This window comes from Hippopotamus amphibius, chromosome 7 (genome assembly GCF_030028045.1).
Source record: "Hippopotamus amphibius kiboko isolate mHipAmp2 chromosome 7, mHipAmp2.hap2, whole genome shotgun sequence".
Lineage (NCBI taxonomy): Eukaryota > Metazoa > Chordata > Mammalia > Artiodactyla > Hippopotamidae > Hippopotamus > Hippopotamus amphibius.
Genome location: NC_080192.1, coordinates 9,819,242 through 9,961,832, shown reverse-complemented (window position 1 = coordinate 9,961,832; position 142,591 = coordinate 9,819,242). Strand labels below are relative to the sequence as shown.

General features: G+C 46.9%; 4 protein-coding genes and 1 non-coding gene across 9 annotated transcripts; 2 read left to right on the top strand and 3 right to left on the bottom strand.

Moving 5' to 3' along the window:
* Positions 1 to 24,110: 24,110 nt before the first annotated feature.
* Positions 24,111 to 52,677, bottom strand: KCNJ4 (potassium inwardly rectifying channel subfamily J member 4). Of its 4 annotated transcripts, none has more exons than XM_057741981.1 (2): positions 52,544 to 52,677; positions 24,111 to 25,847 (listed from the first exon to the last, which is right to left on the bottom strand). In XM_057741981.1, the coding sequence occupies exon 2, from the start codon at positions 25,806 to 25,808 to the stop codon at positions 24,471 to 24,473; it is 1,338 nt and encodes a 445-aa protein (XP_057597964.1). In that variant the 5' UTR covers positions 25,809 to 25,847; positions 52,544 to 52,677; the 3' UTR covers positions 24,111 to 24,470. The 4 variants fall into 4 exon arrangements, with proteins under 4 accessions (XP_057597964.1, XP_057597967.1, XP_057597963.1 ...); XM_057741984.1 differs by lacking the exon at positions 52,544 to 52,677 and adding an exon at positions 47,045 to 47,182; XM_057741980.1 differs by lacking the exon at positions 52,544 to 52,677 and adding an exon at positions 46,800 to 47,026.
* Positions 52,678 to 58,141: 5,464 nt separating this feature from the next.
* Positions 58,142 to 68,594, top strand: KDELR3 (KDEL endoplasmic reticulum protein retention receptor 3). Its single transcript, XM_057743448.1, has 5 exons — positions 58,142 to 58,425; positions 62,621 to 62,721; positions 65,701 to 65,859; positions 66,698 to 66,950; positions 67,819 to 68,594. Exons 1-5 carry the CDS (start codon positions 58,335 to 58,337, stop codon positions 67,857 to 67,859), a joined length of 645 nt encoding a protein of 214 aa, XP_057599431.1. The 5' UTR covers positions 58,142 to 58,334; the 3' UTR covers positions 67,860 to 68,594.
* A 654-nt stretch (positions 68,595 to 69,248) lies between these two features.
* Positions 69,249 to 87,114, bottom strand: DDX17 (DEAD-box helicase 17). Of its 2 annotated transcripts, none has more exons than XM_057743446.1 (13): positions 86,739 to 87,114; positions 82,810 to 82,960; positions 82,027 to 82,126; positions 81,349 to 81,482; positions 80,996 to 81,061; positions 79,459 to 79,600; positions 78,926 to 79,086; positions 78,667 to 78,839; positions 78,196 to 78,306; positions 78,006 to 78,067; positions 76,716 to 76,775; positions 72,523 to 72,765; positions 69,249 to 71,683 (listed from the first exon to the last, which is right to left on the bottom strand). In XM_057743446.1, exons 1-13 carry the CDS (start codon positions 86,786 to 86,788, stop codon positions 71,178 to 71,180), a joined length of 1,959 nt encoding a protein of 652 aa, XP_057599429.1. In that variant the 5' UTR covers positions 86,789 to 87,114; the 3' UTR covers positions 69,249 to 71,177. The 2 variants fall into 2 exon arrangements, with proteins under 2 accessions (XP_057599429.1, XP_057599430.1); XM_057743447.1 differs by having other exon boundaries at positions 72,529 to 72,765; positions 86,739 to 87,106.
* A 15,465-nt stretch (positions 87,115 to 102,579) lies between these two features.
* On the bottom strand, positions 102,580 to 133,980 carry DMC1 (DNA meiotic recombinase 1). The gene is made up of 13 exons (XM_057742147.1): positions 133,930 to 133,980; positions 133,224 to 133,268; positions 132,165 to 132,311; positions 129,182 to 129,264; positions 124,370 to 124,422; positions 123,215 to 123,256; positions 122,033 to 122,105; positions 117,547 to 117,638; positions 117,069 to 117,142; positions 116,822 to 116,936; positions 116,404 to 116,464; positions 105,404 to 105,520; positions 102,580 to 102,649 (listed from the first exon to the last, which is right to left on the bottom strand). Exons 1-13 carry the CDS (start codon positions 133,978 to 133,980, stop codon positions 102,580 to 102,582), a joined length of 1,023 nt encoding a protein of 340 aa, XP_057598130.1.
* LOC130857939 (small nucleolar RNA SNORA79) lies at positions 106,913 to 107,060 on the top strand. The gene has a single exon (XR_009054933.1). It is a non-coding gene; the product is annotated as a small nucleolar RNA SNORA79 (small nucleolar RNA).
* Positions 133,981 to 142,591: the final 8,611 nt, after the last annotated feature.

Genomic DNA, 142,591 nt, shown 5'->3' with positions numbered 1-142,591 from the left:
ACAAGGGAAGGAGGGTGCCCTCTCCTCGGGTTCCTGTTTTAATCCTCACAGCCGCCTCCCCATTTCTCAGATGTGGATACTGAGGCTCAGAACTGGAGAATGACTCCCCGAGGGCATAAGGCTGGAGTGCAGGGGGCTGCCAACATCCAGCTCACACGGATGGCTCCTGGGCCTCCCATTGGCCATCACCACACGACGCCCCCCCCAGCTGGCCGGCAGGCATGACGGATTACTCATTTAACTGGCGCCAGCCACCCTTCATCCTGAACTTTCTGGTTATTTGACCAAAGTGGACTATTGTTTGCTTGAATTACACTTTATTTAAAAAAAAAAAAAAGGATAAGCTGATTGAATGAGCAGTCACAGGACTGGAATGATTTACCAGGGACTTGACTGGACTGGCCCGTTCATTAAATTATTTGGGAGTTTACTTTAAATTTAGCAGCATTTGGATTCACTGGCTTTTGGAATAGGCCTGGATTTGGAAAGAAATTCAATTAAGTGGTTCTTTGACCAAATTAATGGGATTCTTTTTCTGATTGAATTATGGCAGTTTCTTTGACGACTTAATTTGCCTCCTCTCTGAGGCGTTTCAAGACCTTACCAGGGAGTGCTGGGGGAGATGCAGACTCCAACCACTTCGGTTCACTCTGTGCAGCAGCTGCTTCCTCTGGAAACCCCTCTGGGAACCCCTCTAGGGCCTCTCAACGCCCCCACTTTGCAGCAGTCACGCCTCCTTATTTGGCGCCCTGGTCCACACTGGTGATGGTAAAGTGTTTCCAGAACTGTTTCCCCATCAGGCTCTCAGCGCTCTGGGGACAGAGACTGTGGATTCGCCTGGTCCTGGTGTTTGGCACAGCTCTTGACCCAAAGCAGGGGCTCAGGCCAGACAGGAATGAATTCAATTGAACTGATCCCAAGTCTTCTGACTCCAAGGCCATAGGGCACAAGCCTCCTCCCACTTAGTTCTGAGGAAGTGAGGGGGCTTCTAACCCAACCCGTGATGGGATTATATTCCGAAGACCCCACCACTCCATTCCCATTTCAGCCAGCATCTAGCACCCACTAATACAGGTCTCTAAAGTGCACCACCCTTTACAGTTTACCAAGAGTTCCCCACCCCCTCTCCTTATTCTCAGAACATTGCATTGAGAAGTGGATTCTTCTCCTCCCTTTACAACTGACGTCCCTGGGGCTCAGAGAGGGGCAGGCCCTGCCTCATATCACGCATCCAGTGGGTAGGGGATGTCAGGACTCCAGGCTCCTGGAGGGCAGGACTGAGGCCAGGAGGTGTGCAGGGCAGTGGAGAGATTGTAGGTCTGGCCCCATCCTGTGCTTGGAGGGTGGAGGGATGAGGACTGGGGAGAACTGCAGAGTCCGTGGCCTGAGCTGTGAAATGGGGCAGCAGAAGGTCAAGGAAGATTCCACAAAGTCCTGGGAGGTGAGGAGATGGCCGGCAGTAGTGGGAGGAGGAAATGGACGTGGACTCACCCATTCAATCATCAGTAGACCTGCCAAGGCTCGCCCTGGGCTGGGCCTTGGCTGCAGGGAGGGGCTGGCAGGACCCTCCGGTCCACCCCTCTCAGGAGGCGCACAGGTCGCCATGAGGAAGGTGCAGGGGCCTCACTGGCCCTCACCTCGCAGGCTGAGAAAAGCTGGTGTGGAGGGAGAGGGCAGCCTGGCCTGGGAGGGTACTCAGGAAGGTACTGAAGGAAAAGAAAGAAGAGTTTGCCTGGCGGGGAAACGCTAATCCTGTTGGGTGAGGCTTGTGCAGCGCCCGCCGCCCGCCGTGTGCCTGGCTCTGTTCTCTGTGCTCTCCACTGGCTGACCCAGCCCTCATGCCAACCTGGGAGCCGGTGCTATTATCATCCCCAGTGAATGGCTGGAGGATTCTGGTGTTGAGGGCAGTGCCTTGCTCAAGCTCACACAGCTGGAAAGAGGCAGAGCTGGCTTTGAACCCAGGCAGGAAGGCTCCCAGCCTGGCTCCCAACTGCACCGCACAGCCTCACAGCGTACCCGGGCCACCGGGCTGGGGAATGAGCAAACCGAATGGGAGAAGACTTGGGTTTAAGCCTGGGGTTTAAGCCTCCCTCATGCACTCTCAACGGTGCAACCTTGACTTCTCTGAGCCGCCGCTGCAGATGGGGCAACCATCCTGCCCTAAAGTTTCTGGAGATAGAGCCCTGTGTCTGGCACACATCAGGGGTCCCTTCCCTCCCTTGTACCCCTGAGAAGGGAGTCATGGGGGCCTCCCTCCAGTCCCCCTCCCAGGGGTCTAGAACAGTCTTCTTGTCCAGCCCACTGCCGTGTACAGAGAGCAGGCTTGTCTCCAGCCGGAGGTGGGCCCCCTAGAGAAGGAAATTCTTTGAACTTCTCGATGGTGATGTGGATGAGATTCATGGCCATGACAAAGAGCATGACGGCAGTGGTGATGGAGTTGGCAGTAGTGGCAGAGCTCTGGCCCCTCCCTGGCATTCCAGCAGGCCAGGGCGGGTTCGGCTAAGTGCTGGGCATAGTTCTGGGGGTGTGTGAGCACCCAGAAAACTCTGCCATGGGGATGATGGCCTTGGCCCCGTCAGTGAGGGCGCCCTGCCTCAGGTCGTGGCCCTTGGTGACTCCCTCTGCCCCGCCTTTCTTGCTCTCTGACAGAGCACGTCCCTGGGGATTGACTTCCCAGGAGGCCACATTTCCTAGCAGTTCATAACCAAAGTTCAGAGAGGGGAGACACTTGCCTGAGATCACACAGCAAATCTTATCTTGACAGGGCAGGAACCCAGGGCTCCTGACATCTGACCCTGCCAGTCCCGCTCGCTCCCACTGAGTTAAGAGGGGGGACAGGAAAGCTGCTTTAAACCAACCCTTCAGCAGATTCCGCCTGAGCCCCTACTGTGCACTGGCCCCAGGAAGGGGCTGGAGTCTGTGGAGACCCGATCCTGCCCTGTGGGTCCTCGGGGAAGGTGCCCCAGCGAGCCGGACAGGAGGCACTCAGAAGAGGAAACAGGGTCAACCCTGGAGGACAGGAGAGGGCATTCCCAGAGGAAGGGAGAGCGAGGGCATGGGGTGAGGGAGGGAGCGGGCAGGACGAGGACTTTCAGGAGAAGAGGCTCGTATGGGGGCCACTCCTTGAGGTGGGCACCAGTTGCCCACAGGGTGGGTGCAGGATCTGGTGCAGTGATGGCAGCGGTCACCTGCGGCCAGGAGCCTTGAGTACCAGACCAAAGCCTCTGGATCCTATCTTGTAGACTGTGGGGGTCCCAGGAGGTTTTTAACGGGCAACAGGCCTGCGGTTCTTCTCAGAGGGCTGGGTGTGCGTGACAGCTGGAGTAGGGGCAGGAGGACCATAGGACACTCAGACTCCCTGAGTTATGGCCACCAAGAAGCCTTAGGAGCCTGGACTGTCTTTTCCAGTGTGCCTCTGTGTGGGGAGGGTTGGGGTCCCAGGCCGGGGTGGGAGGTGCTGGGATAATGGACACCTGTGAGAATGTAGGCGGGAGTGTTCCTGACCAGGAATCGAACCCAAGCCCCCTGCATCAGGAGCATGGAGTCTTAACCACGGCGCCACCAGGGAAGTCCCTACAACCTGGTTCTTAAAGCTCAGAGGACAGGGCCCCTCCTCTGAGAAGTCTCCTGGACTCTCAGACAGAGAATTCATGTGATAAGCTTCAGGCCTCCGCCTGCTCTCCTCACCCCAGCATGGGAGGCCTCCAGAGGGCTTCTCACCCAGCCTCCTGCCTCCATAGAGTAGGCTTCACTCGGGCTTCACTCCGAACGTCTTCGGAGTCGGTGATGCTGATGGTGCTGATGACAGTGCCACCATGATGGGGGGGGGGATCTCTGGCCCTCCCGCTGACACGGTTCTCTGACCAGGGCAGTCCCAGAGGCTAGGAGCGTGTCTATCACCATCCTCTGCCAAGGCTGGGCACCGCCTGGATCCGAGTGTGTGGGCTGGTGGGGGAGGACCGCAACCCTGTCACCATGACGACATCAGCCCCTCGTCCTCTGCCCCTGCCACCCCCACCGTGGCCCACGATGCAGACACTGGTGATGCTGACCCTGGTTGTCCTCATCTGTGTGTTTACCACTCCCCCAAACCTGGGGGGTAGGGTCCTGGAAGCCTGGCCCAGGATGCTTTCCCCCAGCACTGGCACTGATTGGAACATGAGAACCCAGTCAGCTGGAAGGCTCTCTTCAATACTTTTTTTTTTCTTTCTGGCTGCACCACACGACTTGTGGGATCTTAGTTCCCCAACCAGGGATCAGACCCATGCCCCCTGCAATGGAAACATGGAGTTCTAACCACTGGACCACCAGGGAATTCCCATCCTTGATACTTTTTTTGTGTTCTGAGTGGGTGGGGCTGGGGAAACCAATGCACAGGGAGATGCCCTGACTTGCCCAAGCCACCCTAGAAGCCTGCTCCCCTTGCTGGTTTCTGGGCTCTGGGGCCACATGAGGAAGCAGCCTTCATGGCTCCTGTGCAGGAGATAGGTCAGACCCTAGGCTTGGTGCCAAGTGTGGGAGCCAAGCTGATCTGCATTCAAGTTGCAGTCTGCTCACTCCTTCTGGTGGCCATGGCTCAATCCTCATCCGTAAGTGGGATGCACGATGCGGCTACTTCTCAGAGCGGCTGGAGCACCCAGTGAGGCAAGCACACCAGGTCCGGGCCCGGCTCAAGGCAGAGTCTCAGCAAATACCCCCTCTGCCCTCCTTTCTGTTCTGAGGCATGTAGGGGGCAGCTCAGTGGTATAGACATCCTAGAGAGAGGGAGGTTCAAGTCCTGGCCCCAACTCTGACCCACTCTGAACGTTAGTATCTTCATCTGCCTCTCCTGGCTGCTCTGCTGTGCATGTGAGAAGGGCCATGCTCAGGGCCTTTGAAAGCCGCGCCCGGCTTTGTCCTCCCTCTTGAGGGAGATGGAAAGGGCTGTGTTAGGCTGGCCCTGAGGAGACATTGGAAGAGGGCCAGGTGAGAAGGAGGTCCTGGCACAGGGCCAGGCCTCTAGCGGCAGACCCTCAGCAGGTTGCAAAGGGGGCTGTTCCTTGTTCCTGTCCAGGACCTCCCATGGGGCCTGTGGAGCCTCTCCCTTCTCCCGCAGTGCGCACAGAGTGGACTGCCAATTCCTGTTCTGTGTAATTTTCCAAGTCAAGGTAATTGGTGAAGGTGCTAAGTCCTTAAACCTCCAGGGAGGCAGTGTAGAGAGCACAGGGCAGAAACAGGTTCAGCGCTGCCCTGACCTCATGTGAGAACACCGGCAAATCCCCTCCCCATTGGGGCCTCCGTTCCCCATCTGCACCTGGGGACCTCCACGGGTGGGGAGCCCGGCTGGGAGTCAGGTGTGAGCTCAGGGGACTCACCTCCCTCTCCTGGCTCCTTTCCCCCACCTGGGCATGAGAGTTTTCAGTCAGACCAAGGCAGGACCTTGGTCCTTCACCCCCCACCTCCAATATTTATTTATTTATTTGGCTGCCTGGGGTCTTAGTCGCCACAGGCAGGATCTTCGTTGCGGCACGCGAGATCTTTTAGTTGCGGCATGCAGGATCTAGTTCCCTGACCAAAGATGGAACCTGAGGCCTCCTGCACTGGGAGCGGGGAGTCTTATTCACTGGACCACCAGGAAAGTCCCGGCAGGACCTTGCTTTGTGACCAAGGACACCAGGCACAAAAGCCACTTTGCACGTTACTAAATCTTGCTCAGGGATTGCCAGGGTAAAAAGGCCCTTGCAGACCGCCTAGTCCATTTGATAGATGGGGAAAGTGAGGCTCAGGGGGTGAGGCGACCTGCCTGGGGCCCTAGCGGAGAGTCAGAGCCAGGCCAGCCCCAGGCCCATGTCCCCCGTTTCCCGGATGCTTTTCTTCCCGCAGCGTCCCGGGCAGCCTCCCGGGCAGCCTCCCGGGACTAGAACTCGCGCGGCGGGCGGCGCGGAGGGCGCGCGCCTGCTGCCCCCATGTGGCCGCCGCGGGCGCTGCAGGCCGGTCGAGGTGGTGCCGCCGGGTCTGGGTCACGCCGGGCGCGGGGCGCTCCTTGGTGCCAAGCCTGGGGCCAACGCGAGGGGCACAGGCAGAGAGAAGACGGGCCCTGACTACCCGAAACGGGACTGAGACTGCGACCCCTAGAAGTGGCCTGAATGTGTTCACTTACAATTGGGAAACTAGGGATGATTCTGGGAGGCGGTGTCACTTAAACAGGTGGCCCTGAGTGCTGGTGATGGCTCTGCCTTGGAGGGGTCCAGGCTGAGGCTGAATTATGTGCTGGCCTGAAAATAGTGAGGCTTTGGAACCTGACAGAAGGGTTCCCAGAGCTCAGCAGTCAAACGAAGACCCTGGTGTGGGCCCACCCTTGAGGAGCCTGCAGCTTTGTGGGAGCTGAGCTCTTGGCGGGGAGAAGCTACATGACTTAGTGACTGTGTGGGGGGGCAAGGAAGGGGCAACTTCACAGGAGAGCTCAGGATTCTGGCCCAGGAGATGGGGGCCGTGGGGCCGGATGGAGCCTGGGAGGAGGGCAGAGGGCAGGTGCTGAACCTGTTGGGACCTTCTGAGCTGGAGGGGCCGGGGAGGCCGAGGGGAGGAGTTGAGGATGGACTGTAGGTGTAACTGTTCTCACAGACATCTTCCCTGTGACCGGGGAGGTAATCTACCCATTTGTCAGATGAGGTCATAGAGGCCTAGAGAGAGGAAAGAGGCTAGATCAGCCAGGGTCACTGAGCGCTGAATGTCTGAGCTACAGGAACTCAGCTATCCCAGCCCCACAACAGGCCCTGGGACTTTACTGTTGGGAGATTCAGGCCCTCAGGGGAGGAGTCCCGAGGAGAGGACGGGGGAGATCTCCCATTGAGACAAATAGCCAGCCACTGATTCCCTGTGTGGCCCTGAGTAAGTCACTTCACCTCCCCAAGCCTCAGTTGCCTCACCTGTAACATGGTATGCAATATCTCCCTCCAGAGGGGTTGGGAAGATTAAGTTAGATTTTAGGAAGTATGAAAGTGCCAGCCTCAGTGACAGGCACCTAGTAAGCTTGGCAGGTAATAAGCACTCTTTCCCTTTCTCCTTCTGGCTGGAACAGTCGGGAAGGCTACCTGGAGGAGGCAGGCCTTGAAGGTAAGGGCTGATTCAGAGAGATTCAGAGCCAGCTGCTTGGCTCCTCTACCACCTGGGGTCCCTGAGCACCAGGCCAAGGGATGCTGTAGTCACAGCTGCTCCCCCAGGCTCCAGAGCACAAAACTCCAGCCTGGAGAGATCTCTGCCTGAGAGAGGGGAGAGATAACAAAGCCCCCATGCCGCCCTCAATTCGTTCCTATTGGCCCCAAGCCCAGCCCGTGTTGGAAAAATCTTCCTGTTCCCATTATCTCTGCTCCAGGCAAGGTCTTGTCTTCTAGAAGGGAAACAGCATTTATTGAAGAGCCTGCTCTGCTTCCATCATTACTCTTGACCCACAGCATCACTGCCCTGAGAGCCAGTTACCATTACTAACTCATACAATTAGGGAAACAGAGGCTCAGGGAGTGGGGGTCTGGCTGAAACGGGCATCTTGACTGCAAAGCTGGGTGCTAACCAGTGGTAAGGGCTGCCTTTTGTGAATGGCTCCCCTTCTTGTGTGAGCTCCTGGGGGCAGGGCTGTGCCTGGCATGGGCCCCGCAGGGTCTTAATGAATTTTGAGTGAGTGAACAGAAACATGAATGAGTGACAGTTTAGTCTATGAATAACTCAGGGACATCACCCAAAGACTCCAAGATGCTGTGGATCTGAAAGGTCAGAGGGAATCACCTGGGAATGTGCAGAGTAGCCATCAGAAGGATGCAAAGGAACTGGTACTGGTGGTTTCCTCTGGGCATGGGGGTGGAGAATGAGGAGGGAAGATTTACTTTTCTGTTTGAATGTTTATAATGTGCATGTATTATAACATGTTCTAATTATAATGCATTATGCACATGTGTAATAAGTGAGTTCAGAAGTAAATAATCACCTGGGGATCTCCTTAAACATGTGGACTCTGGGCTGCTGCTCCAGAGGGTGGAAGCAGTGGGTCTGGGGGTGGCAAGGGACTAAGATGAGTTCCCTCAGGTGATTCTATTACAGGTGGCCCTGGGCCACACTACGGGAACAAAATCACCAGCTGGGTCCTCTTCTCACTGGCCACCAGCCAGGCTAATTTGCATGGTATTTTGCATATATTTGCATGACATCTCTTTTTCCAAATGAAACCTGTGTCAGCCCTTATCCTGAGGGAAGCCTCCTCCCTCCCGCCCTCGTCCCTCATCACTGCCCCCATCCCCAGACCTGGCCAGCCTGGACAAGCCCCTTCCTCCTCACCCCCTACCAGCCAAATATGTCATTCTTTCACCCCATCTCCACATTCTCCCAATTCCCCAAGGCCTAGCACACACATATCACCTACCCCAGAAGCCTCCCCACCCCCAGCTGAGTCTGTTCCCAATCCCACACTCTCTATCCCCCCTCCTCTGAACTCCGAAATACCTATCCCTCTCTTATGTGCATTTCTGTGTACTGAACATTCACAGTGGGCCCAGGTAGAGCTAGGCGCTTCACCCATCTCATCCCATCCAGTCCTCTAGAGACCCTGTGAGACGGGACCCTCTAGGCCCATTTTACAGATGAGGAAACTGAGCCTTAGGGAAATCACATGACTCACCAGAAAGTGATAGCTTTCCATGGACTTGCCTCCTAAAACGCCCTTGTGGCACTTTCACTCTTCTTATGTTAATTGTATTTGGGTTTTGTCTTGCTTTGGTTGCTTTAATTAGGTCTTTAAAATTACCTGAGTTATACACACTGTAAAATCATGCAAATAATCAAGAAATATTTGAATAAAATGTGAATTCCACTCCCCTACCACCCACCTCGCAGCATGAATCTCCCTAGGAAAAGCCACTGTGAACAGTCTGGGGTCTCCTTTCAACCTGTTATACATTTACATACAGATGTAACATAGGCAAATATATAGGCATAGCATTTTTAATGTAACAATACATGCAAAAGATATATAATTCAAAGAAAAATAATGCAAAATGGGAAAAGAATTTGAAAAAGAGTAGATACATGTATATGTATAACTGAATCACTTTGCTGTACACCTAAACCTATCACAACATTGTTAATTAACTACACTCCAATATAAAATTAAAAATTAAAAAAAAAAGAAAAACAATGCAAACACCCAAGCACTCACCACCCATAAAAATTGCCAGTGCCTTAGAAGCATCTTTGTGCCCCTCTGCAGCTGCACCCTCATTCCTCTTCTGACTTTCTTTATAGGTTGGTCACATATGCAGGTACTCTTAAATAACAAATTTAGGATAAGAATTGTTAAATGATTGGTTGTGCAACATGTTCAACTTTGTTAGGCAAGGCTAAACTATTTTCCAAAGAGATTGAACCAATTTTTACTCCCACTCAAAGGGAAGGAGAGTCCCCGCTGAGCCATATCCTTGCCAAATGTGGAACTGTTCAACTTTGTAGTTTTTGCCAAGCTAGTGGGAGTAAAATTCCAACTCATTGTGGCTTTAATTTCCCTGTTGACTAATGATATTTAATATCTTCTTGTTTATGTCTTCCCTATCCTTAGTGATTATTTTATCTTCTTGATATATCAGCCATTGAAAGAGTTGTGCTAAAATCTCCAATTATGATAATGGGTTTGTTTATTTCTCCTTGTTTTGCTTTATATGTTTTGAGGTTGTGTTATCAGGTGCATAAGAGTTTGGAATTGTTATATCTTCTTGGAGTTATATATTCCTTGTTTCTAATAATGCTTTTGTCTTGAAGCCTAGTTTGTCTGTTTAAATAATGATAAATTTTTTGATTTTGATCTTTTTCCAGGTAAAGAAGGATTATTTGCCTCCCCTTTTCTTCTCATCTGGATCAAATCACTTCTGAAATACCAGTTGGTCTAGTGAGAGGTGACTTGACTTCTTATTTTTAAACTATTTGTACTGTGGAAACTTTTCAACATATACAAAAGTACAGAATTGTACAAAATCACCTCCCATGTAACCATCAACCAGCTTAGACATTTACCAAATCAACATGTTTATCCCTACCAGCTCCCCCATCCCATGTGATTTTGAAGTAAATCCCATGTGTCATATAAATTATTCCTTAAATATTTGAATACGTACCTCTAAAAGAAAAGAACTTAAAAAAAAAAACACCCAAATCCCCTTATCCTATAACAATAGTTCCTAACATCATCAAATGTCATTTTTTTAGTTTGAGTTGCAATCTAAATAAGGCCTGTGAGAGTGTGTAGCTGGTCAATGTCTCCTAAGTCTCATTCAATCTATAGGTTCCTAGTCTCTCTCTTTTATTTTCCTTGCAATTTGTTTGTTGAAGAAACCAGGCCATTTGTTCTTTATATAAAAATATTTTGTTTGATGGGATTATATAGATAATGTTCTTTAGCAATATATATTGGCCGTGTTTCCTCTCAGAACATATAAGTCAATTGTGGGTTTTTAGCTGGTATTCAGAAGCCCATAGTTACTTTTTTTTTTTTAAAGTCTTATCTCCTCTACTTACCTACTATGAGCATTGGATGAGATAATCCACTCGACAGACATTCAGTGAGCACCTGCTATGTGTCAGGCTCTATACCAGATCCTGAGAAATATAATAACGAACAAGCCAAAAACATTTCTGGAGCTTAAACTCAAACTTTGGTGGTCTGCAGAATTCCTGAAGAGATCTTGTTAAAATGCAGGTCCCAGAGTCCCATCCCAGATAGGCTGTCTGTGTGGAGCCCAGGAACGGGCACCTTTGGTCAAGCGCTGTCCTGTGGAAATATATGAGCCACAAATACAAGCTACATTTATTAATTTAAATTTTCTAGTACTAATTACATAACAAGGTGAAAAGAAACAGGTGAAATGGTCCTTACAGAAAATTTTAATTATATATTTTAATATGTAAAATAAAATGTATCTACTATATAAATAAAATATTTTAATTACATATTGTATTTAACTACATATATCCGAAGTATAATTTTGAATATGTAATCAATCATAACAATTATAAATGAGATATTTTGTATTCTTTTCTTAGGTACCAAGTCCTCGAAGTCGGGTGTGTGTTTTACACTCACAGCACTTCTCAACTCCGACCAGCCACATGTCAAGTGCTCGCTGTGAGTCGTGGCTTCTATGCCAGACCGCCCAGCCAGTGACCTGATCTCCATGCTCGGGAGCCACGCTGGACTAGATAATGTCGGTGAAGAGCACTAAGCAGATTCTGGTGCCCCAAACAAAAAATGAGGACAAAGACACCTGGGCTCAAATCCCGCCTCCAACCTTCCGCCCTTCCTTGATGCTTGACCTTGGAAGTGGCTTCACCTCCAAGAGCTTGAATCTCCGTCCCTGGAATGGGCGAATAGTCCTGCCTCGCGGTAGTGCGGGAGCAGCTAATGAGACGGTGTGTGGCGCCCTTTGGGCGTTGGTGGCAAGGAAGCCTGAAGGATGCGGACAGGTTTGGATACCGAGAGAGGGCGGAGCAGTGTTCAAGCCTCCGAGACCAGCGAGCGGGGGGCCGGGGCTCCCGCACCGCAGGGATGGAGCGTGAAGGGGCACCTCCGCCGGGTGCACACAGCCTGCAGTCCCCGAGGCCACCACGAGGCGGCGCTGTGGGACAGGGACCCCCGGGGCTGCCATGGGGCTCGCGAAGGCGTGTAACCACTTATGGGCATGGACTTCCCCGGGGAGGGGAGGATGGGATCATTCTGCTTTCTTCTGTGGCAGGAGGGGAAACTGAGGCGAGGACTGGTTCCCTCCCTCACTTTTAAAATTCAACCAACAGCTGCTGTGATGGAAGCAACGTGGGCTTCAGAGCCTGGGTGTGGTCCCAGCTCTGACCAGCTGAGGAACCTTGAATGGCAGGCCGTTGCAGCTGCCAGGCCTGTTTTCGCACCTGTAAAAGGGGATATCGGTACCTCCCCGGGCAGGAGTGGAACCACTGCAGATGATGGCTAGAAGGGGGCTTTGCCAATTGTCTGGTGCGGAGCCAGGGTCAGTACCTGCACAGGGACTGAAAAGTGAACTTGGAAGGAGGAGAATAAAAATGACAACTGCCATGAACTAAGTGCTTAATTGGCTTTACACTCCCGTAACAGCCCATGAGGTGGATGCTACTATAGCATCCACGTTACAGATGAGAGAGCTGAGTCTCAGAGACCTGGTGTGGTTTGCCTGAGCTCACACAGCCCAGCAGAGCCTGTCCCCTGACTCCCAGGTTCTCTTCTCACTTGTGACCAGACATTAGCTGAGGCTGGAGACGGTGGACCTCTTCCTCCCTAGCCGTTGTCTTTCATCTCTGCTTCCTGTCTTCCTGCCTCCCTTCTCCTTCCTTCCTTCTCAGCCTCTCTGGCCTCCACCTCCTTCTCCCCCAAGGTTGCCAGTCCCGCCCCCCCCCCCCCATTAAAACAAGGAGCCTCTCCATGCCCACGAGTCATGCCTGCCAATCAGGGTGGTCCACGCCCCTGGCCACGGTGGTGGGCTCTGCAGTGGGCATGTGCTGCAAGCCTGGCCAGTGGATGTTGGGAGGGTTGAAACTGTTGGAAGAGGGACTCTTCTTTTGCCTGTCTAGAAGCTGAGCAGTCTTGAGCCTGGGCTTCTGGAAACACGACTTCACTTTTAACCCAGAGGAGCTGACTGACCTGAGGGCTCATGCACTGGAATGCAGCTGCAGCATCTGAAGTCTTCCGCCTGCCCCCCTCCCCCCGCCCCTACCCCCCCCTCCCCTACCCCCCCCCCGCCCTCACCTTTCACCCACCTCCACCCCCTCCCTACCACTGCCTCACCAGACCTAGGATCTCAGAGTTGAACGGCCCCAGGATGTGGGTCCCCCAACCCCCTACTTCCACTGGGAAAGTTCTCAGCGCCATGTTGACAGGCAAGGCAGGTGTGCTGAGCCAAGGAGATTTGCCCAAAGATGCACAGCTGGCGAGCCGTGGGCCCACTGGCTAGAATCCCATCAAGGCGCTCATTCCATTCCTCATCTAGCAAACCTCTTGAACCCTTGCCCAGAAGCCAGCTCTGAGGGTGTGGGGTGTGGCTCTACAGACTCCCCCCACCCCCCACCCCAGGCTCAGATTCCAGCTTCCTCACTCGATAGTGATCTTGGGCAAGTTATTTCACTTCTCTGTGCCTGTTTTTTATCTGTAAAACAAGGGAAAGAGTGAAGTCCTCTTGTGTCTCCAGAAAACCAAACATTCTGCCCACTGGTAGCAGTCCCCTCTTTCATGAGAGCATGCTTTGCTCATGCCATCCCTCTACTTAGATATCCTTCCAGAGTGACCATAGAGTGGTTGAAAGCATTGACTTTGGGCCCAGGCAGTCTGGCTTCCAACCACATCTGGAAGTGTGGAGAAGGGCAGGGGAACCACAGGTGCAAAGTCACTGAGGTAGGAAACTGAGTAGCACTGGGGAGAGGGTTCTGTGGGGCTGAATGAGTACGTTGTGTAGCTGCACTGCTGATCTAGCATCCTGTCTTCCTCCTCTGCCATGGTGAGAGCTTCTGCTCTCCCTGAGATAGGGGTGTGGAAACAGGGACTTGGCTTGAAGGCCCCAGGGGCCTGATTTGAATAATACAATGGAGAATTAGGGGGGTCCTGATTCACATGATGGCCCTCTGGGAGAAATGGTGTCTGGGTGGAATTGACACCCTCAATTGGAATTGGAACGGAGCCAGTAGGAGCAGGCATCCCAGCCCTGGTGGAGGGCCTTGGGTGCCCAGGTCAGGGGGAAGTTACCGGGAGGCAGGAGAGGCCCAAGGTCACAGCTTGGCAGTGCCCGGCAGGAGGGGGAAGGGAGGTGGGGGTAGGGGCAGGCCCTCAGCAGCCAAACACCCTCCACAGGCCTCTCCTCGCAGGAGCTGGAAGCTAAAATAGGAGTCTATTTTGGGGGCCTGAGGCGAGCTGGAGTCACTTCCCTGCCAGAAGGGAGAGGTTGCCTCAGTCTCTCCGAGTCCAGGCTCTCTGCCCAGCAGAAGTGGTGAGGTGTGGGCCTTGAGAGTGGGGTGTGAGGCGGGGGGCACGGGCTGGGAAGAGGGAGAGGACAACGCTGCTCTGGGGCCGGGACTGCCTTCATCATCTCCGTCCGTCCTCCTGGCTGCCCTGCGCAGGGGGAGCTGGGGCTTCCCCATTTCACAGAGGAACAGACTGAGGTTCAGAGAGGCCAAGTCGCTTGTGTAAGGTCACTCAGCGGCAAGTGGCGGAGCCAAGATTCGGCCGGGGCCTGGATGATGCCTGAGCCAGCGTGCTAACCACAGTGGTGTACCTCAGCGTGACCTCAGCAGGCAGAAGGCGAAAGCGTTTCCTGAGCACCTACTGTGTGCCAGCCCCCCTCACACACGAGCTCAGTGAGCCCTTGAGGGACGCCCCGACAGGAAGCCACCATCACCCCCATTTCACAGACAGGCCTGAGGAGGGGGGCCAGGTCTGAGGAGAAGGGTATTGAGTTACTGCACAACCTTCGCCTTTGCTGGCCTCAGTCTCCCCATCTGTAATGCGAGGAGAGGGGCTCAGGTCTGTGATGTGTCTCCCAGGGAGGCTGACAGAGAGCTGGGGGTGGGGAGGTGGCCAGGATGACAGAGGGAGTTTTTCAAGCCTACCTTCCCCGGCCCCCTGCTTCCTGCAAACCCATTTTCCGGATCTTCAAGTCAAGCCCACCTTTCTCCAAGGGAAGGGAAGGAATTAGAGCTCCCTGAGCTCAGACAGGGCCTGACACTGTCTAGTCTACATGCTGTGGCCCCTGTGGAAGCGGAGCAGTTATTATCAGGTCATTCTTACAGATGAAGCCAGAGAGAGGAAGCAAATGACCCAGGACAACCCAGAGAGAAAGGGGCACCGCTGGTCCCTCACCAAGGCTGCAGGCTCCCAGCCCTGCCCTTTCTGCCGTGTCCTTTCCGATGCCACCAAGAGCTGGGGCCTTGTGGGAAAACATTCAGAAGTCTTTCTGAAACCTTGAAAATGTTACTAAAAGTAATTAAAGTATGTAGGCCGAGCAACTGGATGCCGGATGTCCTGCTTGAGCAGCGGAGGAACTAAGGGTGCAGGGCGTGGAGACCATCGGGGCATAGGTTACCGTGGAAACAGAAAATTGACCCTCTCTGGGGGCGCAGCCACTTTCTCACTTGCAGGCCTCATATCACCCTGTTTGGCCCTGGAGGATGGCTGGTTAGCCAAAGACGGGTAAGATTCCTCAGGGGAGGAACAACCTAAGACAGGCACAGTCGCAGAGGAGCCAACAGGGGTGGGGCACAGATCCTTAATCCTTCTGAGAGAGGTCTCCTGCCCCCAGGGCTGCTTTGCTCTCCATGCCCAGCTCAAATCCAGCCCAGCTCAAATCCATGCCCAGCTCAAATGGGACCCAGGAGGCAAACAAAGATCATTGCTTCCAGTCATGTGAAGCCTTTGTTTGTTTACTTCAAAGATAACCTTGTTTGTGGGACTAAACTGGGAGTGTTAGATCCTTAGGCTATGCCAAGAACTCAATAAAAGCAACGTGGGATCAATCAGCGAGGCTCTTGATCCTAGAGGTCTTGAGTCCCCCCCCCCATCTTTTTCTTAAATCTGTGTCTGTGTTTTCTTTAAGCTTGCGGCACCTGTCACTCACCTCGAGTCGCCCCCCGAGCTGGTCTCGGCAGGGCCTTCCTCAGCCAAAGGCTGTGCCCCCCGCCCCCAGCCTGGGTTCCTTTTTTTAAAATTAATTAATTAATTAATTGGCCTTCATTCTGCGCACAGGCTCTCTCCAGTTGTAGAGAATGGGGGCTACTCTTCATTGTGGTGCACGCGCTTCGCTTTGCTGTGGCTTCTCTTGTTGTGGAGCACAGGCTCTAGGCACGTGGGCTTCAGTAGTTGTGGCATGTAGGCTCAATAGTTGTGGCTCGTGGGCTCTAGAGCACAGGCTCAGTAGTTGTGGCACACCGGCTTAGTTGCTCCACAGCATGTGGAATCTTCCCGGATCAGGGATTGAACCCGAGTCCTCTGCATTGGCGGGTGGATTCTTAACCACTGCACCACCAGGGAAGTCCCCCAGCCTGGTTTCTTGGCTGCAAGGGGGCAGCAAGGCCATGTGCAGGCCCCCTCCTCACCCACACTTTCCCTGCAGAGACTGGGCCAGAAATAGCCCTGTCCATCCTTGCCACGGGTTCCCACCTTGGCCACTCGCCGTGCTCCATTGTGCATGTCCTCCCTCCTCTCACCTGTCAGGGAGAAGATGGGAGCCGTGCGTCCCTCCCATTTCCTCGTCAGTAATCTGTCCCGCCGCCCAACCCCTGCTGAGGCTCCTCTGGCAGCATCCCGGCTTCTGCCTGTCTCGTTGCTGAGCCCAGAAAGCTACCCCACCTGTTCCTGCTGCCCCATCCAGCTTCCTTCAGAAGCCCCAGGAGCAGCTCAAAGGCTTTTATGGAGGCTGGACCCCGTCAGGGCTGCCACCCTGCTGGCCACTCCAGCCCACTGGCCGCCACATGCAGCTTCCTGAAGGCCTCTCCTATCACTTGCACCTCTGCTCCAGTTCCTCCCAGGTCTTCCCCATGCCTTCAGGGAAAGGCCCCTCAGTCTGCTGAACTCACCTCCTCACCTGGCCCAGTCCCTGAAGAGTAACTGTCTTTCCCCCACATGCACCCCTCCCCCACCTCACTCTCCTATCAGCCAACCAACCCCCGCCTTGGCTCAGGGGCTGAAACACCATCAGCTGTGAGGCCAGAAAGCTGGGGTGGAGCCTGCATTGCTGCGTGACCTTGGATAAGACACGTGGCCTCTCTGAGCCTCCTCATCTGTAAAATGGGGACAATAATAGAATCCTCTTCCCAGGGCTGATGGGGAAGTCAGTCGAATGAGAAATCAGAGGTTAAGGGGCTTTGTAACCTGTAAAGCACAGGCACTTAATTGTTAGGGATTGTTGAGGTTAATCTCACGTTGTAAAGAGGGTGTACGTGCTGGGGGTGAGGGGCAGATTCACAGCTGGGAACAGAGCAGCCGCCACCGTCTCCACCCACAGGCTCCGGGGACCAGCATCAGTGTCCCCATCCCGAAGGTGAGGGAGGAGGCTCCGGTCACACAGCTGCTAAGCGGGGCATTGGCGCCAGGCCTGTCCCCAGCACAGGAGCTGGGGAGTGGGCTTCTCTGTTAGCTCTGGCCTCTGGGATTTCCCTCATCTCCAGCTCGGGTTTTAGCAGCCTCATGGTCCAGCCCCTACAAGGCCTCAGCAGGGAGTCCAGCCGCACACCCCCACCTCCCGCAACCCCCCTGGTGCGCTGTGCTCTTTGTCAGCTGCTCCATTTGTCCGGCTGCCTGGGCCTCTCGGCCTTTTCCATGGAGCAGCTTCCACTGCTCAGCACCCCTAGGGATTCTCCTCAGGGATGCCCCTTGGGGAGGGGTCGCCATCATCCTCTGCCTCGCTGGGTGCAGGCCTGGGGTTTCTCCAACCTGGGGCCCCAGAGCATCCGGCTGCTTCCGCGTAGACACACCAGGCCTTGGGGGGCGAGGCCACCATCTGTCCTTCCATATCTGCGCCCCCAACCCCAACACACCCGCTGCCCTCCATTCTGACTCAGTGAGTGTCTCTCTCTCAAGCTGGAGCCTCCCTCCCTCCCGAACTCTGTGCAGCTCTCTCTCCTCTGGGTTGTCCTGTTTCCCTCTGCCTCCCTCCGTCTTGCTCTGGATCTCTGTTCTCCTGCAGGCCACCCTCCCTCAGCCATCATCCCTGTCTTTCTCTGCTCTGACTCTGTCACGGTCTCTCTGTCTGTGTCTCTCCGCCTCCTCCGTCTCTGACTCTGTTACCTGCTCCCACATCAGTGTATAATATGTGTTCCATTCCGTCCCCACCCCTTGAACCCTCTCCCACCTCCACGGACCCGCCCTCAGCCCCCTGGTCCGGGTGTTGGCAGGGAGGCCCAGGAGGAGGTGAGGAAGGAGGAACTTAGGCCTGGAAAGAACCGAGAATGGGAGGCAGCAAGCTGAGCCTCTGCTCTGCCTGGCAGGGAAGGTCCCGGAAGCACGAGGCACAGGTGCTGGCCTCCGGACCCTCATTCCGAGGGGCCACGTCCCAGGAGGAGGTAATCCTAGTGACAGGTGGGGGATCAGAGGCCTGATTCTGGATTGGGCTCTGCACCTGCCTCCCTTATGATATCCCAAACCCTACCCCCCCACCCCCCCGCCCCGGTCCTGTCTTCCCCTGTCCATGGGTACCAAGGGTCTCTCGTGGCCTCATTCCCACTGTGGGCACTGTGAGAGCTGAAGCCAGCCTCCAGCCAGCAGGGGCTCTGGCCTACCTGCCCTGTTGTCATGGTACCTGCAGTGCAGTGGACAGCTATGGCGACCGTAACCAAGGAGCCCTGGCTGCTGTCCCAGGCTTGAGCATGGAGTATTGGGAATTGCCCGTGGTCCCGTTTGGCATTGGCAGCAGGGCCAAGGCCAGAGGCCTCGGGACTCCCAGTCTGGGGCTCTCTCCCAGCGCCACAGCCCAAGGTTGAAGGGCTGTGGGCGCAGGCCCTAGCTACATCTTTGCCTGTTTTGTTCAGTGCTGAATCCCGTCCCCTAGACCAGGCTCTTCCTTGCTCATAGTAGGTGCTCAACAAATATTTGTTCCATGAAGGAGTGAATGACTGACACAGAAGCCCTTTGAAATCTGTAATGGGTGGGGCTGATATGTGAGCTGATGGCCAGGACCCGAGCAAGTGCCTCTGGCTGGGATCCCAAAGGGCTTGTGTAGGGATTTTATACCAGGTTTGAGGTAGTGAACGGAATGAGTGGGGGGTCCTGGAGGTTGCCAGTGATTGCAGGAGGGGGCAAAGATAGACTTGGGCATCCTCCCCATTTTGCCAAGTGCCAATTCTGCCCTTCCTCACCATCTCCCCGAGATCTTCAGATCTTCTGAAAGACACAGGAACAGAGTCCTGGGTTGTCAGATGTGTCAGGTCCCTGGAGGTCATTAAGTCCAGTGTCTAACTTTGAAGATGAGGGGAATGAGTTTGAGAAAACTGAAGGGATTATCCAGGATCACACAGTAAGTCACAACCGAAACTCCTTCGCTAGCCTCCCAGTCCTTATATACTGAGAGCTGAGTGACCTATCAGGTTTCCCTTTTTGCATGGCTGCCAGGAAGCTCAGAGGTCAGCTTTCAAACTGTGCCTCATATGATAAGCCCATCAAAAGCCTGACTGGAAGGCAACTCACATTTATTTGGATCCAATAATATGCCTAAGACCATGCTGTGCCTGGTCACATATGAGATCTCATTTAACCCAAACAACAAGCGTGTGACATACATATGAATGGCCTTTTTCAACAGATGAGGAAACAGGTTCAGAGACGTAAATCAACTTGCGCAAAGTCACACAGCTAGTAGCTGGTAGAGGCAGAACTCGAACCTAGGACCCCCGGCTCCCACACTCATGATCTTTCCTCCACAAATATCCCTGTAAAGGCCATTGCTCTTGGCTCTGTGCCCTGGTAGCAGCACTGTGCCCATTGCCACCAAGTCTTCCTCACCTGCTCTCACCCTCCCCTCAGGGTACCCCTTGAGGAGCTGTGGAGGGGATCTTGGTTTTGAAACTTCTCCCCTTTCCAATCCTGGGACCCCAGGTCTACACTGTCCTTGTGCAAAGGTTCAGATGCTAGGGGCTGCATTTTTAGAGGGTCTGACAAACACAGCCCAGAATTCTGTTAGTACTTACCCTGAGCAAACAGCCACGAGAAGAAAAAAAATTTAAAAACAAGACAAAACAGCACGAGGACGTTGATCACAGCATTGTGTATCTTGGTGAAACGCTGGAATTCATCCAGATACAGGAGGGGAAGGATTAGGCCAACAGAGCACATCAGAGGGCTGGCTTCATGGGAGGGACCCAAGCTCCGTTCAGTGCTCTGTGGTCTCTGTCCTGAAATTCTTAACTTCATCTTTGAACTTGTAAGTTTTATGAGTGAAGTCCAATGGGATGATGGGGCGTGCCTGAGAGCAGAGGAGGTAACCTGAAGAAAGGAAACAGTTTTCTTTTTAGTGCCTTTAATGGCACAGTGTTCCCAACTTGTGAACAAGGGACACACATTTTCATTTTGCAGTGGACTCCACAAAGTGTGTCATTGGTGCAGTGAAAAGGGCGCAGGGTTGGGGTCCAGGAGGACGGGATTCAAGATTATTCCCTTCTGGGCCTCAGTTTCCCCGCCTGTAAATGAGGATTTGGCCTGCTGAGCTCTGTGATTTTCTGAGCATTATATTGTCATTGAAAATGGAAAATGAGAATTCCCTGGTGGTCCAGTGACTAGGACTCCGCATTTTCACTACTGAGGGCTCATGTTCCATCCCTGGTTGAGGAACTAAGATCCTGAAAGCATGGGGCGCAGCCAAGCAGGCAAGCAAGCAAGCAAGCAAGCCAGTAGCATCAGCTACCCCCGCCCCCCAGGGGTTTGCTCAGCAGTGCTGGGCCATAGACCCTGTATAAAAAAGAGGGAAATGTATAGAATCCCTCAATGCTAGGAAAAATCAGTACCCAGAAAAAGCTACAGTGAGAAAAAACAGACCCAGGAAGAAGGGGCCGGGATCACAGTCATGGGATCTAACTAAGGCCTGAACCAAGATAAGGCGAGAATTTGACGGGGTGAAACAGCTGAGTTGAATGCCTTCTAGATTCTTTTCTACTTTTTCCGTAAGCAATTTGAGTTCACAAGGAAAATGAGTTTTTTCAGAAGCTGGCAGGAAGGAAGCAAAGATGAACCTACGAGGATTAGGCCTCCATGGGACTTCCCTGGTTGCCCAATGGTTAAGACTCCGTACTTCCTCTGCAGGAGGCGTGGGGTTCGATCCCTGGTCAGGGAACTAAGATCCTGCATGCCTCACAGCGTGTTCAAAAAATAAATTAAAAAAAAAAAAAGAATTAGGCCTGAATGGCGAGGTTTTAGATGGGATGAGGGGCAGGCTGTCAGCTGGGTGAGCCCACACCCTCTTACTCCCCCTATATCCCACCTTCCGGGGGGGCCTTGACTAAAGAAGGGTAGAGAGGGGACTGGGCAGGGCCTTGGCTTCCTGGCCCCGCAGGGGAGATGGGGTGCAGCCAGGAAGGGCTTGGCGGCTCCTCCAAGGCCCCTTCCGTGATTCTGAGCTCGTGATATATATCTCAGGTTCTTACACCTCCAGATTCAGCCAGATTCAGCGATCCCCCTATTTCAGTGCTGCCAGGAGCCGGGAGTGAAGTGAAAGATCAGAGGCACTGCCTGCCAGGGAGCAGGGGAGGGGAAGGCAGGTGGGAGGGCTGGGAAGGGGAGCAGGTGGGAGAGGGACGGTGAGTCAGCACAGAGCTGAGCAGCGAGGCTTTGCAGCCGTGGAGACTTCCCGCAGCTGGGCGCCGCCTCTGGGCTTTGGGCTCGCACCCCTGTTGTCCCCGCCCCCTGTGCCCGCCCCCAGTGCCCTCTCCTTTGACCCCCCCCAGAAAATCCTTGCTTCAGGTGCTTGTCAAAACTTGCCTGTCCCGCGTCACACTCTCACGTAAACAGAGAGATGGGCGCTCCTTAAGGAGCCACTATGGCAAGTGTCTGAGCACAGCAGCAAACCAATGACAAGGAAGGTGTTTGGGAGGGACCTTGAAGCGCCCCCACAGCACTCTGGAGGGGAGGCCCTCTGAGGGTGGGCCACATACCCTTTCCTCCCTTGTCCTTATGGGTGGAGGGCTGGGCAGCCTCTAAGGTGTATTCCAGGTCGAAGGTGCCTGAGTGTCCTTTAGCTACTGCTGGTATAGCCCAGGGCACCAGAGCATCGCTGAGATGAAGCAGGCAGGAGAGGATGAGAGAGACGGATGAGGTCCTCCCAGGGGCCTGCAGGGCTGGATGGAGGGACATCTGCTGGGGTGGGGGGTGAGACCCTGGAGTGCTCCCACCTGAGGCCCTTCTGAGAGCATGTGCAGGTGAGCAGCTGCACTTTCATCTTGCAGAGTGACCCCTATAGGCCCTTCGAGGCCCCCAAAGTTCACAGGTGCACTCTGGGAAATCTGGGTGGGGGCAAAGGAGGAAAAGAAGCAGCCCCTCCCCCTTCTCGTAGCCCCAGGGAGGAGGGGAGTGAAGGGGAAGCTGGCCCCTGGGCCTCCAACAGTCCTCACCTTGGTTCCAGCCAGCTCCTTAGTTCTCTGGGCCTCTATGTCCTCTCTGAGACCAAACCCTTCTCCCACCTACCTTGAAAGGTGTTATGCAAATAAGAGATATTGTGATGAGTTGTTGGGGACTTGGACCCCTCTCTCCAGGAACGAGGCCTCAGGTTCTCTTGTTAAACTGTTAAAGCGTGTGGAATGCACCATGATTTACCGAAATGGCCAAACGTTGCCTGATGAAATGTGGTCATTCACAAAGCAGATAGCTGCACTTCACAGCATGTGAGCCTGCCTCCTGGTTCCCTGTGTTTCCTGAGAGAGCTAGCACCTTTGCGTAGAAGATTCCTGGGAACTGGGAGGGTGCCCTCTGCTTTCTCACACCCGAAATGTTGGGTACACAGTTGGCATGTACAATAGACTTAGAGCTGGAAGGAACCTTCTGTGACTGGCGAGCACGTATGACTACAATTCCACCTGGCAGGTAGGCCCTTTGCAAGGGGACTTGACTGTGCTCCCAAGGGGTGGAATCAATTCCCTGCCCTTTGAATCAAGACCTGGATTGGCCAATAAAATGCAATGGAAGTGCTGTTATACAAGTTCAAGGCTAGGCTCCAGAGACCTTGCAGCTTCTGTCTTCACCCTCTTAGGCGCCATGAAGGAATTTGGTGCTGCCTGTTGGAGGAAGAGAAGCCACTGGAGGAGAACTGAGCCCCCCTGCCCCACCCCACCCCCGCCTTGGGGCCAACAGCAAGACCTACTGCCCGACATGTGAGAGAAGCCTTCTTGGACCTTACAGCCTCCCTGCTAAGTAGGGCTGCTGGAGTGAGCCCAGAGAAACCAGATGAGGAACCACCCAGCCCACCCACAGCACCTTGGAAAGAATAAACCATTGTTGTCTAAGTTTAGGGTGGCTTGTTACACATCACAGCCTAACTGAAGCCCAGAAAAGGGAAGGGACTCACCCAAGCTTCCACAGTGAGGCAGAGACCAGGTCTGCCTACGACCAGGTTTTCCAGCTGCCCCCTAGAGCCTGTCCCACCGCAGTGTCCTGCAGCCAAGTTCATCAGCTCAGCATGATGTGGGCCAGGGCGGGGTTGGGGGGGGCATGGTATAAACCAATCAGGCTCTTCCCACTTCTCCCTGAGTTATAAAGGGTTGGTTGACATCCACACAGAGTTCTCCTGCCCATCATCCCTAAGGAAGGAGGTGTGATTCATCCCATTCTACAGATAGTGAAACAGGCCAAGAACTGACGGGCAGCTTCCTGATAGTCACACAGCTTGTTAATAGCAAAGCTCTGACTCAGATCCACTCAAACCTCTTATGCCCAGTTAAGATCCTTCCCACTGGCTCCCAGGAAGGAGACCAGCAGGTGATAAAGTTCCCTCCAAGGGTCAGTCTCTCGGACAGGGGCACACACACATACACCACACACACACACCAACACATCCCATATACACATATACACATACTTACTATAGACACACACACACACACTCCATACACACATACCTACCACACACACCCACACACACACACATCATGTTATGCTCTCTCTCTCTCTCTCCCCTCCTCTTTCCCTCTGTCTCTTCTTCCCAACCCTCCATCTTCAACCAGCCTACCCCTAATGGACCATATACTTTATTAAAAATATATAGTTACAAACTCCATTGTCAATCTGGGCTGGGCCTGCAGGCCCAGAGGGACCACAGGGAGGGATGGCCCTTTTCCTGCTCCTTGGGGTCCCACTTCTGCACCCAAACCCAACGCTATCCAGGGGCCACCACAGCTGGCTCTGAGGGCCTCGAGGGAGCAGCCAGCTGGGCGAGGGAAGGGGCTGGGCTTGATGGTGGGGAGGAGGAGGGGCACACAGAGAGGGGCTGCACCTCCTTGTCCTGCAGGTACAAATGGCAGAAGGTGGGTTTGGTGCCTCCATCTCTCCATTTATAGGTATTTACAAAAGAAAGTCATGAGCAACAGACCACAGTCATGCAGAAGAAACGCACCCCCCTCCCACCCCCCGCAACGAACCCCCGGCCCACCCCAGAACCCCAAGATGCCCACCCCCCAACAGTCCAGCCGCCTTCCCCAAGGTTCTGAGAGCAAAGGGGGAATGTCCTCGAAGGGTCGGTGGGGAAAGGGTGGTGGGTGTGGGGTTCCTGAGCCGCCAGTGGGTAAGTGCTGGGGAACCGGGGCTGACCAGACTGAGGGTATCCTGGCCCTTGCCCAGGCCTGGGTCCTGGAGTCTGTAGGGAGGGGTCTCCCAGTCTTTGAAGCCCCCACTTCACTCCAGAAGGTCCACGGGGCCAGGGTGAGCTCTGTCCTGAGTGTGGAGGGGGGGTCCTGGCAGCCCACCCCCGGCAGAGGCTCTTGTGGGAAGCGAGAGGTCAGATGGCAGACTCCCTGCGGTAGGAGATGTTGTCCAGAGGGAGGGTGGCTTGCATGCGCTCCAGGTCCAGGTGGCTGCCAAACTCCAGCATCCGGATGATGCCCGCCTCTTCCTTGGAGCCCGCCTCCAGGCCCAGGCCTGCAGCCACAGCGGCAGCGGCCGCAGCCTCCTCCTCCATCTCCTCTTCCTCCTGGCTCATGAGGGCCAGCTCGTTCTCGTAGCAGAAGGCACTGGGCGGGGGCGGCGGGGCGGGCAGCACGGTGATCTTGCTCTCCTGCAGCTCCCGGGCGGAGCAGCAGGGCGTGCCGGCCACCTCGTAGGTCTTGTGGAAGCGCGAGTAGTCCACCTTGTAGTGGCTCTTCTCCTCGAAGACCACGGGCTCGAAGCGGTGGCCCCACAGGATCTCGCTGGCCAGGTAGGAGCTGCGGGCCTGGGTGGTCATGGCCGTGGCCTCCACCATGCCCTCCAGGATGACCACAATCTCGAAGTCCTCCGACTCCAGCTCCTCCTTGCCCATGCCGTACAGCGGGCTGTCCTCGTCGATCTCGTGGACGATGATGATGGGCGACACCAGGAAGATGCGGTCCAGGCCGATGTCATAGCCCACGTTGAGGTCCCGCTGGTCCAGCGGCAGGTACTCGCCCTCCTGGGTCATGTAGGGCTTGATGAGCTGGGCCCGCACGTGGGCCTCCACGATGTGGCTCTTGCGCAGGTTGCCCACGCGCCACATCAGGCAGAGCTTGCCGTCGCGCACCGAGATGACCGCGTGGTGGCTGAACAGCAGCGTCTGCGCCCGCTTCTTGGGCCGGGCCATCTTGGCCATGATGGTGCCGATCATGAAGGAGTCGATGACGCAGCCCACGATGGACTGGACCACCACGGCGATGACCGCCAGCGGGCACTCCTCCGTCACGCACCGGAACCCGTAGCCGATGGTCGTCTGCGTCTCCACCGAGAACAGGAAGGCGCCCAGGAAGCCGTTCACGTGCATGATGCAGGGCTTGGGGGACACCGGGGCCGCCCCGCCACCTCCCGCTGCCGGGGCCCCCGCCGCGGCCTCCGCCGGGCCGGCCTCCAGATCACCGTGGAAGAAGGCGATGCACCAGAAGAGGAGACCAAAAAAGAGCCAGGAGACGAGGAAGGCCGCGGAAAAGATCATCAGCATATAGCGCCAGCGCGTGTCCACGCAGGTGGTGAAGATGTCTGCCATGTAGCGCTGCGACTTGTTGCTCAGGTTGGCGAAGTAGACGTTGCATTGGCCGTTCTTCTTGACGAAGCGATTGCGGCGTTTCCGCCGGGGCACGTGGGCCTGCCCGTTGCGGCTGTGCCCGTGCATGTCCTGAAGCCGGCGTGGTCACCTGGGAAGACGCAGGGCCTGCCGGGGAGAAGCACACATGTGAGATGCTGGGGAGCGAGGGGCCGCCACGGGGGCAGCTCTTCAAGGACCTCGGGAACCCAGGTTCCAGGGCAGCAGGGAACCTACCCAGTGATGCCCAGAGGGGAAGAGCCTGGGCTAGGACGCCAGGTCTCCTCCACCCCGTGGGCAGCGTGCCAAGGTGGTTCTGACCACAAGGAGGGAGTGCCTCTGCACCGGCCCAGCCCCAGCAGCGGGCTCTGTCTGCCAGACCAGAAGCTGAGGCCACCGGGATCCGGGCTCCAGTGCCAGGCCCTCATGATGCCCCACCCCCCAAAGCCACATCTCCTTTGCCTGCTCTTCCGGGAGCTTCCCGATGCCCCTGTCGGCACCGCCCTCCCACCATGTGTCCCACTTGCCCTGAGCAGAGGCCGTTGTGACAGCTGTGGGCCCTGCTTACCTCCCTGGGTTCAGCCTCTGCCCTTTTGGGTCTCTCAGGGGCCGGACGTTCTCCTGTGCTGTCCAATTCGGCAGCCACTGGCCACCTGTGGCTCTTACATTTCATTAAAATTAAATAAAACGTTAGCTTCAGCTCCCCAGTTGCACTCGCTACATTTCAAGGGTTCCCACATGTGGCTAACGGCTACCCTCCTGGACAGAGCAGATACAGGACATTCCCATCATTACAGAAGCTTCTGTTGGGCAGCGCTGGGACCCACAGCCCCACCTCAGTTCCTGTCCTGTCCCCAGACTTGTTGGGAGCAGTGGTAGGCGAAGACACTAACGTGGTGGTTAAGACGGGGGTAAGAGGAGGCCTGAGTTTTGACTCCCATGTAGGCATCTCTATTTCCATATCACAGGCGAGGAAATGGGGGCTCAGAGAGGGGACGTGACCTGTCCAAGGCCACACAGCTGGTAAGTGGGTCACATCCAGGTGTGTCTAACTCTTCAGCCTCCAGATGCTGTCAGTATCACTGAGTTCCCAGTGCGGAGACCTGGGATGGGGGAGGCAGACACACAGCTACCTAGCTACGTATGTAAACTCAGGCAACTCACTTCACCTCTCTGAGTCTCAGTTTCCTCATCTGTAAAATGGGGATCAAACCCCTGCCTCTCGGCACCCGAGGTGATAGTAGGTGTTCGGTTAAAGCCAGCTGCCCTCCTGCCTTCCTTCCCACTTCCTAGGAGCAGGAGGAAGCTGGGGAGAGGCAGGATTCATCTGTCAGTGTCCCCAGATGTTTCAGTGGAGGCAGCCTCTCACCCTGCCGGGTGGCGGGCATGCCAGCTGGGCCCACGGAGGGCAGACCCTCCCCTCACCCTCTCCTCCACTGGGGCGCCAGGGGAGAGATGGTGCCGCCCAGGGCCCCAGTGGCTGGCAGGGCCGGGCCTGGGTCCGGGCCCGGGTTCCTAGTAACATTTTGGCCCAGAATTATATAAGGCTGGAAGTTTCTATTTTCTGTTCTATTCTTCTTCCTGATCTAATTGTGCATCTGTGGCAATGTTTATACACTTCCCCTGTTCAGGACAACTCGGTTGCCGCAGCAACCGGTGCGCGCCAACGCTGTAATTTAGAGATCAACAGCTTCAGAGCCTGCCTCTTCCCGGGAGAAACTCCCTCTCTCAGCCCAGGGAGAGTAAGCCCTGCCCCCACCTCCTCCCCCACGGTCACCCCACCCTGACCCTGGTGGGGTGACCTTAAAAGGACCTCCTTTCCCGCCTTAAAAGGAGCTCCCTGGATCCCACAGTCCTGGATGGAAGTCCCAGATCCACCACGTAACTTGGGCAAGTTACTTGACTGCTCTGAACCTCAGTTTCCTCATCTGGAATATGGGACCATGAGACCCATCAGTCTGAAGACCTCACAGGTAACGTGGGTGTGCATTGCTGGCCCTAAGAAGTCATGATTTTAGCTGGGCATCTCAGACCCTCTCTGCTACCTCCCCCTACAGCCCCAACAGCTAGGGCTCCAGGTGGTAGCCTCAAGGGGATTGGGGGCCAGGTGCACTTTCTAGGCTATAAATGGCTTTGGGGGGGTGGGGTGGAGATCTTCCTTTGTTAAATATGTCCCTCTCTGCTTTGTCTCACCATTTCAAATGCCTCCATGAGCACCACAGAAAGGACCAGAGCCTGAAGGAAGGGTTTCAAGATCACTGATTTCAAGACCCTCATTTTATATCCGGGGCCAAGGAAGCTCAGGGCCGGCAGAGACTTGCTAACAGTCCCAGAGCAGGTGGGCCAGCCCTGAGCGATCACCTTACTCCCACTCCTGGAAGGTCAAGGTGCTCCTAGGAAGAGGAGCTTCCTCCCTGGTGGGGCTGGGGTAGGATTTGGGGCTTGGGAAGCGCACAGCAGGCCAGCCCTGGTCGGCCCTGGACCCAGCGGCCTCAGGTTTGCAGGCCTGTGGCGGAGGGGACAGAGTGCAGCGTCCTCGGCCTTTGGTGGATGAGGGTGGTGAGGCCCAGAGAGGGTGAGGGCCCTGCCCAGAGCCAAACAGGAGGCCAGGCTGCTGCGGGCCCTCGTTCTCTGCCCAAAGGGGCTGGCCCTGACCTTGGGGGTTCATCTGGTGCTGCAGGAGAGGGTCCTTCACAGGGCTCCCCTCACCAGCACTGCCCACTGTTTCCCATTCCTGAGTGGAAGTGATGGGAGGGTCAGCCGAGTCCCAGGACGAAGCTCCCCACATCCCCAGCCCTGAAGCTCCCCCTGCCCCTACACTCACACCCTCCATGTCAACACTGCCCCCAGCCCCTGCCCCTCCATCACCCTGGTCCTCCATCCCCAGCACCCACATCGCAGCCTGCTGGGGGCACAGCTCATCCCCCAGACCCACGCCTCCTCTCCCAGTCACAGCCACCTCCTCTCCCAGTCACAGCCACGTGTCCGGAGCCCCTGCCCTGGGCCAGACCCCGGGCCAACATATGCCCATGAGCTCGCAGTGCTCAGAAACATCCACTCCTAGGCTGTTGGGAAAGGTGCCCTCAGGCACAGGTGCTGCCCCCAGGCCTGACACCCTCCATCATGGGGACCCCACGTGTGGCGAGTCCCCCTGAAGACCCTGGGCTGGTGAGGGCCCAGCCCCTCGTCCGCAGTGACCTGCCCAGATACACCACCACTCCGTCCATCACCACAGCCCCTGCTCAGGAGCGGGAGGTTCATCTGCGGGCACCACACAAGGAGGACCACAAAGCGAGGTGTACGGAGCTTGGCAAGTGCTTGCGGGTCACAACTGCCAGGAGATAGCCAGCTTTTCTGTCCCATGTTTGTCACACGGGGCTTCCTGGCAAAGGCACAAGGGCCTGAGGGAAAAGTAAGAAAGAGAAAGGGACTCGGATCATGGGAGAGAGGCGACAAGCGTTGACAATTGGGTACCATCCTCCTCTGAATACAGATGTTTTATTAAAAGAGAGAGAGAGAGAAAGCAAGAGCACCCTGGCTGTTTAGGTGACTGTACAATGGCTACAATTAAGCGTAATTTTCTGGAAGGAGGGAGCTGGTCTAACCTGCCTGCACCAAATATGCCCTGTGAACACACGCTGGAGAACAGAGTTTCTACGGTGGGGGCCCCAGGGGCCAGGCCCTCTAGATGCCTCGCTAGGTGACCTCCCGGCCCAGGCACTACCTCCTGTCACTGTACTTTATTTTAAGAGTTCAGCCTGCAACATCTTTCGTGGTGCGTGTTCTTTCTTTTGGGGAAATGATGGGGATGGGAGAAGCCGGCTGCTTTTTCTGAACGTAACATCCTTTCTTAGCAAAGTGAAGAATCGATGATGCTGTGCAAGTTACCAACTTTTTTTTTTGGTTTTTAATTTTGCTGTGCTGTGAACATCTGGATCCTGGACAACTAGGGAAACTGAGGCTGAGAGCAGGGCTGTGGCACGTGAGTCAGCAGCTGGTAAAGGACACCTGGGCCTCGGGGGGAGCGTGAAGGTGACCAGCAGGGCTGTCAGCTCGCTGATACCATCGCTATCCTGCCCCTTCCCGAGGAGTTAAGGAGGGCTGGACCCTGCCTGCCAGCGGGTCTGGAGAGGCAAGAGGACCACCCTGCCCCTGTGTCCTCTGAGGTTTTCCCTATGATTTTATGACACCGCATGCCCCCTTCTTGCCCACTGATTTACAATGTTGTGTTAGTTTCAGGTGTACAGCAAACTCCCTTTGCAAAAAAAAAAAAAAGAAGATAAAGTGGCAGCAGCCCCTGCAGGCGCCAGCAGCCTGGTCTGTGCAGGCAACTGTCTCCACAAGCACCTCCACCACTTGTGGGCATCACGGTGGCACCTGCAGGCCCTCTGGCCCCAGACAGCAGCAGCAGCGGTGGATCCTGAGACCCAGGCGGGCCGGCCGCACTCAGCCCCAGATGGCGGGTGGGAGGGAGGGAGGGATGGAGGGGGCAGGAGCCCACGCGTAGGGAGCACTTGGCCCGCCCGCAGGCCTTTAAGCATGCCATTGATGTTGGGTGGGACAACAGGCGAGGTGAAGGGACTTGTCCGAGGTCACACAGCTCAGCGTGGGGCCCCGCTGAACCTGTCACCCCTCAGAGACGGAACACTCTGGAAGCGCCAGCTCTGAGCCGGGTGCTGCCTGGTCTCTCTCGCTGAGGCATCACGGCAACTCTTTGTTAATTTAACAAGTATTTATTAAGCACCTACCACAGCAACAAGCAGGGTTATCATTTCTCTTCCCAGCTGGAGAATCGCAGGCTGGGGTTGGGGGGGGGGAGCAGGGGTGGGGGTCGCACAGCAGACGCGGCAAAAGCAGGATTCTGACTCGGGCCCGGCTGGCTGCAAATCCCGGCTCACCCTGGTCCCCCGTCTGTGGGCTTCCCTTCATCTCCCGGACCCCCTCAAGGCTCTCCCCGGCCCTCCAGGCTCAGCCCGAGCCCCCCTCTGTCCTCTGAAGCCTTCCGTGGCTGCCAGCCAGCCGCCAGCCCTGCTTCCTCGCAGCCCCTTGGCCCTCCCTCGGCTTTTTTTCAACTTTATGAAAAGAATGGGCTGGTTAAAGCCTCACGTTTGGGGTGGCAAGACCTGGCTCTCAGGCTCAGCTCTGTCCACCTCCCAGCATGTCCTCTGTGGACCTCAGTTTCCTCATCTGCAAAAGGGAGACGATGCTAACAGTACCTACCTCACCTAAGTAACAGAAGCAGAACATCAGCCGAGGAATCAAGAGGGCAATGCAAAGAATGAGATGAGATGAAATGATGAAGAGGACGAGGTAAGAACACTGGCCTGGGAGACCGGAAGCCCGTCTGCCAGTCCTGGCTCCATCACGAACTGCTCCGGTCAGGGGCGCCTTCTCACTGTCTGCCAAATGGGGGACCTTAGTTGCTCTCTCACCAGAGATCTGGGACGATGTAATGAAGCAAGGGCCCAGCACAGAGTCTGAAATAAGGTGGGTGAGCAGGTGGGTGTTCTTGAGTCTGCTGAGCCCCACGCACCCCTGAGCCCCTCTTGGGCCTGGAGGGGAGGCTGACTCTTCTACCAGAGGGAGAACCCACAGGGCAATGGAGGGGGGGCAGGGCCGAGGGGAGAGATTTCTCTGGGGGACGTGGAAGGAACCAACACCGCTGTCCCACTCTCCAGCCCTGTGAGGAGCACAGGGCCTGCCCCCCACCCCAGCTCTGACTGAGGCCTCTCAGGGCTGGACTACCTGGCTTGGGGGGTTCTTTTCATCTCAAACACACAGGGATTTGGAGGAGGGAAAGGACTGAAGTGCTCCTCAAGGAGAAAGGCGTCGCTGAGGATGGATCTAGCCATGGGGGTGTCCCGTCCTGCCCAGCGCCCTCTGTAGGCTCCTGTCCTGCTCCTCATTCTCTGGGAGGTCTGACTACTTTCTCTTGGTGAATATTGAGAGCCTACATCTTCCCCCTCCCAGTGCAGTGGCTCTGACTCTGGAGTCTTTGTACCACTTTCCAACTGTGTGACCTTGGGGAAGTTGCTTAACCTCTCTGGTCCTGGCACGCCTCCCCCTCAGGTGGGGTTAATAGTATCCCTTACCTCATAAGATTATTCTGAGAAGTAAATGGGATCATGCACAGGTGCCCAGCACAGACTAAGTGGTTGATTAGTGGTACAAATCCCTCCGGAGGCTGAACAGTCCTTCCCTGGATCCCCTCCCCTGGATATCAGATGTTGTGCCCAGAGCCCACCCTGCACCCATTACGCAGCCCCGTCCAACTTTTCTTCCAACACCAGCACAGGGAGCGGGTGAGTAAGAGCAGCGGCCTCAGACTCTCACAGAGCTGGGCCAGAAGCGGGCTCAGTCCTGTCTGGCTCCAGCAGGATCCTTGACCTCTAAGCCTCAGCGTCTTCATTTGCAAAGGAACACAGTAACGCCTACCTTGCAGGGTGGTGTCGTGAGGGCCAGGAGCAGATTGTCAACTGTCATAAAAGTGCAGGCCACACTGTGGATGCTCAACAAACTCTTTTCCTCCCCCACACCTTCTTTTGTACCCTGAAACCCCACTGGCCAAAGGTGTGACATTGCAAAATCCACATGGAGCATTTACTATGCACTTGCTCTGTGCGGGCGCTGCTCTGAGTGCTTTACGCTGATCAATTCCTGCCATCCTCATTATGACCTCAGAGGAAGTTTCCATTTTCATCCCTACTTGATTTATTTTTTTAATTTTTTAATGTTTTGGCCACATCACGTGACTTGCGGGATCCCCAACCAGGGATCGAACCCATGCCCCCTGCAGTAGAAGCGCAAGTCCTAACCACTGACAGCCAGGGAATTCCCCATCCCTACTTTAGAAGTAAGAAAACCAAGGCACAGAGAGGTCCAGCAACTTGCAGAAGGTCACACAGCTTGTAAGTAGTAGAGCCAGGATTTGGAACCAATCAGCAGATGCCAGAGCACATTCGTTAGACACTCTGCTCTCCTGCCTCAGAGATACACTGTCACATTAAAAGTTTCTTCCACTTAGTAAACATTTATCACGCCTGCCCTCCTATGTGCCGGGTTCTGTCCAGCCAGTCCTATTGGGAAAGGAGAAACTGGGTCATAGGGCAAGTTGGAGCCAGGACCCGGGTCCCTGATTTCAGGTCCAGCCAGAGCCTAGACACACAGGTGACACTGGGCTCCAGAGGGGCACTGAGCAGTGTGAGGTGAGCTGACTCATTCCTGCAGCTCTGCACTCCACCTCCTAACCACTCCGCCAGCCAGTGAACAGATTTAGAAAGCAAATTCCCCAGATTGTCCAGATGGGCCTTCCGGTCATGGCCAAACGGCAGGAACTGGTGGCTGGAGGACCCAAGGGCCACTGCTCCAACCTGCAGGTATGCGCTTTGCTGCATTGCTGATGCCTGGTCCCTGCCCTGATTGATGGAGGGCTCCCTGCCCCCAAAGGAGCCCCTTCTATTGGCCAGACAGTCCCACCAAAGAGGCCCCCCAAACACATTTGTCCCCTCCCCTACAGGAATTTGAAGGCAAGAATGGATCCCCGAGGCTTCTCTTTTCCAGAACAACCTCAGCTCCCTCCCTGGTGGTGGGATTCAACCCTGCACTGCCTCGCTGTGGCTTCTAGGGTCCTGCTCTGCCACGAGCTCATCCCTCCTAGGGGTCACTCAGTTACTCTCGCACACTTGCCGCAGGTCAGGCACAGGCCGTGGACTCGCCCAGCTTATGTATTGGCTTGGGAGAGATGCTACACACGTGATGAGCACTTGCACAGGTGGCAGCCATAAACCGTGGTATGCTCCTTGAAGGAAAAGTATGGCATGATGTGAAAGAGAGGACGAAGGGCCCTGGTTCAATGGGGGTCCCTGAAGGCCTCTTTGAGAAAATGACATTTAAACTGAGACCTGAGTAGGAGGTGGGAGCCAAGACAATCGGGAGAATTGTGTGTCTGTGTGAATGGTGGGTGTAGAACATTCTAGAAAGAGGATCTACACCAAGGCCAGATAGCAGCAGTGAAGTGAGCCAGAGGGAGAGTGGCCAAGGATGAGGGCCCAGAGGTGAGGGGTGGACAGGGTTGCGGCATTCATCTTCATGGCTACGGGAAACAGGCACGTGGTCAAGTTTTACCTTGTTTGATCTTTTAAACTTTCATATGAAATCTTTAAGACAAATAGGGGGACTTTCCCCGTGGTCCAGTGGTTAAGAATCCGCCTTCCAATGCAGGGGACGTGGGTTCGATCCCTGGTCGGGGAACTAAGATCCCACATGCTGCGGGGCAACTAAGCCTGGGGACTGCAACTACAGAGCCCGCACACCACAACTAGAGAAGCCCACAGGCCACAACTAGAGAGGAAGCCCACCCACCACAATGAAGAGCGTGTGCACCACAACAAAGACCCAGCACAGCCAAAATTAAAAAAAAAAGAAAAAGACAAATAGGAATAAGCTGTAATATAATAAACCCTGTGTATCCAGCACCAGGCTGGAAAAAAAAAAACATCCTCAATATAGCCCCAGTGGCACCCTGCCCTGGTCTGGCCTCAGAGGCCTCGGCTGTCTGAGCACGGCGCACATACTGGGATGAGATGGGTCAGCACACTGCGTGGGGCCCCGTGGAAACTGGAGGCAAGAGGGCTTCCGCTGCTGCCCAGGCAGCCAATGATGCCGGCTTGGAGCTGCCAGGGTGGTGGCACTGTGCTGGAGAGGAGTAAACAGACTGGGGACACATCCTGGACAGAGCCCCCAGGGTGTGGCGGTGGGCTGAGTGGGGGGTGGGGGGGTGGGTTAAGAAGAGGTGTGTCAGGAATAGGTGATAGTGAGATGCTTAAGGAGGACGAGGTTTAAGGAGCGATAGTTCCTAGTGTGCGAGGGTGGCCTTGAAATGTCCGTATGGGGAGGTCCGCAGCATGTCAGCCCCCGAGATCTGCGTTAGACTCATTTGGTTGTGTACGCCTGGATGAGGTTGTAAGTTGTGAGAGTGGATGAAGCCACCTGGGCAGTGATGCTGGATGAGGAGGGCCTTGGACCCAGCCCTGGGCATCTCCTGCATGTGGAGCAGAACCTGGGTTGGCAGATGAAGGCCAAGGGGCAGAGGGAGAGGAGTAGCAGGACAGCAGAGTCCCTGAAGCCAGGGCAAGAGGGCGTTTTAGCAGAGTTGCCCAGTTGACCCTGACCAGCCCAGACCATCTAGAGCAACAGCCCCACCTCCCTTCCCCATTAGGATGCCCTCTGTCCCGGGCCAGAAAGGGTGAAGACTCCTCAAGGGCAGAGGAGAAGACAAGGTGTTGAGTGGGGTCGGGCGGGGGGACAGGGGGAGGACCAGGGGGCAGAAGCAGAGGTGCCTTCAGCACAGCCCACGACTGCCCTCCCAATCCCAGTTCCCCAGCCAGGGGTGGGTGTGGAGATCACTGCCAGCCCCTCCGCCCATTGCCTCATCCTTGGCCTCTCAGCAAACAAGACTCTAGGAGCGGGGGCTGCTGGCCAGGGAAGAGGGTCTCCCGGAGTTTGGGGAGTGGGGGCCGATGCCCCTTGCTCACACAGGACTCCCTGGATCCGCCACTAGGCGCACAGGCCAAACCTAAGAAGAGGTGTGGGGAGGAGGGGGCGTAGGTAAAGGGGGTCAGAGCCGAGTGCCAGGGGTAATTCAGCAGAGGCCACGCGGGGCGGCTTCGGAGAGCCATGGGATTGTCTGTGACACTTGCGTGGGCTCCTGGGACCTGGGCCTGCAGACAGTCACACACGCGCGGAGCCAGATGCCTGGTTTGCCCAGCCCAGACTAGAAGCAGCCCAAACACGATGGTACAACGTAGCCAGAAAAAAAGGAAGGGGAGTGCTGTGGGTCTTCAAGATGTGTTTTTAAGTGAAAGAAGGCAACCGTGATGAACACCGAGTATAGTATCTACCATTTGTATAAAAAAGGAGAGAAAAGAAATTTATAGACACGCATATTTGCTTGCCTGTGCTTGCCTGTGGATGGAGACCCAGGAAACTGGTGACACTGGCTGCCTCCGGGGAGGGGAAGCAGGTGGCTGGGGAAGGGGTGGGAGGAAGAATTCTCACTGTATTCCCATTTGTGTCTTTTTAATTTTAGAACCATATGAATGTATTATCTACAAAAAAAAAGACACATAGAAAGTTTTAAAATTAGTGTGTACATATGTGTATTTTTTGAGAAGGGTCATAGTATTCATAAGGGTCTCAAGAGGAATTGTGATCCCAGAAAGCCTGAGAACAAACACTTCACTTAGGTGCTGAACGGCGGCAGAAAAATGTCTTCACCTCTCTGAATTGCATCTATAAAAAGGGGAGGAATAACACCCCCTTCACAGGCGTGTTGCAAAGATGGACAGTGACAGTGGAGGGTAAGGGTCATAAACTGTAAAGTGCAGAAACCCTTCGTGAACGGGCCGACTTACCGTCACCTCCCGTTCTCTCCGCAGCACCCTCCAGGGCTCCTCTGAGCCCACGGTCCTCCCAGCAGATCTGACGGAGGCCGCTGGCTCGCCCCTGTCTCCCTCCTCGAGTTTGCCAGGCCTGAAGGCCCCTCTCCGGGTTGCCCCTCTCCCAGCCTCTCTATTCAGAACCCATGCAGTGTCCAGGCTCAGCCTTGACTAAAAATACTACCCGGCCCCAATTGCCCTCCTGCGACAAGCAGATTCAGCTCCTGATCCAGTGCCTGCCGGGCGTCTAAGAGGCATCGCAAAACCAGCAGAGCCAAGACGGAAGGCGCGCCCCTCCCCTGCCTTCCCCATCTCCGTCTGTGACCTCCCGGTGGGCGGGGCGGGGGCGCTCGGGCATCACACCTGGACATCATCCTTCAACTCTCCCTGAACCCAAGCGTCATAATAATGATATAATCACTAGCATTTAGTGTTTACTCTGGGCCAAGCCCTGGCCGCTCCTTTGACCCTCATGACACCCTGGAGGTGGGTGCTATTATTTGCATCCCCAGCAGGAGTTCAGGAGCTTCCCCCAGCAGGTGAACCACAGGACTGGGACCTGGACTTGGGCCCCACACCCAGTCCATCCAGCCTGCAGCGCCCTGCCTGCCGCAAGCCTCTTTACTGCCGGACGAGTCCTCAGGGTCCTCCCTGAGCCTCCCTGCCTCCGCTCCCCATGCAATTCCATCTCCGCTCGGGCTGAGGACCCATGTCACTCCTCAGTGTGAGGCTCTTGGCTTCCCACGGCGCCAAACTGCCCTCCAACCTCCCCTCTCCACTCCCACCACGACCCCCACCCACGCGGGCCTTTCTTCTCGACCCTCTGGCCGCCCCTCCTGGATAAAATCCTCCAAGACTCCACTGCTCCTACCCTTCAGGTCTTGACTCAAAGGCTGCCTCCTCCAAGAGGCCCCTCAGGCACTCTCCGTCTGTGTCCTGATCTTCCTCACAGCATTCAGCCGAATCCAAACCGATTTCACCCGCAACCTTCCCAAGTGCTGGGACCTCGACTCTCTGCCTCATGCCTGAACCCCTGTGCCTGGCACACACAGACACTTAATAAACATCGGATGGCTGACAAAAAAACAAGATAATTTCAGCCCGTCATAATTTCCATGAAGGACCTAAGCAGGGTGATGTGACAGAACGTGACCAGGGAGGAGCTATTTTTGTCACCAGAGTCAGGGAGAACCTCTCAGAGGTGGTGGCCTCTGAGCGGAGACCAGAAGGAGACCCTCTGGGGTGCTGGAGTGGGGCAGGGCGTCCGGGGCCTCGGGCCTCAGCCCCACTCTCCCCTGGAGCACCAGCTTCTCCGCAGGTATCCCCAGGTGTCCTCCTAGCGGGGCACCCAGGGTCCTAGGCCCATAAGAGAAGCTCCAAGGACAAGAGGGGGCAGTGCTGAGGTGGGTCACGTGCAGGGCCAGCAGGAGTGGGCGAGTCAGACAGGCCCCTGAAGGGCCAGAGACAGTGGTAGGAACACTCCTGCTCATCCAGGACCGTGAGGGACCGTCACTATCAAAGAGCTACAGGCTCACCCATTGTCTCTGAGCATCCGCCAGCTGGCTCCTGAGGCCAGAGCTCTCAGACTCCATTCATTCATTCATTCATCACCCTAAAAATATGCTGAGCTGGAAAGGTAGCTGCCCTCCTGCCTGGTGTGTGACCAATGGAGCCCAGTGCCTTCCCTTGGAGGGCACTCTATAAATCATTGTGGAATGAATGAACATTTATTGAGCGCCTACTGTGCTGGGAGATGAGAAATGAGTAAGACACCACCCTGCTTTGCTGAGCTCCACGTGTAAGTACATAAGTATAGGAGGAAAGGGTCCTCACAGCCAGAGGGCTTGGAGAGAAGGTCCCCAGAGAGACAGGGGGCAAACAGAGAGCCCAAAGATGAAGCAGGGCTGGGTCAGGCAGAGGCCGGGACCCAGTGGGGTGGGGTGGTTGACCAGAAGGCTTGGGGGCCTGGAGCTAAGTGGGCTGCTGGGCAAAGGAAGGAAGGTCTGAGGACAGAATAGCAGCAACCTGCAATTCTCAGCACTTATATTCTTAGGAACCAAGCGTCCTGGAAAAAACGAATTTGGATACTCAAGCCTCTCTCAGTGTTGCCTCCAGGATTTCCCCAGGGCAGTAGCTTTCAAACTTTCTAACCAAGACCCAGAGTAAAAACAAACATATTGTACATTGCTACTTGTTATACAATAGAGTATATATAATTTAAAAGCTGAAGCAAGAGCATCACAAAATAATACTTACCCTCACTACATACAAGCGCTTGAAATTTTCTTTTTTATTTCATTAAAAAAAAACAAAACATAAGTAGTGGACCCACTAACTCAATTTCACAACCATTAAGGGGTCAGGACCTGCACGCAATTTGAAAAGCGCTGACCTTCGGGGTGCTTAGGAGCTATGAATGGGTTGAGATGGGATCTAGGGCTTATCTGGAAGATGCAACTGACCATTCTTGGATCACGGGCTTTTGGGGCCACAACCGCAGGAAGAGTTGTTGGAGGTCAAGAGGGAATACTGGGAACAGTCTGTTAGACTCTTGGGGTCACAGGACCTCTGCACTGCGGCCCAAACAACAGGGACTCTGGGTTCTGGGCCCAATCCCTTCCCTGGCCCTGTATTAGAACCTGCTGCTGTCCTCCTAATAGATGCCATTCAGCAGTTGTTTGCCCACCTCCCATGACAGGGAGCTCACCCCCCTCCTCAGGCAGCTCCCTAGAGTGTGGGGAGTGAGGCTCTGCCGTGCTATTTAATGCAGCTGGACTGTAAGTCCTTCCCATGGCTGCCTGTCCGTTCTCCTTTCTGTCCCCTGGCCTGTCATCTCAGGGACCTGGGCCAGCTCCAGCATGAGGCCATGGCCTGCTCTCTGTCCTACTCAGTTCCCTCTCCTCCCTGTGGCCCGGCTCCTGCCCCGCGTCTGGGGGCAGCCCTGGAGCCCAGCCAGAGAGAGGCTCTTTCCAAGGTCAGGTGGCCTCAGGATCTGCAGCTGCACGGCCTGGAGCTGGTGCTCAGCCAGCCCTGCCCCTGCCCAAGCAGGTCTGGAGGGCTCAGTACAGAGGTCAGGTGCTGACACTCAACACAGCCAGAGATGCAGTGTCTGAAGGTGATGACCGGGGACCTGGAAGTCTGCCAAGAGTGGCCACTGAGGTGTCGGAACACACAGAAGCTCATGTCAACAACAGGCCACGTTACACTCCCAGGCTCATGGGATCTTCCCAGCAACCCGCAGATGCAGGGGAACAAGCCCACCCTACAGGTCAGGGGATGGAGGCTCAGAGAGATGAAAAGGCTGCCTAAGGCCACGCAGCCACTCAGGGGTGGAATTGGACTTGAACTCAGATTTTCTGTTTCGCGTCCACAGGCCTCAGCAGAGAAGCCTTAGAGGAGAGAAGCCTTAGAGGAGCAGGGGAAAGCAGGCCACCCTCGGATACGAGAACAGGCTAGATTCCTCAGGCCCCAGAGTGCAGAGCCAAGGCCAAAGTGCAAGGCAGGTATCAATTAGCAGAACCCTCTAGACACAAGGGGGTTGCCCCAGGAGATGGTGAGCTCCCCCTCAAAAAGGTGTGGGGGGGCTCTGAGGCCCACGTGTCAGAGTGACTGCAGCTCCGTCTGCCCCCCGCCTCCCGTCCCCATCACCCACAGCCACGGCCCCTCCAGCTCTGAGCCTGCCACCTCCCCTGTGTGGCCTCAGGGAGTTCCCAAATTGCTCACCCCCACTCCATCTGTCCCCAGGCAGAGTGGCACCTCATGTTTCCCTGGGTTGGGAGGCCTGGACCTCTCAGGTCAATAATGGGAGAGGCGAGGCTCCTATAGGGAGTTTGCGGTGGGGGTTGGAGAGGAGCTGCAGGGTCGGGGTAGGGAAGAGACTTCGCTAGGGCGTCCCAGAGGCCAGACAGTACAACTTGGTGCTAATTCCGCCACTAAGGCGAGGTTGGGCAAACTCCCCTCCCCAGGCCTCCATCTCCCATCAGTAAAATGGGACCAGCCCCTCACAGTGCGTGGACCCTCCCCTCCCTGGCCTAGCTAAGGTTCTCTCCCATCCTTGCAGCCCAGGTGGAGCTGGGGTGGGCTCCGAGAACAGATGGGGCAGCAAAAGGAAAACGCCAGGCACATCCTCCCACCATCACCACTGGTTGTCCCTGTTTCACAGAGGAGCAAAGAGAGGTTCCCAGGGGGACGGTGACCTGGTTAATGTCACTCGGGATAAGTAAGTGATCCAATCCCAGGCCTGCCTGACTCGGGCAGGCTTCCTCACTCAGCCACGCCCTCTGTGACAAGGGGCTGCTACCCCTGCCCCTCTCTCCAGCTCAGGGGTTTTCCCAGGAGATCAGCTCCTCTCTCACATAAATACAGGGAGTGTCTGAGGGAGACAGGGGGTGTCAGCAGCTCTGGGAGTGGGGAGGCAAGGGAGTCAGAAGGAGCCCTGGGCTCTGGTCCAGCCCCAGCTCTGTCACCGTCACTGTGTGACCTTGGGCAAATCACTATGGTCTCTGGTCTCCATCGCTCCATCTCCCAGCAGAGTGCTTGAGAGAAAGCAGACACAGCAACAGACCAGGGCTGCAGGGTAAAGGTGGCGTCCAGTGTCCGAGATCAGGGGCTGTTTCTGCCCACCTGCACCCATGCCCCACTGCATCTCCCTCCTGCCCTTCTGAAGCCCAGCCCCCCCACCCCCACCCCCACCAGGCCCACCCAAGCAGTCCTAGACCCAAGCTGCGGGTTGACAGGTCACAATGGTAACGTCAACTCCCCATACAGCTCCAGCTGAGGTCTGAACCACCAAGGACCACCTTTCTTGGTAGCCCTTCTCCTTGACCTGCCAATGCCCCTCATGGGCACCTCCTCCTGCTTACAGGTCAGATGTTCCAGCATCTGGCAATAGGGCTGGACTGGCCAGGTAGCCACAGGCAGGAGTGGGGGTACTGGTGCAGGGAGAGGAAAGGGAGCCCCCGGCTGGACAGGAGGCACCCTCCCTCCCTCAGGAGGCCAAATGAAGGGTCGCAGAATGGTTAGAACTGGGACTCAATGCATCCCCAGCTGGACAAACAACATGTGGCTCTTTCTACCCCTTGGACCTGAGGCAAACTCTTGCGTCTCACTGAGCCTCAGTTTTCTCATGTGGAAAGTGGGCATGATGGCCCTCACAGGGTGGCAGGGAGGATTAAGTGAGATCATGAATATAAAGTCCAGTGTAGAGCCTGGCACCTCGGACCTTGTCCCCTTCCTGCAGCTGGACCTCTGGGAAAACCTTTGTCACCCCTGCCGCCAAGCAATAGCACCATCTATCTGAGCAGTGCGAATGTATGAGTGTGTGAGTGAGTGAGCGGAAGTGAGTGAGTGTGAATGTGTGCAAGTGTGTGAGACCGTGTGTGTGATAGTGGGCCAGAGAGTGTGTGAGTTGGAGGGGGTGTGTGTGTTGGGAGGAGGGGAGGCAGGGGGACGCGTGGGCGGGGGCCGCACCTCACCATCCTTCCCACCCATTTGTCTGGCCTGTGTGTCCTGAAAAGGAACGGTGGTCTTGGAACCAGGCAAAACCCATCAGTTCACATCAAGTCCAGTCACTTTCCATTTGTGTCCGGCCAGCTCCTCCCCCTCGCTGAACCTCAGTTTCCCCTTCTGTGAACAGAGGGACCCACCGATGCCCCGTCAGATTCGACTCAGGGACCGGATGGCGGGCCGCAGGGGCAGAACTGGCCCAGGCCTTTGGGAACGGGGGGGCCGAGACCCAGCGCAAGTTGGAGCATGAGCTGCGCCGCGCCCCCGGCTGCACCCCACCCACCGCCCCGTCAGCCCCGTGTGCGCGCCCGCAGGAGCGCGCGTGTGTGACTCAAGGTCTATTCATAGCTGAGCTCCACCAGCTGCGGCGTCACAAGCAGAGGGGCCTCAGCCCATATTATTATTTCAATTACCATCTGAATTAAAAGTTTGAGCAGCGATCAGCCCACGTAGCGAGGAGAAGAGGGAGCAGGAGAAAAATAAAGATGAAAAGGAGAAGAAGGGCTGTGCTCGGAGATCCCCCCACACCCCAAGGAGGACTGAGTCGCTGAGGAGGCTTAAAGGTTATGCCAACCCCCAGGATTCCTGCCCGCCCCTCGCCCAGGGCCCAGGGTCCTCACGGGAATGGGAGGAGCACTATGAGATGACAGCCCAACGGCAGCTACTTTGTGGAAACAGACCGTTTAGTCCAGATGCTTGACCACACCGAGGGGCACACCAAGCTCAGAGAGGCTGAGGAACTGACCTAAGGTCACACAGGGAGCCACACCCAAGGCTGCTGGCTCCAAGACCCTCTCTTGCCAGACAGGTCCCACCTACAGTTTCTCCCGACCTCGACCTCACAGGCTATGTGACACTGACATCTGTGGGTGGCCTGGGGCGGGGCGCGGGGCAGGACCAGGGAGGACAGACGAGGACCTGCTGTTCCTGCTGGTTTCTCTTCCTGCTCCCATCTCCCTGTCTGCAAGGCTGGCTCCCCTACCCGCGACCCTAGCCTAGAGCCCTCACTCTCAGCCGTCTGCCAAACCACCCATCAATCTGCATCCCCAGTCCCAGACCTCACTCCATCACCAGCCCAAAGTCTCCTCCTTGCCCACCAGTGCAGGGGACAGAGCCCTGGCCCAAATCTAACGCTCTAGACACCTCTGGGCAGGCCATTCTTTGTCTCTGAGCCTCAGTCTTCCCCTTTGTGAAATGAGTTCTCCTCTTGGGTGCATGTCTATTTCCATGTCTTCAGAATGGAGCCCCCAGAGGATCTCTGAGGGGGTGTCATGCTGTGGGGGCGACACACCATCTCCTGCCAAGCCCCAGCCCAGGGGAGGAACGTTTTCCACTCTTTCCTCAAGGAAGTCCCTGGGACAGCCCCGGAGAATCAGACTGGCCCAGACTCAAATCCGGACTCCTCCACCTCCCTGCTGTGTGACCTTGGACAAATCACAGAGACTCTCTGAGCCGTGGCTCCCCCATCTGTAATGCAGGGACCTCAATTTGACATTGTGGGGTTGCTGGGAGGGTTAAATAAGAAGGGATTTATGAAAGCTCCTAGCCCAATGCCTGGCACGACCACGTGCATTTCCTTGCTGGGAAGCCAGTAAGTGATGGGTACTGCTTCCCAAGCTCTCAGCATAGACACTTGAGATTTTGGAGGTGGGGATGTTATTCAACCTTACCCATAAAGCAGGAGTCACCAGCTCAGATCCCTGGCAGGTACTCATCTGGTTCTGCTTGAATAGCTCCAGGAATGAAGAGCTCACTATTTCGCAGAACATCCACAGATGCACCTCCAGCTCTGGGAATCTGCTAGAAGGGGCCATAATCTGCCCGAAACTGGCTTGAAAGTGAGTCTGAAAGAGAGCTCTTTGGATAGACCAAGTGAGGGATGGGATTCATGGCCAGGGATGGTGGGGATGGGGCAGCCAGGAAGCAGGAAGGGAGCAGGGAGGGGGCCAAAGTGAGAACTGGGCTCTCAAAGCTCCTGGGTCCCATCCGGGCTGGCCACAGTCTTCCACAGGAGGTGTGTGTATCTGCCTGTCTCTCTGTCTATTTCCAGGCAGGGCTGGGAGCCAGGAGTCTTGGGTTCAGGCCCCAGCTCTGCTTCTTCCACCCCCAAACCATCACCATGACCTTGGGGGGTCCAATTCCCTCTCTGGGCTTCGGCTTCCACTTTTGTAAAATAAGGGCATCAGGTCAGTGATTGAAGCGCCAAGCCTTCTGTCTGAATTGAAACACTGTCCTGCCAATGGCTGCGTCCACCTGCTCCCCTACCACCAGCCCAGCGTGCAGGGAGCCATGGGGTCCCCGAATGTCTGGTTTCGGGCTAGAGACCCTGTATCTTCCCCTGGCTCCCTCTTTCGTATCTAGTACCTCTTTCACCCTCTTTTGAGGGTTCTATTATCCCCATTTTACAGGTGAGGAGATGGAGGCATAAGGAGGTAAAGTCACTTGCTCAAGGTCACAGAGAGCCATTCAAAATTCAGGACTCCTCCTCTGTGCCCAGGGGAGCAGCAGGACTCAAGGGCATCTTTTTTAAGAGAGTCACCAAGATCTTGAATGGCCAACTGTTCTCGACACAGATGTAGACTCTGCACAGGGTGGGGGTGAGGGGGCTGCCCAAGGTCACACAGCAGAGCAATGACAGACTGGGGCCCTGAACCCAGGCTCCCTGCCTCCCAGGCGTCACCAGGCAGGGGGATGGTGACATGGTCTGACCTCCTGCCCTGCCCTGGGATCTCCAAGATTAGAGCCCTCGTTATGCCTCAAGGCCATGCTTGGCTGTTCCCGGAAGCCCTCAACACCTGGGACTGAGGGGGAAGAGTGAGCAGGAAGACAGGAAAGAAAGTTGAGGGTTGGCCGCTTGCCCCCCAGCCCTCTGTCCCTCCCTCTCCTTCTCTCCTCGTGCAGGGGGAGCGGCGGTGATGTAATGCACTCGGCTTTGGTCCCGGTGCCAATCTCAGAAGAGAGACGACAGATTGCGTGAGCCAAATTTGGCATCCTGGGGGGAGAGGCATGAAAAGTGGAGATGTGGAGGAGAGGAGCGAGGAGCCTGGGGAGGTGCAGGAGGAGGCCCCCTGCCCAGCAGACCCCGAAATGCCTCCCTCCTTCGACCCCGGCCCCCACCTTCTCCCTAGCCCACCTGGCCTAGGGGCCTCCCCTCCTCACCCTGAGAGGCCAGCCTGGCCGCTCCCGGGACCCTCCTGGCCCGGTGCTGCCAGTCCTGCCCCCTCAAACACACGGCTCCAGCTCCATTTCCCACCGCCGCTAGTCTCCTGGTTACCATGTTGCTGGTTGTCATGTCGCTTACATGTCCTCGTGACTCAGTGGTCCCCGCAGAGGGGCCCCCTCCTCCTCACACCCCTCTCAGCACACGCCCCCGCCTCCCCCAGATCCACATTAAGAACCAGCCCACCCTGTAAGCCTACACCGTTCCTCCTCCCCTTCCCTCTTAGATCCTCAGCTAAGAAATTTTTTCACGGCATCTCCTAAAGCTACTTCATTCTCTGCTCCGCAAATGTCTGTTAAGGACCTACTATGCTCCAGGCTTGTGTCAGCTGCTTCCAGAGACCTGACAGAGTCTGTGAATCACTCGGCAACCCAATGAAGTCACTACCATCATCCCCACTCTCCAGTTGGAGAAACTGAGGCTCAGAGAGGTCAAGTCAGCTGCCCAAGGTCACCCAGCAGAAATTCAAGGCCAGCTCTGTCTGTTCCCAGTCACCCCAACACTTTTCATGGGAGAGGAGCTTCTCTTTCAAGGGCAACCCGAAGGTTCCTGAGGAATAGCTCCCAAGCCCCAGCTGCCCCTCTAATTCTGGATACTCCTCTTCGTGGTCAGCCCTGTTTCAAGCCATATTCCCCTCTCCCCATTAGCTGTTCATCTTCCCAAAGGTAAAATGAGTCCTTACTCCCATCTGTTCAGCGTTTTCCCCAGCCTGTGAACAGCCCTCAGCTCACTGGAGCCCAGGCCCCCCCCCCTACCCCCCTTGGAGGTCAGTGGGACAGGGAGTAGTGTCCTCGTTCCACAGATCTGGAAGCTGAGGGTCAGGGAGGAGAGTGACTTGTCCACCGTGCTGGTTCCTCAGCTAACTGAGCTGATTTCTAGGAGTGTGAACGGAGGATATACAAGGCCCACTGCCCAGCATGGAAAGCCCCAGAAAGAGCCCATCCTCCCTGTGGAGAACAGTAGAATGTTCTAGGTGCAGCCCTCCAGACTCCGATTTGGCTATGGGTCAGCTCAACGGCCAGCAGCCTTTGCTCCTGCCTTGTTGCACCTCAGCCCTTATCCCACCGCCCGCTTCCACATTTTGTTCCCCTCATCCCAGGTGAAGCCAGGACCACCGTTTGGCTCTCAGTACACCCCCCTTCCCCTGCTGAAATCCTGCCAACAGCTCCAAAAAGTCCCAAAGCCCTGGAGGTCACAAGACCGGGTGGGGGAGAAGCTGAATAGACATTTACACACACACACACACACACACACACACACACACACACACACACACACACACGCAGGTCTGGCTCCTCTCTGGGCCTTGCAAGTGTGTCTCTTCTGCCTCCCTCCCTCCCTCCACTCCCGGTTCCCTCAACCTGCTTCTTCACATCCTACTGCTCTTGAGGCCCTCACCTGCCAGCTTAGCCAGGCCACCCTCCACCTGTCTCTCCCCCACCCTCACTGTCTCCCTGCACCCTCTCCCCATCCTAGAGCCTGGGCTCTGGGGGCAGAAGTGTGATGCAGATGCTGGTCGGGGGACACTGGGCGCCGGCACAGTCACAAGGAAGTTTCCCTACTCTGGGGCTCATTCAGACCTCTCTTTCCTTGGGGTTCTCCGGTCCAGGGAGGGAAAAGCAGCCTTGCCTGTCTCCACCACTGTGATTCGTGAATGCCTTCTTCTCTGGATACCTGTCCACCCACCCTAGGGTCTTGGGATCCAAGGCAGGTGCTCAGAACATGAGAAGTGGGATTTTGTTCTGTCAGGGCCATTGCAAACAGGCTGCAGTTGGGGAGGTGGAAAGGAGACACCCCCCCCCCCCCCTTGCCACAAGTCACCTGCCTTGAAACTCCTCCAACCCAGTGTGACAACTGAGGGGGGGTGGAGGCAGAGAAAGGTCATGGCCGGGGTAGCAGGTCAAGGCCCCTTTCACTCACCTCTACCCCCCTTCCTGGCAGAAACCCGGATCTCGCAGTTCCAGACGAGGGCCAGAGGACAGAGCTCACCAGGTCCCGGGGAGTCGCCTGACCGCGCTGAACACGCGCCGAGTAGCCGGAACCCCGGTCGGCGATAAGGTGCTGAGCGCGCGGGGCCTGAGCTGCCAGGCCCCGGGACACACAGACACGCACGCGGCCGGACAGACGGACGGACAGCGCCAGCAGCGAAAGCGGGCCCGGCTTACCGCGGGGCGCAGGGTCCGACGTGTCTCCAGGAGGCGGCGAGCGGGCGCTACATCCCCGGCGCAGTCGGGCGGGCGGCGTCCCGGGCGGGGAGAAGGGTGTCCCGGCGCCCCCTCCCCGCAAACTCGGCGGGCCGGCCCCGCCCCCCTCCCCGGCTGCCTGTGGGTCTGTCCGTCGGTCCCCGGGTCTCCCGGTCTCCGGGCCGTCCCGCGCCGCTCCCCGCGGGCCGCCCAACTTTCAGCGCTGCCCCGCGCCGCGCCCTCGGCGCCGCCTTGGCTTCAGCATCGTCGGGCCCCGGGCCGGGGCTCAGAGCGCGGGGCTCCGGGGACCCATGGCGCTGGCGCCCCTCGCCCCCGCCGCAGGCGCCTTCCCTCCGCCGCCCCCACTGTTCTCTCGCTGTCACTCCGCGCTGCCCCCCGCCCTGCGCTCCGCTCCCTGCCCCGCTGCGCTCGCCCCCGGCCCCGAGACCCCCGCGGCCGGCCAGCCCGGGCTCTGCCGCCACCTCCCCCGCCGCGCCCTCGGCCCTCTCTTTCTCCCGGGCTCTCCTGCCCGCCTCGGGCTCTCGGGCTCTCCCTGCGGGTCCCCGTCTCCGTCTCCGTCGCCCGCCTGTCTGCCCCCTGCCTTCCTCCACCCCTGCCCTGTCTCTCCCCTGCGTGTCTCTCTCTGTCTCGCTGCGGGTCTCTGCCTCTGTCGCCCTCTCCCTCCCACGCTCGGGGCGGCCCCCGCGGTCCGGGACCCAGGCCCCCGCCTCTGCCGCGTCCCCGGCTCGCCCGGGAGCCCGAGCTCCCGCCGCCCGCGGCGCGCCGAGAACTCCCAACTCGCGGCACGCCGCCCCGCTTTGCGAGACTTTCGCCCCTCCTCACACGTGACCCGCGCCCCACTGCGGAGGCCGCGCCCCCCACCCCAGCCCCCGAGCCCCGGGCGGCCCCCGGGGCCCGGCCCTGCCCCTAACCCTCAGCCTAGCCGGGCATCACGCCCCCTCCCACCCGCCGGCCGCGCGGGACCGAGCGCCGGGCTGGGGGCCGCGAGGTCCGCTCCCGCCCGAGATCCTGCCCGGGTTTTCCTCCTCCCTCCAGGAGCACTCCTCCCAGAACCCATTCCGAGAGTCCGCTCCCCGGGTTTTCCCGCCCCCCGCTCCCCCCCCACCCCCAAGGGGCAGGTGGAGAAGGTTCCTCCTTGCCGGGAAGGGAGTGGGTGGGAACGGGTCGCTACCGGGTTCGGTGGCGCCGGGCCACTCCCCTCTGTGGTCCCCTTCCCCTCCTGAAAGACGGATAGTTGAGGACCCTACACACCCCGCTCCGGGAGACGGAGGTGCAGCCCTGCTGGAATAACCCTCACAATCACCTAAGTAGCACCGCCCCGTTTTACAGACTGGGAGACTGAGTACCAGAGAGGGTCACAAGCTTGCCCAAGGTCACCCAGAGGTGGCAGAGCCGGACTAAACCCCACTTTCTCTTTTTCTGCGTCCCCATTACCCCAGAGTGTCTTTATAAGGGAGGATCGCGCCCTTTTCCTTCTAGCCCTGAGTGCGCCCAGTTCTGGGCCCCACACTCTGGACTGTGGGGAGAAGACCCCAGTGCCTCAGCCCCTTGCGAGCCAGACACTTCCATGGCCATCCTGCCCCCTCACTCCAGCCCTCCGAGGACGAAGACGCAGGAGGTTGGAGGATGCAGGGTAGGACAATGAGAGACTGCCTACAGTTAGACAGCCAGAAGGACTTCCCTGGGAGCCTGGTCATCTCTGACTGGCCCTAGTTAAGAGGGAGACTGAGGCACCCCACTGAATATGAAATCTCCTCTGGCTCCTCCTTCAAGCTGATCCTCTGAAGTGTCACGCCCAGGAACCACAGCACATGAACCACCATGACTGTTTCCAACCCCTGCAGACCATCCCCACCTGAGAGGATCCAGTCCCATCTCCTCCGTGTGATGTACCGTCAGGCCCCACCTTATCCCACACCCCCTATACCCACACATACACCCTGATTCCTATAGATTCCAGAACACACCAGATGCTTCCACACCTCCCTGCCTTTGCACGTGTTGTTCTTCCTGCCTGAAATGCCCTTCCTCCTTCTCTGCTCTGAGAATTCCTGCTGTTCCCCAGTCCAGCCTCCACGCCACCTCCCCTAGGAAGGCCTCCCGCTGTCCTCACCTACTCATTCACTCATCCAGCACCAGGCACAAGTTTGGTTCTTGTTAAGTGGGCTTGGGAATCAGGCCAACCTGGGCTCAACATCACATGCAGCTACCTGACCTTCAGCAAATTTTCTATTTAACCTGTCTATAAAATGAGGACCCTCACCATCCCTCCTCTCACAGGCACAGATCAAGGGAAGTGGATGCACAAGAAATGCACAGCTCATAGTAGGTGCTCAGTAGATGTGCCCATCCCTTCTCAGTCCTCCCTTCAACGCTATGCAGAGCTCCACAGCACATATCCCGTTCCATGCCCCGCTTCCTCATTACGCTGCTGTGCCCACACGGGCAGGCAACTAGGACCAACGTTCCGCAGAATGATTCTTTGGTGTGTGAATGGATGCGGGAACTCAAGCAATCTGAACGCTGGGTCAGTGGCCATCTGTGCCTGGTACCTATCATACCTCTCCATGAATCGAAAGTGGGAGGACGCAGGTGAGGCAAATGGCCTGTGGTCTCGTCACCTAGCCAGAAGCCTGGCCTTCCACCCTGGGAGGGTGAGGTACAGGGGAAGGAGGTGGGGCAGGAAGAAGAGGGAGATGGAGACAAGGGTGTCTTTAGACCCGCAGCATCTGTTTCCATGGGATCAAACCCAACTCTAGGTCCCTGGGCACCCGTTTAAGGACAGAGTGGGGGCTCAGGGGCAGTGACTTCAGGGAGAGAGAAGGAGGAGGCCTGATGGCTGTGATGTCACAGGGGTTGAGATGAAGCATTGGTGATGGTCCCCTTGCTGGGCCTGGGGCGGCAGCCTGCAGCACCCATTGCTTGTTCCCTGTAAGGAGAGTCCTGTGGAGGCCGAGGGTAGACTGGGAGGAAGTGGGGAGAGGCAGAAAGGGCAGCTCCAGGCAGGGAGAGCTTCACAGACCCCAGAAAAAGAGTCTCTTTCCCACCACCCACCCCTGTGTGACTCTGGGCAGCTCTCCTCTCCTCTTTGGGCCTCAGTTTCCTCATATGTAAAGTGGGGAGGATAATGTCCACCTTAAGGAGATGTTCTGGGGATGATTAAAGTCTAAAGGAAGGATTTTGTTTGAGTACCTTCTAGCCATGTGCAGGGCGGGGTGGGGAGGTGGGGGTGAGGCATGGGAGACAGGTGTGCAGAGGCTGCAGGGGTGCAGGGGGGTAGGCTTGGGTGTCAGAGCCTGGGTGACCCTGGGCAAGTTGCTTGTCCTCACTGGACCTCAGAGGCCTCATCTGTAATGGGACCGTCTGGACTGGGACCCCAAAGGGCAAATAGACTTTGTCATCATCTAATGTGGAAGCACCCCCTGGATGGAGGGCAGAGGACAAGCATCCTTTGAATGCCTGTCATCAGCAAGCACTGCTCTAGGCCTTCGTGAGTGTTGTCTTTATTTATTCGGTTGCACCAGGTCTTAGTTGTGGCAGGTGGGCTCCTTAGCTGTGGCATGCATGTAGGATCTAGTTCCCTGACCAGGGATCAAACCCGGGCCCCATACATTGGGAATGCAGAGTCTTAACCACTGCACCACCAGGGAAGTCGCGAGCGCTGTCTCATTTAATCCTTACAAGAGCTCTAGGACACAGGACTTGTTACCAATGGGGAAACTGAGGCATGTGGCGTGGCCTGGATGGCCAGGAACAACTCTCTTCAAGGGTGAGGCTTGCTCTGAAGTTTGATGGTAAGTGATAGTAAAAACCTTTGTCCATCTCTATGTTTTGCCAAAGCTTCCTGCCCATTCTCCATTCTCCCATTTGACCCTCATAACAACTTGCTTGGCTTCACAGCTAAGAAACCCGCAGAGAGGAAGAACCTTGCCTGAGGTCACTCACAGAGTAAGCAAGCGTCTGAGACGTGATTTGAACCTACTCTTAGCTTCTGGGGAAGGGTCATCCCAGGCCAGCAGAGCACCCACTAACTGGCTCACTCTGGGAGCCCAGCCAGGCCTCCCTGGTCCCTCAGGGGCCCTGAGAGCTTGTGCAGAGGGCTGGGAGGACTGGAGGGGAAGGGGACTTGGGCAGGCAGGTGGGACAGCTGCGGAGGGGTGCGAAAGGTCCACCTCAAAATGCCAGAGTCACAGAGTCCAGAGGTTTTTGGCCTAGAGAGCTCCTTAAAGTCAGACGAGTCCATTCTATAGATAGGGCACACTGAGGCAGCCCAGCTGCTTAGATTAGAAATCACACCAGGACACAGCTGGTCTGCCTCAGAGCTCTAAAGTCCCAGCAGCCCTGAGGGGTGTGGACTGGAGGTGGGGAAAGGAGCACTGGGGGTCCAGAGGACCTAACCTAGCAAGCTGGGCCCTGGGGACAGAGGACTGTAGGGGTCTCTCCCGCCCTCCGCTCCCACCCTCGCCCACCTCCCAGCACTCAGTAGTCACCAGGGTGGAATATTTTAGCACCTATAGAAAAACCGCCACAGACGGCCGTGGCAGCTGTTGCTAAGGAGACGCTCCCAAAATAGCCCCCCTCCGCCAACCTTTCCCGCTGCTGCTCCTGCTGTGGGGAGGGGAGGAGGCCAGGCAGAGAGGGGGTGGCATACGCGAGCCCTGGTCCCAGGTTCACCCACCCACCCTTGCACCCGGCCCCACACTGTCCAAAGACCTGGGCAAGCTAAAGACCTGGGCAGCCACAGGTCTGCAGAGGGGGCAAGAGCCAGCGGAAGCTTGTCTGTGGTCTCAGCCCAGTCCTTAGCTAGGGGAAGGTCACCCAGATGAGGGGAGGTAGGAGGGAAAAGAGTCCCTGCACCCAGGACCCCCAGCGCACTCTCACACATGCACAATCACAGACCTCCCAGTTTTACACACCCACTTGTGCACACCACAAGTACGAACCCACAAATGTCCACCTAAATATGCGTATACAGCATCAAAGACACAAATAGATGCATGGGTAAACACAGATGCCACAAATATACAACATACACCTGCAAGCACATACCACACAGCCATAAATACACAATTTACATACACACACTCAAATACACATCCCAAGTACACTGGCCCCCAACATATGCATGCCAGGCACATGTGCGCGCAGGCACGCGCACACACACATCTCAATGTACATAGCCTCACAGCACATGAATACACAACTGTCCAGACATGCCCAGCATGTGGCATTCAAAGGGCACTGAGTGGTGTTAGCCCTGGGCTCTGTCCAGGGAACATGTTCTGGGACCTTCTGTGATCCAGCTACAGGGTGGAAGATTAGGAGGGTGGGTGGAGGGTATGTCTCTGCGAACCTTTTCTAAATGGCTGGTCTGGGGGGACCAAAGGGTCCCTGGTGCCTGGGAGACCTGCCCTGAGCCCATTCCTTAGGAAGCAGAAAATAGGGGCAGGGAGCTCTTACCTTCCCACTGGAAACCTCCCAGCGTGGAGAGTTCTGAGCCCCAGGTTCACTGTGCAGCTGGTTGTCACCAAGGCTGCATGTGGGGCTGGGGTTACGATGAGGACCAGGAGGCAGTAGGTTAGCCATGGTGGTGGTCCTTGGCACATGCAAAGCACTTTACAGTTTATAAGCCATTTTTACACTCGTTATTTCACATACTTGGTAACAGCTGCTCTGAGATATAGGTTGTATTGTCCCCATCTCTGAGACCCAGACAGGAGAGGGGACTTGAAGACCGCAGAGCAAGTTACTAGAAGAGCTGGAACCAGACCCCAGGGAGATGCCAGCACACAGCCCTATGTGCCTTCCACTTGACAAGCTGGAAAACAGGCCATCAGGGTGCAGAGCTTGGCTTTGCCCCTGATTTGCCCTATGATATTGGGGAGTAGGCAAGCTCTCCATCTCCCCACCTGGAAAGCCAAGAGTGAATCCCTAGGCGTGTGTTCAAACAGCAGTTTATGGCCACAGTCAGGGCTGGGGAGTGCAGCCTGCCAGATGCCCTCGGAATGCCAGAGCAAGGACAAAGGGCGCAGAGTCGCTCCCCTCCGCGCGTGGGTAACCGCCGCCTCTCTCCAGCCTCTCTCCGTGGCTCCGGTTCAGTAATCCGTGCTCCGGGTCTTCGGTGGCGTCTCTTCACTCGGGAGACTCGGCTAGCGGCTTGCGGTTGCCTTGGGAACCTCGCCCAGACCCAGGCGCGCGGTGCACGACTCCCTGCGCAGCGCGCTATGCCTGCGCCGCGCGCGGGGAGATTGGCCTTTGGAGTCTCAGAAGGACACCTGTCGCCAGCGGCGAGGGAAGGGCGCATGGAGGCCATGGTTGCTTTATGTTTCTTTTTCTTTCAATTGAGATGTAACTAACAAACAGTAATAAATACATCTGAAGAGTACAGCGCGATGAATTTTTTCTTCTGTGTAAAACATCACCTCTCGGATCTAGATACAGAACACTTCCAGCACTCCAGAAGGCTTCCTCGGACCGAGAGGTTACAAATCATTGTCCTTTTTGCACTTCTCCGGGAATAAATCGGCGAAGGAGTGATCGCCTTCTGAGGACGTGGAATTTCCGTATTTTTTCCAGGCTCTGCTTTGCCTCGTTGGGCCTCGGTGTCCTGTAAAGCGGAGCAAGGGACTGGCGTTTATTGCGTGGTTTACTCCTTGCAAAGCGCTTTAGAAACTTAGCTAACTTTGACCCTGATATCTACCCTCTGAAGTCAGTACTTGGTTTACACTCAAGTTACAGATGAGAACACTATGGCTTGGAGAGATGAGATAAATGGCTCAAATTCGGACAGCTCGTACGTAGTGGAGCTCGAGCCTAGAGCGAAGGTCTGCCTTACCCTGAAGTTTATCCTCCTCCCCTCACCTCTTTCTTTTCCTTCCTTCCTTCCTTCCTTCCTTCCTTCCTTCCTTCCTTCCTTCCTTCCTTCCTTCTTTCCTTCCTTTCTTTCTCTTTCTTTCCTTCTTTCTCTGGGCCGAGCCCGCTGGCAGGCGGGAATCTTAATTCCCCCACCAGGGATCGAACTCGCGCCCCCTGAAGTGGAAGCGCAGCGTATTAACCACTAGTCCGCCAGAGAAGTCCCATCCCCTCTCCCTCTTTTTATTCCCGTTTTTTGGCCTTTTAAAAAAGAGTGGTACAAATAAAATACGCTGGGAAAGCGAGTGGTATCATACATATCTCTGCGCCTTTGCGCCTGTAGTTCCTTCTACTTGGGACTCTACTCTCTTCCCCCAGGCTCTGTCCTGGAGGCAAACTCCTACTCATCCTTCAAAGCCCACTCTGGCATCCTTGGAAGCCTTCCTAACTGCAACTCTCCCTCATGACTCCCCCCAACTCAGGGTAATTAGTCCCTGCTCTGAACCATATCCAATCCATGCACAGGCACCTGCCTCCCACGGTGCCCCAAGGGCTCCTTAAATCTGCACCTACAATTAACCTGCAAGGTGCCTGGCACACAGCTGGTGGTCCATAAATGTGCTTGGGACTGAAAGTCGATGAGAGGTTTCCCGCCCGGTAAAAACGGGGCGCACACTAGGCCCTGCCGTGTATTAGTCAAAACATATTGAGCAGGGTGAGGAAGGGGGAGCTTCCGGAACACCTGGGGCGAAACAGCAGGAAGATTGCCCTCAGTCCACCCCCACTCTATTAGGGAATGGACTCGTCCACGCCTCCGGGGGCAGGACCTTGGGGCCGCCTGGGAAGAGTTCATTCATTCCACGGGGGAGCATCCACTCAGGACCGAGACCAGAAAAAGCCTGAAGGGAGTCCTAGGAGCCCGGACCCAAAGCTCCCTTTTCCTTCCAGGGCCCAGACCAGCCAGAGGCGGCTAATTAAGTGGTGGGGGTATCTTCAGGATCACGATTTTCACTTTATATCTGCACTTTCCTTCCACACAGAACAGGGAAGGGGCAGTGAGGCAGGGACTTCCCTGGTGGCCGCAGCGGTTAACAATGTGCCTGCCAATGCAGGAGACACGAGTTTGATCCCTGGGCCAGGAAGATCCCACATGCTGCGGAGCCACTAAACCCCTGCGCCACAACTACTGACCCTAACTCTAGAGCCCATGAGCCACAACTAGAGAAAGCCTGCACGCAGCACCAAAGACCCTACACAGCCAATAAATATAAATAAATTAGTTAGTTAATTAATTTATATAAAAAAAGAACTTAAGGCAGTTGGCAGGACATTCAATAGAGCAATGAAATATAACAAAGGGCTAGGATCAGGAAGGAAAAAAAGACTATATATATTTTTTCTTCCTATAATTGAGCAACTCCCCAATTCTCTCTTCCATAAATCTGACTTTGAACATACAGTTTGCTTTCTCAATGAGGGAAAAAGAATCCTTGCCCTTTGAGCTGAAGGAAATTTCCCTCTTGGCTTCCCCTCAATTTAATTCCTACAGCAGACAAATTTCGGGTGTCAGGAAAGTAAGGCTTAGAGTGGTGAGGGACTTGCCGGGAACCACGCAGCATCTGGGAAAGATAGGTCCAATGATGCAATGATGCATGTGGCCAGAGTGCCGGCATGGCCTAGAGCCAGAGGGGTAAAATGAGTAGGGGATTTTCCCTGCTCTTTGTGGGGAGCTTTGAAAAATGCTCCACTGTGAAGATGGGGTAGGTGTGAAAAAGGCAGGGCTGATTACTAAGGATGCAGCGGTAGAACTTTGGGGAGAGGAGGGTCTATGTGACCTGTGGGAGCAAGAGACAAGTTTGAGCCTCAATTTCCTCATCTGTAAAATGGGGGTGATGAGCTCCCTGTCCTGAGACATAGGGAGTATCAGTTTCATAGGGAGACTGGGAAGACTAGATGTAAGGAGGACCAAGTAACCAGTCAGCAATACTTTTATCTTCACTATCCCCATTAACGGATGGGAAAGCTGAGGCCCAAGAAGGAGACATGGCAGGCTCAAGGCCACTGTGGCAGGCCCAGGACAAGATCTTTGCCCTGGGGCCACCCAGGCTGAGTTCTTCCCCCCTCTACCACCCTGGTGGTCACTCCTCAGACCTCCCCTGGCCTGGGCCAGTTCCCCTGTGGTCCCCCTGGAGAAAGAGAGGGAGGAGAAGGATTCTAGCCTTGTTCTAGTCCCCACTGGCAGTTGGGGCTGCTTCTCAGGAGGACAGATGTTTCACCAAATGGCAAATGCACGTGCTTTCCCCTGGCTTGGGAAGGAGGTGGGCGCTGAGAAGGAGATGCCAGCTGGTTGGGCAGAGAGAACCGTAGCCACACCTGAGAGATTTAAATAGCCACCGCCTTCTCTGGGCACTGACTGGTGGGGAGGCATCTGGGCAGGGTTGGGGGGGAGCAGGGAACATAGCAGCCCATTCAGAACCTGACACAGCCCTGGGATGAGTGCCTGGCTCTACCTCCCAGAGGAACTTGGACTATGCACCTCACTTTCCAGGGCCTCAACAGCCTTCACCTGCAAAGTGAGAATTTAAAGCCTGCTTCTGAGGGTGACTGTTGCGGCTGAATGGAGAGAACGTGACTAACGTGACTGACTCATGCCTGGCGCCCAGTAGATGCCCAATACTTGATGGCCATCCCTGCCATGGCAGGAACCCCCATTGCAGCATCCCTGACAAATGGGCACCCAACCCCCTGTTCACTTGCCTCTCATGACAGGGAGCTCATCACCTCCCATGACAACCCACAATGTAATGTAATGATTTAATTCCATGAACCCTGGAGTCAGACTGTGTGTTGGAATCCAGCTCCAGTATTTAGTGTCTGTGTGACCTTAAGCAAATTACTTAACCTCTCTGTGCCTCAGTTTCCCCAGAGTGGAATGGGGATAATAACGTATCTCTCTCTTAGTTTTGTTAGATCAGTGCTTCTCAAGCTTTCGTGTGCACACGAATCACCCAGGGATCTTGTTTAACAGCAGATCCTGATTCAGTTAGTCTGGGGTGAGGCCAGAGATTCTGCATCCTCAGAAGGCAATACGGATGCTGCTGGTCCCTGGACCACATTTTGAGTCTCAAAGGACCACCTCACCCTGGGAGTCATGGGGAGGGGGCCACAGAAGGGTCACAATTAGAGGAATGACAGATTTCATCGTGGCAAAGCCTCCGTGGCTGTTAATTGCTTGCGTGGGGAAGCCAGCAATTTAGGGAGAGATGAAGGTCCTGAGTGGGAAAAGGGCTACAGGGGTTAAAAGGGGGGCGGTGATAAGGTCCCTTAGAACATGCGATCCACTACTACAGATGCAGAGACCAAGGCCCAGAGAGGGTGGCTGACTTGCTCAGGCCACACAGCACTGACGGGACTCCTGCCCACCGTTGTTCCCTCACCCTTCAGCCTCCTAACTTGCTGGTGAACACTCCACAGCCCTCTGGAGTCTGTCCTGGCCTGTGCTCCTGTTTCACATCTTGTCACACCGAGAAGAGGGAGACACTAGTGAGGACCCTGGATCTCCCTGGCAGACCTGACCTCGTCCCTGCTCACAATAACCCCATTTTACAGATGCAACAACTGAGGACAAGAGAGGGGAAGGCTCTCAGAACCCAGGCTGGAACCGAAGTCAGCCTGAGTCCCAGCCAGAGAGCCTTCGGTTATCATTGTCTAACAGGTCAGGACAGGACAAGGCGGCTGTTCACATTAACAGGTGAGAGGGTGGGGAACCTGGCTCGGGCTCTTCTCCCACCCGAGGAGGGCGGAGTTCAAAACCCAGGCTGATGGTGACAATAGCAGTGGCTCACCGTTTACGGGGGGCTTCCAACATGCTAAGCTCATGCCAAGCAGTGGCACGGGGGACCCCACTTCCGGCCAACACGGGTCTTCTTAGCCTCGTGGACAGATGAGGGAATCGAGGCAGAGAGAAGGGCCCAGTGGCTAGCCCACGGTCACGTGCGGGAGGACCCCGGGTTCCCAGCGGGGGAGGCAGAGGCCCGGACTCCCGGCGGACCCTTCTCCGGGCATCGGCGGGGCGGGACGTGGCGGGCGCCTCGCAGACACAGGGCGGCCCGGGCGGCGGGCCCAGGCCGGAAGCCCCCCGGCCCGCGCGGCCGCCCCGCCCGGGAGCCGCGGCGCTGGGCTGGGCCGGGAGGCGGGATCTCGGGAGCTCGGGCGGCGGCGCTTCCTGGCTCCCTGGCGCGGCGGCCGGCCCGGCCACGTCACCGCCCGGCCAAGAGCGCGCTGGCGGAGCTCGGGGGCGCGGGCAGGGGCGCGGGACCCAGAGGCCGGGGCCGGGGACGTGGCAGCCGCCTCGCCCGCCAGAAAGTTTGCCGGGAGTTGGCTGCGCGCGGGCCGGACCATGAACGTGTTCCGTATCCTCGGCGACCTGAGCCACCTCCTGGCCATGATCTTGCTCCTGGGGAAGATCTGGAGGTCCAAGTGCTGCACCGGTGAGGGGCGCCCCGGGTCGGAGGTGGGGCGCCCGGGGGCGCAGGACCGGCCCCACGCCCCTGCTGCAGGGCTTGAGGGGAGGCTCCCGAGTGTCTGTTCAGGGTGGGGACTTCGGCTTGGTGGGTGCTTGAAACTGTTTTTTGCACAGCTTAGCTTCCAAGAACACTTGAAATTGAACCCGTGGAGATTATGGAGGGAGATGGGTTTGGGCCTCCACTGACTCCCTCCCTCGCCTGCTTGGCATTGCCACTGCCAGTTGGAAGAGGAGGGGGATAAGGAGGCGGTGACCCCCCCTCTTGCTGCCCAGGGGCAGCATCCCTTGGGGCCCATTGTTCTCTCTCCCCTCACTCAGGCCCAGGGTAGGGATCAGGAGATGGGGGCGAAGGAGGTGTACACACAGGAAGTGGCTCCAAACTCTCAAGGTCTTCTCTTTTCCTGCGCCTCCGCCACCCGCCCCCCACCCCCACCCCCCGCCCCAAGCTGGGCCCTCTTTCCTGCCCCGCCTGGGCCTCAGGCGGCTGTGATGTGGCAGGAGGGGCACCAGCCTGGCTCAGGTGGGCATGGAGCTGCCCAAGAGCAGAAGCCCAGGGAGGGTAGGAGGGGTCCCCCTTTTGCCCAGCAGTCTGGCTGCCCTGCTTGGGGGTTGGAGAAGTTTCAGGGCAGACTGGGGGTGGCCAGACAGACCCAGTGCATTTAGAGGCTGTCCGAGCCGCCTGCAGCCATCTTTGTCCACTGGTGTCCTGGAGGCACCCGCCCTGTGCTTGGCACTGGGGTGAGGGCATACAGAGAAGTGCACAGGCTCCTCGTGGGGGCCAAGGAGCTTCCTGAAGGTTTCATGTAGGGAGCAGCTCTGTGCTGGGTCCTGGAAGACAGGCAGAGTGTCACCCAGGAAGGGTAGGCGGTGTCACGGAGGGCAGGGCATGTCTCGGGAATGGTGAACAGCCCGATTTCGGGGCGGTCTGGGAGGGAGATGAGTCTGGGGGGTGGGTGGACATGGGTGAAAGGGCTTTGTTGGTCAGGCTAGGCAGTTGGGACTGGGAGCCAAGGAAAGTTTGGGAGTAGGGGAGGGGGCTCAGAAGGGGACTCTGGAAGCTGTGTGGAGAGGCCAAGAGAGGAAGCAGAGAGAGCGTCGTGGAGGCTGTCAGCCCCGGGGGGCTTGCTGGGGGTGAGAGGTGGGTGCTGGTGTGAGGGTCATTGCAGCGATTCCAGACCTGGAGGCCATTTGGGTTTGGGGTCTCCAGGGAAACAGGCACTCACGGGCCCTCAGGTTCCCACTTGGGGAAAGTGGGCCAGGAATGCTGAGAGGGGCTCCGGTGAGGGGAGGAATCTAGCGCGGACCTGTCCCTGCCGTGGAGGACGCTGGGCAGGGTAGGCAAATGTGACCAGGAGGGGGCGCTGTTCCCCAACCCGCTGTGCCAGGCGTTGTACAGGCACCTGGGATATAACCCGGCAGCACAGGCAGAGATCCGGGCCTGGTGGAGCTGCGTCTAGCAGTGGGAGACCGCCAGCCAGCAACAATGGTAGCAGCCGAGTAAATGATATGCTTTGTCAGAAAAGCGAAGTGCTGTGGGAAAAGGAAAGGGCGGGTGAGTGGTGGGGCTTGTGTGTGCACAGAGGAGTCATCACAGGCCTGGTTGAGAACGGAGGAGGTGAGGTGCCTGAATGCCAGCCCGTCAGCCCCGAAGAGCAGGGCCTGGGGTGACATCCCAGTGACCCAGCCCCAAAGACAGGAGACTGGAGCTTCATTCTTGCTCTGCCACTGACTCACTGCATGACCTTGGGCCTCAGTTTTCCACTCTGTCAAATGGTAGGGGGTCTGCACCTGGTCAGTGGGTTCCCTGAGGGATTCTGGCCAGGGACTGGCTCCTGTTCTCCTCTGTTTCCTGGGGTCTCCATGCACGACTTGCTTTGGTGGGAATTATTTACTGCTTTCAAAAGAGTGTGAAAAAGCCATTGTGTTCAAGACCACCAGGGCTCCCAAAGTGCTAAGGAAAATGTGAGGGAAACCCAGGGGCCTGGCAGGCTGGGGATGGAAAGAGGGGAGGGGTGGGGAAAGGCCTTGTGATGGGGGAGCCAAGCGTCCCCGACTAGAGCCACCTCCTGAACCCTCCTGAGTGGGGCTGACGGCCCCCCGGGCCATACCTCAGTGAGGGCTCAGGGAGATGGCATAAGGACAGGCACAGCTCCGAGCTGAGTCAGTATTGCCTTCCAGACTCCATCCCCCTCCCTCAGGGGGCTCCTTCACCCACAGCCAGCCCCACTGCCAGACCCCCCAGGGAGGCACTCGAGTTCTCACTGGATCCTATTCAGTCCTGCCCCGTTTTACAGATGAGGAATGTGAGGCTCAGGGTTGCCACGCTGGTAGGAAAGTTGGCATGTGGACCCAGCACTCTCCAGAATATTAGGGGCTTCAGTGCTTTCATCCTCAGTCATTAAAATTATCCCCCCTCCCCAAAATGTCCCACACCAGAGGCATAGTTAGAAAAGGCACAGAGCAGACGTACAAAGGAGTCAGACCCTGAATCAGGTAATGTCACTTCCTGGTGTCAAACTCCCCAGTTGATCCATCACATTTAGAATGAAATCCAGGGGTAGGGGGACAAAGGTGAGAGGCTCAAGGATGCCTTTCAGTTTTCTGCCTTGAGCACAAAGGGGATGATGGTGGCAGAAGAAGGACAGAAGACAAGAGAAGGAGGGGGTTCGAGGGAAGCTGGTGTGTTTGGTCAGGCAGGAATATACAGGTCAGGGATCCAAGGAGAGTCCGGAGTTGGAGGGTCCCTCGTATGTGGGATGGGATGGCAAAGGGACAGAGGGAGAAGAGAGGTAGCCCTCTGAGGATTAGGCGTCGAGGAGGACAGGAGCAGCCAGAGGAGGTGGGAAGCCGGCAGTGTGGACAGTTGCAGAAACCCGGAGAAGGGTGTAATTGGGATAGACGGAGCGCTCAGCTGGCTGTTGAGGACTTGGGTGAGTGAGGACAGAGTGGAGATTTGGGTGCAGAAACGTGGGCGTCGTGGACCATGGGAGTGGTTTGCTGAAGTATCCCGACTGCTGTGGGTTTAATGGGGCAAGAGAAACGTGAGGTGGGGCAGCTGCTCGCTCCACTCTGGAACCACCTCCACGATGTAACCAAAGTGGCCAAATGTTGACTAAGGAGCATGATGGCTAAATGCAGCCTCGATTCCTGGCTTAGATCCTGGAACAGAAAAGGGACATCCGTGGGAAAATGTGAAATCTGAATAAAGTCTGGAGTTCAGTCCATGGTGCTATACCGATGTCAAGTTCTCAGGTTTGGCAAGTGTTCTGTGATTATGCGAGGTGTTACCATTAGGGGAAGCTGGGGGAAGGGTATATGGGGACTCTCTGTACTGTCTTTACAACTCATCTGTAAATCTAAAATTATTTCAAAATAAAAAGTTTAAAAAGAAAGAGACCAAAGAGGTTGAGGAAATAGCATGGAAATTACGAAGCCAGTTTTGTCCACTCGATGCAGCCATATGTGTCAGATATGTGCATATATGTGTTGTGTGTACATGTGCACCAACAAAGATCTGGAAGGTCACACACTCAGTCTTTGAGGTTCAGGTGATTGCTGCTTTTTAATTTACATCTCTATGTATTATCTGGTTTTTGTTTCACAAAGAGTAAAAATAGTCATAACTTTTAGAACTAGAAAAAAAAGCTTTTTTAATCCTTAAAATTGGGAAAAATAAAATAGAATGCTCCCCTGGCCCTGTGCCTTCCTCCACCTGCTGCGGTCTCCCTGGTGAATCGACACTTTGTAGCGTCAGTGAGTTGTTCTCCAAAAGGTGGAGCTTTGGGGATTGTCAGTGGAACTCCGGGGGTGGAGCAAAGAGAAGCCTTGACACCCCGGGCCCCAAGCCGGACTCTCACCACCCCCACGCCCTCCCCAGAGCAGGAACCAAGGCAGGCATGCTCAGGGGCCCTGGGAACTCCGTGTTCATGTCTTTATTTGGAGACTGGGTGACAGATTACGGCCTAATGAGAGGAATAGACTTAAGTGATCCAATGGGAAGGGGTGTTTCCTGACCCTCGGAGGGTAACAGTGCTCTGGACAGGGTGTCATTATTACGTGGACACTCTAGAGGCCTTTCCAGCTCAGGCTCTGGGCTTCTCGAGTGTGTGTGAGCCTGGCCGTCTGTGTTCTTATTGTCTCCTGTCCCCATCTGGCTACAGGCATCTCTGGGAAGAGCCAGATCCTTTTCGCGCTCGTCTTCACCACCAGGTACCTGGACCTGTTCACCAACTTCATCTCCATCTACAACACAGTAATGAAGGTGAGGGGGCTGGGCAGCCGTGGTCGGGGGGCCTGCCAAGCTCCCCGAGACGGTGAGACAGTATGCTTGGGGACCCAGGCTGTGGAACCAGGCAGACCTGGGCTTGAATCCTGGCTTTGTTGTTAGTAGCTGGGGGACCTGGGCTTGGGCAAGGCTTCTGACCTCTGTGCACCGTGGTTTCCTCCTCTACAAAAAGAAGAATAGTTGTACTTACTTCAAAGAGTTTTGTTGTGAAAATTAAATGAGGTAATAAATGTAATACAGAATAGCTGTCATATATTAAAAACTCAATAAAGATTAGCTATTATAATGGTTAAAAAATAAGCAAAGAATCAGATGTGGTCCCCTGAGCTTTCAGAGAATTTATTTGTCCATTTATCTGACAAATATTTATCGAGCACCTACTGTGAGCTAGGTACCTGAAGGAGAGATATGAGGCGCCTGTCCTCACGGAACCTACATCCTAACTGGGGAGACAGAAAATAAAACAAGTAAGAAAAACTGGTTATGGGTAAGGTTATGCAAATAATTAAAATAGGGTGGTGTTTCCTTCAATTATAAAGAAAAAAGTTTTAAAAACAGGGTTACATGATAGAGAATGAGTAGGGAGCTGTTTAGGGAGTGTGATGAGGAAGGGCCTCTCCAAAGAGGTGACGTGTAAGCTGAGGTCTGAGTGACACAAGGAATGAAGCGCAGAGGAAGAGCATTCTAAGCAGAAGGAATAGCGGACGCAAAGACCCCCAAGACAGGAACAAGCTTGGTGTATTCAAAGGAGAGACAGAGAGGCAGGCAGGCACGGTGTGCACTCAGCAGGCGAGGGCTGCCTGCTGGTGGTAGGGGTGCCAATAGAGGGCTGGGAGAGGGCAGATGGTGCAGGTGAAGAGTTTGGATTCAGTTTTGCCATGGGAAGCTGTTGCTTTGAAGCTTGGTCCTGTGTTACAGAAGGAGAGACTGAGCATCTCTCAGCCCTGGGCCATAGCTGTAAGGTTTTGTTGGGGTGAGACATTTTGTGAGGTTTCAACCAACCATCTGACACAGTTTAGTGGAAGGAGCCCAGGTTTCAGAGTCAGTAAAGTGGGATGTAACTGTTTGGTAACAGAGACTTGAGATATTTTAATAAGGTAAGGATTTATTTTTACCTCACTCATAACATAAAATCTGGAAGTAGGTGGTCTAGGGCTGGGATGGTAGCTCCTTTTAACTTTCTGCTCTGCCAGCTTTAGTGTAACCAGGACTTGAGTTTATTACCTGTGCAGTGGCTCAGACGGGCCCCATGCTTGGTTTAATGCTTTGCTGTTGCCGTTTTGAAATACTTTTTAACAAGAAGCCCTGCAAATGATATAGCTAGTCCTAAATGTGGTATCGATCCTCAAGGTTGCCTCAGGGTCACAAAATGGATGCTAGAGCTCCTACCATCACATCACACTCTGGACAGGAAGGAGGAGGAAGGGGAGAAAGAGCAATAGGGTGCTTGCCAGCTGGGTAAGCCTTTTTTAAAGAGCTTTCCAGTAACTTCCATCTACATGTCACTGACCATCCTTATCTGCAAACCTGGGAAACGTGGTCTTTAGTTGGGCACATTGTCTAATAAAAGTCCTGTTTTTAAGGAAAAAAAGCTACATGGGAGGAATCCTACCTATCTTGTAGGGCTATTGTGAAGATAACATGAGATAATCTATGTAATGTACCTAGCACCCAGAAGTTATTTAACCAAAAGTGAGTTATCTGTCCATATCAGAGAGGTCCCTTTGGGATTCTGGGCATATTGTTCCTGGGATTGGTGGAATGGAGGATGCTGTTATTTGTGTGCTGTTGAACTCAGTGTGAACTTCATTCTGAGGTCCTGAAATCACTGTCTCCTTAAATCTGACACAGAAATAGCAAATACCACCTGCTTAGTTTATTTCTCTGCCCAAGGGTCTGACTAGGGCAGTCCTGGCAGGGACCGTAAACCCAGCCCTTGCCATGGCTGAATGAGGTCTTGGAGCCTCAAAGAGGCCAGTTTCCAAATTTGTGAAATGAAGAAGTGATCTCCATTTCATTAATTCATTCACTCATTCCAGCATTTGTTTTGTGCTGGGCCCTGACTTAGATTCAGAGGTGGACAGAGCATGGACCCTCTTATGGAATCTCCTCTCCTAGGGGAGACAGCCGGTGCACAGACATTTACAGAACATGTGATCACAAGCAGCAGTGAGTATTTTTACATGGGGATATAGTGACACAGAGCATGTGTGCCACATTCTCGTGAGAAAAGACCTTTGAGGAAATAACCTGAGTTTTAAGTGCAAACATTAGTTTTCTAGGCCAGTGTAGTCCTGGACCAGCAGCAGCAGTGTGACACAGGAACTCGCTAGAGATGCAAAATTCTCAGGCCCGCTCAAACCTACTAAACCAGAAGCTCTGGGGGCAGGGGAAGGGGCAGTCATCTATGTGATTTTGATGCACATTCAAGTTTGAGAGCCTCTGGCCTACATTAGAGGCCAGATTGTAAGACCGTTATATGCTGGGGGACAGCTACTGTAGTTAGAAAAAGAGCACTTTTCTGCAGGATTGATGATCAGCTGATTCAAGTCTTTGTGGAAGAACGCTCTCAAGTCACTGATGCAGATCCAGGAAGTTGAGGCTTTAAAAGAACCCGGGAACACCACTGCTAAATCCCCCCACAAAGACCAATTCTGGTTTTTTTGTTGTTGTTTTTTTGCCTAACGCTCCATAGTGAGAGGACGCCTGGGCACCCTTCGTGGTGGCACTATCAGTCCCAGTTAGAAGCATGGAGTTACTAACAAAAAGGTCATTAGCTTCCGATTCTAGGTCCATTGGCCCAAGAGAAATTGCAAACACACTTCACCTTTTCCACCTTAAGGCAGAACGCTAGCCCTAGGGCTTGGTAGGTCCCAACTCAGGGTGGCTTTGAAGCCCAGCAAATAGGTTGGGAAATGACTTTATCGATTCCCATGTGTCTGTCTCCCTTTTTAGGTGGTTTTTCTCCTCTGTGCCTATGTCACAGTGTACATGATCTATGGGAAATTCCGGAAAACATTTGACAGTGAGAATGACACATTCCGTCTGGAGTTTCTTCTGGTCCCAGTCATTGGCCTCTCCTTTCTTGAAAACTACAGTTTCACTCCTCTGGAGGTAAGGGAAGGGACCCAGAGTACTAATTCCCACAGATAAACACACTCCCTAAATTCCTTACCTCCGGTCTCGGTAATATCTGGGCTACCTTTCTGCTACAATCATGGCCGTTACCCTTGTGTTGTTATAAGTTTAGAAATTGCCTGTGAACTATTGACAGTGTTCCTGTTGAAAATGGTCACGTGTAGTCATGTTCATAAACAAAGCAGGCATCACAGCACCACTTGAGATTGAGATCTTCTGTCCAACAGGTGGTTAGTGGATACTAGAGCACAGTGCAGACCAAGATTTCAACTCAGTAGGTCTGGCCTCTGACCCAGGAATCTGGGGCAAAAGCATCTGAGGAGATTCTGATGCTGGTGTTCATGGGCTGCATGTTGAGAAACCACAGCCTCAATTAAAGCGAGTTTATATGATAAAATTTGGCAACAATGAAAAATTATGTTCTATAGCAACGTTCATGTTGTTGTGAAAAAAGCAGTATGCTTGAATCTTTTAAAAATAGTTATTTACAAAGAAAGGGGTGGAATGATATACTGATTAAAATATTTAAGGATTTCAAGAACATGATTCTGGGAGTTCCCTGATGGCCTAAGTGCTTAGGATTCCAGGCTTTCACTACCATGGCCCGGGTTTAATCCCTGGTTGGGGAACCGAGATCCCACAAGCCACGTGGAGTAGTAAATTACATAAGACCTGAATAAATGATGAACTAGTTCATCTTAAAAAATTTTTGTTTCACTATATTCTTTCCAATAAACATTATTTTAGTAACTAAATTCTAAAGATGGTCCCTTCCTGATCAGCCTCCCTCTGGCTGCTTCTCCCTCTGGCTCAGATCCTCTGGACTTTCTCTATCTACCTGGAGTCAGTGGCCATCCTGCCGCAGCTCTTCATGATCAGCAAGACTGGAGAGGCAGAAACCATCACTACTCACTACCTGTTCTTTCTTGGGCTCTACCGGGCCCTCTACTTGGCTAACTGGATCAGGCGGTACCAGACTGAGAATTTCTATGACCAAATTGCAGTGGTGTCTGGCGTAGTACAAACCATCTTCTACTGCGACTTCTTCTACTTGTATGTGACCAAAGGTAGGTGCTGGAAGAACAGTGTCGCTGGCACTGTCTCGGAGTTAGACATACATCCACTATTCGAGGAGACGTGGAAATGAACAGAGGCAAGTCTGTGTGCCCTTAATGGTGCTTACATTCCAACAAGGGAAGACATGTTTTCAGGAAATTCTAAATACCATGAGAAAACAATACAGACCAATAGGGTATTTTACGTACTGTGCATTGTGTAGGGAAGACAACTATGAGATGACATTTGACAAAACACTTGGCTTAGGAAAATATAGCACAAATATATTCCAGAGAACAGCTTATGTGTAAGCCCCAAGGCAGGAACCAGCTTGCTATGGTAAAAGACAAAAAGGCTAGTATGGTCAATCTATTAACCTAGAGATATGGGATGTCAATCAAAATTAACCACATAAGGCCTTGTAAATTAGAGTAAGGCATTCACACTGCATTCTAGTCACAAACGGCAACAACTGGGTCACCTTAAAACCAATCCACCAGCTGCTGAGTAGGGTAAAAAACAGCCAAAGCAGGGAGGTGTTGTGAGGCAGTTGGAATTGTCCAGGTGCTCATCAGTGCAAGTAGAGATACGGACATTTCTTGAGAATGGAGTTGATAGGAACTCTTGCTGGGTTGGGTGTGGGACGTGAAAGAAAGGAATTGAGGACAACTGCTAGATTTGTGGCCTGCCAAGAGGGGGTGGTGGTATCAGTGTCCAAGATGGGGCCAGTGACTCTGTAGTTAACCTGCAGTGATGTTCCCCCTTGGCTGTAACATCTGAATGCCTACTGTGAAATGGGCACCCAGGTACTAAGATTATGCACAAAGTTATAAAGGAGTCCTTTCATGATAGATTCTAATTTCAGTCATTTCCTTCTAGTCCTTAAAGGAAAGAAGCTGAGTCTTCCAATGCCAATTTGAAGGTCCTCAGAGATGTTCTACACCTGAACAAGGACACGAAGCAAACCATATGAAGTGTTCTCCTGGGCAACTTACACATGACTCAGACCTAATGTTAGAACTGAAGTCACAAAAATGCTTAGTCTGGAACTCAGCAAAGCACTGATCATTCTATCTAGAAGACCTTCTTATCAACATCCCCTTTAAATCAGAGGCAATTAAAACTTGGACCAATTACTCAAGTATGGTACCCTTACAATGTCAACTAGACCATCACAAAAACCTTAGGTGCTTAACCCATGAATGGATCAAGTCAACTACTGCTAAGGCCCTAGTGTGAGACTCATGCTAAGGAACAGCCAACCCCAATCTGGGAAATATGCCCCCACTGTGTATAAGGCAAAAGCCCCAAATGAAGATCATAGTCCCAACTATTAGAAGTATCCTGTTGTGATTTAATTTTCACTTTCTAGGTAGGAAACCATCAAGTTTAGGGAGTCAAGATACAAAGGTGATGTGACAGGTGGGAAATGTTATGAGGAAACAAATACCCCAGGCTCTACCTACTAGGTATTGTTGTTGCTCTGTGACTCAAATTTATGCATTAAGAACAATTAATCCCACCTCCCTCTCACATTTTTAGGTGCTAAGGTGTTAGTCAATCCAGCATGGTCTTGAAGCAAATAAAAACTCTTTTTGAGAGACTGTCATTGGGCTACCATCAGATTTTTTAAGCAATAAAAATCTCACACCTTATTGTCAACAGTGTTTTATTTATACCTACAAAAGAAAACAAGATGGTATCAAAAGGACAATTTACAAACTAAGAATAGTAACATAAGCTCTTAGCATCCTGTGCCTGCACATCACACATCTACAAATCTTTCAAGTCTTAACGCAACAGGAATGTGTTCAGAGACCAGCAAGGACATAAATAGAGAGAGCACTGATCCCAAGCAAAAGCCACCAACCTTTTAGATGAGAGAAGTCCACACAATGAATCTTTAACGGAGGGACTGGGGAGAAGCAGCCCCACAGCTTAATATAGAAATCCTTTCCCTAAATGAGTTTCAATCATGACTGCAATAATTAGCATCAAATGAGGATTCTTCTGCTCATGTTCTGAAGCAAAGGCAGAACCTGAATTACGAGTGGCAGACACAGAGGCAGAAGACTTAAGTCTGGAGCTATATAGGAAAAACTACTAGATTTCAGCTGTGCTCAGGCCACAATAGCTTTTGAGTTTTGGGATATGCTGTTACTTTGATTTTACCATTACAACATCCCTGGTGGAAAAAGGCAGGCACGCAGCAGACCAAATACTGCTTGCTTGCCCAGAGACCTTTCCCACAAAGGGATGCTCTGAAGAATGCAAGGGAGCGGGACAACCCCTGTGGTGGCACCTTTGTGTTTAAAAAAAAAAAAAAAAAAGGAAAAAAAAAATCAGAATTTTGGTATAGAAAAAAATGTCTACAATGGACTAATCAGTGCTTAGATGAACTTTTTTTTTCCCTGGGGGTGGGGGGGGAGACACTTTGGTTTGAAAGTACAGAGCAATGTTGCCATGTTTCTCCTGTGCCTACCATCCTCCCTCAGCCTCAACTTCTATGAGAAAAAGAGAGAAGTGAAATTAAGAAAGAAAGTGGGGGAAAATAGATGTCAAAGTTCTTACATGCATATATTTCAGCTTATGCTGACAACCTACCTGTATGTTGTACATTCAACCACACTTTCCGTACCCCTCAGAAACAATCCCTTCTCTCTCCCTGAAGAATTTTAAGAGGAAAACAAAAACAAAAACCTCAAGTATTTAGATATTTTGATCTTACAAACCAGCAAGCACTCTCAGGCCTAAGCTGAAGAATGCAGTGGAGCCTTCCCCCTTTAACTACACTGTGAATGAACAATATCTTAACAGCATTAAAAAATTAATAGTCCCACACTAGATAGAGATTTCTGAGGCTGTCTGATCTCCCTGTCCTGTTACAGTGAACACAAGAGCAGAAAATTCTTTCCAGGCCCATCTGCTATAGGAAGTCTCAGTAAAACAGTTGATATTACTATGAAGGGGACAATCTCACCTACCTTCCAGGTGGAGGAAAAGTAAAAGGACTTGGCCTTTAGTCCTCTGTAACTTTTCCTAAGCACTACCTACCTGTAAAAAGCTGAGTGCAAAAGGATGCTGAGGAAATTTGCATCCAAAAGCTGTTACAAAGCACAGCAGAGAACAGAGCATGAAGAGAATAAGAGTTCTTTCTTAATAAACCCTTAAGACCCTTCAAGATAACTTGGCCAAAAGGGGTGAGGAGCTGGCAAAGAGTTGCTTTTACTCTAGCTCTAGGAATACTGAGTTTAAAAAGAAAATTTGCCCATTGAGTATACTGTTTATAATTAAATGTGGTTCTTACACTGCAGGTGAATGCATATTTAACTGGTTAATAAATTTCCAGTGAGCCTTTATGTTCATTCTGCTCACAGCAGCTGTCTGGTTGGAAAACGAATTCCACAGATGGTCCCTGCTAATATGGGGAAGAAAAGTAGGAAGCTACCACCCAGATGCTGAGATGCTACATTTAACCATTGCAATAAACATTTGGGTTTTTAATTTAAAACATACACTTAAAAAAACTCAGACTCAGCAATTTAATTTCTAACCTGACAACTAAAATGGTTATTTTTCAGTAATTGGGAAGGGGGAAGGCAGAGTGTAAAGGAGAGAAAAAACCAATTAGGATTTTCTTTTAAAAACTGTCAAATGCACTTAACAAGCAATCAGCCAAAATGACAATGGTAAAGCACTGTCTTAAAAACTCATCAGGACTGAGGAACCCTGTTCCAGCTTGAAAACATTAAAAAGCATTACAGAAAATGTGCAGGGAACTCCCTCTTGGTCTTCTATCCCAGTAACGAGAGCAATTTAAAGCACAGATGCCATCTTCTTCTGCAGAATTCAACCCTCTACCCTCCCCTGCCCCCCCCCAACTCAGGACAACAAAAAAATGGGCTCCCACAAAAGGGCCTAATACCTTACTTTTTCTTTTATAGATGAAAAATAGCTCAAATATCCTCAACATGCAAGAAGTTGGGGGAAAAAATCTCTTCCAGTCGGCTATACATATATATATATACTTTTACAAAATCTGTTATTACAGACTGGATCATTTTGGTGGGCAGAAGAAACCTGGCAGTGAATTCTAACTAATCTGCATGAAAGACAAATCACCATGGTTGGGGAAAGAAATTTAAAAAGAAAAAGAAAGAAAAAGGGAAGAGAAAAAAGGGAAAGAGCGTTCCTTTAAATGTAGTAAGTCTGCACAAGTCACTACCACTTGGGTGGCTTCATTTACGTGAAGGAGGAGGGGGAGGAGGAGGAGGAGGGTATTGGTAGGCAGTCTGCCCCATGTAACCTATCATATTGGTAGCTCCCGGAGGCTGTGCAAACTGTTGTGACATCAGTGGCTGTGGCTGCTGCCCAGACCGGCCTATCCCACTAAACTGCTGGCTAGAGCTCTGTGAACTTCTCCCAGTTGAGGTGGTGCTGCTGGCCCCATAAGTGCCAGCGCCATATTCTTGGGCTGTGTAACCACTGGTGCCATAAGCAGCTGCCCCATAGGTGCCTTGACCATAGGTGTATTGGCCTGCTTGTGCTCCAAAGGCAGAATTTGGACTTCCATAGCCACTGCCGTTAGCGTAACCAGCTCTATCGGTTTCACCACGATCCCGATAGCTTGTAGAGTCTCTCCGGCCACCATCTTTGACCCCTCGAAGCCTCCGGTCACACTCATCCTGATACATCAGATTGGGATTGTTGGCTGAAGAAGTGGTCCGGTATCGAGAACGACCTCCTGATGAGGACACAAGGAATTTTCAATGCCACATACATGATCCAAACATAACCATATGTAAAAATGCTACTAGGTACAAAGTATTCAATATTCTTTCTTGATCTTTAGCTAGGCCACCTTCCAAATCAGTACTTTAACAATATACCCATAATTTGCTTCTTCACACTCAAAAGAATGATAAACATTATTAAATGATATTCAACTTCTCACCTTTTAGGCCCTTTGAGGATTACCAAGGAACACACTCTTTAAAAAGCAGGAAAAATGGTAAGGACAGTTTAAAAAACAACAAAAAAAAGGCATGCAGCTAAGTTCATACGACCACAAAAGGATCCTCTACTAGTGCACACTGGTTCTCAAATGTTGCTTTGTAGACCTAATTGCATCAGACTCATCTCACAAGTTTTAGGGGAAAAGTTCAGGTTTCTAGTTCAATTCTAAACCCACTAAAAAAAAAAAAACAAAACTGTTTTAAAAGCCTCTAAGGGAATTTTGAGGTAAAGCTTCAATGTACAGTAAGTTGGGGAAAAAATCCTATCAAACTGGTAGGCAGGAAACTCAGATCCTAGTATATTTTGCAACTGTCCAATTCAGATCCAGTAACTATGCCTGTCTCTACTACCATGAAATGGTATAAAACTACTGATTTCTCCATATGGAAAAATGAAAACCTAACATACCACTAAGGCTATGACAGGCTCCCAACCTTCATGTTGTCTTACTAATTATGAAAAATTATTAAGCAACATACATTAATCTTCACTGCATTAAAAAAACAAGGCACAATGAACACACCAAAAAAGATACCTTGGCAGTACCTGGAAAACTCCAGGACTTACCCTTACCCCCTCCTCCGCCGCCTCCTCTGTGGTCCACCAGCTGCATCAGTTTTGGATTGATAGCCTGATTAGCCTCTTCCAGAACTTTGATCAACTCTCTGGCCTGCTTTAGGTTCCCTGGGGTGAAGAAGGTGTAAGCGGTGCCCTTGTTGGTACTACGGGCTGTTCGGCCAATACGGTGCACATAATCCTCTGAGCTGTTTGGATAATCATAGTTGATCACAAACTTGACGTCTTCCACATCTTCAAAGCCAACGATGAGTCAGTGTGTAGGTTGATGTGGCAGGGAAAGAGAAGGTAAAGGACATGCCAACAACAGGTGGGAAGCACGAATGCAGATGACAGCAAGAGGAGAGAAGACTAAGTTAGTAACCACTCTGAACAGGAACAAAAAAAGACTCATCCCAACAGAGTAAAAGAGGATTAATGATGCTTGGGACATGCAGAGGAAGCGGCATCTTTATCAGCTGTAAAATCCTAAGGGAATCCCATTCAACCATCCGAACTCCTGCCTCTTCTGTATTTTAACCAATATACTGACAGGAGTTGTACCAAATTCTAGTTCCACCCTTTTCAAAACTGGAATGTAGAGGATGGTAAACACCATTAAGCTACAAGGCCAAATCGCTTCTACTCTGTTGGGAGAAGCCTGGCAAAGTCTACCAGTAATATAACAAACTTACCTTTAAACCAGTCACAGAGCAAAACAAAACAAAACAAAACAAAACAACTTCATATACTTTATTACTACATTTTCATGGAGACTTAAGGTATTTAAATTTTTCTGCTTATATTAAAAAAAAAACTGATCGGAACCAAAGTTAAATACACACTTATTTTCCTTTGCAGAAATGTCCAAATTATCTTTCCTCTTTCAATTACAAGAGCACATTACACTAAAATTTCACTGTACTACCAAGCCCAGCTCTGCCAAATGAGGTTTTTTCTCAACTCAAGGTTACTTCAACTCAGTCCTTGCTTCAATTATCAAAGATTGTCTACGTAACCTGGAAAATTAAATAGCCAAAGAGTGTGGGAAAAACCATGAAACCTTGAGACACAAGTTTAATGTTCTGTCCACTGCTGGGAATTGGATTGAATAACCTCCTAAAGCTTAAAGTATGTAAATGTTAGTGTAATGCTTTCAGCTAAATGTATATTTTTACCTACTTAAACAAACAATTTTAAGAATATAACAAAGAATCCTAATGTTTTGTGGAAAAAAATCTGCATTTTACAAAGAATATTCAGAAAATATCCTAGATAAAACACAGATTTTTGTGATATAAATAATTAAAAAACATTCTCTGTTTGTTACCAGACCGATGCACACTCCCTCCTCCTTTGGGAAACCGCTGCAGCCGATCCCGTCTCTTTGCCTTTTATTTTTGGCGGCCTCCTTTCGAAAACTCCGCCTTCTGACACGGGACCACTGGAGCGCGGGGAGCATGCATCAAGGGTCCGTGGCAGTGAGAAGTCCCCACACACGCTCGCTCTGTGAACTGGCTTAGATGCTTCTCTGTAGCCCCATTTGGTTGCCAAGCGCCGGAGAACCTGGGTTCGGGTAAAAATTTCAGGTCCTCCAACGCCTCCCCCAAGGATAATTGGGGTGATTGTAGAAAAAAATAATTAATAAAAAAAATGTAAGTTACATCCAAAGGGTCAGACTGCATCTATTGCCCAGACTGGATTAATTTCAGGGGGAAAGGGGAGATGATTTAAAAAAAAAAAAATTCAGCTGTTGTTAAAGGGGCTGTGAAGAAAGGGGCATTATGTCTGTTTCTTATTACAATAAAGGCTCCTCAGTCTTTACTGACCCCTAAAGTCCTGAAATCACACCAGAAAGACGAGAAGGCACTTATCACAGGGGGCAGCGTGAGTCTCCGGCTAGGATCGTCGATGTAACAAAGGGCAAACAAAAATTTACAGGGCCAGGATGGATGTGAGATGGGGGGAATGAGGAATTATGCTCCATGACCACATCTTCAGAGCTAGGATAACGCTCCTTAGTCAATCCCATTGTATGACCACAGGCAGCAGAGCAAGCTGAATTACTGCACTGCATGCACAGATGTGTGCTTTCCTAGCAGAAAGCACTGGGGGCTGGAGTCGACAGTTCAGCTATTAACACTTGGAAATATTTCTGGAGGGGTTCAATGGGGGCAGACATGGTGCAAGTTCTTCATACTAGAAGGGTGTCTTGTGTGTGCACACACATAGCTGGCTGAGGGCCCATGAGAGCAAGCGCAGAATGTGGTTCTCTCCAGTCTAGCCTGCCCTGATGCTATTTGTGCACTGTAACAGTATTACCTTGGTGTCTTTAGAGAAGATGCTGTAGCAGGGTAAGAAATCAAAAAGTTAATGTTTTGGCCAGCTGTCTAGGATAAGAACTTTTTGTCTGACAAGCCCTATGACATGGCCTGAATATCCAATCACTAATTGGAAGGGGCTGAGACTAGCAAATAGGCTCATCTAGAGCTGCTTCGGGCCAATGTAGATTTGCCTCGGCCATGTACTGAGTGATCTGCAGCTGCTATCAAAGCTTCTGTTAAAAAACAAAACAAAATAAATTCAATACTTTTAGTTTAACAGTGTGTAGTTTAAACAAAAAAATGAAAAATTAAAAATATCCTATTGGAAAGGGAATAAATAGTGGTTTCCTGAGGATGACTATTATAAAATTATGGGAATCGAAGAACTTACCTGAAGGGAACATTTAAGAGGCCATCGCTCGACAGGAAGTGAAAAAAGGCCTGGTGACTCAGCTGAAAATTGCACCCCTGTCTATGAGGTAGAAGCCTTCACTTTCCAGGATCTTGTAGGACCTTGGTCAGCATTCTGCCATTTTGGTGGGTTTTCCCCTTCCTTTTGATTTTTACAAGGCAGCAAACAAAGGGGCCCAAAACAAGCACTGATGTTGAGTAACAAGAAACAGACTCAGATACCTTCCCTCTCCCCTCTCCTGGATGAGTGGGGGTGGGATGAAGAGTCTAAGTTATTCTAATGGCAGCCAATTGATTTGGTTTAGAAATGCAGGGGGACATGGAACAAATATTTTAAATTGTCTAGGCAAGATGCACAAAGAAGCTACCAGCACATAGCAAGCCTGTTTAAAAACCACCATCACTGAAAGCTTTTACGTAAACTGCTTTCAGGCCTCAGCCTCTTCTCCCAACAGGCCCAAGCTCTAACCGCACAGATCCAGACATGACCTCAGAGGGCAGAGACAATTTTTCAGTCATGGCTGCAAGTCACCACCTCTGAAGGAGGGAATGATGAGTGCAATGTATAAAAAGCCTTCATTACTTTTGTATTCCAGTTTGAATACTTGCTCTATTTATGTTTAATATCATAAGGGAATATGGTGCTTCTCGCCTTACTGGGCAAGAAATTAATATCTGTCAATAATTTAAAAATATTTTTACAACAGAAATACTCTATCATTTTTTAAAAGTTTTGAGTTACACCTGTTTTGCTCAGAATAATGGGTTAAAGTACCACAAAATATCTCTGTGTATCTTAAATCATAATGGGTTGAAAGCATCAGAACATCAGCTTCAAATTAAGTTCTTAAATTGGAAGATAGCACATCAATGATATGAGTATGGGTGGGAGGAGGGGATAACTGAGTGCTCATAATTTTACTTCAGTAAATTAAAATGGGCAACGCAGATTTAATTGCTGAAAGATATCATATTTATAGATTTACTATTTCCCAAGAATATATTATATTAGTATTCATGGAATCGGACCTCCACACATAGATTGGTAGAGGGAAAAAAAATAACTGAAGAAACTAGCTTCTTATAGCTAGGTTAAATCAGGCTCATTTTATTCACCCAGAAAATAAAATAAAACCAGGAAGAAGTTGAGCTGTTCAACTGAATGTCTCCTCTCCCTCTAACTATTTAAATAGTCATGCCTAGGCCCTGCTGCAGACCAAAGCCTGTTTGTTAGGACCAGGAAGAGACTTTGAAAATAAAAGGAAAAAAACAAACAAAAAACCCCAACCAAGGTTAAAAAAAAAAATCGTGGGGGGGGGGGGGGGGGAGGATCACGTACTTTGTATATAATTCTTCTCTTTTAAGTATTTATCTAAACACACATATATCCAACTCTAATGTGAAATGACAAGCAAATCTTTAAACCAAAAGATACATATACCATTGACAGAGACACCTATCTATACAAACCTAGCCCACGGGAGGCTACATCCGTGGCAATGAGAATGGGAGCCTTTCCAGAACGAAACTCTGAAAAACAAGATGATACCATGAAAGCCAAGTTATAAAATCAAGGCTACGTCATGATTTATCTTAAAAAAAAGATCAAATAAACATTCCAGCTATCTGGCCTTTTTACCCTATCATGTTAAAATTTCAAGTAATGGTGTAAGAACATGCTGAGCTCTTTTAAATTTAAAGGTAACAGTAATTCCTTTGAAAATATTATACTCACCTTTAGCAGAGGAGCAATAGATTAAAAAATTTACCTCTAATAATGAAGTACCATTAAAATGGTGTGGCAATTTATAACAAAATTAACGAGCTGGAATTTTTCTTCCCTTAAATTATGACAGCAAAGTTATCTCCCAAATAAAACAAAACCAAAAGTAGGGGTAGGGGAGGCGGTAGGGAAAGGGAAGGAGGAAGTTCAAAAGATGTGGAATGAAAGGAAAAATCATAACTTTGCCCTGTGAAATAACAGATATATATTGGTCTCTGCCCTCAGTTCCTGGCACAGAGCTCCTAAAACCCTTGTAAAACAGGAATGCTAGGAGAATCTTTTATTCTAATACTTAAGTCTTTGACCCTGGTCCCTGAACAAGAATTCCTAAATCCTTCAATTTCCTGGGTGACAAGGAGTCTTTTGCTCTAATGAAGACACTTGATGGGCTCCAGAATAGCTCCTGGATGGAGGCTGGTCACAGAAAGACCAAGCCATGATTAGAGAAGCTTGGAACTTTGAGCCCCACTCCCAATCCTCAGAGGAGAGGAGAGGAGATGGAGATTTGAGTTAACGAGATGAAACTTCCATTAACATCCCACAAGTATGAGATGTGGGGATCTTCTGGCTGATGCATGTATCTATAAAACAAAAACTTATTACATAAAGAAAGGGTGGTCTAAGTGGTGAAAAAGCTGTATAAAGAGCCAGGATTACTGACCTTAAAGTACAGTGGAGATGACAAAAATGTCCCCAACATTCAATTAACTAGAGCAGAGCTAGGCAAACTCTGGTCTATGGGTCAAATCTGGCACAATGCCTATTTTTGCAAATAAAGTTTTGTTGGAACACAGCCAGGCTGCCTCCTTACATAATGTCTGTGGCCATTTCTGTGCTACAACAGCAGAGTTGTGACACAACAGTTGTGACAAACACTATACAGTCTGCAAAGCCAAAAATATTTACTACCTGGCTCTTTACAGAAAGTTTGCCAATCCCTGAAACAGTATAAGAACAATGTTTAGTTTTCAACTCACCATTAAGTACCCAATCTCTTTCTGGTTGACTCTTGTCTCCATGGATACACATAGCTGGCCAACTGTCAGAAGGAAAGAGCAAAAGCACGTTAGGCATCACTGAAATAATACACATTTACAATATCAACTTAGAAATTCCTACTGAATTATAAAACCTGAGGCAAATTAATTACCTCAGTGCTGCACTCACCCATCTCTGCGCATCCTTCGAGTGAGGTCATCACAGCGTCTCTTTGTCTCTACAAATATTATTGTCTTATTTTCCTTTTCAGCCATTATTTCCTCCATGAGTTGGATCAACCTGAAAACAAGACCAAACAATGCAGTCATCCGGAAGACCTCCCTATACATTATGCAAAAGGCTACGTTTGCAATATCAACCCTCTAAAGCTTTACTATTTTCTTTCCAAATTACTTTCTATTTTTCTTTTCAAATTACAGCTGGTAATCATCAAAACTGGGATTCAAATCCAAAGATCCAAAATCCTTGCCTTTAACCACAATGCTCTGATGAATAATATAAAGAATGGATTGCTGGAAAACTAGCAACGCTTTTAATGTTTCCAAGCCTAAAAAAATACTGGCTTCTATAACCCTTTAATTTTGGAGGATTATTAGGAAAGGTTTATCAGCATTATCAAAACAGTAAAATCTTTCATACTTGTGGTCTTTTTCACTTTCCATGCAGACATCCACAATCTGGAGGATGTTGTGGTTGGCACTCAGCTCCAGATTGCCTACATTGATCTGGGTGTAATCACGAAGAAAATCCTCTGCAAGCTGTCTTACTTCTTTTGGCCAGGTTGCACTCCACATTAATGTCTGCCTATCAGGCTATCAGGAAAGGAAAGGCTTTCTTTTAGATTAAGAAACTACAACAGGCAAAGGGTATACGATAATGAATTATCAGCTTTACACACCCTGATTTGGTCAACAATTTTACGAATCTGGGGTTCAAAGCCCATATCAAGCATCCTGTCAGCCTCATCCAGTACAAGGTAAGTACATCGGCGAAGATTTGTCTTTCCTGATTCCAGGAAATCTATCAGGCGTCCAGGAGTAGCTATACAGATCTCGACACCTGTAAAACAAAACCAAAGATCTATCCAACTAAGAATTCTTTATACACTGTTCAAGTCTCAGCAAACTAAGAAGCACCAACTCTGGTGGTTGTACTCAGTGCTGCAGATCATTAAATTTTAACACAGTACCCGGAAAAGCATGATATAACAAGAATTTATGTATAATCATCCAAACCTCAACAAAGTTTAAGTCTCTAGCCATATTGAACTTCCCTAAAATAGCATTTTAACCATATTTGAGAATTTCTAAGCTACTGAAATACTGATTTTCCCACCACCAGAATCCACTATCTTTCTCTTCAATTTCATTTACAGAAATTGGTAAAATGAGAGAAACTAATAATCCTTAAAAACTAATTTTTTTTTATTACCTCTCTCCAAGTCGCGAATCTGGGGACCTTTAGGAGCACCTCCGTAAATGCAAGTGCTCTTCAATCTAGAACACTTGCCATAGTCATCAGCCACTTGCTGTACTTGCTGGGCAAGCTCTCTGGTAGGAGCCAGAACTAGACACTAAAACAAAACAAACAAACAAATCACTTGAGACACCTACCCCAAGTTTGGGTGGGTGGGGGCGGGGGGAAGGTTATTTAATTCTCTATTGTCTAATCTGGTACTTTCAAAGTATGTGACAGGGTGGGGGGTTGGGAAGGCAGGGGTATAAGACAGTGCATTGGAGTGTGGCAAAAAATTATGAGAAGTAATACTTGGCATGTGGTATGATGGTTGACTTTTGACACATGATTCATTACAGTTACGTGTGCTATGTAAGCAGATTTACAGATTGTGTTACCTAGTTTTAACTAAACAACTCACAAAATGAGTATGTAGCTATAAAATATTCCTGCGATAAAATCATGGATTAACTATCAGAAACAAACTGGGAGATTGGGATTGACATATATATACTAATATGTATAAAACAGATAACTAATGAGAACCTGCTGTATAGCACAGGGAACTACTTCACTTTGCTGTACAGTAGAAACTAATACAACGCTGTAAAATACCTATATCCCAATTAAAAAAAATTACTAGAAACATGAACAAGAAAAGAGCAAAGCTGACACTTTTCTGATACCTAGTTTAAGCTCTTAGCCAGGTGCATTAGGCAAAAACAAGGATGACTTCTACACAATAACACAAGAAGCTGGCCAAAAAATACAAAATTAAGACACTTTGAAACAGGTATCATATATTGTTAACAATGACTCCCACTCAGTGTACTGATCCATTAGACATTAGCCAATAGGTAATAAAGCTAACTCCATTAGCCATATGGAATGTATTATATTATGTAATGAAAGTAATGCATTATTTCTTGCTATGGCTACACTGAGACATACTGTAATAACATTTATAAACATATATATTGAGTACAAGCTCTATTAAAAAAAATTTAAGAATGTACATTCAAAATGTCTGGAGACCACTACTGAAAGCTTACAGTAAATAGCGTATATGAAAAAATGATAAAACCAGAAAATCATGCTGCTCTATGAACATTTACAAAAGCATTACTTAACCACAAAGAATACACATCCCAAACCTGACTTAGATCCACAGGGAAAGAATCTCATTTCATACTTTTGTATCCCTCATAGCATCAATGAGCAAGTTAGCACTGCACTTGAATTTAATGCAAAGTACATGCCTCTGTATGAGGGTAATGGGCAGTGATTAAAAGACTGGTTCCAATTCAAGCTCAGCCATTTAATTCCTATATGACCCTAGGCAAGTCATTTAATTGCACTGTGTCTAAGAGTTATCCATAAGATAGAGATAATATGTCTTCCAGATATGGAAGGCGGGGTTGAGAATGAAATCTGAGAAGCACAGTGCCTGAAACACAATGATCATTAAGTTGTAGTTATTCTTAGAAGTATAAACAAACTGAAACACACTTACGATTGGGCCATCTCCTCTTTCCAAGTAAGGCTGGTGGTTGATATGAACAATTGCAGGCAGCAAATACTGAGGGGTGGGAAAGAAGGACAGTCTTATACCAAAACTAAGCCATATCAGTTGTTCTAAATTATCACAGTCATCGATAATGCCTAGGTAACCAGGAAAGGGAAAACAGAACTCACAACTGTTACACATACGTGCAATGTGTACTTGAACATAAAATGCTTCCAAATATTTCAGATAGCTTAAAAAGCTACCTGAATTAGAATTTTAAGAACTGAGAATATATGGAACATTTACAATAGCAAAATAAGGTACCACAATATTAAAAATCTTCCCTTGCTGGTACATACCGCCAATGTCTTCCCAGAGCCAGTCTGAGCGATGCCCACCATATCCCGGCCACTAAGAGCCAAGGGAAATCCCTGGCACTGAATTGGCGTTGGTTCTGTGAAGTGCTGATCCATCAGCACGTCCATTACGTATTCTGTACGAGAAGGGATATTACTGCTTTTAAGTAAAACTAAGGACCCACAGCCAAAAGAAATTTTAAAAACTGTTAAGCTCACTGAAGGTAAGATTCACCCAGCTTTACATCTCTCCAAGTACTGTTTTTTTCTTCAGTATTGAATCTTTGACCTGCTGACTACTACTTCGCAAGAAGGCTACTGCCACAGCCATCTACCCTTATTCTCAAAACTTGAAAACCACTGCTCTAAAGTATCTAACAGGGAATAGGTATATGGTAGTCACTTACTGTTTATCTAATTCAAATTTTATCCAGCTAGAAAGCAATTTCATTTTGCTGTTTTCTAAAAGGTAGAGGCAAAACCCCAGGGAAAGATAGAAAAAAGAGCAAAAACACACCAAAAACCAACCAAAAACCCCAAAAAACCTTTGTGAAAGGTTTTTACTTGTCTTTTCAACAAAATCGTGAGCCTAGGTCAAAACCTTTAAATAACCTATGGCCACACTGACTATTCAAGCTAAATTAGCAATTAAATTAAGATCCTGGATTGAAAAACACTTACGTGGGAAGTTAGCATGATGGAAGGCAAACACAGGTTTAGGACAAACATCTCCGCCTCTCACTGTAATCTCTTTCTTTCGGCGTAGTTCATCAACCTCATACTATGTAAGAAAACAAAGTAAGACAAATCAGTAAACAAATTATTCTAAACATGCAAAACTTTATGTTCCAATACAGAACAATTATCAAATCCACAATTACAATGGAAAATATGTATAACACTTATCGTGCTTTTACATGTGTTCAGCTTCATCCAACGTTGTGAGTCAATCAAACAGGCAGTAACAGTTCCATTTTCCACATGAGAAAACAGTTACTCAGAAAGATTAGTAAATTGCCCAAGGCCAGTAGTAGCAAGAGGGAGAAAATGTGGAACTTAGGACCAAGTGCCCTTTCTTTATATTTTCTTCTGAACAAGTTACCATGTCATGGGTAGAGTCCAAAATAATCATGAGGTTAAAAACACAAACAGGAGTAAAAGCCAATTATTTTAAATTTAATTTACTTCACAGATGAAAAGACATGACACCTCAAATACAGTTAAAATCACACAACAAACTGGTTGGGAAATATAACCAACAAATGAGAACCAAGTAATACATTAGGTATTACTGGTTTCTCTTGTGAGTATCAGTAATCCTAACAAGAGCCAAAGGAAAGTACCACCACACTAGACTAAAACATGTAACAGCAACCGCTGTATATGAGCAACTCTGGTTATTTATCTACTTGGTTCATTTCTGTATATGAAAAAAAGGTAAATAAATAAACCCCCCAAACTTACTGGAGTCAGCCTTGCCACTTCTGGATGTTCAACATAAAAATTCTTCTCAAACTTGGGGAGCTCACTCAAATCCCACTTCTTTTTACGTAAACGCTCCCCAGGATTACCAAATTTCTTCGGGGGAAGGCCACCACCACCTCTTGCTCCAAATCTAGAAACACCAAAATTTTTAGTTTATTAGTATTTTTAAAGCAAAACACCTTAGATGCCATAAAAACATGCAAAAAGATGGGACTCTTAAGATACCACCAGCCCCTCCAGAAAAATATTTATCTGTAAAGTGCTTAAAACAGTACCCGGCATAGTAAAGATTCAGTACAAGCTGGCATAACTAACTGTATTCATTCAATAGTTACTGGCTACCAACTATGTACCAGGTACTGTTTTTAAGTGGTGCTAGAGATACTAAAGTGAACAGAAGTCTCTACTCTTATGTAATATTCTGAAATGTAGGTAAGTGAGGACATTAAGTTTAAATTAGGGCAAAATTGTGGACAGGTAGAAAAACAGTTCAAGTGGCCCCATACTTGGAACAGCTTCTTGAACCCCTTGCTCCTTTACACTGTGACGAGCACTCCTTTTGCCTGCCAATCTGCTAAGGAAAACTACTAGGACCCCTAAAAGACTGGTAGGCTGGTCTTCACCATCAGTTCATGCTAATGAATGGCCAGGGCAAAATTTATGATTTTTCCTTCCACTTCATCTCCACCTCTACCTTCAATCTCCTTTCTGTTCACAGGCAAATACTACTATTAATATAACCATAAATTTACTAAAGGAACCATTAATAAGGCTTATTTAAGGTCTTTATATCTCAATTTAAAAATCAATCTTTTTGCTTTATCTAACCTTCATAACAGGTAAGTTCAACTGGAATACAAATATGGCCATTAGCTAAACTTGTGACGTTCTACTTTACCTAGAAGAATCCTAACACTAAGATGGTCTTCGTGTCTGTATTTCAACCTATTAAAGTGCAGGGCATTGTTCAGCGTACAAATATACAGTATGTTTCCATCCCATTTCCTTACTCCTGAAAACACTAAATTTAATTCCCCTTTTCCACTCTAACTCACCCATAACATCATCTTGCAAGTGGTTCCACTTAATAATCAACAGGCAGTAGGTGTACTATCCTAAAGGGCTTCAAAGTCCTGGAATTCAAAATGCTCTTAAAATTCCTTGGCTTAAAGACCCAGGTAGACATTTCTCTCCATACATATATAGAAAGACTGATGGCAGTAAATTCTAATAGGGCTATTAAATATTTACATTCAAAAAACAGAACTTGGCTGATTCCATTTATACTACTGTTGATCAATACCAGTGACACCTTCAATATGCCCTCAGGCTTAAGAATGAGGGGACCTAAGACTAGATGGATTGACCTCTCCCCCCTCACTTGCAAGTGAAGCAACTAACACAGTTTTAAATAAGGCAGTCTACAAATAAAAAAGCCAAGTCTTTAGATTGTCAGTCTTGCAAAGAATAAAAACGACCAAAGACCAATTTTCAGAGATTGGCTAATCATATAAATTTATGTGGTTCCTAGAAGATGCCATTTCAATGCTGCTACTGTTGCATTCCAATGCTACCCAGACGTTAAAATAATGACCTAGACAAAAACAGAAGTTGAGCCTTTTCTCTTGCAGAATTTGAGTACATTTGTGCTATCATTTAAAAGTGCACATACCCTAACCCCTTGCATACTATGCTGCTCATTAAATGTTTTTATTAAGTTTAATTTGGCTTTGCAATAAATACCAGTTTTGAAGATTTCCACATTAACATGCAAAATCATGCTAGTTTAAATGTACAATGTGCATTTGGACTGGTCCGAGTCTGTACACTACCTCACTCTTTTCCTTTTCAAGACAATAATCCATTTCAGCTCTGTTCAGTTAAGAACACAACAGCAATTCAAATAACGGAAATTTCATAGTAAAGGTAGAGTTAGGGCACAGACCTTATTAAAGAGTGCCATTGTTTGAAATAAATTATTTCTAGAGTTTTTTTAATGTCAGCTGGTACTTATGAGTCAACGTGGAACAAACTAAGGATGGATCAGTAATTCATTTTCCTCTTTTCAAATAATGAACTTTTATTATTAAAGCATATATACAGTAAAATATTAAACCAAATACTCACGGTAAAGAAATAACCTTATCAGTACCTTGGTAGCCTCCATGTGCCTATTTCAAGTTTACAATCTCCATCATAATAACTAGTACCTTGAATTTTAACCATTGCCTTGTTTTTTGGTCTTGTCATATTTATTTGTGTCCTTATATGTTATCCTTCTAGCACGATTTGCTTTTTTTACTTAATATTATGTTTGTGAATCATCCATGTTGATGCAAGTTTTTCTTTTTCACTAGAGTATTATATTCTATTGCACAAATTTATCCAGACATTTGAGCTGTTTCTAATATTCTGTCATGAACACCACTGTTATAAACATGGATACCGGGGTATGTGTACAAGGGTTTCTCTAGGCCTAAGAGTTCGGGTATAAAACTTAAGAGAGGAATTCTGGGTCATTTTGTTTTTACTAGGTAACATTAAGTTCTTTTTCCTAAGTGGTTGTACTGAAATTCACTTCTAAATTTAGCTATACTATGAAACACTAGGCACACACTCTACTTAGAGCCCTCCGAATTTAATGCTAAAATCAAATATTTTCCTTCCAAACAAGGTATAAGTCAAAGCAATCATTTTTATTTAGTAAATTAAGTGATAACTGAGGAGAAGCTTGTGACTAGCAGGTCTGGTACTTGTGTCTGTGAACCACTAAAGACAAAAAAATGTTTGGAGAAAATAGCATTAACAGAATGCTTACTACAGAGAGACAATTACAGTATCTCAATTCTGGAGAACAATGCAAAGGCAATTATTATCCCCATCTTCAGATGAGAAAATCGGCTCACAAAGGTTCAGGATCTTGCCCAAAGTCACACACACATATTAAGTGGCGTCACGTAAACTTTTTATCCAGGGATAAAACTTTTATTACAAAAAAGTCAACAGCACAAATCAACACGGATCTCTTAGGCAACTTTTTCGTTTGCGGGGTGGGGGAGAACACTAAGATCTGAATCTCAGTATCGGGGAGGACTTCAGTTTAATCCTGTTAACTTCCAACCCAGTAATCGTGGCATTACTACATCAAAAACTTTCAAGCTAGGCGAGAAGTTAATGCCTCAGTCCAATTAGAGAGAGGGGAAAAAAACCCTATAATAGCGACCAAACAAAAAACTCTCTCCCCTGCAAACGACCATTTAGATGGCAAAGAACCCCATCGCTTTGCACTCCTATGTGCTTCCTTCGAATTACTTTAAAATACGACTAAAGATAATGTTTTAATACTTTAAAAACTACAAGTCAGCCTCTTAGTCTCTAGTTTCAAACCAGGTTTCCCGTTCCATTAACAGGGAAGCCATTTCGCGTAAGAGATTTTCCCAAGCTGAACTCGGGAGACCTCATCATCTTCTCTCAGCAAGAACATCCGAGTTTCACGGATGAACACTACGCCTGGAGAGATCGAATGACTTGCTCAAACCCGCCGAGCTCGAAAGCCGGGAAACGAAGGAGGCCCGGTCAGGGTCTGCAGCGCCCAGGCCTCCCCTCCTACTCCCCGCGGGGCTGAGGCCGGGCCGGACCGGACCGCGCCACGACTACCGTCCGCAAGCAGGGGCTGGGGCGTCTCCAAGCCGCCGCCCCCACTGCCAGGTCACCAGTGACCCGGGGAACCCAGGCCCACCCAGAGGCCCAGACACTAAACCGCTATTACGTCCCGGGTCGCCTGGCCCCGCGGCCTGCAGTCAGCTCCGAAGTCTTCCGCTCGACCGCAGGCTGCGGTCTCCTCAGGAAGCAACCTCCTCCCCGCCCCCCGCGCACACAAGGCCTTTCCTCTCCTCCTCCCCCCTTACCCTCCACGGTCACGATCCCGGTCCCGGTCCCCAAAGCCGCCTCCGCGCATGGTCCCAAATGGATAGAGATCTGGGAGCGGGGCACGGATGGCCGGGCTCGGGAGGGCCTGCGGCTCCGGTCTGGTAACGACCGATGGCGGCGGCGCCTCCGCTGTTGGGGCGGCGGCAGGCGCGGCGCTTTCTCGCTCCGACGCGCTGTCTCCCGTCGCAGACGCCACCGTCGCCGCCTCTCTCGTCGGAGACGGGAGCAAAACACAGAGAATCGGGGTTACAGAAGCAGCGGGTAGGTTTGGCTACGCTCAAACCCGGCAGTGCCGCGGTTTAGGCGTCTCCTTCCTTCCCAGCGACTACACAAAATGGCGGCGGGCGCTGAGACTGCTCCAGCTTAACGTTACGTACGTCCGACACGATACGTAAACAGCGTCTCGGAATAGCTCGAGGGCTTCGCGGAGTACTACGGATATTCTTGAAAGCACTTTACGTCAGTTGCGGAGGAGGGCGCACTTTGCGGTCGGTAGCAGAAAAGCAAAATACGGATCGGGCGTAGAGTTCTCGCGCCACCTGAACCAGAACTAGGGGTAGGGAGGGGAGGGGGAGAGCGACGTAACATTCTTTGCGTCGTTAGCCGGCCCACTATTGCGAAGATGCGCAGTGTGCGTAACGCATTCTGTTTAGAGAATAGAGGATTTTGCCGGGTTCCGACGCGGGACGGAACCCGAGCCTGCTTGTGCTCGTTGCTTTGCAGAGACAATGACTGTCCTCCATATTGCAGGGGTTAAGTTTCAGGGTCTCCAGGTGCCAAAAGCCCAGGAGCGCCTTCAGGGTCCCTGGCTGGCGCTCCCAGATGGTCCTGCCAGCGCTCTGGCCCCACCGCCCTGGGCCTGGCGAGACTCGCCGCGCGCCCCTGGCGCCATTTCCTATCAGTTGTCTCTCGCTGCGCTGTCGCCGGCCGCCATGATGGATGCCCCTTGGTCGGTTCTTTGGAGAGTTGGTTAGGTGCCCACGTCCCAGCTGAGTTAGATCACTCTGTGCTACGCTTGGTTCACACTGGAGTGCTTTTTCTGAGCAGAATATTTACACTGTCCCCGTCTGAGCACAGTTAGCTAACAAAGAAACGAAATGTGGGTGGGGTCTCTCAAGGTAGACGCTGAGGCCCCTTGGCCACCGTTAAATGGCGCTGCCTCAGAAGGCCCATGACAGGTCCCTAGCGCCCTCCCGAGACGAAAAGGTTTAAAAGCGGTGGTCTTCAGACACTGAAAAGATGAAGGCATAAGCACAGGTTTTTAACCAGACCAGGCTGCCTCCTTCACTCTCAGTTCCTTCTAAGCTGACTTTCTTCCTACCTGCTTCCTTCTCCCTTTAGCTGCACTTTAGAGTCCCGCAAGCTTGGCCAGAGAGTGTCACAGAATTGTCAGTTGTTAGGGCCCTTGCAGAGCAGTTCGTTGAACATCTCCTTTTATTTCTGCAGATTGGTGAAGGGGGAGGGGAGTGGTGGGGGGCTGAGTGGTGGCTCCTACTCTGTTCTGAGTGCTTCCCAAATTATTAGAAAAGTAGCATAAGGAAAGGAGCTTCCTGAGGGATCGTGCAAATGTCTCTTAGGCCATAGACAAGATGGACAGTCATGGATTTATTGGATAAGTGTTGAAGGCCTAATGGTCCAAGCACTGTGCTAGGCACTGCGGCACAGCAGTGAACAATGAGTTCCTACACCTGTGGAGTTTACACTCCAGTTGGGAGATGGATAATAAATGTTTGTCAGGCAGTTGCTAACAAATAAAAATTTAAAACATAGAAAAGGGATAGTGTATGTGTGCCTGTGGGGGACGGGAGTATACTTGCGACACGATGTCCTGGGAAGACCTTCCTGATCAAGTGACATTTGAGCAGAGACCTAAAGTGAGGCAGCTAGGCTTGCTAACACAGAGGAAAGAGCAAGTACAAAGGCCCTGAGGCAGAATGTGACTGGAGTAGCAAGGAGAAAAGACAGGAGAGGGCCAGATTCTGAAGGAGTTTGAAGAAGTTGTAGGCCACTTGAAAGACTTTATCTTTTCCTTTCAGTAAAATGGAAATCTCTAAAAAGTTCTAAGCAGAGCAACATAATAAAAAGACCCCTATCACTGCAGTCTAGAGAATAAATTGAGAGTGAGGTAGGACAGAAGCAGGCAGATTAATTAGGAGGCTAGTGCAGTAATCCAGGCAAGAAATGATGGAGCTTGGTGCAGGTTAGTAGGAATGGGTAGTGTAGGAATGGGTAGTGGAGAAATGGTCTAATTAAAAATCTAGCCAATGATTTTTTTTTTGTTGGTTTTTGTTTTTGTTTTTTAATTAATGTATTTATTTTATTGGCTGTGTTGGGTCTTTTTTTGCTGTGCGCGGGCTTTCTTTTAGTTGCGGCGAGTGGGGGCTACTCTTCGTTGTGGTGCATGGGTTCCTCGTTGCCATGGCTTCTCTTGTTGTGGAGACAAGGGCTCTAGGTGCATAGGCTTCGGTAGTTGCAGCACATGGGCTCAATAGTTGTGGCTCACGGGCTCTAAAGCGCAGGCTCAATAGTTGTGGCACACAGGCTTAGTTGCTCCGCCGCATGTGGGATCTTCCTGGAGCAGGGATCAAACCCGTGTCCCCTGCATTGGCAGGAGGATTCTTAACCACTGCACCCCCTAGGAAGCCCACCAATGATTTGTTGATGGGTGAGATATGAAAGAAAGAAGAGCCAAGGATGAATCTTATAGGAATTAGCCAACAGTTAAATTCCTACTGAGTTAGGCTGTATAGGCCCTGAAGGAGTTATTTTGACTGGTTTGCCTATTCACAGCTCTGCAATTGCATAGTCATTAAACTTACCTAAATGTGGAATATAATGCTTCTGCTTTCTATCTTGGTATGACCCATGTTGGTTCTTTGATAGCTTGGCTTATTGTACAGCTGACCCTTGAACAACAGGGGTTTGAAATGCCCAGGTCCACTTATACCAGGAAGTCTTTCACTAAATAAGTACTATAAGATCTGAGGTTGGTTGAATACATGGATGTGGAACCTCAGATTCAAGGGCAACTGTAAAATCATAGGCCTCTGTTCAACTGCACGGAGGTAGGACACCCCTAACCCCTATGTTGTTTAAGAGTCAATTTGTACTTTAGATATAAGAGGTTAAGAATATTCAGATGATTAAATCAACAAAGTTACCTAAAACAGTTGCTTTCAAACTATGATATAAAAGGTACACATTGGAACAGAGTTTTCAGAAAGTCTGTTTCCAGATTGAACTTTCATATATATTCTTTTCTAAAAATTGATATGACTGAGAAATTTGTCCACAATTGCACCATCCCACTTTACAAACAGAGAATATTTCTCTTCTACTCAAAATCTTACTATGGACTTTGCCATGCATGTAAAAATCTCAGAGGTGACAAATAGGACAATTAGAAACACTAATATTGATGTGAAAAAAGTAAATGATTCTAATGACTTGGTAACATATCCTTTTGCAAATCAGGAGAATTCTGGTTCTTAGTTTTCAACAAAATGGAAGGAGGACCACGTGGAATTTTCAGCTGATAGATCCTTAAAAATAACTTGATAGATTTCTGGATTTTTGCCATATAACTTGGAAGAAGATCAAAGAATTGAGGGACATTACCATAACAAAACTCTTTCCATTCCCACCTACTAAATTATGTGATCAAAGTTTCTCAGCACTTAATGGCTATAGAAAGGGAGAAAAAAATTACCAATGGATACAGGATCTACTTTTTCTTAGTCTCTATCTTATTAAAAGATGCATTTCCATTACACATTTTACTTTCTGTTTAAAAGTTATTGAGTTGTAATATATTTATATTTCTTTGCTTAATTTTGTTCTAATAATTGCAATAACTTAATCCAGAAGAAATTTTAATACACAGAGAAATAAAATTAAGTGATGAATAAAACATTTGATATAAAAATATAGAATAAAATTCTGGAAAGAAAATAAGAGTTCAAAGAGAAAAAGGAACCGTATAAAATGTTCAACTCTTGGGACTTCCCTGGCTGCACAGTGGTTAAGACTCCACACTCCCAATGCAGGGGACCAGGATTCCATCCCTGGTCAGGGAACTAGATCCCACATGCATACTGCAACCAAGAGTTCTCATACCACAACTAAGGAGGCTGCCTCCTGCATAGGACCCGGCACAACCAAATAAATATATTTTTTTAAAATTTCAACTCCTAAAGACCTTATTGATTTTGGGGGCTTTGTTTTTTTGCCACGTGGTATGTGGGATCCCAGTTCCTCAACCAGGGATCGAACCCATGCCCCCTGCAGTGGGAGTGTGGAGTCTTAACCTCTGTACCATCAGGGAAGTCCCTTATTCATGTATTTTTAAAGGATGATGTTGGTATCAAGCTGCTATGGTATTTAAATTCCATTGGGATGCCTTTTAAAGAGCAATGTGACAGTTTCATTTTAAAATGTTAATATTTCAACATATCATAAATTACATCCTTTAAAACAGTTTAGACAGCAACTTAAAATATGTTTTCAGAATTTTCTTAGGGGGTACTATTTGAAGACCATTAATCTAAAGAGGTGAACTGAGAGCAGGTAGGGCCTGAGGGAGCTGGAGAGCCATGCTCCATCTAAGGGGTCGCTTCACTGTCCAACCAGTTGTTGGCAAGCAGAAATTTAGGCACAGAGGTGTTGATTATTGACTCTAATTGAATTTGTGTGTTCCTGACTTCCGTATTAGAGAGGCAAAGAAGAATGGAATCCCACGTGTTTTTCAGTCTTGCTAGTCTCTTGTTCCCTGAGACCTAAAGACCCAGCTTTAGGTCCATATTCTGACATTCAGAGCTTCCAAATTCTGGCCACAACCTCCTACCACCTCCCTGCTTTAACAGATCTCCTCTATTCTCTACTCCCCTCCCCCCACCCCACATTTTCCCGCAACTTCTGTGATTTTGTTATTGTTGTTGTTGTTGTTGTTAATCCCTCTATAAGCATGCAAATAGAAAAAATCAAGGTCCACTTCTGTTCCTTCCCCCGCCTTGGAACCTTAGGGATGAGATCTCCTGTCCTCTGGCACTTAAGAGGCATTAATCACCACCTGAAAATGATATTTTTTCTGTTCTCTTTATAGATAATGGGGGCAGCTGTTCAGTTCCTCCCCTCAACACACAGCACAAGCTAGCTGAGAAAGCAGAGAGTTCAGACTGTACAGTCAGCTCACTAGGGGTGAAATAGTTAGAATTAAAGAGACAGAATGACTCAGAATAACAGTATTAATGCATTTTAAAGACTCTAAGTGAGAAGGGGGATTATAATTAACAAGGTGTGATAAATACTCCACTCACATACACAAATGCTTGGCACTTATCTTTTGGAAAGCACAGGGTGATACATCCACACTGCCCTTTGCTTCAGCAAATGGACCTTTCTAATTAGGGTGGGAGAAGAAAACATTTTTTGGTGACAGAAAAAATTGTTATAGTTCCCTAGCAGCCTTCTAAGTCAAGGGATCCTAGTAGCTGAAGCCTCTTTGCTTTGTTGAATGTAAATGAATTTAAAGACAGTGTTGCCTCTCACCTTCTGAGATGGCCCACACTCTGCCTGTGGAGTGTGTTTCTCCCAAGACTGTTCTCGCCTTTTGAGACAGATCACATTCTGCCTATGGAATATGTATCTCTCTAAATAAATACACTGTTTTTTCCTTTTTTTTTTCTTTTCGGCTGCACTGGGTCTTTGTTGCTGTGTGCAGGCTTTCTCTAGTTGTGGCAAGTGAGGGCTACTCTTCGTTGCGGTGCGTGGGCTTCTCATTTGCGGTGGCTTCTCTTGTGGAGCACAGGCTCTAGGCGCATGGGCTTCAATAGTGACAGCACGCGGGCCCTAGTGTGCGCCAGCTTCAGTAGCTGTGGTGCTTGGGCTCAGTAGTTGTGGCTTGTGGGCTCTAGAGTGCAGGCTCAGTAGTTGTAGTACACGGGCTTAGTTGCTCCAAGGCATGTGGGATCTTCCCGGACCAGGGATCAAACCCACGTCCCCTGCATTGGCAGGCAGATTCTTAACTACTGTGTCACTACACTTCTTACCTATCACTTTGTATCTCACTGAATTCTTTCTGCGATGAGACATAAAGAACCTGAGCTTCGTTAAGTCCTGAGGCCAAATGATTCTTATTTTGATTTGTTAAAGATGGGTTTTGATAAACTTCAGACTCCAGGTGGATGATGTTTTTTATTCTAATCGCCTGGTTCTGGAATCTGATCCCAGTTTTGAAACTGAGCAGGACCCTGTGGGGCTCCCAGGAACTAAGGCCCTCACCCAGGTGGAGGTTGGCAACTTTAGGCTGAGCACAAGATTCCTGGAACACTGTCCTGCTACCTCACCACCAACCAATCAGAAGAAAGTCACACACCCTGCAGCCCTCACCCCAAATTTTGCATATATAAACTTTTCCCCCCAAACCATTGGGGAGTTTGGGGTTTTTGAGCACAAGCTACTGTTATCCTTGCTTGGCCCTGCAATAAACCTTCCTCTGCTCCAAAAATAAAAAATAAAGACAGTGTGAAATGATGGGAATGGGAGTGTAAAATCTGAGAAGCCAAAGTCAAAAAGCTTTGTGGGGGGAAAGTGGAGGAGGAGGCAATAAAGTAATGATTTTACCTTCAATAATAAAATCAGTAATGTTCACTAGCGCTTAGTAGAGGGTTTGTCTAATATAAGTGCCATTAAGATACCATGGAGTGCTGAGATCCCTTCAAGATAGATGCTCATTGAGAAAAGAGACTGTTGGTGGGGACATAGCCACATGGGAGGTAACTCATTCACAGTCCGAAAATTCAGAGATATTCCAGGAGATTGTAAGGCACAGGAATGTAATTTTCTTTACACTCCTGGTTCCACAAATTTCCTGTTACTCCTCACCCCCACCCCTACACTCCCCCTCCCCCCCCACCTCCACCCATGTCCACTACTGCAAAGGTTGCAGCCAATTTTAAGAGTTTTCAGCAGTTCAAGTCCAGATACAGCTGACATTACTTCTCCTCCCTTGCAAGCAGTAGAAAAACAACTGTCACGGGCTTGGACTTACCAAAGGCTGAGTAACCAAGGCTGTTTCAATGGCAGATTTTCAGTTCTGGAGGAGACATAAAACTGACCCAAGCAAACTACTGGGTCATTATAGCCAAGGACCATCTGCCATGTCACTGCTGGGGTCCAGTCTCTGAGTTCTCCTTCTGGATAGGGCTCAAGAGTTAAAGATCAGACCTGCCAGGGCTGTTAGACTATGACTGCTGGTGCTTGGGAGGCCCTGGGAGTCTGTTCAACTATAGCAGGGCCTTGTCTTTGCTGGGGAATACAAACAAGTCTCTCTTTTTTCTTGAAGAACAGGTGATTGGGAGTCTTTGTTTGCTTTTGACAAGCATAAAGAGGAAAAGTCAGCTCTCACAGGCTGGAAGGGAGGGAGTAGGAATATGCTAAAATGGAGACCAAACTCCTTAGTAGCTGAGCAAGAGTTAGAGAGGTGTGTTCATGTTTAATAGATTCCTCTGTGTTCCCCAGGTAGATATAGGGGTGTTGATCAGATACAGAGCTGAGTGGAAAGTCAGAGAGGAAAGTCGGCAACATCCTGCTGAGAATTAAGATGGAAAGGAGGAGAGTTGACCCCAAAGTATGTAATTATGTTATAGTCAATTATATTCTAGAAATACATACACTTAATAATGTGAACAAAAACAAACTGGCAAAAAAATTAGAACATAAGGACAAAGACAGTGAAAACATCAATAGGTCAGTTAAACACCAACTGGTGTGTCTAAGATTTTATATAATGAGAAGGAAAGCTCTGGTATTTACATAATTTGATCACAAAGGCAAAATATAATTTGCACAAAATTGGAGGAAAATTAAATAGCATTAGGGTTATCTCCGATGAAGGACTGTGCCAAACAAGGACGTCAAGCCCAAATACACACACATATGCGCGCATGCACACACCCACACACATCCACCCATCCCCCTACCTGATCTGGAGGTGGTTCATAGGTTCATATAGGTACTGGGTGGAAATCAGGTGGAGAGAAAAGAAGGGACTTTTGCTTTTGTGTACGTATGTAATTCTAGACATGTATGTTTGAGAATTTATGGGGATGCTGCAGACTTGTTGTTTCCCTTCAAAATGGCTCCTGCTCGGAGTAAATAAGTCAGTGCAAGCAGATTCATGTGGCTTTACCTCCTCTACCTATTGGAATCACTGCAAACACCAGTTCTCAGATTGGGAAATGAGGGAATTGACTCCCTTGGTTGTACCTGTGAGTTGAATTGGGACTGTAGAGTTCAGCACAGGCTTTTTGCTCTCTGCCAAGAAGGGGTGAAACTACTTGGGGAAGGGAGTAGAGGGGAGGTTGGCAATGCCGCCATTCAAGAGCTACCCAAGGTAGAGGGTGCCTGTCAAGATAATGTGAATGGCTAAGGTGCCTGACAGGCCTTTGTACCTGCCCCAAACCATATCAGGTTAACCCCAGACAAGGCAGCTTCCTCAGTGGGTATTTTTATAGCTGCCTGTACTTTTGCTTTGCAGCACTTAACCATGTTGGTTATTTGGGTGATTTTCCCTGTAACTCCATGTTTCAGGAACAGTCTTGATTAATCATTATTATATCTGTTGTACTTGGCACCTAACTGGTGTCTCAATATTGACTGAATGCAAGGAAATATGTTTTATTACTTAGGGATATATACATATATATAGGGTAAGAATAAAGAAATGCATAAAAGTGTTTGACAAATTCAGAAAACTGAATAATTCTGTGGGGGAGAAAAGAGTCAATCCTAGAGGATATTCAGGGGTCTTTAATTGTATTGATAATGTTTTACATTATGAATATTAATTGTATTATTTTATGCCTTTTTGTCTTAAATACTTTTAATAATACATTTAACATACATATGAATGAATGAAGGTGAATATAATGGGCCACCAGAACCCATCAATAATTCAAGTTTTATATCCAAGCAGCCTTATTCTGATTCCATGTTCATCAAACATCTTTGGCGTCACATGAACTTGCTCACCAAGGCAATAGATTGGTTGTTCAGGTCAATATTCACATCTGGTCTGCTTGACATTATGTTCTATTCTTCAATGTTACTGGCATCCTGGTACACTCTCCCTGGCAGCTAGTGGGCTTAGTTAGACTGAGGCATCTCTCTAGAAATTAGCCAGTACTGGGGCACTAAGCATATTGAAGATGAAGGCTGTAGGCCTGACCCTGAGACATGGAACATTCACCACCATATGAAATCTCCTGGGAAAAAAACCCAACTAGCTTTTCCAGGTTGAAACCCCTCTCTCTGTGCCTACCTTCAGACTTACATAGTCTTTAAAATGTTATTTAAATATTTAAATCATGTGTTTCTATTTAACTTTTCAAGCGTTTGTGTTTCACGTCCCTGACCATATTGTAAACTCTTGAAGACAAACTCTCCACACCCCAAAGGGCCCAACACAGTTCCCTGTAGAAGACTGTTATACTGATGACCTCCAAGAAAACACATCTAGTATTTAAGCCCCAGTGTATTCCTCTCCCATAATGACTCTGGGCTTCTTGTGTGACTTGCTTTGGCCAATGAGACACTAACAAGAAAAAAGTAAGTAGAGGCTTGATAAGCACTTACCCTTTTGGAACCCAGATGCCATGTAAAGAAGCTCAGGCTAGACTACTGAATGATGACAGAGAGAAGTCTCACCCTTTCAACCATCTCCACCAAGACCCCAGGTATACATGCGAGGCTATCTTAGACCCTCCAGCCAACCCACAAACTGAATGCAGCTGTATAAGTGAGCTGTTTCCTTGCTCCTAAAAGAATGCCTTGTTTTTTTCAAGATGTGATCAAGTTAGGATGTGAAGGTAGAACTGCTATAGTCATCTTTTGACCATAAGGGGAGCTTTTAGAGACCCAAACCAGCACAATGATGATGGGAAAGTGGACAGAAAGAAAGAACCTTGGCCCTTGATGATATTATAGAGTTGCTGAATTAAGTAAGGAGTTGGTTGACTTCTGGATTTTTTATTATATGAGATGGCATATTTCCTCATTGTTTAGGTTGCTTGGAATTGGAATTGGGTTTTCTGTTACTTGCAGCTGAGGGCATTCTAACTGATACAAGTACTGGTACAAGTACAAAACTTCTGAATTCTTTTCTGAGAGTGTGTTCTTAAGTCTAGTTTGTTCATAAGTCCAACAAAGTTAGCCTAGGTAATCAAGTAACACAATCAGCTATATAGTATTGTACTGGAATAGGTTTATAATACTTTTCACATGAATAACACATATAAAACAAACAAACACAAAAAGTGAAGAAAACATTTTTAATCTTATCGTACAGTACTTTGAAAATTACTGGCATACAGGGGCTGGCATCAAGTGAACAGGCAAGAAGAGTTACTACTGGAGGAGGGGCAGGAGGTGGGAGACGGTAGAGCTGAAGGATCATTCGCAATAGGAGATGGAGGACAAGCTGCAGTTTCACTCATGCTGTTGTTGATGGCACAGGTTCAGATTCTTTGCTGGATTCAATTCTATCTACCCTCTTAAAAAAATGATCCAGTGGTATCTGGGTAGTAGTTCTTTTTTTTCTCATCATAGATGACACAGTAGCTTTGGATAGCATTCTGAACGGCTACTGCAACCTTCATGTACCATTCTATGTTCAGGTCCTGTGCCTCAAAAACTAACAGTTCCTCCTGAAATAAAGAAAATCCCCTTGCCATTTCCTCTGCCCTGAATCTCTTTGGTGCTTCAGTTACTTCTTCCTCTTGTCTCTCTTCATCCTTTCTCTGGGCCTCTAATTCCTGACGCTTCTTAGCAGTACCAGCAACATCACCGCTGCTTCTACACTTGCTTTCAGACATCCTGGGCTTGAAATAAAGATACTGTACTACTGTACTCTATACAGTACTGTATAGTAAAGTACACAAAAGCACAACCATTTGTAGAGGATGCACGTACGTGACAATGTACACCAGACACGTGAACTAACTTATGTGATTGGACATGCAAATGCACATTGATATCTTTGAAAGTTCGCATCTTCAAGGTTCGTATGTAGGGTACTTACTGTAATAGACATTCAAGAAATTTGTCATTGATGAGAAAGTAAAAGAAGATTTTGCGGTAGAAACTGCTAGTTGCTTACCCAACAGCCATTCTCCCTTTCCTCCTTAATTACAGAACTCCGAATTTCAGCTGGGCATATTGCTGCCTAGAACAAAAGACAGTATGTCCCTACTTTTTAGTATATAGATATGGCCATATGAGTGAGTTCAGGCCAATGAGATATAAGCAGAAGTGTTGTGTGTGTGTGTATGTGGGTGGTGGTGGTGGTGGGGGTGCTTCTTAGGAGCTGACTCAGCTGGAAAGAACCTTTTTTTGCCCTCTGCCCTTCATGTTTGTTCCCCCAACTTGATTTCTCCAACCATAGTTCCAGTATCATCTTAGGCCATAAGCTGACCTTGAGAATGGAAGCCAAGCGCAGGATGGAAGCAGAAAGACAGGAGCCTGGATTCCTCTACAAGGTGGAGCCAGTATAATAGCTCTGGACTGCATGGCTTCAGATTTCTTGTCTATGAGAGAAAAACAAACCTCGACTTTTTTAGACACTATTATTTTGGGTTCAGCCAGGTAATAGTCTCTTCAACAACTTTCCTCTTAAAATATTGAAGACTGGTATAGAAGAGTATATGAATAATGAGGAATCATCCACCTGACTGTTAAGTAAGCCCTTCCTGGCTTCCTTTTTTCTAGTCCCCTGAAGCAGCCTTTGGGGGTCACCTTGGATGGAATTCTAGATTGCAAATAATAGAATCCAACTCTGGCTACTGAAGCAAAGAGAAATTTATCAGAGGGACATTAGGAGTCATTGAATTGGCAGGAGCCTGAAGAACCACCATAGGAATGGACAGGAGGCTAAGCAACACTGCAGTTTAAGAGTCAGAAACCTGCAGTCTAGCAGCAGGAACAGCTTGTTCAGATCAATGCCACTGCTGCCAGCCGTGCTGCCCCTGCTGTCATTGCATGTGTTAGTGGCCTCTAACCCATGCTCTCATCCTTGTGACTGTTGCTCAGTATCCAATGTCGCAGGATAGACTACATGAATTGGAGAGAGGCGACTCTTTAAAAGAAAACCAGCATGTTATTATGATGGATAAATGGAAATTGTGCAACCAAAAAAATGATGAACATTCACCATAGCCAACAACCCTGAGTCAGGTGAAGGAGACTTGACTGGCTGCAACTTGGTGTCTAAGGTCCCAGTCCCTCTCCTTTCCATGAAAGATATCCCTTCTCTGAGTCTAGTCTATTGTATTCCCTATTTTTGGCTTGACCACCCTATTCTGATCTCCTGACTTTCTGTCCTTGTTTGTTCTTTGTTCTTTAAGGAATAATTGAACGGGAAAGTTAGAAAGGGATGGAAGACATCATCTATTTCAATCTCTTCATTTTCTAAATAGATACTAGGTTTCCCCAGATCTTGACTTCCATGTTTCTGATTGTAGCAGGTATTGCGTTCAGGTTGTATCTTGTGCATCCTGGTGTTTGACACTTAACTGTACATGATTCTTACTGTTATTTAATTGTGTCCCCCTTAAAATTTATATGTTGAAGTTCTAAACCCCAATTCATCAGAATTGACCTTATTTAGAAATAGGGTCAATGTAGATGTAATTAGCTAGGCTGAGGTCTTACTGGGGTAGGGTGGGCCTCTAATCCAATATGACTGGTATCCTTATAAAAAGGGGAAATTTGGACATAAAGACATCCACATAGGGAGAAAGCCATGTGAATATGAAAGCAAAGATCAGGGCAATTCTTCTACAAGCCAAAGAATGCTGAAGATTACCAGGAAACCACCAGAAGCTAGGGGAGAGGCATGGAACAGACTCTCCCTCACAGCCCTCAGGAGGAACCAACCTCGATCCTGGACTTTTAGCCTCCAGAACTGTGAGACAATAATTTCTGTTGTTTTGGCCCTCTAGTTTGTGGTGCTTTATTATGGCAGTCCTAGCAAACTAATACAAGCTAACCTTTCCAGGTAAAATCTCTAATCTTTATTCAACACTTCTTCATTCATGTTCATGATACAAACATAATCTCCTCTCATAGGTTAAAGAACTTTGTCAAGTCACCTGTGACTCTGCCTTCTCTTCCTCTTTTTATATTCAGTCTCACACCAAATCTTAACTACTTTTTTAAGCTCTCTGTCCATTTCATTGCTACCACCAGAGTCCCATTCTTTACCACCTCACAATTGACTTATCATAACTGTTCCTAAATTATCTCCCTGATGCCAGTATTATTTCCTTTATCCATTTTCTGCATTTCTATGAAATTAATCCTCCAACTCCCTATGCCAACAACCTCCAATCAGAGCATGCCTGAAGCCTTTCCTTTTTTCCTCTATAAAGCTTTCCCAATCCTCTGCCTGCCTTTGAGTCTCTACCAAAAGCAAACTGAAGGTCACTGACTCTTGCTGTAGCAAACTCTGAATAAATAGCCTCTGTTCTCCTTTGGTGGTTTTTGCTTATTTCCACAGAATGAATAATCTGTGGAGGAAAAAGGCATTCTTTTTCTAGTGTGTTTTCTAACTTGGTGGGATGTAAGCCTAGAGCTATAAACAGCATCTTGGCTACTTACTATGCAGGGAAAGCCTGTCAAAGAACAATAGCAGCATGGAAATGAGCAGAGCAGGAGATGGAGATAGAGAGAAAAGTCTTGATAATTCTGTTTGAGATCTTGGCTCCAGCTGTGGCTAAAGTCAGCTCTACTTCTGGACTTTTCAAACTCTCTTGAGCCAACAAATTCATGTCTTGCATTTGCTAGTCTGAGTTTCTGTGGCTTGCAACCAAAAGAGTTCTGACCAATAACACCTCATTTTTGAGTCTTCTCTCCCACTTGGAATAAGCCAAAGCTATTTCTACAGTCAGATGGAGAGGGAAGACTGGAAAGACCTGATGCTTTGATCATTGGTGGCAAATTGAACCCTGGTCTAGAAAAGTTCAGGGGGCACTGCACAATCTGCTATGCTGTCCCAAGGTTGGGCCCGAAATTTACAGCTTTTTAGTTCACATTCACATGCTCAGCTACTGTTCTCCAAAGCAGGACATATCAGAGCGGCTGGATCCAGAGAGGTTTCTAGCCTTAGCCAGGTGCCATATTGAAACCAGCCTTCCCCACAGAACTGTAGGCCCTTGTGTTGAGCCCTGGTTTCCAACTCTACACCAATGGGTAAATTCTCCTTGTCGGGGGGTACTCAGCTTAACTAAGAAAATTTTTCTGAAATTCAAATCTTGGGAGTTTTATTTCCTTTCCTACCAAAAAGCTCTGGGTTCCTATACAAATTAGTGCATTCCCTCTCCAGGGCTTGGCATGCTAGGGGATCTCTGGGAGATGTTGTTTTTATCAAGTAGCAAAACCTTTCCTTCCCAAGGAAAAAGTGTGCATTTGTATTTGCAAACTAAAAAAAAAAGCCATTTAAGTGACTTTGCAGAATACAGGAAATCTGCTCCACAATGACTTTAACTTCTGCTTATTCAGAGGAGCAGCTTCTGAACTTTAAAAATAATAATAAAATTTAAAAGTCCTTATTTCCCAATACTCCACACTGTAAACATTTTCTGCTTGCCAGGTTGGTCTCTTTGTTTCCAAATCCCAGTTCCTATACCTCTGTACATGCTGTCCCACAGCTTAACCTTTCCTCTCCCATTTTGGAACCACACAATCCAAATTAATTATAATCATTTGCTCTCTCATCTTTTCATAAATATTAGTCTTTTCTCTTAGTATACACATTCTTTGAGGGCAGGATCCATACTTCTTTTGCACTTAGCATTCAGTATACAATTGGCGAGTGAATGACAATGGATAATCAAATACCTTTTGTAACAAATGGTATTTTCATTAACTGAATTCTCATACAAGTGGTTGCAACATAAGAGATTAAATCTTTTTGAGATCTATAAAGATTGTCACTGTAAATATTATTAGTGTTTTAAGTAGTAAATATATTTATCATACATACTTTTTGAAAACTAGATCTTATTTTCACTTAACAATTAGAAAAAACAATATTTTTTACACATTTATACAATTAGTATCTAGAAATTTTACATTTAAATTAACTTTAATATTTTAAAAAAGATTTTGAATTCTCTACCCAAAACTTAAAACATAAAAGTCATGCTATCTTGACCACCCCAAATTGTAAATTTCCTAATTACCTTCCTTTTTATCTCCCCAATAAAATATGTATGTATCAGAAGTACATTTTTAAAAAGTAATTTCAACTTGTCAAAAAGTCAAATGATTTAAAATTTAACTTAACATTTCTTTTCTGTTGCTATAAATGTGAATGTACAGTTTGATATTATAAATAAAAAAGCTTTTCTGTGTGTCCTGTAAACATTCTTCCCTTAAACATCTCCCTCCTTTGGAAGTGTATTCACTTCTGTAAGTGTTTGTGGGGAAGTTGTAGGAAAAGGGGACATTTCTGAGCTCTTAGACTTTCCATCTGCTTAGTGGCTCACTTTGAAAAGCTAAAGTGAGGTATCCCTTCCCCAACTAGTTTTCAAAAGTTTATTCATTCATATACATATTTATATTCCTGAACTGACATACAATGTGTAGTTATTATAAATCAGAGACTTTTAAGATAAACATAAGATTTAAATCTCTTTTGCTGACTTTCCTTTAATAACACATGAAAAAAACAAACTCTTACTTCAAGATCTGAAATTTGAGACTGCTTTTCCATTTCTTCAGCTCCTAATAAGCACTAAGAAGCAATTTGCATCAATTCACCACCTACTCCTTGGCATCCCCAATTCCTCCAGCAGTTATTGCGAAGGTGGCTTCATTTTCAGGCATCTCAGGGCTAACAGAATACAAGGGAACAGAAGTTTATAAAAAGCTCTATTTCTATAAATACTATATTCATGTCACAGGCATCATATTCCTATTAGTCTGAGTCTCCAGAGACATGTGGGTTGGTACATCTAAATGTGGACTGCAGAATTTACCTACAAGTATTACCAACCGTCACAAACATTTATTGAACAACTTCTATATGTAAGGTTTTGGATGTCAAGAAAAATTACCCCAAACTTGGAAATAACCAAAAGGGATAACTGGGTGTTCTAACAGTGCACTGTCAGGCATTGTGTAGCGGACCCTTAGAGGCTTATCTGATTCTAAATGGGTATGTACCTCATACAACTCAATAACAAAAAAACAAACAACCCAATTGAAAAATGGGCAGAAGCCCTAAATAGATATTTCTCCAGAGAAGATGTACAGATGACCAATAGGCACATGAAAAGATGCTCATCTTCACTGATTATTAGAGAAATGCAAATCAAAACTACAATGAGGTACCACCTCACACCGGTCAGAATGGCTACCATTAAAAAGTCTACAAGGAACTTCCCCGGTGGCACAGTGGTTAAGACCCTGCCCTCCCAAAGTAGGGGGCCCTGGGTTTGATTCCTGGTCAGGGAATGAGATCCCGCATGCATGCCACAACTAAGAGTTTGCATGCCACAACTAAGAGTTTGCATGCCACAACTAAGGAGCCCGAGAGCCACAGCTAAGGAGCCCACCTGCAGCAACTAAGACCTGGTGCAACCAAATAAACAAAACAAAACAAACAAACAAACAAGTCTACAAATAACAAATGCTGGAGAGGGTGTGGAGAAAAGAGAAACCTCCTACACTGTTGGTGGGAATGTAAATTTGTGCAGCCACTATGGAAAACAGTATGGAGGTTCCTCAAAAAGAAGCTAAAAATAGAGTTGCCATATGATCCTGCAATCCCGTTCCTAGGCATATATCCAGACAAAACTATAATTCGAAAAGAGACATGCACCTCTATGTTCATAGAAGCACTATTTACTATAGCTAAGACATGGAAACAACCTAAATGTCCATCGACAGATGAAAGGATAAGGAAGATGTGGTGTGTGTACACACACACACACTGGAATATGCACAGCCATTAAAAAAAAGAATAAAATAATGCTATTTGCAGCAATATTGATGGACCTAGAGATTATCATACTCATATCATATTATCATATCATATCATAAGCGAAGCAAATTAGAAAGAGAAAGACAAATGTCATATGATATCATATGTGGAATCTAAAATATGACACAAATGAACATATCTACAAAACAGAAAGACTCACAGATACAGAGAACAGACTTGTGGTTATCAGGGGGTGATGGAGGAGGGAAGGATTGGGAGTTTGGATTAGCAGATGCAAACTATTATATATAGGATGGATAAACAACAAAGTCTTACTGTATAGCACAGGGAACTATATTCAATATCCTGTGATAAACCATAATGGAAACAAATATGAAAAAGAATATATATGTGTATAACTGAATCACTTTGCTGTACAGCAGAAATTAATACATTGTAAATTAACTATACTTCAATAAAATTTTTAAAAAATAATAAAATAAATAGGTGTGCACCTTTCCATTGGCTAGACTAATGTAGGCGAAAACTGTGAAAGACTTTGAAATAAACTAGATGACTGAGTACCTTCAGTGGAAAAATAGGTTGCCTAACACATGCTTCCAGGTTATCCAAATCTATGAAGACTCCATGGCTTTCACTGTCTTTGAGCTATTTTACAATGCCATGAGTAATTCAAATTATTCTTCTTCATAGAAATGTAAATTATGTGAGGAAGAATGCAATTGATTATTGTCCTATGTATACTGATCCATTTTTGATCAATGTATAATTCATTTCAGCATTACTTGTTTGACTATGTAAGTGTGGTAATTTGACTTTTCCTTTGATCTGGTTATAAAATCTTACTGGTTCCTGCATCTGTTAATGAGTTAAATAAAAAATCTTTGACATTTTCTATTTGTACAAGTCATGATTTAATGCTCTTTTTTTCTTCATTTTTTCATGCTCTTTTATTTTTTATTTTATTTAGTTATTTTAAAGCTTTATTATTTTTTTAAATTTATTTTTGGCTGCATTGGGTCTTCATTGCTGTGCACGGGCTTTCTCTAGTAGTGGAGAGCAGGGGCTACTCTTCGCTGAGTTGCACGGGCTTCTCATTGCAGTGGCTTCTCTTGGGAAGCACAGGCTCTAGGCACGCGGGATTCAGCAGTTACAGCACATGAGCTCAGTAGTTGTGGTTTGCAGGCTCTACTCTTTTGGAGTAGAGATTAATTTGTAGAAAACTGATAGCAATACAGATTATTCTTATGATGGTAGTCTATAGCAATGGAAATGAATTTCATTGTGTAGAGAAACAATTGGTTTCTCTCCAGTAGAAATGACAACTTCAGGGACTTCCCTAGTGGCACAGTGGTTAAGAAACTGCCTGCCAATGCAGGGAATACGGGTTGATTCTTGGTGGGATCCCACATGCCGCGGAGCAACTGCGATCTAGAGCCTGCGTGCCGCAACTACTGAAGCCCACTTGCCTAGAGTCTGTGCTCTGCAATGAGAAGCCACCACACTGAGAAGCCCATGCACCACACAAAGAGTAGCCTTCGCTTGCCGCAACTAGAGAAAGCCCATGTGCAGCAACAAAGACCCAACGCAGCCAATAAATAAACAAATAAAATTTTAAAAAAAGAATAAGAAAATATTTACCTGTCATAAATCTTGGCAATTCTCAGTTCTCCTCTTCCCTTTCGCAAGCTTATTCTTGTTGTTGAAGCATGAGCCAGAATGTGTCCTCCAATGGGTTTTTTGGGGTCTGCCTGAAAGCTGAATTGATAACACACTTTTTCAGGTTTCATCATATGGACTCTATACAGTAATACTTGCAATTACAAGGCAACTTTTCCGTGGAAGACAGGGTAGGTGTGTGTTCTAAACAAGCAGAGGCTTGTTCATAGACTCGGGAATGGGCTAGGGTTTGGAGCTGCTATGTACCCCACTGCTATCCAGTTCAAGCGTCTGAGATTCCTATGATAAATAGTTCCTGTTTTGTTTGATTTTTTAAAAATAAAAAACAAAACATTACTTATTGTCTTAGGATAACTCTTGGGGTTAAACAATTATTCTTTACAAACTATTAAGATTGAATTTATTTATTTCTTCATTCATTTATCAGAAGTATTTATTAATGGCCTACTTTGTACCAAGCACTATTCTAGTCTAATGAATAAGAAATATGCAATCCTCCCTCATGATGATATGATAAATGAGAGCAGATTGGGAACCTCCTTCTTGTTCACTAACTATACGTTGGAAGCCTTCAATGTTGTACTGGTTATGAATTTGAGGTGAGAAGAATCTTAGAAATATCTTTATCGCTGATGTCTAAAGTTTATTCTTCTAAAATAGGATACAGAAAAGATAAGCTCTTACCATAATCATATGGATTCAAAAAATATATTATGATTACAAGGTAGTTACAAATATTGACACTCTTGAGAGAGATACTCACTAGGGGACTAACACTCACTTGGCAAGAAGTGAAATGTTCTCACTTAATAACCCTAATATAGTAAGCCCTTCAAAAAACCCTACGTGTAAAAATCTTCCACAAAACACTAGCAAGCCGAATCTACAGCATATCAAAAGGATTATACACCATGACCAAGTAGAATTTATTCTAGGAATGCAAGAGTGGTTCAACATAGGAAAATCATCATCATAATATACCATATCAATAGAATGAAGGGAAAACCATAAGATCATCTCCTTTGATGCAGAAGAAAATCTCGGCTTCAAAATCATCAATAAATGGAACTGAATTTTACCAGGTTGTACTTCATCAGAATAAATTTTGGTGTAGCATAATAGCCTCAGCTTTGGGAGAATTCAGTTGAAAGTCAGTTCAAATTCTGCTCGCTCCATGAAGTTCAGGATTCTGATTAAGAATGAGGCTTGGTGTAGTAAGGATGTGGCTGATTGACGTGAGGCTAAAGAGATTGTAGGTTGGTGGGGATATGAAGCTCTCTGGGAAAGGAGTCTGCTAATATAAACTGCTGCTTTTCATTTTATTTTATTTTTTATTTTGGGGGGCCACACCTCGCAGCATGTGGGATCTTAGTTCCCCAACCAGGGATCGAAACCACACCTCCTGCAGTGGAAGTATGGAGTCTTATCTTAACCACTGGACCACCAGGTAAGTCCCAAACTGCTGCCTTTTGATGGCTGTTTCTCTCACTGCTTGGGGCCTTAGGTGGTAGGATTTTAGTCCATCATATATCTAAGTTGACTTGTCTTCACTCAGGGCACCCTGAGGATGGTTTGGCTGTCCGTCAGTGCCTTCTGATTTTTGCGGAGTCAAACAATCAAAAAAATAAAAACTAAACTGCTACTTGATTAAATGGCTGAGGTTAGAACCAGCTGGCTGGGGCTGGGTAGGATTTACTGATTCAGCAGGTCCAATGTGAGAACAAGAACAGAAAGTTAGTTTTGGAGTGAACCACTATGAAGAAAGTAGCAGCCAGGCAGGTGAGACTGACAGGAGTTAAGAAGTCAGAAGGTGGGCTGCTTTATTCAGGCAGCTCAAAGGGTAGTAAAGCAATAAAGCCCCTTCAGTTGGATGAAATAGCTAGAGACGAATTGTCTTTATAACACTTTCAGATCAATGCCACTCTTTTTTAATGGAATAACTCTAAACCTTCCAGGTCATCCTTATGGGTGGTTCTTCAAGGTCTTAAAAGAATCCTATGTTCCACACAGATGGGCTATTGAGGGCCTGATGATATTCTCAACGGGGCTGTGAACTCTGAACTTGCAAACACTATATTTATGCTTCCTTAATGCATTTCATGTTCTGCCTTTAGTACTATTATTATTTACATATTATATTCCCCCTCAACCCCTCTCCTATTACCTATCACTATGCTCCTTAAGGGCAGGTGACATTGTATTCGGCTCTGCAGCAACCAGCCACACAGTGGGTGCTCAAAAATATTTTTCAAACTTAAGATATAGAAGTTACAAAAATAACAAGGAGAATATTGGACTATGGAAAGATAGGTGCCTCCACAGAAGGTAGACCAGTTAGAAATCACAATGAGGAGAAGACAAGAAAGGAGAGTGGGGTTCACTAAATGGGCAGAGAGAAGTTTTAACAGCTGTGTTAATGCCTCTCACAGATGGTCTCTCCATTCTGCCTAGTAATTTTTCTATACGAGCATGGTTAGCCTCACCTCCCCTTTACCAAAACTTCAGTAGTCTCCTTAAGCCCCCTTTTCCATTCTTGTTCCCTAACCTTAGATGACATTGCCTGCTTCTTCACAAAGAAAAGGAGGGCTCTCAGGAAGACACTCCCTCAACACTCCCTCCTTTTTTTTCTCTGCTACCTACATCCCCCTTGGTATCCATAGGGAGATTGGTTCCAGGACCCACTTCCCCACCATGCATACCAAAATTCATGAATGCTCAAGTCCCGTATTTAAAATGGTGTGGTATTTACATGTAACCTACACACATCCTCCCATATATTTAATTTTAATCTTTAATTTTTTCTAATTAAAATTTTTTTATTGGAGGATAGTTGATTTACAATATTGTGTCCTTCCATACACTTTAAATCATCTCTAGATTACTTATAATACCTAATACAATGTAAATGCTACATAAATAGTTTTAAGTACAATTTAAATGCCATGTAAATAGCTGCTAGAGCATGGCAAATTCAAATTTTGCTCTTTGGAACATTCTGGATTTCTTTTTCTGACTATTTTTGAATAGTTGAATGGTTGAATTTATGGAAGTGGAACCTATGGATAGGAAGGGCCCACTATCCTTATATACAGCTATACTCATTCTTCCTCCTTTCCTCTCAAACTTCATTTTTTCTTATTTCAGCAGGTCCTCTTATACCTCAATGCATTTATAAACTTGATTATCTCTGAAACAAAAGCCCCTTTCCCATTGTGTTTGTTCATTTAGCTCCTACTCACCAATCAAGTGTCATCCCTTCTTGAAAACCTTTCTTGATACTCTGAAACAGAGTAGAGCCTACCTCCACTGTCCTCTCATACCACTATGTACATATAACTCTATTAAAGCACACTACATTATAATTTTTAATTCATGGGTCTCATTCCCCAGCTGTACTCTAAATCCTTATCCATTTTTGCAACTACAGTGCCTAGAAAAGTACCTATAATATAGAAGATACTCAATAACTATTGTTGAATGGATACAGAAGAGAAGACAATTTGGGTCTCCCCCAAATTAGATCTTTTTAGACACAGATTTGTGATATATCTCCAAAGAAGCTGTAATTCAAGGAACTTTTAAAGGGTGTTCTGACAGAAAGGGAAATGCAAAAGGAGACAGGATTTCCCCCTAATTGAAGTAATCCTCCCTCCTCTCTACTGCCACCCCCTTATAGATAATCTAAGGAAGAGAAGGAATCTGGAGCTTTTAGATGTATGGCTATGGCTTTTTCTTGGCAAGTTACTGTTTGCTATCACCAATGTGGTAACCTATGCACAGAAGATAATAGGTACTATTGCTCATCATTGATTACTCCAGGTATAGAGCCTGAATGTTAAGAATGTCATTTCCAAAGGGAGATGATTTTGAATGAACTAAATGAGAAATTATAGGATTTGCAAAAGTGCTAAGAAATCATATAGGAAAGATAACACGGGGAGAAAAAGGTCCTAAAAAGTGACTTGTAATGTAAGAGGTTATATTTAATTAAACTACAACATAACATAACAGCCTTAGCTCTGGGAGAACACCAGGCCAATTCAAATTTTACTTGCTCCATCAAAATGTTCAGGATTCTGTGTAGAATTTCATGTAGGATTTACGGCTCTTGACTTTTCTTGTAGGTCACTAACACTTTGATAATTTAATAAAATATATAGACTCTCCCTCAGAAAAATGCACATATGTACACATACAAACATTTTCACATAAGTTGAGGCAATTCATGGTTCCTCCCCTCTCTGTTGTGAATGGCTATTAACAATAATAATAACAACCAAGATTTACTGAGTCCTTACTATGTGGCAGACACTTTCAACTCATCTAATTATTTTCCTTTTGCTTGGATTCCATAATTAGTAATTAACTTTGGATTAAAATTTGGATTCCTATAGAGGTCTGCTTACAAGGAGAGAATGCCCTCGTCACAAGAACCTCAAATGTAGTTACATTTTTCTTTATCAGTACACTGGCTCTCTGACTTTCATTGAGTCTCATGAGTCTGATTAATATGAGCCTTCCCCTGAGAAATGGATTTGTGCTCAGTAGGATGACCTAATCAAATCTCTGTCTGTAAGGCTGAGGGCCCTGAACATTGGTCAACTCACCAGGGTAATGGATACATCTCTGCAAAGCCTCTCATATGACAGCATGCTAACCTTTCCCCAGGCACGTACAGCCTTAATGTGCTATGTGGTGTAAGACAGTGTTCCCCAACCTTTTTGGCACCAGTGATGGATTTCATGGAAGACAGTTTTTCCATGGACTTAGGCAGGGATGGTTCAGGTGGTAATGCTAGCGATGGGGAGCGGCAGATGAAGCTTTGCTCTGCCACTCACTTCCTGCTGTGCGGCCAGGTTCCTAACCCTAACCTCTACCAGTCCAGGGCCTGAGGGTTGGAGACCCCTGGTGTAAGAGCTTTAGAGTTAGACCTGGGTTCAAATTTTGGCTTATTAGCCAGCCATATGACCTCAGGAAAATTGTTAATCATTCTAAGTGTCTGTTTCTTCATTTTAAATGGAGGATAACAACTGTACCTAACTGGTACAGTAGTTGTAAGAATAAAATGAAATAATTTAGGTAAGGCATTAACCCAGTGACTGCAATTATTATTATCTGCTTTCCTAATCCCGATTCACTTATTTATCTATGTTACCTTGTGCTAGCTATTTATCTTTATGAATCTCAGTTTCTTTAACTGTAAAATGGGAACAAAAAACTTCCCTTACTTCTTAGGGCTGTTGTGAAGATTCGAGATATATTTACTACAAGTCATTGGGAGCCTACTACATGCCAGGAACTGTGCCAGGTCATTTATAAAGCATTAGATTTACCCTTACAGCAATCTTGGCACATGAGATACTCAAGAAACTGTAACTATTATTATTTAACAAAATGATTCAGTTAAAACAGCCACTCTCTCAGTGACATGTAAATCAAGAAACCTTTCTTAAAGTTTCTTTGAACTTGAGTATTCTAGCAGTTATAAACAAGTCTTGAGGTAAAGTACAAGAAGGTGTAATAGCTTTCCACATTCTTTTAGAGGGCTTTAATTTACTTCTATTTCTGACCAAGTAAAAACAGCTTCAGAAAACCACCCACATGACTCCTTTAGCCTATTCTCTTATTTCCCTTTCTTTTATATTATCTTCTCTTCTTTCCTCCTTTTCTCAGGGGATGGGGGAGTATGATGAGAAGGAGGAAGAAGATGGGGATGGATATTAGAAATAAAGAGGGGCCAAGAAAGATTGTTTCATTTAACCCCCTCAGTTGAATAGGATACAGCATGTTATATTGTTGACAGTAAGGCCCAGAATCTCCTGACCTTCCAGCTTCAAATTAGGGTGTGGGGAGTATAGGATTATGGTGATGGTAGGGCAGGTGATATTTTTCTGGGAGTGAGCTAGGAAGAATAGCACAGTGAGACTAAAAGAGCATCAACTTTGAAGTCAAAGATACCTGGGTTCAAATTCTGACTTCTGTTTTTTAACTGTATGATTGAGCAAGTAGGCATGCTAAGCCTCTGTTTCCTCCTTTATAAATTAGGAATAATAATAGGGTCTACCTCAAATACTGGTTGGAGGACTTCCTAGGTGGCGCAGTGGTTGAGAATCTGCCTGCCAATGCAGGGGACACGGGTTCAAGCCCTGCTCTGGGAAGATTCCACATGCCACGGAGCAACTAAGCCTGTGCTCCATAACTATTGAGCCTGTGCTCTAGAGCCCGTGAGCCACAACTATTGAAGCCCACGCGCCTAGAGCCTGTGCTCCACAACAAGAGAAGCCACTACAGTGAGGAGCCTGTGCACCACAATGAAGAGTGGCCCCCGCTCTCAGCAACTAGAGAAAGCCCATGTGCAGCAACGAAGACCCAACGCAGCCAACAAATAAATTTATATATATAAAAAAAAATACTGGTTGGAGTGGAGACCTTCAGGGGTCTGGGCAAGGGCAAGCCTGAGGGACAATTGGTACTCCTGGTACTTTTGACTTGTTAAGGGGTAAGCTTAAAGATGGAATTTTTGAGAAGGGGTCCATTGAGAGAAAGATTGGGTGAACATGTCCGAGAGAGGAGGATATTTTGAGATTAGAGAAAGATAAAGAGAGAAGAGTCCTGCCAAAAGAGAAGAATTTTGGTGAAAAAGACGGGACGGTTTGAAAAAAAAAAGAGTATGTTTAAGAAGTTCTGTTAAATAACCCCTACCTCCCATTTCCTCCCAAAATATGCAGAAAAATCTACACATTTTTCAAAATTTTGAAGATAGAATTCTGGGGGGCTTGGAGGGGGATGGGGAGAGATGCAGCAATATACTGCGACTGGCTTCATAGAATATGGAGGTCTAGGAGGCTGAGTTATGTTGAGGTGATATGAGAATTATGTAAGATGACACATGAAAGCACTTGGCACATGGTAAGAAACCAATAAATATAAGTGCTTTTAATTTTGAGGGAGAGGCAAGTAAAATTCGAATAATTTAAATGTTGCACAAGGTCACCATACTAGTGACCCTGGTTTAATGTTTTTTCTCTAACCATATTGCCTCTTAATTTATACTAACAATATAGAATCAATAAGTGACATCCTTAAAGAATACACTGCACATTTATAAGACTGCAGATGTTCTAAGATGACTTTCAGTTTTAGGGAAACAAATATACAAATGAAGTAGGGGGCAACATCATTCTGTTATTTGTTGCTTATCTTATCTGCTGTGGTATGCAGCTTTACAGGCTGATACTTTGACTTTACTTCCAGGTCTTCATCAACTGGATCATCCTAGTTCTAAAATCTGTATCTGTAAGCCTCATCTAGGAGTTGCTGTTCTGCTGTATCATATGGTAGCTCCTCACCTCTATAATTTTGTTCCTTTTTAATACGATGTGCCATCAAGTATAATGCATGGGATATAAGCCTCAATTATTGTCAGTGTACTTGGGGACTCATACCAATTATAGTGATATTTCTCTGACAGGCTCCAGGGGAGTTGCAGCTTGGATTTCCTTAACACTGAGAAACAAAGATATCTTCTTTATGGGAAGTATTCTAATAGCATTTGAAATCCTTTAAAATGGTCCTGTTTTCTTTTTTAATTTAGTTATGGCAATTTATGTGCTTTACAGCACATGCATTTAATTTGTATTGTTATAATATACTTTAGAATATACTAATTATAGTGAAATTTGTTTCTGTATAACTTGGCTAGGTGGAGGAGATACTGTCTCAAGGCAGATTCACTCAGCAAAAATACTAGTCTTTGTACCTTCTTCAGCTCTTTACTTAGCTTGCTTCATTATAAATATCCTCCCCTCTCTGACTTCTGCAATTATTTCCTTTCTGTCACCTCTCTATTTTTCTCTTATTGGAGTCAATTCAAAATGAATTTACTCTTTTTGAAACTTTCTACAAATATAAGAAAAAGAACCCTATCTGATCTAATTTCCACAGACTTCCTTTGCCTTCTAACTCTAGATCGACAGTTTTGGCCTCTTCAGTGCTCCCTCCCAACACCTGAAGAAAGAACATTGCTCTTTAACTTGTACTGTTTTATTTGAATGCAACCCACTTCCTCCCTCTGAGCCAATGAGTCATTTTCTCTTTTTAAAGTGAGCCTTAAAAATCTTCCATTTCTCTTCAGTTTAAAATTATTCTCTTTGTGAAGTACTTCATGTCCTGTGTATGAAGGACACCCTATAAAACAGAGAAGATTGCCTTAATCACACAAAGACTACAGACAATGCATGACCTACCAAGACTTCAAAATTTTGACTTAAATGGACATCATTTATTTTTTTCCTAATGAAGGGAAGGCATATAGTCTCTTTTGTTCACTAGTGAATTCCCAGAATCTTGATACATGGTAGATTTTTAACAAATATATATTGAATGAAGAAATGATTGATTTCCCCCTCCTCAATCTTTTTAACTTGTTTGGACTTCCCTGTCGATCCAGTGGTTAAGACTCTGCGCTTCCACTGAGGGGGCACGGGTTCAATCCCTGTTAGGGGAGCTAAGATCCTGCATGTGCAGGCAAACAAAACAAAACAAAACAAGACAAAACAAAACACCTTGTTTAAAATCTTTTGTGTAATTAATACTTTTTACATTGGAATCTCCTGTAATTAAATAGAAAATATTCATAAAAGAGTATTGAAAAGGAGAGCTATAGCAAATTGCAGAAGATGCAGCAATACTCTTAGGGTTTAGTTTAGAAAATGCCTAAAGAGAGATATATTCATTTCAGTACAATTTACATAATTTAGAATATCATATCAAATATCTTCCAATACATATGTCAATGACTGATTTATCTGCTACCAAATGATGTACTGATTCAGTTTTAAAGTAACAGAACTTTGTACTACAGCCATCAGAGTAATAATTGATTTAAGCAAGAATCTCCAATGGATGCTAAAACCAATGGGTGCAGGACTTCCTAGGTGGCTCAGTGGTTAAGAATCCACTTGCCAATGCAGGGCACACAGGTTCGATCCTTGCCCCAGAAAGATACCACATGCTGCGGAGCAATTAAGCCTGTGCGCCACAACTACTGAGCCTGTGCTCTAGAGCCCACAAGCCACAACTATTGAGCCCATGTGCCACAACTACTGAAGCCCACGCACCTAGAGCCTGTGCTCTGCAACAAGAGAAGCCACTGCAATGAGGAGCCCGCGCATCACAATGAAGAGTAGCCCCTGCTCGCAGCAACTAGAGAAAGCCCGTGTGCAGAAACAGACTCAATGCAGCCAATAAATAAATAAATAAATAAATAAATAAATTTATCAAAAAACAAACAAAAAAAAACCTATGGGTGCAGAACATGATATTTACACAAGTCTCAAAGTATCACCCCACAAATTACTTAATAATTACAAACGGGAAAAGGTCTTTTACAATGGTGAATCTTGTGAACACCATCTTAATCACATGATCAAACTTATCTCAAATAAAGGGACAAACTGCCAGAGTGTGCCTCCTGACATGATATATGGAAAAGGTCATAACATCACTTATATATTAATAGTTTTCCTGCCAAAAGTGTTTAACATTTTAAATAATGAGAAAAAAATCAACTCCAAATTGAGAGACATTCTGAAAAACAGTTGACCTGTGCTCTTCAAAAATGTCACATGCTCCCTGTATAGGGGGCACGGGTTCAATCCCTGGTCAGGGAACTATGCTGCATGCCATAGCCAAAAAAAAAAGTCAGCGTCACAAAAATCTAACAAAGGTTGAGGAGCTGTTCTGATTAAAGGAAACTACAGAGACATGACAAGTATATGGAATGCCTGATCCTTAATTTATCCTGAATCAAAAACAAAACAAGACCCCCCCCCAAACTACAAAGGATATTACTAGAACAATTGGAGACATTTGAATATAACTGTATATTAGATAACTAGTACACCAATGTCAAATTCCCTGACTATGCTAATTATATTGTAGTTATGTAGAAGAATGTTCTTGTTCTTAGAAGAGATATGCTGAAGTATTAAGAAGTCAGATGTCATGATGTCTGCAAATAATTCTCACTGGTTCAGGGAAAAGAACTTCCAAAAGGTTCACAAAATATATACATTTTTATATATTTGAGCATGTGTGTATGTGTGTGTAATATATAGAGAGATTTTACATACACATGCACAAACACATAGAAAAATGTGGCAAAATGTTAACAACTGATGAGCTTAGGCAAATGACAATTGTGTATTCACTGTGCTAGTCTTTTCTCAGGCTAAAAATTATTATAAATAAAAAGCTGCTGAAAAGATCTTTAAAAAAGCAATACAGAGATTCAGGGTTATTTTGCTTGCTTATTCAGATACATAATGCTCAAAATTTTTGATGGTGGCAACTAAACTTTCTTCAAATTGTCTGTTCACTATCCTACTTTAGCTCTCCTTGTCTTTCTACTCACCACTGTCTTTCAAACAGAGCCATCAATATGTATGTTATGTACACAGGTACCTCAACAAATTCTGAATATGCCTAGTGGCATATTCACTTGGACTGAAATTCTGTTTCTTCAAACAGGAGATGTCTCTCATAGGACCTCTTATAAATATGCCTCATGTATATCCTGTAGAGAGCCTGCTTTTTTGTTTTTAGGCTAACAGCTTATCAGTGCAATAGAAACCATTCATGTATCTGGAATATGTTTGTATTTCCCTAAGATCTTTTTCTTATTGTCCTACCATATCCTTTTAGTCCTAGACAAAAAGGAACCTAAAGTATCTCTGAAAATAGTTAAACTATTATTTGTTTTATAAAGAACTAGAGAAAAATACATCTGGATAACAAGTGATATTTGCAGTTATGAAGTAATATGCACTGTGCAAAAAGTGATTTGTGACATATTTGTGCCCACATCAAGGCTGATCATTTTGAAATTATTTCCTATTCTACACTCTAACCCTTTTGATATTAACTTTTGTGAAATACAAAAGCAGAATGTTGAGGCTTACGTCATAGTTGCTCCTGGGTCAGCAGTCATTTGATTGGTCACAAACACAGCCACATTATATTCTGCATCAAGAAATAAAATTAAGAAACTAAGAGAATGACAATGTAAATATTGAAAGTTCATTGCTTAGATTTCAGAGTTTAGCAATATTGTGCCATGAATTTATTTGATAAACAAGATTACATTCCTGTTTTTTCACTGATAACATAAATTAATTTAAAGTTATTATTGTTATATTATTTAGGTACCTTATTGTATTGGAATCAGTATTTTTGATTTTAAAAAAAAGTTGTATTCCCATGAAGGAAATTTAAAAAAATGGATTGCCTCCTGACATTATTCTGAGCTTCTCTGCAAAGCCTACTCAGCAAACAGTCACAGATACTATTCTGATATCACCGTTTATTTTACAAATCTACCTTCTGAGATTTTTTGGAGCCGTGACAACATCTGGGCCAGTTTTTGCTGCCGTTCAGCCAACTCCCCACGACCACTGAAATCCACTCGGAAAAGTGCCATTATTGAATCAATGATCTGTGCAGGATTAATGTAAAAATAAATAATGCATTTTGAAATGGAAGGAAGAAGTTAATTTGAACTGGAATCGATAAAAGAAAGATAATATGCTAAATAGCTCTGGATTGAGCAATATTTAAAAGCTTGTACCAATAGCTTGAAGATGCCAGCTTCTTCATGGAACTTTGCTGCTACATAATCAAGTAGCTCCATCTGATGTTCACCTGGTGGGAAATGCAGTGGGAAAATGTTACAAAAGCTAGAAGAAGCAGAGGCTAAGATCATGTATGTCCTTGGGAGTCAGGCATAAGAGAGTACTTGAAGGATTTTCTTAATTATTTATGACTTTATTAAATATGATTTCATATTCTGCCTTATCACACATACCAAATGCTACCTTACCCAAAAAGAATGTTACTCTCCATTTCAAAGAATAAGAAATAATTTGAGAGCATTTCAATATCTAAGGACTTACCAGATGATAAAATTGTGGACTGACTAAATAAATTTGGAGAAAAGTAAAACAGAAAGAGAAAAGAATAGTGTCAAAATGTTGTATCACTCATATAATAAATCAGTGCTGCCAACTTTAAAACAGCCTAAGCATCAAATTGCATGGGGCTCTTACTAGTATATGCACGTGCATAAAGTACATTGTCCAGGACAGCATCATGGTCTACATTGAAGCGATCAGCAATGTCCCGAAGGCGATCTGGACGACTGGAGTATGCCAAGATTAAGGATCCAATAAATCAATTACAAGAAGTTTAGACAACAACTACAAAAATAATACCTTAAGTAGGTGTATTAAAGAGAGGCAAAACAGTGTACCTGCAAAGGTATTCTGGAGGATGCTAATAATCCCTTAAAGTCTATATCAGACTTTATTTTCCATAAGTGCCTCAAATAATGAGCACCTTAGGCAGCGATAACAGTGACAGAAATAATGTGACTAATGAATTTAAATATTAAATTATCTAATCTAAACAATAACCTTGGAAGTTCATTGTTATGGTCTATATTACGTTTTACAAATGAGGACACTGACAGAGATTAGGCAAATGACTCAGGATTATGCAGCAAATCAGTTACAAGAGAAAAACTAGAAAGTAAGATTTGTGAATCTCTTTTGTTCTCAGTTCTATAAAGATAGATCTATTCTAGGAAGATAATATCACTGAATTATAATTCATCAGTTTAAAGTGAATTAATTCACTCTCTTCATATTCCTCACTTGTTCAACACAAAATAGTTTAATACACCACTAATCACATGTTGCCAACAAATGATAAATTTGACTACATGAACCAAAGCGTCAAAAAAGTAACTTCAAGGGTCCAGAAGGGAATTACTATCATATAATTTTTGGTTTATTTAAGGTTTAAAATCCACTTGCTTCTAAAGGAGTTGTGTTAGCATTCTGAAATTGGTAAATTCATAGGGGGGCAAATTCAGTGTACCTGGAAAGGTATTCTGGAAGATGCTAATAATCACTTATATCTATCTAGACTATTAAGGAGTAATAAACATTTTTTAAATGTCTTCAGTGATCCCCAAAATATGTCTATAATAATCTCTAAAGTAAAGTAAGATAAAATGAAAGGCATGTCTGTGGTCTCATTTCACTTTGTTTACAGTGTTTGTATAATACTGATCACACTATAAGTAACTGTAAAGCAAAGACCATTTATAATCTTATTTGTGACACTTGAAACAGTAAATGTTGAATTGAATTGTCTTTAGGATTTCCCAGCCATCTAAATCCTACAGCACTATATTCAGTGATAGCCACTTAAATCTTCTATTGTTGCTGAGTATACCCAGCAGATGTTTTTGGCGGACAAATTAAAGGCAAGGAATTGGAAAAGGTAATAAAAATGTTTTTCACTATCAGTTTTTACAAAACTGGGTGACTATGTTACCAGGAATGTAAGAGTTGGGCTTATGCTGAAGGGAAGTTTACATCAATTTACAAATGTTTATCAACTGATTACCACATGGAATGGTTACCATATTAACCAATTACCAGAGCAAGGCACTGTGGAAGATTTAAGGAGTCATAAGATAATCTATGCCATAGGTAAGTGTAAAACATAATTATGTAGGCAAAATATAAGCACATAAAAAGAAAAATACTAGGACTTCCCTGGTGATCCAGTGATAAAGAATCTGCCTTCCAATGCAGGGGACATGGGTTTGATCCCTGGTCAGGGAACTAAGATCCCACATGCCACAGAACAACTAAGCCCACGAGACACAACTACTGAGCGTGCCTCAACTACAGAGCCTGTGTGCCACAAACTACAGAGACCACGTGCCCTGGAGCCTGCATGCCACAACTAGAGAGAAAACCCACACACCACAAATAGAGAGAAGCCTGCGTGGCGCAACAAAGAGCCCGTGCACTCCAACGAAAGATCCTGCATGCCTCAACCAAGATCCCACGAACCGTAACTAAGACCTAATGCAGCCAAAAATAATTTAATAAAAATAAATAATAGGGCTTCTCTGGCAGCACAGTGGTTAAGAATCTGCCTGCCAGTGCAGGGGACACACATTCGAGTCCTGGTCCAGGAAGATTCCACATGACGCGGAGCAACTAAGCTTGTGTGCCACACCTACTGAGCCTGTGCTCTAGCGCCTGCAAGCCACAACTACTGAAGCCCGTGCACCTAGAGTCCGTGCTCCTCAACAAGAGAAACCACCACAGTAAGAAGTCTGCGCACTGCAATGAAGAGTAGCCCCCACTCTCCGCAACTACAGAAAGCCTGAGCACAGCAATGAAGACCCAATGCAGCCAATAAAATAAATAAATAAATAAATAAATAAATAAATAAATAAATAAATAAATAAATAAATCTTTTTTTTAAAAAAAGAGGAAAAATACTAAGAGAGAGCAGTGTAAGAGTGAGAACATTCCACTTGAGCCCTTGCATGTCCTTGTTCCCCCAAGCTGCTCCTCCCTATTCCCTCTTGCATTATGACCTGGCTCCTGTTTCTTTCTACCATTCTTGATAAAATCCAAATTGCCCAAACAGTGGCAGCTATTCTGCAAGAACAACTCCTCCCTCTAGAAGAACCATCCTTAATCAACTGTTTCTGAAACTAGCTGAACTCCAGCTGAGCGCCTCTTGCTACAGTCCTATTGTTAAAAAAGAATGTCCTCTGAACCTAATATCTCCTCAAACTACCATGTTTCTTCTTCTATTTATTGGTTAATTACACACTGTCTCAATTCTTTACTGTTTATTTGCAACAACATTCCATCGTCTTACTTTACTGCAAATGGCCTCTTGGACTCCTAATCGCAAACCTCAGTAATCTTTCTCAGATGCACTTTCTCTCTCTCTCTCCTCTCTCTCTCTCTCTGTGGAACATCACTGTCTAACCTTTTCTTCTTGAAACTTTCCTTATGCTTGGCATCCACAATCAGATATCCCCTCATTTTGTCTGTCTCTATTGCCTCATCTTTTTAGTCCCTGTTCCTAGTCATAGGCACACCCCAAAGTTATGTTCTCAGTTCTCTTCTCTCTCTGTCAGTTCTCTCGCCACCCCCCACCCCCACCCCCCGGCTATTCCATCCATATCTTTGGCTCTAACCCTTTCTTAAGCTGAGTCCAACATTTCCAACTACCATATGGATGTCCTCCTGTACCTCATATTCAACATAATAAAATGAAACATTGCCTTTTCTCTGAATATGATCTTCCCAATTCTGTCATCATCATTCTCCAAGTATCTAGACAAACCTAAGAGTGGTTTCCCAAACTTCTCTTTCCTTTGTCTACCAAATACAGCCATCAAATCTCATTACTTGCCTAGAATATTGCAAAAGTATCCAACTTACACCCATCATCCAGCTTCAAGGCCCTTCATGTCTAAGACCCACCTTTCCAGCCTTCCATTGTGAAATAACTTTCACTTCAATAAAACTGCAATTCTTTTTGTTACCCAAACAGGTTCTTCTCTTTTTCCTTCTGTAGTTTTGATCAATTCAGACCTTTTCCTTTATTTGAGACCACGACTTTGAGTGAGTTAATAATCTTCTGACTATTAAGTTAAATCTTTGAAGAAGTAAGAGGATTAAAAACAAATAGATGGTGGCTTCCTAGGTGGCGCAGTGGTTGAGAATCTGCCTGCCAGTGCAGGGGACACAGGTTTGATCCCTGCTCCGGGAAGATCCCACATGCCGCGGAGCAGCTAAGCCCGTGCGCCACAACTATTGAGCCTGTGCTTTAGAGCCCATGAGCCACAACAATTGAGCCCATGTGCTGCAACTACTGAAGCTCATGCACCTAGACCCTGTGCTCTGCAACAAGAGAAGCCACGACAATGAGGAGCCTGTGTACCACAACAAAGAGTAGCCCCCACTCACTGCAACTAAAAAGAAAGCCCACACACAGCAAAAAAGACCCAACACAGCCAATAAAATAAATAAATAAATAAATTTATATTAAAAAAAAGTAGAGGGATCTCCTTTAAATAAAAAACAAAAACAAAAACAAATCAGATAGATGTAATTTCTACTCATGTACTCATTTTGTCAATTTTATACCAAACCCACTTGGAGAAGTGAAACCTTTTTAAATAAAAGGTGATTTGAACATAGAAAACAAACTTATGGTAACCAAAGGGGAAAGAGCAGTGGGAAGGGATAAATTAGGAGTTCGGGATTAACATATATACACTACTATATGTAAAATAGATAACCAACAAGGACCTACTGCCTACTGTATGGCACAGGGAACTATACTCAATATTTTGTAATAACCTAATAACCGACAAGGGAAAAGAATCTGAAAAAAAATATATGTATATACTCTGAAAAAGTGTGTGTGTGTGCGTGTGTATACACACACACACACATATATATAACTGGATCACTTTGCTGTACACCTGAAACTAACATGACATTGCAAATCAACTATACCTCAATTTAAAAAAATAATTTTAAAAAGATTTCAGGGGAAAAAGTGATTTGAGAACTTGACTTTTCTCATTATTGCTGGTTTACAGGATGATTACAAAAATGACATATTTCAAACAAATTATTTCATAGTAACAGTACTATATCACACTATTATATTAGCAACTTGTTTAAATAAAAGGGTTACAAAGTATTTTCTGTATCAATGAAGATAATCTTTCCTCCTGAGTAGCCACCTGCTCCTGGAAGTTGAGCTGTCACTAGAAAGCAATTAAAATTAATTACTATTAGTAAGAGTCAATAAACTTTGTACAAATGAATATATAAATTAACATGGGATTTATGCTGGTTGCAACTCTCTACCCATCTAGCAAAGAATAATGATCCTTTAGTTTCTAAACAGCATGCTATATTTTTATATTACTAACCAGCGGTAAAATCATAAGTATTCTGCCAGCATAGTAGTAATTCAACAAAGAATGTCAATATCTTTCACAATGGGAGATATCCATGAAATTTAGTTCTCCTAAAGAACATAAGTAGAATTTAAATATCACTAACTTTCTTCCTATAAGAATTAATCACAAATATAATTTATGCTATATAAGTCATTCAAGTAACTTTTCAATTAATGTATGTCAAAATTTTAAATGCATTTTCTTTATATATAGTAGTTAACTCTAAGGAATTACTTTACATTAAGTGCATGCATTATTTCATTTATTTTTCAAAACAACCCTAAATTTGGCACTATCATTATTCCTATTTTACTGATGGGGAAAATCTGAAAGGTGAAGCAACTTGCCCAAGGTCATGCAGCTATTAATCATAGAGTTATTCTGATTCCAGAATCTTCTTATTAAACACTTTTCCATGCTCCTTCTACTTAGGTCAAAGAAATATAGTATAATGTCTTTATGCAAAAGGAGGTATTTTTGGTTATTTTGTTTTAGAAACACTTAAGTCTTTTTTAGTTCCAACCTTACTCTATGGAAAGTAAGGAATTCTAGGCCTCAAAAGATTCTGTGACATTCTTATAAAAACGATATAGAAAAGATAGAGTGGGAAAAATCAAGACCTTGAATGAATACCTCTCTCCACCAACACATTCATATACCCACTTATACTCTCCCTATTTCCATTCAGGTGTTCAGAGTGCAGCACATACAACATCACCTCAAGCATCACACATTCAAAGACCAGCTGTGGTATTTGTGTAACCGTGGGCAGTTTATGTAATCTCAGTTTTAGTTTCCTCGAAAGTTTGTTCAGATTATGCAAGATTATGTAAAGTACTAGGCACAAAGTAGATTAGTAAGTGGTAGCTATTATTATTATTGCTATTATTGTTGTTGTTATATATCCTTACCACAGAGGGTATGAGAGAGTTGGGTTTTTCCAGTTCGAAATTCTGTGAAATATAGAAAAAAAACATAGTAAATTTTCAGTTATTTTCATAAAGAATAAATATGGCCTCAGAGTATGGTTTTCTTTTCCAACTCTCAGATCTCACACATAAAGTACCTCTGTGTCATGAATGGACTCTGCATATATGAATACCAGTAGTAAAAACAACTCTTTAAAGGTTTTCTTTTTCAGAACTGTCCTTTAGATAATAATTAAACCAAATTTTCCTTAGGAATAGTCATTTAAATGAAAGTTTAAGACTCCACCACAGGAAGGAGAGCCTGGGGTTCTCCCATTGACCTGAGATCCTCAGATTGGTGGTATCCCCTAGCTACCAACGAAAGCAAATTCTCTCCAGAGAAAAATCCCCACTCACCAATTTAGGCCTATTGCACTCCAACAGATTAAAATCAAGAAATAAGCTCACAAATATCAATAAATATACAAGAAGGAGAGCCATTAAGAGTGAGAGTCAACAGAAATAATTAAACAGATTTATTTCTCCAAGTCAACAGAAACATCAACGCTGAAAAATCCTCAAACAAAACAAAAAACAGATTTAGTACTCTGAGGACTGAAAATACTGGAACTGTCAGGAATAGTGCGTAACATAGCTATGCATGAACTTTTCTTTTTCTTGGCTGCACTGCGTGGCCTGTGGGATTTTAATTCCCCAACCAGGGATCAAACTCCAGGCCCTCGGCAGTAAGAGTGTGGGGTCCTAACCACTGGACCACCATGGAATTCTCGAGTTTTTTTTTTAATAGAGGATACAATAAGGGAAGGGAAAATCTATTCTCTATGTTCCTGACACATGCATTTCTTAGAAATAAGATAGGTCTCCTTATACAACTACCTTCTGAAGGTATGAGAGAAAAAAATTCTAATCTCTTCTATAGGAATCAGAGATAAAAAGATGAAAAATGCCAGTAAAACACATCTGTTAATGTTGGAATATATTTTAATTGCAGCCCAGAATGATCTTGCATTATCATAACTGATATTTCATCATAAGCTCCAAAATAGTTACTATCTACAATTGACTACTTAATTATACATATGGGTGTGTATATATACATATATTTTTCATATAACAAAATATTAAGGTTCTACCTACCTCCAAAAGCTTCTGTGATTGCCATGCTTTCAATTCCACCTCCTAGCAACTTACTATAAATAGAAAGTAAGCTTTAGTAACAGGAACAGAAATAGAGATATCAAGAAAGGAGAAAGTGCTAATATCATTAGTATCATTTGTCTATCTATATATCTTTCTATCTATCCAACATGAACAGGAATTCTTGGCTGAACAAATGGCTTCCCACCTGTTTAGATCACAGGTTGTATTGTGTATGGGCAGGAGGGTCAACAAAACAATTTGTAAGCCCTGCTGTTCTTACTCCTGTGTACCAATAGGAAATGGGCTATGCAGCTTTTATATTTCAGTATTCTTTAGACTTGAACTGGATTGTGAATAAATGGTTTTAGTTATTAACAGGGATTTTCCATATTGTGCTGGGACTATGTTTCTAAAAGTCAACTGAATATTCAATTTTCTTAATATACTGAGAAACATGAAAAAGAGTTATTAGGAGAATCCAGTGACTGTCACCATGATTGGCTTATCTCACACAAACCAAATTCTATGAAGAACATGTCAGAATAGAAAATATTCAAAGATGTGATAGGTAATGCTAGCAGTTAGAAGAATAACTGTCAGATTTTGACAGCATGTACTTAATTGGTAATGCAGTGATTCAGTGCATTTAATACATACTCTTGATATGAAAAGACCTAAAGTTAATTAATCTCATTAATTTATTTAATTCAACAAATATTAATTATGGTAATTATGCTAAGATCTGGTAAGAACACTTTAAAAATCTTTGTAGTTTTTATTAGCATGATGTTGGGACATAGTCACAGATTAAACAAAGTTTTAAGACATGGCTAATCTAACAGATTTACATTTACATAGTTTAAGAGAGCAACTTAAATGTAAATTGAAGCAATGCTGGAAGTTATCCGCAAATTTAGTGAGGGCTATGAACTTTAATGAGAAAGAAAAATCCAGATGCTGACCCACATAAAGGACATGCGCACCTGTGTAAAGGACAAAGGACCACTCCATTTGAAGGGCATGTGCTTAGGGATTCTGTAAGCCTACCAACTATTAAAGAGAGCTTTACTGATACTTGTCCCTCCTAATCTTGAGAAACATCACCCTGAAAGGCTATAGCTCTGGAAAATCTCAGACAAAATTTCTGGTTGATATGTTGAAAAATGTGACCCCAAAATTTAACTGAAAGGGTACCCCAAATTACCTGGAATAGCATAATCTAGGAAGATTTAAAAACAGAGACAAATCAAACCCACAGATTACTATTTTCTTATTACATTTGGGAATAATCTTTGCATATTTGGTACTTGAAAACTTCCAAAGTTTAAGAGAATTTGACATTTTTATGATTACACATTAGCCTCTAATTGATTAAATGATATAGACCTGCAGTTTCTAAGTTGGTAACTTAGTTTATACACAGTATTGAACATTTAAGAGTGTCTAAGATTCATTATACTTATAAGTTTAATTTATTAAATTTAAGACATTCAGGTAATTGGAAAGATTTTAATAATTACACAAGGAAATATAATAAATTAATAAATATAATTTAAATTATATTTTAAATAAATTATAATTTAAAATGCTTAAGGGAATTTAGTTAACCATATTAGCAAATCTCCCTTAAAATTTGCCAAATTTATAGGCTGTCAGCTTAAAAAAAATTATGTAACATTTAAACAAAAAAAATATTAATTTAAAAAAACCTAGTTCCTGAGTAACCTTTCATGTGCGCCAAAACCCAACATCGAGGACACCAGAAAACTCACTATGATAGTAATAATTTTTCTAAGCCAAATGGTTCTTAAACCATGATGTGGTAGAGCAACTGGAGAATATCAAGCTGTCATTTGAATCATGTTTTTTTTTTAATTTAATTTAATTATTTATTTATTTTGGCTGCTCCGGGTCTTAGTTGCGGCATGTGGGATCTTTTAGCTGAGGCATGCAAGATGTGCAGTCTCTAGTTCCCAGACCAGGGATGGAACCCAGGCCCCCTGCATTGTGAGCCCAACCCACTGGGCCAGGGAAGTCCCTGAATCAAGTTATTTTGATCAACCTGATTTTGACCAATTTGTCTTGGACCAAAGACTTTTCCTTAGCTCTCATTTGAAAAAAAGGTTCTGTGATTTTAAAAATTTGAAGCAATGCTAAGTTAAAGAGGTATTTTCTTTCATGGCAGGAATTCAGACCCTTTAATAAAATGTGTGCATCTCCAAGAGGAATATATAGTATATTACACTTCCCCAACTTACTTTATTCACTATTTGTTTATTCATTCAGTCATTCTACAAATATTTATTGAACACCTAGTTTGTGCTAGAGATTGCTCCATGCACTTGCAGTAAAGCAGCAAACAAAAGAGACAGAAATCCATCGCTTCAAGGAACAAACATTCTAATGAGAGAACAGACACAACACAAGTAAGTAAAATTTGTGGTATGTCAGATGTTATTAAATGGTATATGGATAAAAATTAGATCCGGAAAGGGGATAAGATGTGCAGAGGATGAAGGTGGGGAGTTTTCAAATAAATTTTCAAATAAACTGATCAGAGAAGGCCTCAGTGAGAAGTGGACATTTTAGCAAAGACCTGAAAAATCTGACAGCAAGATATCAACATAATGAGGAAAGAATATTCCAGGCAGAGGGAATGCTGAATGCAAAGGTCCTGAGGTGGGAGTGTATGTGGCATGTTCTAGGAAATAGCAAAGAAGTTAGTGTGGTTGGTACATAGTAAACCAGAAGACAATGAAAGATGAGAGTAGATTTGAGATTAGAAAGGATTTTGGCTTTTGCTCTGAGTGTGATGGGGAGTCATTAGGGTGTTTTGGGCAGAGGAGTGTTATGATCTGACCTATGTTTTAAAAGGATTATTCTGGCTCCTATGTGAAGAATAAATGGTAGGGGCAAGGTCTAAAGGAGGGAAGTTAGTTAGAAGTTGTTATTAATAATCCAGAAGAGATATTAATAAGTGGTTTAGACAAGTGAGGTAACAAAGCAGAATGTGGTGAGAAGTAACTCGTATTTTTTCTCTTTGTACACATATAGACACAAATAGAAAATATATATATATATATAATTTCTATTACGGAAAATTTCAAACATAAATAAAAGTAGACAAAAACAGTATAATAATGAGCCATCATGTATCTATCACTCAGCTTCAAAAATTATCAACTATGAACTCATGGTCAATCTTTTTTCATATAAATCTCCAACCACTTCCCTCCCTTTTCGTATTACTTTAAGCAGTTACTAGGCAACATATCATTTCATCCTAAATATTTCAGTAGGAATCTCTACAAGATGAAGACTCTTAGTTTTAATATAACTGCATTACAATTATCACATCTAAAACATTAGTAATTCCTTAATACCAACTATCTAGTTAAGTGCTCAGTTTTCAGTCTCATATGTCTTATTTCCTGTACTGTGTTTGAATCAGGATCCAAAATAAGATCCACATATCGGGATTAAGTGACATGTCTTTTAAATCTTTTAATCTCTAGGTCTTCTCCCTGATTCCATCTCTTTTTTTAATTCCTTATAATATATTTGTTGAAGAAACTGGTTGGTTTGTTCTGACTAAATATATTTGAAGGTAGAGCAGACAGGATTTGTTAAGAGATTAGAGTTAGGGTATGAGAGGGGAAAAAAGGTGCCAAGGATGACACTAAGGTTTCAGGTCTCAGGATCGAAAAGAGATCTAAGCTGAGTGAGATTTTAGGAGGAGCAGATCTGGGGCAAAAATCAGAAGTTTGGTTTTGAAACTGTGAAGTCTGAGCTGCCTAGTAGACATTCAAATGGGGGCATATTTGACTATGAACTCTTTTTTTTTTTTTTCTTGGAGTTTTTTGTGAGGTCAAGATTTTGAGGAATACTTTGAGGAAATACTGCTTTTGTTCAAATTGCTCTTGGCCACTGCTCTAACTTACGAAATAGTAATTCTGCCTACTAAGGTAGAGGAAAATAAAAACACATTCTGGTCAACTTGCATTGGGAAGATGATGACTGTGTCAGGAATCATAAGATGGTAAATAAAAAGGGAAGTTAAGGGCTTCCGTGGTGGCGCAGTGGTTAAGAATCCACCTGCTAAAGCAGGGGACACGGATTCGAGCCCCAGCCTGTGAAGATCCCACGTGCCTTGGAGCCACTAAGCCTGAGAGCCACAACTACCGAGCCCATGTTCCATAACTACTGAAGCCTGCGCGCCCAGAGCCCATGCTCTGCAACAAGAGAAGCTACTGCAATGAGAAGCCAGAGCACTGCAATGAAGAGTAGCCCCTGCTCACTGCAACTAGAGAAAGCCCAAGCACAGCAACAAAGACCCAATGCAGCCAAAAATAAAATACATAAATAAATTTTTTAAAAATAGGGAAGTTAAAACTGCTGATGCTCAAGAGCAAAAACAACACTGCATTATTTCTTCTAAAATATTCACTCTAACAACTGATTTTTAAGTAAAACCAAAAGTGAAATGGAATTTCCTTCATAAAATGGAGAAGAAAAAGGAAATGTAAAGTTAAACTAATTTTTTAAATGGTTTATAGATTAATACAGGCTGATTCAGAAACTACTTATATTTTGGGTCTGAATTTCTTGTAAGAAATTTAATCCTGTTTTTACAAGGTGTCTGGAATTTATTTGCTTCAGTTGCCTTTTGAGGAAAAAAAAAAACACACTTCTGCAAAATATGAAGCTATTTCTACTACTTATAGTCAAAATAACAACCTGGATAGAGGAAAAGAAATATAGTATTCCAAAGATTATGCTTAGTGGTTATAAAAAATATGAGATACATACTCAAATTCCTGACTCCCAGTGGTGATATGGAAAACCATCTTCCTTTTCTCACTGTACTCAAATGCAGTCAGGAATCCTGGTTCCTACAGAAAGACAAAAGGAAAGGTTCAAAAAGGGTTTAAGATGATGGTTTTAATTTCAAATCCCACCAAAAACTATATACTTGATTATCAAGGTCATCATTTGATATAAGCTACAATTCATTTGTCTTTGAAGGCAGCACAATACAATGGTTAAGAACACAGGCTCTTATCTTGAAATAGATAACCAACAAGGATTTACTGTACAGCACAGGGAACTCTGCTCAATAGTTTGTAATAACCTAATGGGAAAAGAATTTGAAAAAGAGTAGAAAAAATAAATTAAATTTAAAAAAAAAGAGTTATGGGGAATGGATGGTGGTAACATGCAACAACAACGTGAATGTATTTAATACCACTGAACTGTATACTTAAAAATGATTAAAATGGTAAATTTTATGTGATGTGTATTTTACCATAAGAAAAAAAAAAAAAAAAAAAAGAACACAGGCTCTTGAGCTATCCTACCAAAGTTCAAAATATGTCTCTAATACTTATTGTGTGATGTTGAGAAACTACTTAATGTTGCTGTACTCTGGCTTCCTCTTTTGGGTCGAATGCGATAATAACAGTGTCTCTCTCATAGGGGAGCTGTAAAGATTAAATGAGGTATATTTACGGCATAAAGTAGAATGGTACTTTACTAAATGATACAGTTGATTTCATTCAATAGCATTATTTCCCCCCAGCCCTAGAAGTTGCAAGGAGCACAGGAGTTCCAGTTTTCAGTATTCATGATACAATATTTTTCATGTTAGGTATACTATGGACTGGCTGAATTAATGAGCTACAGCTGATGCAGTGTTTTTACTAGTGAAAATAGGTCCTGATGTGGTCTAATGTGTTCCCCTCTTTGTTGTTTTATACTATGACAGTGGTTCTCAAACTTTAGAGAACTTGAAATGGGGGAAAAGCCCACGCCCAATCCTACTTCAATGAGCCTGGGCCTCTGTGTTCTTTAATAGCCACTCCAGATGATTCTGACACCACTCTACTACGAAATTAACTCTCTCTGTCTGTCTCTGTCTGCCTCTCCCTGTATGTCTCAATCTGTTTCTCTTTCTATAAGAATAAAAAGCTTTAGTTAAGAAAGGATAAGACTCTTGGTGCATTAGTGGGTACATGACAAGGAGAGAGGTTCTTTTCTTTGGTAATAGGGTTATTTTCCAAAGAAAAAAAGACTAATGCCTAGAGCTATAAAGTAGCAGTTTCCCAAATCCTGGATACTACTCTGGGCTTCATTAGACACCCTGGCAGTTACAAAACTGACTTGTGGGTATACTGCCCAAGAGTACTCAGAAGGTATAGCAACTGAGCTGTGTTCAGAGCAGTTCAGTTGGGTCCTCTCCAAGTTTTGGACCACGCTGCATCACTCTCACACCTCAATTGCCTCTGGGGAAGGAAACCAGATGGCTGTTGGTAAAGACACTTTCCAGGACTTGGTGGGAATGAGACCCTCACATATACATGTAGAAATGGAGAATCCTGCTCTTCTGCAAAGAGGGAGACTGCCTTTCTGCACATTCTTATTTCCAGAGCTAGCGCCTCCAGTGGCCCCCAAAAGCTCTATGCAAAAGCTTGGGTCAAAGGCATGTGTTTTTAACTACTTTTTTTTTTTTTAAGACATTTATTATTTTGTTTATTTGGCTGTGTTGGGTCTTCGTTGCTGTGCATGGGCTTTCTCTAGTTGCGGTGAGTAGGGGTTCGTTGTGGTGCGCAGGCTTCTCACTGCTGTGGCTTCTCTTGTTGCAGAGCATGGGCACTAGGTGCTCGGGCTTCAGTAGTTGTGGCACATGGGCTCAGTAGTTGTGGCTCACAGGCTTAGTAGTTGTGGCACATGGGCTTAGTTGCTCTGCGGCATGTGGGATCTTCCCAGACCAGGGCTCGAACCCATGTCCCCTGCATTGGCAGGTGGATTCTTAACCACTGAACTACCAGGGAAGTGTTTTTGCTTGGAGCCTCTCAGCTGCATAGGCCTCTTGTGGTCTGTAGGTCCAGCTACGAGGTATAGGTTTCACCTAGTTTTAAGCTCAGGTGCTTCAGTGAACACATTCTTGGTCATATCTATCTTAACTGCTCACATATAGATCCAGCCACTGTTGTCTTTTTCAAATGCAATGCTCTTTTATCAAATGCCTATAGCAGAAGAGAGCAACTTCTTTGGTGCTGAGCACTTCACAACAGCCATAGATGCAATGTTTGAGGAGATAAGACAAAAAGAAGGAGGAGGAGGGTAAAAATTATGAAAAGGAGGTCCAGCGGTTAGGACTCGGTGCTCTCCCTGCCCAGGGCTCAGGTTTGATCCCTGGTTGGGGAATTAGGATCCGGCAAGCCTAGTGGTGTGGCAAAAACAACAACCAAAAAAAAAACCAAAAAAACAAAAACCCAAAAAAAACCACCAGCGAAGGAAAGGCAGAGACACAGACACGGAAAAAAAGTAATATAAAAGGAGGGACTTCCCTGGCGGTCCAGTGGTTAAGACTTTGCCTTCCAATGCAGGGAGTACAGGTTTGATCCCTGGTGGGGGAGATAAGATCCCACAGGCCTTGCAGCCAAAAAACCAAAACATAAAAGCAATATTGTAACAAATTCAATAAAGACTTTAAAAATGGTCCACATCAAAAATATCTTTTAAAAAAAGTAATATAAAGGGAGATAAAAAGAAAAGTTTTAATAAAAAATAATTATCTTCATAGTTTTCCAGGTCTCGTAACCCCTGTCGCATTCTTTCAGAAATTGCTTTGAAACTGGCGTGATGAAAACTTAACATGTGGCATATAATATATTGTGATCTACAGCAACTCAGAGTTCTCACAATAGTTTTTAGTGTGCATAATGAGAAAGGCTACAGAGACTCACAGGGCCCTTCTAAGCTAAAACAACAAAGAATGGATTTTTCTTACAATAAGCTTGTTGGCTGCCTCTTTAATCTTGTCCACTTTGGCTTCTGAGAGCCCTTTGACATTGCATAGTGCTCTTCTTGTTGTCATTTGTATCCCTTTGATGGTACAGATGCCGACTGACTTCAGTTTCTTAATGTCAGCCACATTCTGTAAGTAAAAGAATGGGTGCAGCAGATTGAGAAAATGCCAGCCTGAAAGGCTCCCATACTATGTCATGTGCTTTTGTGTCCATTCTACTTCCATCACGATGCCAATTTTATACAAGCAGCCAGGTGGAACCCACCCACCATGTAGCCAAATGTTCTGGAAATATCTGAGTAGAACACACCCAGCATGCTGCCAAATGTTCTGGCTGTGCCCTGATTTCCCAAGAATGTTAGTGAGACCATGGCAATGTAACAAGAAATTCAAAAGAAAAGTCTGTTGGTAGAAAAGCTAACAAATTTATCACACATTCACCCTCTCAGTTCAGCTCCTTCCTTCTACAGAACTTCATTACCAAAATGTTCTTTAAAATTTTTTTAAAGATTTTTTTCTTTACCCTTGGAGAATGCAAATAACTACATAACCAAAAGACCAGGATTTTCTCTTGCTCCGATTTTCTAAATTCAACTGAAAAAGATTAAATGTGAGGGCTTCAAAGGGTAACGTCAGAGAAGTCTTACTGTCAACTGATTGCTATTGAAATTCATCTAGCTTGTTAAAGTCTTGATTTCTGTCAAGGCCATTTACTGTAATCACATGACACAAGAGTGTGAATTTTCTGTTGATGAAAACAGTAGGTAGATCTGAACGCCTCCAACTGGACCAGTGGTTCTGAACTGGGGGAAATTTTGCCCCCTGGGGACACTTGACAATGTCTGGAGAAATTTTTGCTTGTCACAACTAGAGTTGCTACTGGCATTTAATGAATGGTCAGGAGTCAGGGATGCTGCTAAACACCTTAAGATGCACAGGACAGCCCCCCACAACAAAGAATTGCCTGGTCCCAGAGGCCAACAGTCAAGCCTGAGAAACTTCAAAATAGACAATTTCATGTAGCATTGAAAAAATACTTACAATTCCATGTTTTTGTAACAGGTCAATGTCTTGAAACAAAGATTCCTAAAGGAGATGGAATAGAAAAAAAACGAGTGTTGACTCTTCATATCCAACTCTTTCACATATTTTAAAGAGTTAATTCAGTATTGTGAGTCACTCCAAAATGCCTCAAATTCCACTTCTCTAGACTGAGGTAGGATCAATAATGCTTTTTCAAACGCTGAAGTGCCAACACTGAAAGCACTGGGAAGCCCATTAGGCATGCCATCTTAGTTCCCCAACCAGGGATCGAACCCGTGCCCCCTGCAGTGGAAGCATGGAGTCCTAACCACTGGACCGCCATGGAATTCCCATGGCCTCTCCAAATTTTTAAGACCTTAATCCAAAAGAGTGGAATAACACAATGTATTTTTAAATATCTTTTCTCAATCTTCTTCCCCAGCAGACCTCGAACTCCTTCCTCTGCTATTTGGTACCAGTGAGCATAGGTACCAGTATGGCCATACCAGTTGTTAAATTATTAAAATACTTTCATGCCAGCTGCTAAGTAGCTAATCATAGCACCCCTTGCCAAACAAGTTGTTACATATTTGTAACCTTGCCTCTCTCCAGAACTATGTTTTATTTCTAATCTCAGTTTCTAAAAATAGTAGTTAATAGAGAAGGAACTCCATTTTTGTAGAATGACTGAGTGTCTGCATATCTTTGAACATTCTAGCCATACTTCTTCATCTTGGAATCCTGGTTCTTCCAGCACAACTTGATCCTCCTTCATATTGAAAGGTGAACAGCAGAAAAATAATCAATTCTGGAAAAATAAGAAATATTAAGAAGTAGTCATAGATCACATAGTACAAATTCCTTTACCCATAGACCTTCTTAACTTCATTTCAGTCGTCAAAGTGAGAAGGACAATTAGAAAAATATTTAGTTTGGAATAACTGGGCTGGCCTATCTTCTTTCTCCAAGCCTGTGGCATTATTTTTGTCAGTGTGTGTATGTGGGGATGGGGACTTAGTTTCTTTTCTCAAAACTGGTCACTTTGTATCATCTTTTGATTTCCTATAGCGCAGTTAATCGGGACTGATAATATCTTTTTTGTTGTCTTGGAATGTTATTTAGAAGTAGAATATTACAATTCCACGTTGTTATTAAACTTTTATGTTTGTTAACAACACTCTAAGAACTTTGGCCTTAAGTCAAATCTTCCTTGTTTTCTCCCTGGCACCTAGAACTTAGTCTATCCTCAATAAAAAGATATTTTTCTCACACATGAGGAATGCCTTCCTGCTTGGGAATTATGAATGGGCTCTCTCATAACACATAGATTTTTGTTTAACAAAATATTACATGTATTTTGTTTTATAGTATTTACTAGTTCATGATTCTTTTAAGATTTAAAATTGTGGTGCATACCCAATATTTTAACATGATAAAATATTAGGGCCAATAAGCAGATAGTCTTTAACACTGTAGCAGTTGTTTTAAGATCTCAGGACTCTACAAGGTATGGCTGTGTTCATTAGAAAGTGTGGTCCAAGTTATCAGTTTTTTCGGTCTATTCCACCTTTTCCCTTAACACGAAATTTGGGTTGGGGTCCAGCCCAGAAGGTGAACAAACTGCTAAGGTAGAGATATGGTCGCTACCACCTAGTACCTCTGAACAGCAAAGTATTCGAGGCAAATGAGGAGACAGTGTAAATGGAATCTTCTGCAGTCCAGTCCCTCATTCAGATAGCTAATCATATATATGATAACCCCAAGTTCCACAGTGACTGCCTTTCTTTTCTCCTTGATAAACAAAAATTGTTCTTCATCTTTCTCAAATAGCAATTGACGGGGTGAACAGCTGAATCTAAAGTAGGGCCCCCAGACATCTCGGCTTAAGGCACCAGAAGCTGTCCCTCATCGTGGCGAGCGCGGTCCAGGTCACCCTCACTGCCTCCCCCGCCCCCAGCCGTTTTCCTGACACCTGACTCCCTCATAAGGAGGTCGAGGAGGCCTCTTCAAGACTTAGGTCCGACTTGGTTTAAAATAAGGATGCTGGAAATCCCTCGAGAGCACTGAGATTCCCTCCGGGGGTGGGGGTGGGGAGACGCACAAAGCCACCTGCCCAGGGCCCAGCAACGACCACCGAGTATGACCAAAGAAAGGAACCCCCGAGTTTCCCCTCAGATTCTTCACCGCCTGCCCTTTTTGCCACAAACCCTGCTCGTACCCACAGTCTCCCCGACGTTTTCAAGGTATCTGAAACCCCTTCCGCCCCCCGCCCGGGCCTTCCAGTCCTCAGGAATTCTGACTCGGAACCAGAACGCGGAGACTAGCGTCCCGCGCGTCGCTGACCAAGAGGTTTGGCGCCCAACGACTGCTTTGGGCGCGCGCCCGGCGTGGGCGGGGCCAGGACAGAGAGGCGGGCCCACTGTGGGAGGGGCGAATGGCGAGGGGCGGGTCCCGGGGCGGGGCAGAGAACGAGGGGGCGGGGCGGAGGGAAGGCTCGGGAGCAGAGCAGAGAGGCAACCTGGAGCAGCAAAAGGAGCCACTGCCGGTGGCTCGCTGGGAAGAGGGAGGGGCGTTGAGGTGGAGGGAGTGTGCTGAGGAGAGGGGATTTGGTTGGAGGGGAGGCTGGGGCGTCTCTAGAGCGGAGGGAGATGCTCAGGTTAGGGAGAGGACTCTCAGGTGGGGGCACTGAGGAGACATCGAAATTAGCGGGTACTGAGGTGGGCGCTGAGGTGAAGACAGGCTGCTGTGAGACAGAAGGCCCTGAGGTGGGGCGTGTTCTGAGGTGAAAGGCCACTGGAAAGGGGTCAGGAGGTGGAAGACCATGAGGCGGGGGAGGGGTGCTGAGCAGAGGTGGCTGATGTGGTGACAGGAGACATGCAGAATGCTTATCTTAATCAGGATCCTCAGGTTAGGAGGTCCAATATGGGAGTCTTTCCCCCTGCTCAAGGCTTTTCTTTTCTTTCCAATTTTTCATATCTGGCTTCATAGTCTGTACCTAATACCTCAGTCAGTGTTCCTAATTTCTCTTCTTTCTCTGTGACTCTCTTACCATTTGCCACTCTAGTCTGTGAGTGAGGCACCCAAGGCCCATTCAGGATGGAGAGTAATTTTTCTTCGTCTTAACTTGAAATTTTAAATAGACAACAGAAGCCAAACGTATTTTGGTCCGGCTTTTAAATAGAAATTTTAGGCCAGCCTTCATGCCAGCAGAGCCCTCTCTGGCAGTGTCCTCCTCCTCCCCTTAAATGGAGACTGTTGAGAAGTGTCATGAAACATTTGAAAGAGCATCTGTTGAGGTGGAGGCTGTGATGTATCTTGGATGAATATCTGTGCAAACAGTTCTTTGGGTTCGAGACCTAGTACAGGGCGACTCTTTTTCTTCAGTGTCTGAATCATTTTTTGCTGGAATAAGTAGCAAAAAATTCCCACAATAGCAGTTGGCATTTTGTAGGACATTCCCCTTCCCCCCAGGTGGACTGTTTAAAGAGCCAGCAAATAACTGCCATAGTCCTTCAAAATCTGTTATTTTCCAGAAACATAGCCTGTCCATGTTAAATGGAAATTAATACCCATTTTGGAGATGAACTGGATAGTGATGATAGGCTTTCACTTTGGGTCTCACCTAAAATAATTATAGTAACTTCTGAGCAACTTGTTAGATGGAGACATCAACTGTACAGAAGAGCTGCAAAGAGCACAGCAAGATGATTTAGGGAAACATAACATATGTAGTTTTGTGTAGTGACAGCTGGGAGAGAGAAATGTTCATAATATTTGAAGGTTGTGTGCAGTACACTTAAAGAAACTGAAACGAGCTTGGTAATGACAAATTTGAGAAGTGAGTATAAAAATCTTGTTTGGATAGGATATTGATGGCTATATACAACTTAAAAAAAATTTTTTTTTAAAAATCCACAACCTAGGGGTAGTTAAAAAGTACACTTGAAGATCTTTCCACTCAAATCAGAACAAAAAAAGGACTAGTGTTTTATATCTTACAAAAAATTCTGAATATGATGAAGGTGGCATTTCAAATCAGTGGGGAAATGAATTCAGTGAATGGTGTTGGAACAAACTAGGTAGTCATCTGGAAGAAAAATAAAATTGGAACCATACTTCACACCTTATACCAAAATAAATTCCAGATGGATCAAGACATTAAAGCTGAACAATAAATTAATAAAAGTGCTAGAAGAAAACATTAGAAAATTTTTTACTATCTCAGAGTAAGAAAAGTCTTTTTAAGTATGACACAAAACTCAGAAGCCATAAAAAAACTTATAAGAATGACTGTATCAGGGAAAAATCCTGCATGGCAAAATGCTACTTTCCTATCCTAGATATAGAGCATGGCAAACCAAAGCTTTTGTGTCAGTTAGTAACCAATTAGTAATTGTGTCAATTAGCTTTCCCAGTTTCTCAAATCCTTCAGTGAGTTCCCAAGCTCTCTACAAAATTTAAAAAATTTGTGTCATTTTATGATATTCTAAGAAATAAAAAAACAGACAGTGGAATTATAGGTGACCTGAATTTTAAACCATTACACTTTACTGCCCCTCTGTGGACAACCACCTTATAATCAAATAGAGGCACATAACTCCACCTTGTACAGTTGGGTATCTTCAAACTGGTGCCTGTGGATGTGTATTCTTGGTTTCAAGAGCTCAAACTTGAGAAATGCTTTAGTACAGAACTAAAGAATGAAGGGTCATTACAAAAAGAATTTCATTGGGTATACCTCTCCTTAAACACATTTATTTTTTAAAATGTTTATTGAATCCCTGCTATTTGTCAGACACTGTGCTAGGTTTTGGGTGCCAATGATTCAAAAACAAACAAGATAAGTTTGTTTATAGTGTGGGCTATAGATAAGTTTATAGGCAATTACAGTAGCATATATACATATACATACATACATACATACATAATGTCATTTGAGCATTTCTCATTTATTTAGATTTATTTCCAAATTTGAAACACTTCCAACTTTGGCACACAGCTGCCCGGAGAGGCATGCCCACGACCGTTTATTTAACCAACATTTATTAAACATTTTTGGGCCCATCTCTCTGCTGGATATGGAGATAAAGACAGGTCTCTGCTCTCAAGGAGAGCTGAGTCTAGTAGGGAAGACAGATACAGAAACAGATAATAACACACAGGGTGAAATAAGAGGGATTATATATACAGTTGGGAACCAAGCAGACCTCTCCCTGGGGGATCCTCACAGAGGTGGTGACCCTTAGTTTGGTGCTGAAAGGATAAGTGAGGATTTGCCAGCTGGGCAGGGTGGGAAAGGCAGAGGGAACACAGAGGCTTATTTAGGGAGCTGCAAGTGGTTCTGCTGGAGTGAAAGGTACTAGAGAGAAAGGAACTCTCAGATGCCAAAGGTAACATCTGTTGATAGCTAACACATCACTTAAATGCTTCCCACAGATGAACACATCCACTTCACACAAAGATACCATGAGGTAGGAACAATTATTATCTCCGTTTACAGATGATGGAACTGAGGCACCACAAGGTTAAGTAACTTGCCCAAGGTTCACAGTCTGGCTCCAGTGTTCAGGCTGTCAGCCAATACGCTAAGCCACTATATGACAGATCTTGTATGTTTATATATGATTTTATTTTCCATTTATAGAAGTATGATATAAGCACACATACGCATGGCAACTAAGCCAGACTTCTAGTACAGCTCAGCCATTTACAAACTATGTGGGCTTGGGGAAAATTTATTTAAACCTCTGTGCTTCAGTTTCCTCATCTGAAACTCAAAAAATAGTATTAGTACTGAGTTGTTGTGAGAATTAATGGGTTAATATACTTGAAGTATTTGGGCTGCTGTGAGGAATATGGATTGGAGTGGGCAAGAGAGAGGGCAAAGAGAATACCTAGGAGAACTCTGTAAAAGTCCAAGCCAAGGGTAATGGTGGCTTCAGTGAAGAAGGGCCTCAGTTTGAAAATGGGGAAAATTGTACTTCATTCACAGGGCTATAAGAGAACACAAAATAATCTGTAAAAATATGCTTAAAAGTACCTAGTCCCCAGTAATGCCTTTAATGTTTTTAAGTAAAATGTTATAATATCCCCATTACCAAACTTCAACAATTTTCAACACATAGCCAGTCTTATTTCACTTATACCTCCAACCACTTCCTCCCTTTCATGTTATTTTGAAGCAAATTCTATATGTCATATAACTTCATCTGTAAATATTTCAGTATGTATCTCTAAAAGATAAGGACTCTTTTTAAAAACATCACCATAATACCATTATCATACCCCCAAAATAATAATTTTTAATACAAATATCCAGGTAGCATTCAAATAACCAATTGTCTCATAAATGCCATATTTTTTAAAACTTGGATCAACTGGGATCCAAAAAAATGTCTGTATGTTGCAATTTATTGATGCTTTTTAGGTCTCTCCATCTATAGATTTCCCCTTCTTTTTCCCTTGCAGCTTATTTGTTTAAAAAAAAAATGGAGTCATTTGTTCTGGAGTTTTCCATAGCCTAGATTTTGCTGATTGCATCCCCTTGGTGTTAACATGCTTCTCTGTCCTTTTTATTTCCTATTATGATAGTTGCAGCTAGAGTCAAGGTCAGACCCAGATTTGCTTATTTGGTAAAGACTGTTTCATAGGTAGTGTTGTGGTCCACCATCAAGAAGCATTTAAATGGCTTTTTATCTTTTGGGGGATGTGAGCAACAACCTAGATCCATTAATTCATTAGTGTTGGCAAAATGGTGATATCTTAATTAGGTGGAATATTTCTAGAAGAGAAATTTCCCCTCATCTATTTTTTTGTTAGCTGCTGATACAGTTTATATGGGAATGGCATGATAAATGCTGATTTCTTTCCTTTATTTGCTAGTTTTCAAAATGAATTGGTTCCCTAGAATCCTTCAATGGTGACCAGTTAATTTTTTTAAAGTAATGATATGAATGGATGGGTGAAAACATGTTTGATGTGCTTTAATCCATGGCTGTTATTATTATCATGCTTAAATTGTCCCATCTTTAGCCAATGGGATTCTAAGTTGGCTACTGAGTCTTTCTGATAGGATTGTCATCTTTGGTAGCTTCCTTGCTGTCTAGCATGACAAGATATTCCATGTTCATTTCATGATTTTCCTGCCCTAGACCTGGAACCAGACACTTCTTCAAGGACCCCCGTAGCATTTTAGTGCAAATTGTATTTCAAAACCACAGTCTAGGTTATTGCTACTGGGTCGGCCTTTATTTCTAGGGCATTTCAATGGACAGAGTTAGTAGGTTTCTTTTGGTTTTTTGTTGGTTTTTTTTTTTAAGCTTTAAGGAGGTATAAATGACATACAAGAAACTGAACATATTTAACATCTGTATATTGTGTGAGAACCTGTGAACCCTTCACCACAATGAAGATAGTGAACCATCATTCCTAAAGGTTTTCTTGGGTCTCTTTGTAATCCCTTCCATCCTCCTTTCCTCTCCCCTGTTTAGCCACTCCTACCCCCATTCCTTAGGCAACTGTTTGTTTGTTTATAAAGATAAAATATGTCATCAATTCATAATCAATTCAAAATCAGGACTATAGGATTTTAACTTCATTTCTTCTCGTTTCACATCTGAATTTCCTTACTTCCATGCTGAGAAGACTGGTTCTCAGCGACAGTAGGAATGACAGAATTGGGGTATTACACAATTACTCTTTTGCTTTATCTCACATTACAGTTAATGCTTCTTAAATGTTAGTTCCTTTTGATGCCCTACCCCCCACCCCCACCCCCCCACTTATAAAGGGCAAAGAATTCTTCACCATAATTTTCCCTTCTAATATTTACAAAGAGCAGAGACAGATCTTTTCATCTTGAACTTCCTGAGAGCCCTATGGTTATGAGTCCTAAGTAATTTCTGGAAGGGGTCCGAGCAGGGGTGATCTTGGACCCAAGCTGAGCAAAGGATTATTCTGAAAGATGTGTCCTGGTTTCCATGCTCAACATGTCCTGGTTTCACAAGAAGAGCATCTTCTAACAGCAATGATAACAACAACACAACAACAACAATAGCTGGTAGCAACTGCCAAGTGAAATATGCTAAGCCAGGAACTTTGCGTAAATTGTCTCATTTAACCATCACAACACTACCTTCCTAGGCAGGCATTCCCTTTCTGCATTCAAGAAAACAAGTTCAGAAAAGTCAAGTCACAAAAGCTACTAGGCCTAAGGTCATACATCTACTATGAAGCAGAGCAGGGATTCAAAGCCCCGAATTTCAGGGGCCCAAAGCTTGAGCTCTTCCCTCTTACCCTTCTTCCATCCCTTTACCTCAGTAATATCCTCCAACGGGGTCACCTAGAATTACACTCAGGTTCAGGTGAAGATGTCTATCTGTGGGAGATACCATAGGTCCCAAGAATGTACTTAATTGCTTCTTGGTTCAGGCAAACAGCCATTTGCTTGATTTTTTTCCCTCTTGGTTCTAACTCTAACACAGACCAGGTTACTCTCTTGTGCCCTAAAGCCCAAAAGATAAAGGCCAAGCCCCTCAGTCAAACTGCAGGTCCTTCTACACACTGGCCCCTGTACTTCTGAGCTTCAGAGAAGTCTCTCAGGACTTGGTTTTTCTCGGATTCCACACAGATCTCTAGCACAGCATTAGTGCAAGTACTGGTTCACACATCCTCCTCCTCTTCCAGACTGTGTGCTCCTTAAGGTCAGGGACTATGTCTTTACTCACCTCTGTATCAGCAGGACCTGGTATGTGCAAGCATGGTATAGGACAGATACCTACTAAATGCTTCCTCAACCTCTCTAAGCCCCAGTGCCCTCCCAGGAGAAAGGGAGGTAACAACACCCACCTGAGGGGAGAAGGGGGTGGGAAGGTTAATCTGAGATAATGTCTGAAAAGGACTTAGAGCACTCAGCACATAGTAAGCACTCAATAAGTGATGCCTCCTATGATTACTGTTATATAATATATATAATACATACTAATACATACTCCATAGTGTTGTTATTAACAAACAAGTGAATGAAAGAATTAGTAAGCAAATGCATGAATGAATGAGATTACTTTATGTCAATTTAAATCCTGACTTCGGCCCAGGGTAGGAGAGGACTTGAATATTCTTTATTCCATGGACTGCGAATGACAATGTATTTCAGTATTATTTTTTATTTGTTTGTTTTGTTGTTTCTATTTTAGATTAAATCCAACAACATGTGCAGGCTTCATCCAAAAATTTCTTCTGATTCTTGGACAAGGATTCATGCAGGTGAGCTAGAAGGTGAGAAGATAAGACTTCCTTTTTCTGCACTGGTTTTGACTTCTTGATGACCTCTCTGTGGATGAACCATAAAGACACAAACAGAAACAGATTAAAAAACCAGTGTGATC

Bases quoted from the DNA above. Each gene is read 5' to 3' on its own strand.
- KCNJ4 (XM_057741981.1), bottom strand. From the start codon at position 25,808: ATGCACGGGCACAGCCGCAACGGGCAGGCCCACGTGCCCCGGCGGAAA.
- DDX17 (XM_057743446.1), bottom strand. From the start codon at position 86,788: ATGCGCGGAGGCGGCTTTGGGGACCGGGACCGGGATCGTGACCGTGGA. The intron at 76,776-78,005 runs GTGAGTTGAAAA...CTTGTTTTTCAG, and splicing joins AAGAGATTGGGTACTTAATG to AGTTTCGTTCTGGAAAGGCT. The intron at 71,684-72,522 runs GTAAGTCCTGGA...TGTCCTCATCAG, and splicing joins CGGCGGAGGAGGGGGTAAGG to GAGGTCGTTCTCGATACCGG.
- DMC1 (XM_057742147.1), bottom strand. From the start codon at position 133,980: ATGAAGGAGGATCAAGTTGTGCTGGAAGAACCAGGATTCCAAGATGAA. The intron at 129,265-132,164 runs GTAAGAAAAATC...GTCTTTCTGTAG, and splicing joins AGGCAGCCAACAAGCTTATT to GAACCAGGATTCCTGACTGC. The intron at 102,650-105,403 runs GTAAATATTTTC...GTATTCTGTTAG, and splicing joins ATTGCCAAGATTTATGACAG to CCCTGAGATGCCTGAAAATG.
- KDELR3 (XM_057743448.1), top strand. From the start codon at position 58,335: ATGAACGTGTTCCGTATCCTCGGCGACCTGAGCCACCTCCTGGCCATG. The intron at 65,860-66,697 runs GTAAGGGAAGGG...CCTCTGGCTCAG, and splicing joins ACAGTTTCACTCCTCTGGAG to ATCCTCTGGACTTTCTCTAT. The intron at 66,951-67,818 runs GTAGGTGCTGGA...ATTTCCTTCTAG, and splicing joins CTACTTGTATGTGACCAAAG to TCCTTAAAGGAAAGAAGCTG.